General features: G+C 39.9%; 1 protein-coding gene across 2 annotated transcripts; it reads right to left on the minus strand.

Moving 5' to 3' along the window:
• Window positions 1-12,510: 12,510 nt before the first annotated feature.
• On the minus strand, window positions 12,511-110,970 carry LIN28B (lin-28 homolog B). 2 transcript variants are annotated; one of them, XM_051792432.1, is made up of 6 exons: window positions 110,891-110,970; window positions 100,893-100,941; window positions 94,135-94,319; window positions 53,661-53,845; window positions 27,895-27,927; window positions 12,511-17,555 (listed from the first exon to the last, which is right to left on the minus strand). In XM_051792432.1, the coding sequence occupies exons 2-6, from the start codon at window positions 100,924-100,926 to the stop codon at window positions 17,186-17,188; spliced, it is 807 nt and encodes a 268-aa protein (XP_051648392.1). In that variant the 5' UTR covers window positions 100,927-100,941; window positions 110,891-110,970; the 3' UTR covers window positions 12,511-17,185. The 2 variants fall into 2 exon arrangements, with proteins under 2 accessions (XP_051648392.1, XP_051648393.1); XM_051792433.1 differs by lacking the exons at window positions 27,895-27,927; window positions 110,891-110,970 and having other exon boundaries at window positions 100,893-104,582.
• Between the last annotated feature and the right edge of the window lie 32,087 nt (window positions 110,971-143,057).

Raw genomic sequence — 143,057 nt, forward strand, 5'->3', positions numbered from 1 at the left:
GAAATTGGCCAAAGCTTCAAAAGATTAATCTGGGCATTTAGAGAGGATTCAGAAAATCAGCTGTGGCCCAGGGCTCAGGAAGTCATGTATGTAAAAAATGCTTCAGTGATGTAGCTGGTGAACTACTAGACCTCAATTAATGTGAAGAAACACACTAGCTGTGACCACATGATGTTTCTACAGGCTGAAAACCAGCTGTCAGGTTCTAGTCCATGAGGGATATTTGCAGTAAACAGCAAGTGTAGAACAGGTTAATTCAACAATCAAAACTATTTCAGTAATATGAATGTAGTTTAGATAACCCTGGTTTTGAAATGGTCATTTTACAAGCAAGCCAAAATTACAAATTAAAAAAAAAAATAAAAATGTGTTGAACTGGTATGCAAACATTAAATGCCTCTTTGTTTTGTTTTGTTTTGGTTTTTTTTTTTCCCTATACTATTTCCCTTCAAGAAATAAGAGTAACTGAATTATAATCTCCCTCATTTGCTTTAGTAAGCAAAACAAAGATCTAACAAAAGAAATGTTTCAGTAAACAAAAAAAATAAAAGAGCAGCAATACTGATACAGTTATACAGTTAGAAGCCAATGGCTTGGTTCTTCAGAAAATTTTTGGCATCTAGGTAGAGCCTATTGCAAATTTTAGACTTGGAAAGTATCTTCACATGTGGAAGGCAGCAATTTCTAGAGCAACATTGGGCGTGAAAGGCTGCCACAGGTACATTCACAAATCATTTGAATGTGGTTTCAGGAAGCGAAACTGTAGCGACATATTTTAACCTTATTACTGGAATTACAGCAACAGTTACTTTAATTATTCTCTCGGAAATGTGGTAGCAAGTACTTCCCAGTAAAATGTTGGGTTTACATCTCTGATGCCATGTTGGTCACAGCTGCTTCTGCTTAAAGGGGAATGGGTTTTCAGTACTTAGGGGATTAATAAGAGAAGACAAACCATCCTAGTTAATTAGCCCTGGCATGTAAACTTCCTGAGACCATGCTGATGATAATATGAAAGTCATTAGCGAGTGCAGAGATGCAGTACAAAGGCAAAAGTTCTGGAATCACTTGATATTGATTGCAATATGGTCTCTGTACTCTTTTTTTTCAGTAAGGAGAGCACTATGGAGTGGCTCAACAGCACTGCAAAAGTTGATGGGCTCTTGTTGGGCCTTTGAACAGAACAAACTGCTTTTCAGTTGATGATGTTATGGCTACTGGTAAAATAAAGCATTTTCAGTGAACTTAAATATTAGTTGCATTTTAGTTCACAAGAATTTCTACTTAGCACTTAATGCACATAAAATAAGTTACAAATCTAAGATACAGCTGTGCCATGCTATGCCTATGTGTTTGCTAAGTACCTCTAGAAGCCTTGAGAGCTTTCTTTTCCAGGAAGCTCTTTAAGACCCCTAAGTCAGAGGTAAAGTAGAAATTAGGGCTTTGCACAGGGATGAGTGTAAGTAGTATTACAATCTCCAGACACCTACTGTAGCCGAATACTGTTCAGTCACTGCAATTTACCATGCTTGAATTCTTCCTTAGCTTTCTCCTGGGAGATTAATATCTGTTACAGCCACATCCTATTTCCTGTGCAAAGTGCTTTTGGGATAACAACTCCCTGTCATCCTTCGTAGCAAAGAACAGATCAAAGGCAAGGCCTCTTTATCTGCATCCAGTTGTATGCTATTCCATCAATACTGTTGTGTTTGCTGTCACTCAGTGTTCTTTTCCAGTAAACTAAGGCATTTGTTAATAGTATAGATGTTGTCTGCCAAAATACTGTAAAAAAATATGAATCTTCTAAGCTTTTAAATGCCGAAGAAAGCGTGTTCTCCTGCAGTTTTTTAAAAATTACTTCCCTTATCGTGCAAAAATGCTCTGGAGTTTTACTTTGTGCTTTTTTTTAATCTTTCAGTGTACTCGGACTTCTCTCCAAATCTTTATGAAAAACTTTTTCTATAAAAACTTTTTATGGCTAAAAATTTCCAGGGTTTCATCACTTACGTCTGCAAGTTAGGCTTTCAAGGAACACTTTATGAGGACTATGGCTTACTTAGAGAACCAAACAATAATCTATGTTTTCCTCTCCATTTCCGCATTGTTTAATTTTTCAAAAGCTGTCATGGGTCCACAAAGAGATAAGGGAGGAGGGAATCCCTTTCAAAAGACTGCAAATTTGATTTTCCAGTCAAGTTCACAACCTGGTCTCTTAGGCTGCTTCTCCATGCAGGCATACTCAGGAGATCTGGCAAGTGACACTAGTCTTTGGCTCAGTTTCTGGCTTAAGCCTTAGAAAGGGCACGTAGCACACCTGCTCCTGGCTAAATTGGATCTGAAGGTGGTATTATCCTGACCCCTAAGGGCCTTGGGATGAGTGTGGAGGCATGAGGCATGCTGTCACTTTCCGGGGAGGAAGATAGAAATCCTTTGTACTGCTGAGAGGTAGAACTTTAGAGACATCTTTTTAGGCATTAGTAAATGTTAAGATCACAGCATTATTGTTTTGTGGACATTTCCCCATTTTTCTGTCAGTTGGAGTTAATTACAGTTTGTCCACAAGTTTTTTACATCACACACACTCAAACCAGTTCATTTTTACGTTGACTATTGTAATGGATGGAAACCGCTTTTAAATGTTATCTCCACTCATCATAAACCTCTCAAAAAACTGATTGCTTTCTGAATGTTGCCCTAAAAATGGAAGAAACAAGGAGAACTGAATTGGAAACTTTTCTCTGCTACAGGTACCTTGTCAGGGTCAGGGAAGGTAAACCTGGAGGTTGCATTAAGGCCAAATCTGTCCCTAAACTGCTTCCAGAGTGCACTCAGCCAGCACAAGTGTTTCTTCCAGCGCAGCCCGATGGTATGAATACAGATGAGCTCTGATTGACTGTCAGTCAACATAACAGCGACAAGTTATGTGAGAGAGCACCCTGGAATTTGTGCAGTTTTGCTCATCAGAGGAAAACAATCTTAAAAATTGCTCATATTAAAGAATGCAGACAAACAGCAGCCTCTGCTGGGGAGAAACCTCCCATGCTTTTTGCAAATGCTGTTGATATCAGTGGGGAAACAAAAAAGAAAAAAATTACAGTTGGAAATACATTGATATGGCAAAGACTGTGGAAGCCCACGCAAGCTTCAGGCTTGGTGATGAGCCAGATGAGCTTAGGATATGTCTCCTGGTGCCCAAAGTAAGCAATTGAGACAACATTGCTCTAGGCTGGGGTGCCTAAGTATAGTTTTGATCACAGACTTTTGGGGAAAACTACTAAAGTGAACAGAACTGTGCTGTTATGTGGTAGATCTGTAAGGTGCCCCTGCACAACTTCCCCAGACAGATCTTCCCATTAGAGAAGCCTATAGCTACAACAGTGTACCACAGGCAACAGCACAACTAAATCTCCCATCTCTCTTCTCAACTCTTGTCTTCCGCTTGGAGATGCTTTCTCTGCCTCTCTGAGGTAGGTGCCTCCTGAGGAAAGACAAGGCAAAAAATCAATTGTGCAGTCACTTAATCATGTCATGGAAAGAATGATCACTCAGCTATTTGCGTCTTGAAGCAGCTAATCTGAGTTCTGCTCTTGTCCAGCATCGTATTTATCGTGCTCTACAGTGCATTTAGAAGTACTAAAAAGTGCTGACTGCTGAAATTAATGGAAATTCCCAACAGAGTCAATCTGAAAAAGAAGGAGACGATGTATACAAGCAGTATGGGAAATGTTTTAATGGCTCTTGCAGTGAGGAAAAAAAATGATTCTTCTTTTCCAAAGGGAGAAATGTTTCTGGAGAATTTACATTGTCATCTGGCACTTTCCAGCACTAAACTAAACTAAACTTCAGTTTGAAAAATCAAACCCTCTTATGCACATACCTTCTTATGTGTTTTCTCACAATCTCTTTGTTTTTCTTACCAGCTCTGTTGACTGAATTCTATGTATAGTAGCTGTAATGCACTAATATCAAAGCCCAGCTCTGGCTTGTACTGTGAAGAGGAAAAGATAATATCTACTGAGCTGTTATTAAAGAAATTTTCAGCGTCTGCAGAGGAGCTCTTGCAGAGTGTTGCTTTCATGGCCAGGTAAATGGTATATTTCTCATCAAAACCTGTCTTGTTAGGGTTTTGGTACACTGTGCAGCCTAGCATCGAGGCAGCAGATTCATTTTTGGCAGGTAATGCTGTGGCACTCCTAAGGCATTCAAGATTCCATCTAGCTCTTCTCTTCCCCAGTGGCCCCTATCCCTTCAGAATGGGGCAGGGAAAGATGAATCTCCTTCTCCTGGGCTTCTCTGGCCCAACCCAGGAATCCCCTCTCATAAGGTCAGAGAGGTGGGTGTTCAGTGCTCACCTGCTGCTGACCTGCTTAAAAGTGCTGCTAAGGAAACTGGGTTTTGTGTTTGGGTTTTTTTCACTCTTCTTTGGACTTGCAGAACAACTGTTTGTTAGTCCCTTTGAGCCAGCCTTCCCTGCTAAAGGAAGCTGTTAAAAGAAAGACAACAACATCTCCTTTTTTCAGCCTATACCCACAGCTGCATTATTTTGCATTTATTTGTTGTATCTGAGGCTGTCACCTTATGGTGTGGTACCTTCAACTAGAAAAGCTGCTCCAGCTGGGTTCTTGGCACTGATGCCAGAATTCCCTCAGATTGTCTTCTATGATGTTTTGATGTGTGTCTTCTCAAACAAACTTCTTTCAGAAACGTGTTGTAGGTACACATGCAGTAGCTGACCCATCACAATTTTTCTATTTTTTTATCCCAGTGCTGCCAAATAATCTGCAGGTACACTGTGTCCTCTGGAAAGGTACTGAACCCTGCTTGCCACTATTGAAATCCACCCTGCTAAATGCATATGTTCTTACTCTAATCCTATCTTCTAAAGTGCCTGCAGCCATCCCTTTTAGCTTCATGCCATCTGAGGGCACTTTCCATCCTCCCATCAGTACTGAGAGTGGGGAACAGGGCTGGACCCATGACTGAGGCTTTAGACTCCCTTTCAGAGGAGGAAGGTCACTGATGTAAGTACCAGAGGTGAGATTTAGCCTCATTAGGGCATTTTCACTGCTGAATGCAAATCCCATCCTGAGCTTCAACTGAAATGGAGAATATCTCTCTGGATGTGGTTCAGGAGAGGAGCTGTCTGGAAGAGTGATACAAAAATACATGAGTCTTGTAATAACAACACCAGTTATCCTGTTTTATCTATCGCCAATTTCCATCAGGGATAAAGCTGACAACATAGTAGAAAGAAGAGAAAAATAGTACAGTGCCTGTGTTGGAATATAAGTGAAGTGTGGAAGTAAAAAGTAAGAGCTCATCCTACAGGGACATTAGCCTTGACCCTGTGGGGCCTCAGCAAACACAGGCCTGGAGAGCAGTCTGATGTGTGCAAACTTGTGGGCCTGGAGAGCAGTCTGATGTGTCCAAACTTGTGTCCAAACTGGCAATAGTTTGTTACAAATACTTTCTATGGCTAATCTGGTTTTCCTAGTTCTTCATAGCAGGTATCAGAATGCAGAGGTGGTGACTCAATGCAGGAATAATAAATCACGATTCTTTTGGTTGGCTGAGTGTAATTTGGGGTTTGGCTTCTGGTGCAGCTATTGCTATATGGGAACTCGAAGTGTTTTTATAATTGTTAAAGTTAATTATTTCAGGAAATCCTTTCTGTGTAAAAGACTCAAAATAGAAGAACTTGTGTCATAAGAAGAATGGCTGTTAGACATCTGTGCACGTGTCAAGTACTAGCTCTAATATTAAATGTACAGGTAAGATCGTCTCCCAGGCCTTAGAGAAAAAGGAAAAATTGCCCTTTGGCCATTAATAACAACAACAGCAAAATTAGACATTGAATTAAAAATAAAGATACAAACAAGGCAGATGAGTACATCTGAAAATTCACATTATATATAGCTTTGCTATGTATTCTGGAGAAATAAAGCAACGCGCTATAAAGAGACCTGGGGTATATTAACTGTTCTCCTGAGTCCCTGAGCAAACCACGTGATGACCAGAGAATTAAGTGCAGGAACAGTGATTTCCAGACCTGTGGTCTCCTCACCATGTCACTGCTGGTGTGGTTCACCAAGCCTGCTCTTTCAGAAGGGATTGGCACATTCTGGAAGCTGCTGGAGCTGTGCTTAAGACATTTCAATCCTTTTCAGGGAAGCAGGGACTTGTCCTCCACGCTGACCTGTGACCTGGCTGCCGGGGCCTTGCTGAGAGCTAGTGAATAGCAGACAGGGATGAGATGGAGTAATTACGGTGAGTGAATGGGGAAAATAAAGATGGACCTCTTTCTTTCTTTTATCTCAAATAGAGGAGCTAATTTAGGGAACCTTTCCAACAAAAGCTCACAGTGACCCAAATCCTTCCCCCTTTGACTCAGTGGGGACAAAGCCAGGCTCATAAGCAATAGGTTAGATGGACACTTAAGAGACGCCGGGTGATGAGTGCGGGTGGATTCTGGCGGTGCTGGCACGGGCCTTGGAAGCTCTGCTGGGGGCTCCGGGTGACCCCAGGAGCCCTATGGCTCTTGGGACCTGCCAAAATCTCTCTGTAGCCAGAGGAAACCAATTGAAAGAGACTCTTGACCTTCTTTATTCTTCCATCAGCCCTTTCTTCTTGTATCCTGTCACTTCACTTATGCTTTGTGCTGGTAGTGTTCCGGGAAATGGATGATTTTGTTTTGATTTTGAGTGAGTGTAGCATGTCCCTGTGTGACTCATGAAGGTGACAAGGTTTTTCTAGCAACTGCTCATAGGTCTTAGCTGCAAGCTAATAAATGCCTTGTGCTACTAAAGGGCTCAAGATCTGTGCTGATTGGTGTGTTTTCTTTCATTACCTTCCCTATTCCTGTTGTGTCTATGCCTTGCTGTAGTGCTTCAAATCCATGTAACCATGAAAAAAGAGGCAGATAGGCTTTTTTCTCTGAAAAATTTTGCCTGGAAATCAGTTCTAATTCCTGCCGTGGAAAGCCCTGTCAGTGATGTTGAATTGAAAAACTTCTTGTGCTTGTGGAGAAAAATACCTTTTTAAGTCTCAGAGATAGGTCAGCGTATTGTCATTCCAAGCCCCAAAAACTTACCAGTTGCCAGAATGCTCAGAAAATGTGATCTTGCAGCCAAATTGCAAAGATCCCTAGGCCTACCTTTGCTACTTTGTCAACTTGCACAGCAGGAAATTGTGAGCAGACAAAGTAAGAGAGGTTTTACATCACTGCCTGTAAAGATGCTGCTATCTGGTCTAGCAGCTGGATTTTCAGCCCCTCCCTTGCTGTTTTCTGGAATCTGTGTGAGGTTTTAGGAACAAGTTTTTACCTTTCTCTTTGCAATGTATGGCCTTCATCCAGCTGGTGAGCTCTTACGTAGAGTGCAGCACCCAGAGGAGGAGTATTCTGTAGAGGTGGCTGTTTCTCAGTAGTACTGGCTCAAGGTGAAATGTTCTTAGCCTCTCTTGACTTTGGGCAGTGTCGTGGGCTGACCCTAGCTAGATGCCAGGTGCCCACCAAAGCTGCTGTCCCACTCCTCTCCTCAGCTGGACAGGGGAGGGAGAATGTAATGAAAGGCTTGTGTGTGGTTCAAGGTAAGGACAGGGAGAGATCACTCACCAGTCACTGTCACAGGCAAAACAGACTAAGCTTGGGGAAAGTAGTGTAATTTATTGCCAGTCAAATCACAGTAGGTTCGTAAGAAATAAAACTAAATCCTAAAAACACCTTCCCCCCACCCCTTTTTCTGGGCTTAATTTTTTCCCCAAAATCTCTACCTCTTCCCCACCAGTGATGCAGGGGGATGGGGAATGGGGACTGTGGTCAGTTCATCACAGGTTGTTTCTGCTGCTCCTTCCTCCTCGGGGGGAGGAATCCTCACACTCTTCCCCTGCTCCAGCATGGGTCTCTCCCACAGGAGAGAGTCCTTCACAAACTTCTCCAGTGAAATGAGTCGTTCCCACAGGCTGCAGTTTTTCATGAACTGCTCCAGTGTGCATCCCTTCCATGGCATGCAAACTTCAGGAACAGACTGCTCCAGCCTGGGTCCCCCACGAGGTCACAATTCCTGCCAGCAAATCTGCTCCAGAGTTGGCTCCTCTCTCCACAGGATCACAGGTCCTGCCAGAAGCCTTCTCCAGTGTGGGCTTCTCATGGGGTCACAGCCTCCCTTGGGAATCCACCTGCTTTGGCATGGGGTCCTCCATGGGCTGCAGGTAGATCTCTGCTCCACCATGGACCTCCTGTAAGGGCACAGCCTGCCTCACTGTGGTCTTCACCATGGGCTGTAGGTGAATCTCTGGTGCCTGGACCACCTCCTCCCCCTCCTTTTTCACTGACCTTGGCTCTGTCAGTCATGGGGGAAGCTTCTAGCAGTTCCTCACAGAAGCCACCTGTGTAAACTGCTCCCTTACCACCCCCAACCTAAACCTTGCCACGCAAACCCAGTACTGGCAGGGGAGAAAGGCTGTAGCTTTTAGTATTCAGGTCGACTCAGGGCTATCACTTCTTCATGAGCCATTTGGAGAAGCAAACTGCAGTCCCTGGTCTGAAAATGGAGCATTACTGAAACAGATGGAAGGGGATTTGAGCCTATTGCTGCTCCTTGAAGCCTCCTGATAGGCTATCCTCAAACTCCAGGAGCTGCCAGTAATCCTATATTTTCCATATTCTTGGGTCAGAGGGGCTAGAAAACCTTGCCCTCTTTTTTTTTCTTTAATTTTCTTTTTTTCTTTTTTTTTTTTTTTAATCACCTGGTGCTGAAACCATATGTCTGTTCCTGCAGTTCTTTTTACTTTAATTCCCCTTAGCTTTCACTGACAGAGGCACAGATCGTAGGGCTCAGGGACTGCTGGAGTGGCGCTTGTGCCTGTCCCCTTCACCCTCCCACGCTGTGGCTGCCGAGCAGAGAGTCTCTGTGGGGGCAGCCTCTGCTCCTCTCTGTGCAGCTTTGTGCAAGACAGCTGCTTTTCAGAAACTCTCAGGCTTGAAACTCCAAAGAAGTTACGGTTCAGCAGGCTTGACTGTGACTTTTTGTCACAGCTGTCAGTGTAGGTCAAGGAGAGATGAAAGAAATGGGGAGTGAATGGAAAGGAACTTGCTGTGCTTCAAGCCCCCACCCTTGCTGTGCTGCCTTGGGGGAGAAACGGCATTTCAGCTTTCTTTCGTAGGCAGCTCCCAAAATACTTCCAAATTTTACTTATACATTATTCTGATATCTATACTTTTTTCTAGTTGCTGCAAACATTTTGGATGCTCAAAGTGAAGTGGTTTTGGTTTTCTTTTTTAATTACTATTTTGTTTGGTTTGGGTTTGGTGGGGTGTTTTTGGCTAATTGCTTTAAAGAAGCTAGTGCATGATAATCCAGCACATTTCTAAAAGGGAAAGAAGACAAAAGAACTAGTTTTCTAGGATATAGGATACTGAAGACCAAGACTGTGGCAGTGCAACAAGGATGATTTTCAAGCCAGTGCTGATGTGCTATTCCAGCATAAAGAAGAATTGTGAAGGAGGCAAGTAGAGAGTTTCTCAAAATTATGATGAGGAGGTAGCTCCACATTAAAAAACAAAAAAAACAAAATCCCCAGTCCCCCCTCCCCCGCTCAAAAAATATGTCTTGTCTATAATTTTAAAAAGAAAAAAAAAAAAGAGGTTGAATTTTCTTACGGGTGCACACAGGACTTTTTACTATAGTGGACAAAGAGCTGGAAGTTGAGGCCAGTGGAACTGGAAATGAGGCACTACTTGTTAGCAGCAGGTGATTAAACCAAGCTGTCATGGAGCAGAGCATCTCTTATTTTCTCAAAAGCAGTCAGGCCTGATCTGAAGCCCAAGTGGAAAATATACTCTAAAGCACCCAAGCAAACACGGCTCCAGTTAAAGCTGAGTGCTAAAATTCAATGCTATAGTAACTGCACTGAATTTAATAGCCTGTGCCATGCAGCAGATCAAACTAGATAAACAACTGGTACTTCCTCACTTTGAATTCTGGATTATTTAGAAATAAATGAGTTGTAAGCATCTAAACCTGGATGGATACCTAAGGTCAGTACTTGTTATTCTTTCTGCCTAGTCCACCTTCTCCTGGCTGGTACAGCAGGAGTAACACCACCAGTCCATCTTTGTTGTTTTTTGAACTGTCTGGCTGCTCCAGCTCTGAGTATTTAGGCTAAGTGTTGTGCAGCAAGTAAAGCCTGGGGCTAAATATTGAACAGCCAGCTAACAAAAATTGACCAGCTGCATGTTAACTGAGCATCAGCAGCCCGAAAAGGTGCCTGGGGCTTGTGGCAACTCTTCTGCAATCATACAGTGGGCAATGCTTGTAAAAAAATAATAACCGGTGCAGAGTAACCTGCTCTTGAGGGGACTGGTTGTCCTGGAGGTCAACAGCATTGCAGGCAGCAGATGACACTGGGAACAGCAGAGCGCTTTGCTGAAAAGGTGTTTAATTAATGAGGGCATCATCTAGATTATACTAGTAAACAAGAGGAGGACATCCATAGAATGAATATCCTCTCCACCACAGAGTGTCTTCCTATGCAACTATTCAGGAAATGAGAATGCTAATTATGTAAACAACTTGAAAGTACACGAAATTATTTGCATCTGGGATATTTTTATTATCAGGGAAAAGTGGACTGGTGTGGAGCGAAAGAGATAGGCACAGAGTCTTTCATAAATTATGAGTAATTTTGAAATGACTGGTTTGTGTAAACTTGTGTAAAGTATGCTCCTGGTCCAAACAGATTGCAAAAAACAATTCTTCCAAAAATGGCTGCATTTGTTTTGGCACTTAGGATTACAGAAAGGCTGGAAACAGCTTGGAAGCATGCATCCCAAGACCCTGAAAATGAACACACTGCTTTTATTACTATTTCAAAAGGCTGCTGTGATTCTGATGTTACTCTGTTGACTCATTTGGAAGTTTCAACCCAAGGATTTTTTCTTGTTGGCATGAATCAATGTTGTTGTTAATGCCACATGGCAGTGACAACTTCTCTGCAAGGTTAGGAGGCCTTGGCTTGTAGCAGTGGATTTAGGTACTGCTGCTGATCTGCCTTTGCCTAATGCACAGGACAATACTTCCTGGCTATAACATGAAGACAGTATTCTGAACTGTCCTGGGGGAGCTGCTGAAAGGATAAAGACTGCTGACTTCTAGTGGCTCTGGGAGGGAGGCCTGCACATGTGGGAGACAAGGTGGGAAGAACTAGGTGTTGCTGCTCTTCCAGGTGCTTTGGTTTCAGTCAGCATTAGATATTGCTGGAGAGGAAGTTTCTCCATTTCACTTGTACCAAGGGCTTCTTACATTTGAGCACAGCCAGAGCTGCTCACTGCTCCCCGAGGTGGCTTGCTCCTGCCTGTGTCATCTTGTAGGGTGCTCTAGGAGTGGGATGGTGGCATGCATAAGGAGTCCCTTCCCATTCCCTGAAGCACCGGGGTCAGGCCGGCCAGGAGCACATGTAACAACATGGTGTGAACTGTGTTCTTCAGAGAACACACTCATCAGATGTTTTAAGGATAGCCTCGCTGCTCGTGACTGACTCAAGAAGTGGGACACGTGGGGGATCTTAACCAAGGGGATTGAATTACCTCTTCCCACATTCCAGGAAAGTGACGAAACCATTTGGCCACAGGTTGGGGGGGGGTGTGTGCAGACATGACTGGATGTGATTGGACACATCTTCACAGCTCACTCTTTTTTGGGGCCAAGAATTAGAGGGGTGAGGTGAGGGGAAGTAAATGGAAGTGTTTCATGACTAGAAGAGTAGTAGATGGTAACCCTTTCAAGCAGGTGTTTGCAGAAATAGAAAAAAATATTTTCTGCCCTGTATTTAGCAGAGACTGTTAAATTTTGCTATTAATCACCTACATGTGTAGAAACAGAAGCACTGGAGCTGGCATACACAAGCCCTTAAATATTTTAATACAGAATGATGAGCTATTGCTATCCAACTCACTAATAGACTTTATGTAATTTAGAGAAGGAATTTCCAGATAATGAAAAATGACAGCACTTTCCTATCTAAAAAAGAAACACCAATTCATTTTAAATTAGCATGAAATAGGTATGTACAAGCTTACAGATTATGGAAGAAGTAATTAAAATGGGATGAGGCTTAAAACACCAGAAGCTTTTCATCCCAGAGAATAAATAAGCCAAATGCCTGATAGCTTTAATGACCAGTGTATTCTCATAGTACCAAAAGCTATAATTTTGCAGTTTAATTTCGATAGCTGAATGGAGTCTGGGGTGCAATTGCTGCAGCACTGTTAGTATGATCCACATATGCATTAATCATTTATTCCTCCCTCCTCCCAACAATAGCTTATATAGCTAAAATTATATTTTCTGAAGGCAATATCCCAAAACTAAGTGAGCATAGGTGCAAATGAAAATTGCCCAGTGGCTGTGCAGTGTGTTTTTACCATGCAAATAAAGCAAATCTCAAAGGCTCATTGTAAATGCCAACGTTATATGTTTTATTTTTAATCAAGTAAATCTTTTAAACCTCACAATATCCATGACTGACAGGAAAAAAAAGACATTAGGCATGAAATGAGAATATAAAATACATGATATGTAGAAAGGCAATCAGTGCTTTAGTCCCTCAAGACAGTAAACAGGTGAAATGATCTTCAAAACTTCAACTCGCGGTCTTTTTCTTAAAACACAAAATTCAAGTGATTTTTCTTTTATTTCACCTTGTAAACAACATACAAGTCAAAATGGACAATGAGGTAATCTATACTACAGAAGATAATTTAAAAACACTAGATAAGACACAGTATTAAAGACATACAGAAATCAGTGTTCACTTTGGTCTCTAGTATGGTTATTTTTATTATTACCACAAGCAACACATACTAGTTTAAGCCAGTCTGGTGATGTTTGTCAGACAGTTGTTGCTTAACTTAGTAATTCAAGAGGTAGTCAAAACCATTATCCTTTGTAAAGATGGTTGCTCATGCATTTCGTTCAATGACAATGGTAGCAAATACCTTGCTACTCTTCAACATTCTCAGAAAAACACTGCCACAGCTGCTAATATACAGCTCCGGTTTATACAGAAAAAAAAGAAGCATGTGTTCATAGATCAACCTCTACAGTTGTAACAGGGGTAACACAACCACCGGATCTTAAAGAAGAGGCTGTTGATATACTAAGCAAAATAAGACCGATGCATTTAACAAGGCTCTTCTTGTTCCTAAAGCAATACTCAAATCTCATTAAGACTTCTAGAAAATTAAAATCAGTGCATCTGCACATGTACATATCTTCCCAATTACTTTTATATCTAACACCGGGGAATACATATATATTTTTTATGATAAACATTTCTTACAGATAAATTAATTAAATTAAATTTAAGACTCAATGAGATTTCCCATGTTCTTTTATAATTCTTCTTACAAAGAATGTTACAAGATCTATAAGCACTTTTTTTTTTATGGGGCTCTATTAACAAAACTAAGTATGACCAATAAGGAACTCCAGGATAACACTGGTATAGAATAAAATGGCTGAAAAAGGTGGCCTGCAAAGGGAAGCTGTAGGATCCAAATGTGGTGTTTGGCACTCCCTGAAAGCTGGCTAAAAGCAAAATATTGCAAATGGTATTACCATGCCAGATTTACCATTAATTGCAGCAAAAAGTTATTTGGCTCTTTCTCCAAATATAAGTCTTCCTCATGGCCTAACTTTTGTAGCATGTAATTAAATATCATGACCTTTCCTTGGGGAAGAGTAAAAAATACCTCACAGTGTCTCTTACAATTAAATTGAGTACTCTGGGGTGGGGAAATGGGAGGGAGAGAGATTCTTGCTCCGGGTTTAACCTTATCTCCACTATTGTTAGGAGAAAAATACATCTCTCTAAGCAGATATTTGAACTATTTCTACTCTAACGAGTTTTATTGTGAAGCATTCTGGCAAGGACAAGCTGGTGAATAGGGGGAAATCTAGCCTGAGCAAACGCTGCAGAATATTAATTTTGTCCTTAGACATGAAGGAAGAACCCTAAACTTAGTCTGTTCCTCCTCCTTTAAAAGGTTTTTTGCTTATTTGGATCAGCCTATTGAAGGAGTATAACTAGATTTTTTCCTACTGCAGCCCAGTGCTAAGTAGTTCCCTGCTGCAGCTTATGCTGCTATATATGTTTAACTTAATGCATGTACATTTTTGTCTCTTCTGGAGCTATATTTATTTTTGTGAACAGTGCCCATAATCCTCTAGATAGAAAAATAAAAACTGTCAAAGAAATGTTTGGAAATGTCTCATAATTTCAAATGGATGCTTCATCTTAAACAAGTATTTGCCATAATGTCTGCAGTGGTGAACTAACAGTTACATATTTAGTACAGATAAAAAGTATGTACCATAGATCAACAGCCACCTTTAAGGCTAGAGCAGCACAAAGGTGTGTTTATGCAGTAAATATGAGGTAGCCTTTTGCTGTAAACAGAAAAATAATTTTATTGTCACCTATGTAAATAAGTAGGTTTGATGTTTCAGTGTTTTTATTCTTCCCCCTCCACCCTTCCGTCCTACATCCCTCCCCTCCTAGAAAAGCTAAGCACCAGTAACTCCGACTGAAAGTCAGTGGGAGCTGTGGTTGCCCAGCATATCTGAAAACTCAGACCCTGTGAATGTAAAGACACAGATGCTCACATAAACAACCAGTACAGAATACCACTTTATCATTTCACAGGAACTTATAATACAAAATGTTGAGATCTGATTATCAGAAACGTAGGTCTATGTCAACTCAGAGGTAGTTACTAATATCAGTACATAATACTTATATAGAGATAAAAAAGTATAAGACTATTTGGTTTGTTCTGAGCAAGCAGGTCTGTAGACTATTCTGTAAAGAAAAAACAATATTACATGGTATATTCCCTGAGCAAAGTTCTTTGTCCTGAGTATGTTATGTAACAGTGATAACATTTTAATATATAAAAATAAAACCTCAAGCTTTTAATAATAAGATAGGGTTTGGTATGTGCTCTTAGCAGTTCAGTCTGACTTTGGTGTGCACAGTGATTTTAAACAGCACCGATAACAATCTGCATGTTGAAAATATTTCCTTATCACAGCTCTGAACTTCTTACATATAAACAGGGAATGACCAGTTTTCAAATCCACAACTGCCTATTTCTATAAGGAACTTTGGTTTAGAATTTCAAAGTGACCTAAGTTTTGCATCTTTGCTGTTTAACCTGGTTTTTACACCAACTAGAAGGTTAAGCAATGCCACTTTGATTTGTCTACATAATTTAAATAAGTTTACTATCCTTACGTAAGGCAAGGAAGTTCTCTATAGATATATCACATTCAATATCGTCAAAGGTAAGCTTTGCATTAGCATACTGAGAACTTCAGTATAAACCTCAAGATTCTCACAAACACTGGCAAGGAATTCACACAAAATAATTCTCTTGAAATTGTGCCCTTCACTGAGGCGTTTGATTACTACCTCTTTACTGAAGCAGCAGCAGCACCAGTAAAAGTCTCATCTGGCAGGACAAGTGGGAAGGGGAAAGCCACGTAATGAGCCAGCTGCATACCTGTTGTAACTATCAGCTGCAAAAGAGTTACCACGGGTGGGACTTTGGCTCACTGCAGCCTTTCATGCAGGCTGTTTCTTTAGTTTGATTATCCGAGCTTAAACCTACCCGACACTTTCAAGCTTTAACAGCCTGTGTTTATTGCCAATGTTAAGGATTATACAGGTTTCTCTAATTAACTTACATCCACAATGGGATTTGTCAGAGTACGTTATCTTACGTATGACTTGGTAATTCAGAAGTTACAAATGGAAAGCGACTTGAAGTTTTGATAGGCTCCAATTCTATTAACCCCGAGCAAGGCCTGCAGCCCAGGGAGTCTCACTCTAAGGCCACCAATCTTTCTCCTCTTTAACACAGAAGTGTGTGGTCCTAGTGCACTGTGGACAAAGGCTGGTCAACAACAGCCTCCAGTTCACAAGAAGCAGATGATGCCCAGGGCTTCTGAAAAATGTGCAGGTCCCTTCACTCAGCCTGGTCTGCACACATGCTGTATCATCAGCAAGGAAGGCTGACCGAGCAATCCCAAACATCCTGATCTAAGTACCCATCAACCTTTCTTCTTAAGAAACTATTTAGCCCAGGATCTCATTAACTTTGTATTTTGTTTTGTTTAAAACTCAAACAGACAACAACAACAAAAATCCCTAGGGAGTTCTCTCCATGGCATTTCAGCAAAAAACAAGGGAGAAGACCCTTCAAGCTGAGGGGTACTACTTGGGATCAAGAGAAATTGCTGCTGCTGCTGCTACTACTGCCACCAAGGTCCCCTAAATGTTCACAGAATACAAAGGGCTAAACAGGATGGTATCCTGATACCACTCAAAAGGGTCTGTTTGGTAACAACTTATACATTCTCCCCTACACAACAGACATCTAAATTACAGTTACAACCACATTAATTTAACAAAACGTTTTGAGAAACCAGCACAGAAACTACACATTCATTGTCTCTTCTGGAGTTTTAAACCCCTCACCAACAACCGGTGGTGGCAATGAGAGCCATGTTGAGTCATGACACTGCCCTGCACCGGCATGGAGAGGGGTTTTGATGCTTTGTGGAGATAAAAAGAAAATAACTCAAATTGATGGCATGGGGGATGTCTTAGTATCTTTAGTACCATATGGCAGCTTTAAAATATGAAAGTATCCTTTCATTTACAAGAGAAGTAACAGTCTCAGTTCTGGGTGTGGTTTATCAGGTTTGGTTTATTTCTGAGTGAGATTTTTTTGGGTTTTCTTGTTTGTTTTTTGAACATGTTTGGAAACAGGTTCTAGGAATGAGTTCAGGAACGTTTGTGGATACTGTGCCTATTGCTTCACAGTAATGTCCTGTGGGAGTTGGAGAATGGTCTGATGGAAAAATATATATTTATAGGTATGTACACATACACACACACACATGCACACTCATACACACATACAGACGGTAAAACATAATGCACCCTGCTCAAATGTGTTTTGCTTGGAGTGATTTGTCTATAAAAGAAAAAAAATATTCACAGTTACTCAACAGTAGTTAAAATTCCAGGTCAGCTACCGATAATGTAATTATTTCCCCTGTACTTGCATGAGGTAGACATCCCAAGAGGGTAAAGAAAATGGAACATTATGACAAATGTATTAAGTTTTTTTCCTTTTCTGAACAGAAGGCCCCTTTCTGTTTGGTTCTTCAGGCGATGCAGACAACTTACTTGACGAAGCTTCCTGTGGTGACCTGCCTGAGCGCTCCAAGACCTCCAACCTGCCTTCCTGAGAGTATGATGGAGACGAGTAGCCGTGCATTCCTCCCCCTTCTCTCAGGAAGGCAGAAGTGGAAGGCTGCGGTTCAGCTTCGTGTCTTCCCTGAGAACTAGTGGGCTGCTGTGAGACAGTTTTATGGGGGCAGTTAGCCACCATGTGCATGATGCTCTGACAGTAATGGCACTTCTTTGGCTGCGGAGGTAGACTACATTCTTTAGCGTGGTGGTCGAGGCCACCACAGTTGTAGCATCTAAAATGAAAGAGAGAGAGAGAGAGAGAGAGAGTTATGCAACGCAGCGTCAAGCGGGAAGGTTTTCTACGGGAGTAGGCTCCGGCCCCACTAGAGGGCACCAGATCTCCAGCCATCGCCGCCCCACTGTCCCTGCTCGCCGCGGTACTTGCAGCACCGAGGGGCGGCGAGTTCGGTGTTCCAGCGCTGCCGGAGCGAACGCCGCGGGGCGCGGAGCGAACGCCGCGGGGCGCGGAGCGAACGCCGCGGGGCGCGGAGCGAACGCCGCGGGGCGCGGAGCGAACGCCGCGGGGCGCGGAGCGAACGCCGCGGGGCGCGGAGCGAACGCCGCGGGGCGCGGAGCGGCGGCACCAGCGCCAGCCCCGCTCCCGGGCCGCGCCACAGCGAAACGCGCCGCGCGGAGATGCTCAGGCTCCCGATGGACACGGTGCTTTCGGCCAGGGAATCCCAAACTAGAGGAGGGCCGCGGTGCCCTGCCACGAGCCCGGCTCTGGCTCTGTCCGAGGGCCCGGCACCTCGCCTCCTCTGGCTCAGCCAAGGCACGGCCAGGCGAGGCTCTGGCCCAAAACTTTACAGTCGGGGGCAGGGGGTCTGTAATGGCATTTACGGTTTCAATTCAAAACAAAATCAGCAAAGCCCTGGCAAGAGTCATAAAACAGCGTTTGTTTGTTTTCTCTCAAAACTCCCAAGCCACACGGTTGTGACCCGGGGTGCCAATTTTCCAGGGGATGCGCTGCCCAGGAGCCGAGGGGTGCAGAGCCTCCTTCAGCCGCACTTCTCAAACATGGCTGAAACCCACAAAGACTCTTCTATTAACCTTGTAAGGCAGGGGAGTCCTGAAGAAATCTCCAGCTATTCCTTATTGAATCCTTTGTAACACGCACCAGGAACGCCAGTTATTGGATTACATTATTCTAACACAAGATACAAAGAAATAATTACACGCCTTTGGCACGGTGACCTTACGTGCACCACTGAGCTTTCTATTTTGGCTATTTTTGTATGGTTTCTGTTTCTTTGTTTTATAAAACTTGCACTGAATGCATAGACATTTGATTTATAATAATCTAACATGCTACTGGAAAGAACTAAACAAATAGATATTTTTTTTTGCTTTCCCTTAATCAACTAATTTAAAAAAATCCGACTGCACATAGATTTAGGCTGTGGAGTCAATTTAAGGATTAAAAAAAAAGACTGTAACTATAACTAACTATATGTACAAAATAATGCAGCATGTTCTGGCTCCAGCCCACATAAAAATATTTCAAATTTTCAGATTCCCGGGAAGTTACAATGCACTGTTTCACTACTTCACCTAGTATGAAGTGGTCACTACTAGTTTATCCAAAATCAAGAAGTTTAGTCCATGCAAAGCCGTATGTACAGCCAGTCTTACCTACTGAACTTTACCTTGTAAAGAAATGCTATTGATAAAACCTGCATGATTTTAAAAAAGACTGCAAAATGGCTGTTAACATTTGCAAATCCACTCCAAGAAACAATCCCTGGCACCTACCTCTTCTTATCTCTTCATTACTAGTAGCAAGATACTAACTGTATCTGTATTTCAACAGACAAATGAAAATACAGCACGAGTTACTCATGGCATGCTGTATGTATGCTGTCATGTCCTACAAGACTGATCTATAATTTAAACAGGTTAAATGATGAATAGAACTTCATTATCCTTTCAGAAATTATTGTAATTACATTGCTCTATCTTCCCTAAAAATGAGTAAGAAACACGAAACAAGAAACCAAATCCAGTACAAAGAACTCTGCACTTCTACAACGGTGATAACATTATTTTAGGTGAACTGCTTCCATGTCACCATTGCACTGAAGTTTGATGTGATTTTTCAACGGAATTTGTCTGTCTGCGTATACTACAGACTAACCCAGGAAGAGACACACAATATAAAGCTCCCCTTGAATCACAAAGAAAATAGCATGTACAAGCCCCGTTATCACTTAGTATTGATTTCCCTAGCATAGGAAGGGAAATGACATGCTAAATATGTTGTAAAATACAAGCATACTGATCTAAGACCAAAATACCAAGCTTTTCTCTTCTATAGTTAAAAAAGTAATTTGCAAGTTATTAAACAATATCTATCTGACTACTTTTCCCCAAATCATTGCAGATATTTTCAGTTAGGTACCCCACATTTAACAGTAGCATTCGGTCTTCTTAACTGGCATTCTGCTATGTTTTCACTACAAGCATTCTAAACACCTTCTGGATAAAATAATAAGGAAGCAAGTAAAACTTGCAGTTAGAGAAACAAAAGAAGACCATCAACAAAAAAACCCTAAGTGTTTTACTTTCTCCCATTTCAATAAATACATCTAAGAATTCACAAATGTAGTATTGATTGCAATTTAGAATGATGTTTATTATTATCTTTATCATTGGTTTCTAGCAGTGTACTTGTCCCTGGGATAAGTATAGTATAATATGGTGTAACATGGGAGTGTGCAGACATTCTGGAAATTGTGTATTTTACCTTAATTCAGAATATAGAATTTTATAGCTGTGAATGCATTTTCACTTTCTTTTTTCCCCTTAATATCACATGTATTTAGAATGGTTTAAAAAAGAAAAAGTTTGAAAATAGGTTAAAGGGCCTCTGTAGCAGGGTAGGCAGTAGCCATGGACAAATCAATTTAATCAGTCACTGTGTATGCACTGTGTTATCCAATTCAGTGAACCATTTCACCTCACCAATTGACCAAGAACCTGCAGTCAAAGCCCCTGCTTTCACTCAAGAGGTCTCCATCGCCTTGCATATATATATATCAACACATCCTATTTGCAAAATACTGTAATTCCCTGTATTTATTCAAATCACCACTAAAATGCTACTATAAAAGAAAACTCTTATCAGAAGAAGTTGAGATTGAACTATGATTTGGCTTTTTGGGAATGTTTTTTGCTACCAAACAACTAAAGCACCTGGCTGAAGTGTCGCATTAGAATATATATGTGCCAGCCAGGGTGTGCCTGGACTTAAACAAGAGGGTGGTATTTATTCAGTTCTTTTAACTGTTTATTCATTCCTTGTCAATCATTCCTACCAGGAGAACAGATCACACCTCACTCTGAAATGCTTTCCCTTTCAAGGGATTTACACCAAAATGGAAGTGGTCAGACACCTCAGAACTCACAAATGGCATCATCCACACGCATTAAGGTATGGTATTAACCCTTCTGTCCCAAACACTTCAGCTCTTTGCTCCTCTCTGCTGCGTGTACTTATGTTACAACATAATGAAACCCGATATGCACATAGGAGCTTATACATTCACATCTCTATATACATAAATATATAGAACAATATACAAACTGACTCCTGCGAAGAAAACTAGTGAATTTTCATTTGACTGTGTTCTTAGAAACTCTAGACTAGTACAACCATAGCAAGTATTTCTTCACTTCAGAAGCACCACAGAAAAAATGTATGTTAGCTTAAATACAACACAAAAGTTTATATGTAAATTACATCATGAGGTGAATAAAGCACAAGAAGCTCTTAAAAGTGCAATTTTAATAGAAGCAACTCTTACAAAGAAGCAAAAGCAAGAAGGATTTGTTAAAATAGGACTGTCTTTCTCACAGTAGGCTTCCATGATTTACTAGGTAGCTTCAGGCTCAAAAAAATAATGAGATGGCAATTATCCTAACAGGGAATCCTTTCTTCACTACAGCACTGACAGGATGGTGAATCAGAATGATTTTTTTATATAAAAAAGATGAACATTTTAATAAAGGAACACATTGAGGAACCTGTCCAGCATTGTATTTCAATACTCTCAAAAAAACTGTAACATTAATACCTACTAACAAAGAAAGAAGAGAGTATGTAGCAAGATTAAAGAAACACTCCTAAATTCTCTTTCATTATGGATTTGTGATTGCTCAGAACTATACATATTAAAAGAAACATGATCGAGCAAAAAGTTTATAGATTTCAACATTAGCTATATTGTATTAATTGCAATAAGCTGATGATGGAAATTCATTAGAAGTACTCAATTTCACAACCAAATGCAAATGCAAAATAAAATACTCTCTAGTTTTCAGCTTTTTTCCCCGTCCCAGCACTCAACTCCTACCTAGGAAATAAACCCCAGCTCCAGACTTTTTTAAACAATACCTCCACCTTGCAGATATGTTCACCACATTAACTTATCAGCTCAGCTGAGCTAAGGAGTAGGTAGGGCAAACACAACTGCTTGCTTCGTCCTGTTTTATAATGTAATTTAGATGATAATCCAATACATATGACAAGTAGAGAATAATATGTGTGGCTCCACACTATTATCTGTTGAGAGAAAAAGCTCTAAAATTACCTGGATGACTCATTTTAGGGGTGGGGGAGCAGGGAATGAAGGGTTAACATCTAACAGGGATAAGAAAGGGAGTAAAGGGGGTATAGTCAGAGGAAGACTAAAATAATTCATCAGGATATACCCCACACCAATTCCTTGTCTATTTTTCCTTTCTTAATGTTATCAGAAAACAAAAAAAGTGCTTCTTGGCTGACAATACTCCATCTAGCAACATTAATGCCTCGAAAAATGGCACGTGTGCATGTGAGATGCTGTTACAATTCACTGAATGCCAACTGTGAAGTTAAAGCACAAAGGAAATGTTTAAACTTGTACTTATATGTGCTGTCTTTTTTAGCCATTACTTTCACAACATACTTAAAGAAAGGCAGATGGAAAATGCAGCAGATCACTTCAACTCCTCTAAAGGGCTCTAGAGGGAGGTTATAATATCCATGATCTAACAGAAATATGACTCTTAGACATAACTATTTCACTCTTCAAGAGCTTCAGTGACTTGTCTCGAAGATCAGGCCATGAGGCAGTGTAAGGGGACGTTTCTTGCTACTGGATGTGAACACTTAGAAAAGCTAAGGGCGGAATGTGCTTGCTCAGTCACCACCTGGGATGAGTGAGAAAGACCTCCAACCTCAGCAGGACTCAAGGGGTCTTTGAGACTCTGAGGATCTGCTAACTTCAAGATGGCTTTTGAGACAACTTGAAAGACCAGGTCAGATGGGACCTCTGAGCAACCTGGTCTAAGTGGAAGGTGTCCCTGCCCAGGGCAGGGGGGTTGGAACAAGAGGGTCCTTAAGATTTCTTCCAACCCAAACTATTTTATGATTCTATGACAAATACATTTTAATGGATTACTTAAATATTCCAGTAACCATATCTTGGATATCAAATCTGTCGCAGCAGCACCCAAAGACTGACAGGATCACAGGTGATTGCTGCTGAACAGGCACCTCTCGTATATTACTGTATTATAAAAAGAATAAGCACTTTTACTTAATACAGGTATAATATGAAAATCCTCCTTGCTGAGAAGCCTACACTTAAAAGTGAAAAAAAGCCAAACAGTTTGAATATTTTTTAGAAAAGGCCATTACCCTTAGGCCTTAAAACAGTGCACAGACATCATCCTTTTAGAGCAAGAAATGCTGAAACGAAACGTGGCTGCAGTCACTGCAACTTAAAATCAAGCAACAACTGCTCTTGGAAAATAAAAAAGGTTTGGTCAGTTGCTAGGGCAGTTAGCTGCAGGAGCCCCTAGCAGGGGAAGAACAGGGGAGATGTTGTGACCCCTGCACTGGGCATTGCTGACACTTCACTCCTTCATTCACCACTTTTACCGGGGGATTCCCTTGCAGGTATTGTTTTGGGAGATTCATACCCTGCTTACATGCACATAGCCAGGGTTTACAGTATTCTGTTTATCAACCTTTAATTCTTAAGCTGTAGCTGAATGCAGGAGAGAATACAAGTAACTTTGAAAACACTTTAATAAGGTATTGGTATTCAAAACAGTGAATACTGAAATACTACTGAAAAATCATTTAAGATCAAGTGAAACTATCTTGTTAAATAAACTAGAGAATGGAACATTTACCATCTTCATCAGAGCATTTATGGTGTGTCCACCAAGCAGGCTCACATCAAGGCAGAAGACTTCACTAATACCCTCACATTTACCATTCCATGGGTGAAAAAAAAAGATCAGTTTAATTTTAAAATTGCAATTATTTTTATCCAAGAATGTTGTAAAACGGAGTATTACCAATTCAGAAAATGGCACTTCAGTGCCACATTTAGATTTGTGCTGGTCCTGTGAGTAGTTGCTACTCTTTACCCCTCCGTCATGCAAAAACACTGTGCAGAGGCGACATGCTGGGAAAGTTAATTGCAGGCTGGTGTTCTTCAGTAAAATTCAGTTAGAAAATTTCCTGTGCTTTACTAGCTTTTTGAGATATATAACAGAAATATAATTTAAAAAAAGTTGATCTCCTAAAGAAATAAAGATGAACTAAATTAAAAATGCTCATCTATTTATCCTGCAAATCTTACAACTCATGATAATGTACCAGAGGTCGAAGACTCTCAATTTTGTGAGAAAAACAAGGTCCCTCCATTTTTTAAGCTTGCCTTCTTTCATCTTACAGATAGCCCCAGCACGCTGACACAAACTCACGGTCTGCAAGGCTTCCAATGACACGCGGTGGAATATTGATGATGTTTACTCTTGTTACAAATAAATAAATAAAAATGGTCTGTTGTAAACTCATCAGATCGACTAGTTTTCTGTGGATAGTTCTAAATCAATCTATTTCCCCCAGTGTATGGCAGAAGTAATATCAATAGGTTACGGTCTTTTGTTGCTTGCGTTTCCCCTCCCCCTCCCCCCCAACAAAGAAGCTGACAAACAACATGGGGCATTTGCCTGATAAATCAGGCCTGTCAGGATGCAATTTAGCTTCAGTTTGTGAGGAAATAAAATTGTTTAAAATCTGCTAATACAATTTTACTGGAAGGTGGGTGTTTTTCTTGGCTTTTTGTTTTTCTTTTTTAGAACCAAGAACAACAATGAAACAGAGAGGTGGTTCAAAATGCACAAAATGCAGTCTTTTTTCTCCATAAAAATGGAAAGGACTACAATAGACAGCACCGCTTAAAAAAATAACTTCAACAATGTCGTTTCCATTCTTTCTTCCTTTCTACAAAACTTACCTCTACTATCCACTCAGCCTTCTTTATAGGCATGGAGGAAAATTATTTTTCACAAATTAGGAAATGCATCCTCACAGAGGAATGCTTTGGATGTACTTTCATTTATTACAACAAAAGGGTTTTCTTTGTATTAAGAGCTAAAACCTCCCGAATTAACAATTTACAAAGTGAAGTCTTTTTTCGTAAATAACATGAAAGATGGTTTTGCTCTAATAAAGTATAGAAAGAATGCGTATATTTTAATGGTTTTAACCCATCCAGATAAAGATCAGCAACGGGTTAAGGAAGTTATGTTTTAAACTGTCATATATCATGCATTTCCAACATGAAAGGTTATACCATGATTTCAAGTGAGTCTACTACTGTAATCTTTTTGCACAATAAAAACACACACACAAATATTCTCAACTACAAATTTTCCTTGTAAGCCTCAGTTTCTGTGGGAATAATAATAGAAAATGGTTTTTAAATTAAAACAGCTCTTTATGCAATAGTTTTTTTAAAAGTAAGTATTTTCCATATTTCATGTTGGTGGAAAGGCTGCCCAAGGTCTGCTCTGGGTATTGCTCCAATGTGTACCCACATCTGCAGCCTACTGCCAGAGTCAGCTGGGGTGCAGCGCTGGGCAGGTGTGGGAGTGGCCAGAACTAAGCAGACCTTGTCTGCCTGTGTCTGAAAGCACTGCTCGGTGCCCCTGTTTACAGAAGCATAGTTCAGTAACACTAGAAGCCTTCACAGAGGTGGCTTGAGCCTCCTGGCCATGTGGATAAGGATGCACGCTGTATAAAACCGGCTCAACTCTTTCTGGGTCAGTGAGGTGCTGTTCATGAGCTAAGAGGCATGCCTGACCTTATCTGCCTCTCAGCAGAGCTGGTTCCAGGGCTTCTACATCCACTGATCAGTTAATCCACAGATGAGATAAAAGGGCAGTAGGTAACTGGGAATCAGTTGTTAAAAACTGCCATTTCCCTTTTGGTCCTTATTTTATCACTAACATTAGCAGCAAATACAAGGAATGCCAACTCCTCTCAACAGCTGGAAACAGCAAATGGCATCCTGGCAGTAGGCTGGAGCACTGAAGCAAGTAGTGGTAAAGAAAGAAGAGGAGGAGGAAGGCTACTCTGGAAGCTCAAAACATATTCTTCTTCTCCAAATACCAGCTGAGAGTCATATGACTTTAGGTATCACATATAAGTCAGTATCATTCACAAGGTCTCAGAAATATCTGGTGACAGGAGCATGGAGTGACTTAGATCATAGCCTTGAAATGGATTCTCCCATTACATTCACTGAATTAGATGACTTGCATGAATATAGGCTTCACAAGTGTTAAGGATTGCAGGATTTGACCAGAAGCTCACATTTTCATTTAAGTCTTCGGAAATAAAGGGATGGTTACTGTCTGACACACTCTCTATGAGGAGGCCATGCCAGTTATCTCTATAGGGGTTCCTCCCAAAGCTCATGACATTGATAAAGTCATGTCACATGAATTACACAGAGGGCTTCCTTTCCCAACTGTGTAACAAAAGGACATCAAATGTGGTGGTTGGTTTCCCGTGAAATAGCACCTATAAGTTCACACATTCAATACCCGCAAGAACAATTAAATCATTCAGATGCTCTGTAGCCACATTTTACTGGTAAGGAAAATCTGCATCACTCCGATGCACTGACTGAGAAAGAAAGCAGTCACTTCCTAATTCAGTTTTCTGAATTGGCATCTTAAGATGCCTAAAATGGACTAGTTTCATATATTGACATTATTACTAAATGGCTGTGCTAAGCATTTTCTGTAACACATTTTTAAGAGGCTTTCAACATCTTAAAAGAAAAAATTATTTTGAAACTTTTCACATCAACATGCAGAAGCAACAGTAAAGCGTGAAAAGAGGATTCCGGCTGCAACAGGATTAAGCCTTATATGTTAAAGCTTTTAATTCCCACCTGAGGCAGGTATTTCTGTTGTCCCACACTGCCTGATCCCTGCGAATTATAAGAGAATTAATGCCATTTTCTACTATTCTGCCCTGTCTCACCACCAGATTTATCCACATTATTAATTCTTGCTATAATTGTGTACATAAAAATTAAAAGCACATCTGTGCATATAAAAACACTGTTAACTGAAAATTTGGCATTTCCTTTTTCTTAGTTTGGCCTCAGGACGGCAAATCTTATGCACAGGTTTAATACTTATTTCTCTGAATTCTATTAATTCTGTGTAGAATTAAAAATAACAGAACATAACTGAAAAAGTTCCCCATGTGTGGTTAACAAGATCACTTTAACCCTCTTGGCTGGAATTATGTAGATTAAAAGATATTACTCCAGTAAAATTATAACAATGAGGTCAACAGAAGTTTTTTAAAATATTGCATGTTCCCAGAAACAGAGCATCTGAATGTTCTGATCACATGGGTATACATCCAGAGCAATTTTGATGACTTCACTGAGCTTATTTTCTGTTAACTTTAATGGTGTAACAGAGAAAAGAATTTCCCACTGTGTATGAATACAGAAAAGTCACACTGCAGTAGCCAAGGCTGGTTGCACAGGTCAGGCTGATACAAGCTGTGAGGCAACCCAGCAGTGCAGGCTGAAGCTACTCAGTTCCACCTGGAAATCTGTGTTTGCTGGTTGATGTAACATTTGAAAGCAGAATACAGCATAAATCACAAAGTTTAAAAAAGAAAACTGAAGAATTATAGCCAGGGTAGAGGAGTGGTGAACACAGGAGCCAACCTGATAATTCTTGAGGAGCTCAGCTGTAAGTCAGAGCACTGAGTTGCTGGCTGTCCAGTATAAATTCCCAGCTGACACAAAACACAGACAGCAAGTAAAATTTGGGGGTTGAGGTTGTTGGCAGCACCTAAACATCAAATCTATGAACCAAATGCCTTCTGTGAGGTTGTAAATAGTCATACCTGAACACTTTTAGCCATAGCAGACAAGGGACTAGACTTTTAGAAGTCTGTCACTTCCTAAACTATTCCTGTATACTTCCAGAAACAAACCAATTGTTTGTTTATTAAATGAACCTCACTCTTGAAAACCTGAAAGGACAGAAAGCTTTGCTCCTAAAATCAAGATCCCTTTGGCCCTCCTCCTTATGAACTTCCTATTATAAATATCCAAAATACCTAGAAATACACTATTCCACATAACCACAGAGTAGAGGGAGACTGTGTCCCCCACCCAGGAGACACAAATTTCCCTCACAAAAAGTCTCATCCTACCCAGGCTCAGAAGCTGGTGATGCAGAGTGTGGCATTACCTTCTTTCTCTGTCACAGGCAGCCTGTGTAACTCTGTTAGGTGTAATCAAAGGTTTACAGGTATTTAAATACATAACTCCCACTGACTTCAGAGGCAAGCAAGGTCCTCATAACTCTGAGGATCCGAGTCTGTGCCCCTCGAGATTATATCTGGTAAACCAAGGAAACAAAAAACAATTTACAACAGAGTATAACCATATGGTGATCAGGCCACAAACTGCCATTCACTGAAATAGTGCAGGAATCAAGCACATCCTGGACAATGCATAAAATACCTGATTTTGAAACTGATTTCTTTGTTATAGCTCTTTCACTGCTATTCAACTATTGGCACGAAAAGTCACAGACAAGTTGTGAAAAGTAATTTCAATTACATCCACAATCCAAACACTACAGAGAAAATGAGGGCTACCATGAGCTTAATTGGACTTCACATAAATGCCGAAAAGCCCTCCCCGTGTACTTTTCATTTCCTGTTGGCAGGAAGCACAAATTTGAGAATGAGATGAAGAAAACACACACCTTCTATGTGATGCAAAAATCTGAATTAGAATGTACTCAATAAACTATCGTGCTTAGCTTTCATTCCAGTTTCCTGCAGAACTTTGCACAGTGAGCACCACAGCTGCTTGCTGTCTTGGCAGCATCAGAGACAGCTTCTGGGGTGCCCTTCTGTTTTCATACTCCGTACTGTGAAACAAGCCAGCAACAGTATGCTGTGCCAGGCAGAATGCAGTGAACTGTCAGGGATCCTGCTCGAATGTTGCAACCCATCCAGAACCCTAAGCAGTGACCAGGACTCCAGCTCAACTATTTTACATTTCATTCATAGCTTTTCCTTGGGTAATGTAAAAATAAATGGAAGATAATTACAAAGTAAACAGCCCCCTTTCCACGGACAATACTTCAAAAGGCATATGATCTGCCTTCAAAAACTCCTAAGGATGATTCATTTGATGATCCGTGCAGTAACTAAAATGCTAGCTAATTCTCAAAGGAAAATATTTCAGTTAATTAATTTACTTTTTTTTTTTCAATTTGTAGCATTTGTTTAGCTTGATTCATATCACATCTCAAGTTTTGAGGCAAAATCATAAATCATTGCATTGGCACAACTGTGGGTGTGATAAACACTATCAGGAAGTGGGAGGGAGTAGATTAAGCAGTGAAATTCCCACTGTCCTCAAATGCTCTTACCAGAGGAACTACAGTGTGGAGTGGCACACTGTGTCTGGCACTTACCCCTGGTCACAGCATATATGTGGCCTTCACACAGATCCATACCAGATTTCTACCTGGTTTCATGAATTTGTCAATCATAATATTCCATTTGCCTGATCTGCACCAGTAGGTGTGTATATGTGAAGGGTGGATGAAGTCCAGGCATTCCAAGTCCAGGCACAAGATGCAGATGTTGAACTTAGTTTTGTGTGGCTTTGGCTGAATTCCCCTTCAATTAGAGACAATGAGCTGGAAAAGAACTTAACTGACAAAAAGTAGCTGAGTTGTGTGCTTTGAGTTAAATACACGCTAAATATAGCACATGAGATGCATAATATCCCTACTCTAAAGAAATATGTTTTTACACCATTCTTTTACACATTCCCCATAAATCAACCATCCCTGTTTCAGGTTAACTAATGCTTTTTTTGTGAACTTTCCCTCCCTATGCTATGAACACACAGCATAGCTGGGGCATTTCTCAGTTTATGCTCATGCAAGTTGCAGTTGGACATATGCTCATACATGCAGCTGGACAATTTCCCTTCCACCTCCTTCACGGGTTCTGCCTTGCTGAATTATTCTTCATCTTCCTGCCACTGCAATGCTTGGTGTGGAAGCATTACACCTGTCAGGGCTCAGCAAGAATAGCTCTCTGACTTATCTGAGGCTATTGTTAAGGTAGGGCTTGAGTCAAAAGCTGCTGCTCATCAAAGGAGAGCAGACTGGTAGCTAAAAATGAAAAGGAGAAGGGAATGTCAATGGTTTGTCACTAATTATTAATGAGATGACTTCTCAGCTCCATTTATTTTGCCTGTAGTTACCTCAGATGCAGTGGGCAGGAAGTCTTTGAGAAGAGCTCAGGAAATTTGACATTCCTGTCAAATGGCATCTTAGAATAATCATGGTTATGATTACGGGACTGCTGCATACAGTCAGAAACTAAGGTGTCATGTTTAAGGATATTTCTATTTTTGTCAGAGAGATGAAAAGGTAGCACCGAGGGGCCATGAGGATGGGTTAGAGAGCTGGACAACAGAGTAAAAAGAGGCATAAACAAGCACAGAGCCATCCACACCAACTCCCATATTAATGGCACGTAACAGAGACCATCATCAGAGACACTGGCTCACTTGCCAGAAAACCCTGGGAGGCACAAAGCAACTGCAGGGCTGTTCAACACTGGTGAGACTGATGCTAACCTTCTGAGAGCATGCTGAAGAGGAAGTGTGTCCCATCACAGCAGTACTGCACAGCTCACCAAGGAAGAAGTTCAGCATGGCATTATGCTTGCTAAAGGCCTTCCTACACAAGACTACTGACGTTGCTAGGATAACTGCAAGTCAACAATGTCTGCTGGTTTTATGGTATGCAAGTTTAATTCTTTAACTTTAGGAGGAGTATGAAGTTCTGCTCTGCTACTGAACTTACAATTTATGGTCAAAGGCAACCAGGATGGCTAGGTTTCTTGTAGGATTCGTCATCCAGGGCAACACTTGTCCTGCTCCGAGGAATGCCTTGAATACCTCTGCGGTAACAATAGGTATATCCTCTCTCTGTAAATCACCTTAGATTTTTATCACAGATTTAACTGCTCAAATGTGTGGCTTATAGATCATAAAGCAGTGTCACAATTGAATTATCAACCCTGATACTCATTCAGTAACAATTTAATTTTTCTTCAAGAATGGGACACCCTATAGGACTCTTGGGTTCCCTTGAAACATCTCAAAGCCAAGACAAAGAACATGATTTCTGCAAAATGCTGTGATAATCCAATGCCTTGTATGAATCAATGGCACAGAAATTAACAGACCAACATACCTGTTGATATACCACTCTCTCTCTACAGCAGTGTTTTAAAGGTCATTATTTGCCATGGTTAACTATCTAAGTATTTTGGTGGCTCTGAAAGCAGAATGCTTTACAACAGAATACATTTACATGTATCAATATCCTCTTTAGCTTAAAAGCGTATTGGAGTTTTGAGGTTACCATACCAGAAATGCTGGTGGCAACATTTCCCAGGTCTCTAATAACTTCTGCTGTTAGCTGTTTCTAGCTGCTAATATTATTGTGTCTTTAGATTATTTTGAGCAAACAATACTTGACTGCAATTCTAATTTGCCATTAGGATTTTTTCTTCTAAATTATTTAGCCAAAAATATCTAAATGCTACTCCTCTGTATCTTTCAAAGAACATCAATACCAAATGTGCTTACCACAGATCTTAGGCAACCCTTGACGCATGCGTTTAGAGTGGTGCTCCCTTCAGTCTGGCTCCAAAGTTAAAGCATCTGAAGTGTAAATTGTGTGTGACACAGCCAAGGAAACCCACTTTACTTTAACCTTGTTAATGGCGAGCCAGATGGAACTGCTGAGGCCACCCATTGTTCGGGTTTGCATTTTTGTGTAATGCCATGGTGTAGGTCTGTAGGGCCTCATGAATTCCTCTCCTCTGAATATATACTGTGCCGTTGAAGGCATTGAAAGGATCAAGCTCTGCTCTGAGAGCAGCTGGCTTTGTATTTTTTAATGGTTGTTAGCAGCAGCAGCAGGTCCATTCTACTCCCCTATTCTCCCCGTGCCCTTCTTAAAATCCTGATCTGTCGGTTCTTGAGGGAAACCAAACCTAACTCTGACCTATGTAGCAGATCATACATTACCTCAGGTTCACTGCCCCAAATATTCACCAAAAGTCTGATTCTCCCTCTCTTACAGCCTCAGACCCTGCCCCAGCAGTTCTTAGTCACACATATAATCATCACTGACTTTATCAATACTCAGGTTATAATTTCTTTCCTACCAAAGCCAGGTAACATGTGACTGCATAATTTTTCTTCACGATCATTGTCTTCTGAAAATTTGATCAAATTTCCCTGTCTTGACCCCTTTAGTGCCCTTAGGATGAAAATGGAAGCAAGAGGAGTTTAAGTAAAGACAGGTCGCAGGAGAGGACTCGGACAGAGAAATAATGGGATGCTTGCAAGTTGTTACACTCCAAGACCCATTTGTACCGTGCTTGTGATGTAGCAGATGATGCCTCACACTGCCTGTGCCATGATGCAGCATCGTTCCAGTTGTGGTGCAAGATATTGTAATTTTGGGAGAGGAGAGTACTGTTCTCCTGGTCTACTCCAGCTGTGGTACATGCTGTTCTGAACAGGATGAGAAAAGCACAAAGCTATCCCTCCAGCCCTTCCTCTCCAATGGGCCAGCCATCAGGAAACCAAACCGCACCTCAAAAAAAAGGAGGCTGCAGCCAGAAATTACTGAATTGTACCATCAAGCACCAAACAGTGTGTCTCTCTCTTTGCCAGAGAACTTTGACATACTGGCTCCTGAAAACAGTGCAGTAGCATAACTCGTAATGGTATTAGGGGGGTGCTGCAAACAGTTACTTGTTGTTACTGAAACTACGCAGAGGTTTTTGCAACACTGAGGCTGATCAGGCTATTAAAAGAGTTTAGAAGCCATAATCAATACTTTAGAGCAAATTCCCTGACCTGTTCAAAGTGACTTGCTTTTGCACTACACTGGTTGAGTGAGGAAGGGGAGGAAATCCCACTACCAGATCCGACATGCTACTTATTGAAATATATTATATCCCTGCCATTCCCAGCTGGTTTGTGTGCCTTTAAAAGAGAAGTCATCAAGCATCTAAAGCTTAGCAGCACTGAGCCTGCTCTAGCACAAACTGGAGTAAGGTGTCAAGGACCTGACAGTTTCTGTTATCTTCTTTCCCCAGAGTGCTCTAGATCTGTCAGGAAGAGCAGCTTCCACCATCCTACATGATCCCCAAACTCAGAAAAGTGCCAGTCAAACGCCTTCCTGGGGTTCCTATGTCTGACAGAAAAGCTTTGGGGCAACCATGGCTGGCTGCAAAAGGGGAAGACCAATCAACCCAAATGTTCCCCAATGACCAAGGGGGACCACAGCAGATATACCAATAGGAAAGGTAGGACATGATAATCTCTGCTTTCCCCCACAAATGTCAAAAGTTTAAATTCTGTCCATCACCCTTTTATTTTTTACATAAACAGTAGGATGCAACATAGGAAAGTTATTTTTAACTTGAATATTTCTTTAATTTGGTTGTCCTTAAAGACTGCCTAGATGGTATGAGGTGGTTCAGTGGGAGACGCTGCACAAGGCACAGCACTTTTATACTCACTGTGTTGTTAAAAACATTTCTAATTCCAAATAACAAATTATAGGGGAGCATGGGGAGGTTAAAACCAAGTGAAGCTCTTGGGCTCAGTAAACTATTTTTTACCAATTTCAGAGTTCATGTGGTAGACCTTCTTTTAACTGATAAATTTTCCTTGCACATTGTAACAGATCCTTTTTGAAGATAAGACTACTTTTAGTACATTTCCATCATCTAAGAAAATAATCTAATTAATAAAATATCATACAAGGTAAAATAATAAAAATAAAGCACAATTTGCAACTGATAAACTAACATTGCGCTTCTTATAATTTTCCCATGTCTTCCCAGGATACAAGGTTGTCATACATATTTTGAGATTGGACTGGATTGATTGCCATTGCCTGCAGTTCTTATGTCCTTTTTTCATGAGCATTCTTTAGTCCTAAGTCCATATCCCAAAGTAAAAGCTGTTAATAACCCTGGACTGATGTGACGCTCAGTACTTTAGCACCCTAGGATGGAGATTATACGCCCCCCTTGATTTCAGCATGTTAAGCTTCCTTGAAGCTTTGTTTCTTTCAGAGGCAGCTGTCTGCATTTCCATACCTTACCCTGCCTCTTGCCACCAGTTTAAATCACATATGTATCAGTTAGAAAAAATAGCTGCAAAATTATTTGTCCTATGAAGCCTTGTAGGATTAATTAGTTCAGCTAGTAACTTTCCTCCAATGATGACGATAAGAAGAAAACCATAAACCATCTTATATAAAAGGAAGTCATCAATAAATCAGGACTTTAGTTGCCAGTACCACACTGTGTACAAAAGGAACACTGAATAACATTAATATCACTGTAGAGCTTTACCATAAATTAATATCTTAAAAATGAACTGACTATTTGTTTGTTTTTTTATGACACCTGTTTAATTTTCTTGGTAACTGAGGGTGATTGAAAGATCTGCAGTAAAACTAATTTGCTATCTCGACATTGCAAAATAATTTTATAACTTACTTTTATACTTGATCAGCATTTATGAATGCTTTAAAAACTCACTGATTCCTAGAAAAGACTAGAAAAACATGCATATCTGGAAATATCAGGGAATATATGTTTTCCTTTTTTTGGAAGCCTGGAAAACACAACACTGAGCGGTTTGTATACTGAATTTTACAAAGTCACTGACACTTAGGTCTACCTTTCAGCATCACAGTACTACTAACTTTAAGTGCTGATTTTATATAACCATCCCATTTAGTGAGAAAATTTCCTGTGAAGAACTGTCATTAAGAAATGTGAAACAGTAACTTCTTGTGTATGACATAAAAACACTCTATAATTGATGCATGTGGTAAAATCAGATGGAAAGAATATGGTTTCTGCTACTGTATGTGAAGTTTATGTTAGTCTTTAGCTTGTCACAGAGAAAGCAGGCTATAATTTTAGTACATTTAAGTTCCAAAGCAAAACTCTGAGACTGTAACACACTTAATATGATTGATGTGAAATAGCAAAACACTACAACAGGAAATGCTAGTTTTAGTACATATTGCCAGTTGTCTTCACATCATTCACAGCACTTCACACTAATGCAACAGAAGCAGGAAAAAAATTAAACAGATTGCTTAGCAGAAGCTGGCAGGGAAGGAAGAGAGCTGAGATGACACCACAGGCTGACTCCTCCAAGCCTATTGCTTGCATTTTGCAAGTTTTGAGGAGTAGCTGCAGAAAGGCAGGAAGGGAACTGAGAAATGACCACTGCATACATGCTGCTCTGCTATATTAAAACTAGAAGTTAACACTGAATTGAGCCTAATCACTGCATCTTTGAAAGGTTGCTCTCCAACCCCACAGGGATGTCGGGCACAGAGCTGAGGAATGCTGCTTACCTTCCCAGTCAGTCACCAACTTTCTGATACTGTACAGTTTCATAGACAAGTTAATGGTGTTGTGGCACCAAAGCATCTAAAATAGGTATGATTGCTTTTCGCATCCTGTTTTCTTTCCCTGGCCAGGGAAACCACAAGCTGCAGCCCTGTGAAAACCACAGACTCTTGTTCTTCTGGGGAACTGTGTGCAGCGGGATCTGATACTTCAGATCTGCCTAGCAGTCCGACAGCAGAAGCTCAAATAGAAAAGACCTTGCCTGGCACATTCCCCAAACTCTCTGCGAGGTCTTGCTGATGCCTAATTACACCTCTGGCCTTTTGGAGGCCAAACCCAACTCCCTGCTGGGTTTTGTGTTCCTGACACTTTCCTCCTGTGAACCCCGCTGGCTCTTAAATCACCACCTGCCACCAGTGAGGGCAGACTTTGTATCACGCTTACTACAAGGTCCAAAAAGCTGCCGCCACGTTGCAGGGAATGTCTCTGCCACATTGAGCAGAGAGCACAACATGTTTCATGCAGAGCTGCCAGTAGGGTTTCTTACTCCAGATAAACCCACCGAATGCAGAGCTGTTACCAAGAGTCATCCCCCACTCTGTCACCTCTCTATCCATTTGCTTCTCAGTACCTTTTTTTGCTGCAGGAGTAGTTTTTTCTCAGTTAAAACTCCCTGAACTGGTTCTCTGTGGAATTAGATCAGCACCAGTGACCCTGTGGGGAGAGGACCACAATGCTGGTTGGGGGTCCAGGGGGGCCACAGCCCCCCATATTTTGAAGCTGTACCCTGACAGAGACCTGATTTCAGAGTCTGGTAGCAGCATCCACTTCTTTTAAAGTCACAGTTTCCCTGCAGGAAAAAACAGTAAATAGGGACTCAGTCTGTTAACGCTGTCCAGAACCTAGGAGATTCCCATTTCTTCAGCTTGTATAGCACAGTGCAGAAAAATCAACAACAGCTAAAAAACCTCATATGCTTTATACTTCAACCTAGAGCAGCACTGCTTTCTGAAATTTCAATTCTTTTCAACGGTACCTCTCTAACACGCTGAAAGGCATTATTTGTCAGTCATACACACAAAAAATATCTCTTAGATTGTGAAACACAGTTCTGGCTCCAGAATTTTGCTGCAACTGGTGGGGAGAGTTTTGTTAACCAGACATAGTTAAACACCAGCTGTGTGTCCACAGGGAGTTTCAGCATGTAACGAGGAAAGCCCCAAAACCCATCTATGTATTTACAGACACAGGCAGGAGATATAGAACCAGTTGCTGGAAGTTTATACTCTAGATATTCTGTATCTATGATTTACAAGCACATACAAAGGAAAAAGAAATCTCAGGATGTTCAATGCCTACAATAACCTAGATGTACTCATTTACTGCACATTTACGAACACTTATGGATGCAAAAAAATTTTAAGTTAACTCGCAAATATGAAGGAATCTGTCTTGAATCCCCCTTGAGAATGAGTATGGCCTGGGGTTGGGCCAAGGCCATATCTGTAGCTTCTTTGTTTTTGACTTTCTTCCAGAGAGGCTTTTTTCCCTTGAAGAAAGAGACTGCAGCATATGCAGAATTAACTTACTGGCACATTCTGCCAAACAGCTCTCTAGGGCTGTGTCTATTCCAGCATCCTCATGAGAATACTCCTGGCCATGTTGCTTGATCTCAGCAGTCTCAGCCTGTGGGTGTGTTTAGCAGTGTCATGAGTGCTGCCTGTCTGAAAACCAAGCGGAGAAATTTTACAAGTGTCTGTCTTTTCTCAGAGAGCACCGTGCAGCCCATCCACTCCCAGGAGGGGCCACCCTGGACTCCTGCCACAGCACACCCACAGGGAGCCTGGCTGTCAGTGCTAAGCCACTGCCCCACCAGATTCCAGTGCAGCTGGAATGAAGCTGTGGCACATGCCTTCATTTGTGCTGGCTTTCACAGATAATACACATCCCAGGAACAGTGTCTGGGGCCCCTGGGCAGGTACAACGGGGTGAACACCCAACCTGCCCCAGCAAAGAGCTGTACCCCAGCCAAGCAGAGCCCTGCCAAGCCATGCACCCTGGACCACAAGTGCAAAGCACTCAGCTACAATCTATGCTGTTCTCTGTCTCTTGATCAGCTTGCAGCTGATCCATATTTGGTATTCCACTTCCTCTGAATCACGTGATATATGCACTTTAAAGCTTCTCTATTACTCACCTTTTCCTGAGGGGAAAATAGGCTCAAAGGGAAAGTGAGCACTACAGCCTGCCTGATTCAGGGCAAAAGTATGCTGAAGACCTGTCTGCAGGCACTGGTAATCATCAGTCCACAGAAACCATCAGGTCAGAAGCAGCCCTGCCTCCATCTGCCATGAAGAGGTGAATGCTGCTCACCTGCCACTTCTTATTCAGTCAGCCCCAGTCCCACAAACTACCTAGTTCATAACCAGTAATCCCTTTCACCAAATTTCCTTCCCATCTCACGTTCTTCTCACCCCCACCTTCACTTTGGTCCTGATTCTGCTTCTATTCGTCACTTTTAGCTTTTACATACTCGTAGGAATGTACCATTTCAGAGGTCACAGCTGGCTACTTCAAAGAAATAAGGATTTTTAAACTGATGAACTATCGTTTAATAAACCAGTGCCTTTTTAAAAAAAAAAACCCACCATATTTGTTTTAAATAATAGTAATAAAAAAGACACATAAGCCTGTCTCTGTGGAATGTTTGTTTTTTTTAACTAAATGAGAATCCGCTTTAAGAAAACATTTCCAAGTTTAATGAAAATGGATTAATATGCCACGCACAAACTGCAGTGCTCTACAACGTAACATAATATGCAAGCTTAAGCAAATTTACCACCTGCTACCATAGAAGGGGAACATGGTGGTATCCCATTCACAACACAGTATCTCATTATAGCAGTCAGATGTTTCACTACAGTGATTAGTGTGCATATGCATATAGTGTCACAATTAATTTCCAGTATTAATACCACCTTCCTATACGTATGCACTTACAGTCTCAAAAAGAATCTGTAATGCAAGAACTTTTTGCAGGTTTATGAAAACTCTCAACTGACCTTCTTACATGGGCAAATTGTAGAAGATAAAAGGGCACGTCATGACATTGTTATTCTGTTGTTATTTGGCCTAATGAGAACAAGCTAACATAGCTACATTGGTACAGCTTCATTTTGTCTAATACCTCATACTGCAAAAGGGAAATACGTAAAACAATGCACTCTAGGATGTGCCATCAAAGACAACCAGGTGAAAGGAGCACATGCAGTGGCCACACTGACTACACAGACACAGAGAGGGGACTGTTGGCTGGTTAGAGGACGATATCCTACCAAAGTAGAGCATGAAGCATCTTTTAGGAGAAGCCAGTCAACACAGCATCTTAGCTAACCAGCAACTGCAACAAACTAAACTGAGGTACAAAGCCAGGATTCTTCCCATTCCACAGTGTCACTTCATTACATAACTACTTGGCCATATTGATCAACATAACTGGTCTACTCTGGCCTCCAATGGGGAGGTCTGGAGACACACCATCTATAACGCAGCTGCTTCCTTTGAGAATGCACGCAGGATCACTCTCGAGGAGAAAAGACAACGCAGAAAGAATTGTGTCTTGCCGACACCACCTAAGGAGTCTTTCTGCTGTGCCTTTTGCAACTGGACTTGTCTATCTCATTTTGGCCTTTTTAGTCACCGGCGTGCTTGTAGCAAATGTGGGTAGAGCCCTTCCCAAATCTTCGTTCCCGAAGCCTAGCCATGATGACTCGTACCAAGCTCACCTGGCTGAACCTGGGCACAGAGAGAGAGGATCACTGTCACCATAAGAAAGAAGCACTAATAGTTCCTGTTAATTTTACCCTGCAATTATAAATGATGTTTGGTGGGGGATTTTTTGTAATTGAGGAGGTCGCCAACATATACTGAACCGATCTCTTATTAAGTCATCTTCCTTTTGGTGCCCACTTTCTTCAAGGCAGCTGAGGCAACCTTTCATAAATCTTTTGTATACACATTTACGCATATACTATATATGTATATAAAATACATGTATACAACAATTTAATATTTTTTTTTCTCCTGACAATTAAGGTCAATCTTCTATAAAATCATCTTAACATTATACTAGTGTAAAGACTTATTATTATGACAAATTCAAAAGCTTTCAAATTTGACTCATTCATATTTTATGCAAGAATTAAGCAAGAAATATGGGTCATTAAGAAAAATTACATAGAACAGTTTAGACATATCACTATATACTTCTAAAGATTTTATGGATAGCTATCACCTGAAGGATCTCATAGACATTCACATTCACCTGGCAGCTGGAAACAACTACAGCCACTACTTACAGAAAAAACCAACATGCTTTTTTTGCTGGCTTCTCATTCAAATTGGCAGCTAGAAATACGTGAGGAACACATACCCCAACAGTCCCTTAAACAAAAAAGGCTACCAATAATCCAGATTTCTGAAACTCTCTGAACTCAACTGCATTACTACAAAAGGTATTTTCTGATGAGTTCTTATTTTGAAAAGGAGGGGGGCAGTGCAGGCTAAACCCTAGAAAGCAAAGCAGAAGTAATAATCTCTTTATGGCAGTTCACAGTAAGGAAGTGACTCAGCTGAGGCAAATTAGAGCACATTTGGAGACACTGATTCCAAGAGCACTGGGGGCTTGCAGTCAGGAATCTGGTGCAGCTGCACTGCCAGAAATTTTAACCTTCACAAACACACAAGCCTGAAAATATTATCTGCAGTAATTCTAATCAGTTTTGTCTAGCTCTGCAGTGTTTTTTGTTGTGAAAAGAACATGTGAGGGAACTGAGGAAATATTCTCTAGCTATTTCTCACAAAGATCAAGCAAAAATAAAGCAGGGTTTCACCATAAGAATTCAAATGTAATTTTTAAGTAACTCAAAAATTGCATTATAATTCTTTGAGTTTTGAATTACCCCTCCTGCAAATTCAGCAAGCAGTCTACTCTGCCCTGCAAGCTACTGCACATAAAACTTGGAGGCAGTTCTTAGTACATTTAGAACTGATGTAATAATAAATGAAGGATGAAAAACCTCCAGCACCCCGCTCTCCACTAGACCTACCTGTAGATCTCAGGTATCTCTAGACTACTTTTATAGGGTAAGCAAAAGATATTAAGAAAAGCAGGCTTGTGGACAGGATGCTTGAATCATCAAACATCACAAAATAAGAGGGTACACACATCCAACAAAAATCCTGGATTTAAAAATTTGTGTGTACCATTGCTCTCTAATAATTCAAATAGCCAAGAATTACAATTACTATTGTAATTAAAAATGGCAGTGATTTTAAGTATTATATGTTTTAAGAAGGATTGCATTGAAGAGTTTACTATCTAAACACACAGAACAGAGGAAAGGTATAGAAATGGCTTAGGCAAACAAGAAAGTTGTCTTAAGTCATGTCAGGCACACTGTCTTGGTAGTTGCTTAACTTTTTTCTGTATTAATTAACACATTCTCTGTTTCTTCAAAAGGATTCACGTGTTCTCAAAAGTGGGTAACCAAAAACATTCTGTAAAGCAGAACTAGCTCTCTGTCCATCAATTATTTAACCACAGAGAATGCTGACAAGCAAGAATCCCAGAATGGCTGATCAGAAGCTACCCGATTTTAACCCAAAAATTAAAACAGGGAACAGATCTCCAAGATACAATAGCTGTCAGGGTTGGTCCTGCCCCTGTAAATGCTGTTTCCCTATGCCTGTGGTACTCCCAGGGACACAAGAGCTAGTTGTGCTAGCTAGTTGTGCCAGTACCACCGAGGAGGCAGGACATATCCAGTAGCAGTAGTACCACCAGGATCGTGGAGCACAGCCAGCCATGGCCATCCCTGCAGCTGGCAGAGCTTCTCCAGCCAACCCAATGAAATGGCAGGAAGGAAACAAAGCAGTGGCTGCATCCTGGGAACAGTCCATGGGCTGCTGCAGTTCACAACAGCTCCTCCTGCTTTCCCTTCTTTTCCTTCCATGAAAGAGAAATAAATTATGATGATAATTTTGCTCAATTTTCCTTCTGGTGCAAATCAGGGCTAAAAGTTGCAAAAATAAGGTTTTAACCTTCAGAGGAATAGTTTGGAAATTTATAAGCTTGCAAAAGGGTTTAAATCTCATATCCTTCACTATCAAAAGAACAATAATAACATGTGGAGGTTAGACTGAGGGTTGCAGATGGCTGTCTGCTTGAGTTTAGCGGTATTATAGTACTGTAATTTAATTAGTAGCCATACCTATAGAAGTACCATAATCCATACACTGTTAATGAGAATCTGAGCTGAGAAGTATCTGCAACTTTCGCTTTCTCTCCTGCTAGGTGGGTTTGCACCCTGAAACACTAGTTTGGCTTTTGCCAATGATAGTGATTTGCACTTTAAACGATCAAGACAAAGACGTGATTGTTTACACAGATCCTTAAACTTGCATAATTGTTCAGATGTGGGAAGGTGTCTTTTTCTAGATAATAACGTCTTTGAAATCAATATACAGATGAAAGATGAAGTTGTCACTCTTCTAAAAACACACACTAATGAATTTTGAACTATGTCAGACAAGAACAAACAGACAATGCTGTCTTTTCTTCTAAGTCAATTTATAATCTATAAAAGAACATTTATTGGTCAAAAATTTGTATTGGAAAGGAATTTACATTTGAAAAGCTGAAACAAAAAGAGATGCTTACACATGATTTTAAGCATCGGAGTTGGAAAATTTTAATATGGGAATAAGTCTTCCTTCTGTTGTACTGAGGGCACCTGTATTCTCCAATGACAGCAAGGGGTCTTCAGCAGACCACAAGCAAGATTCAGGTTCCACAGCACTTACTATTGCTGCTTGTAAGAAATACAGCTAATTAAGTGCATACAGATTGTATGATCAGATTCTTAGTTATCTTTAAAATGTTGCCAAAAAGCATTTAGTAAACAAAATACATAGTGCATCTATACTGAAGAATCATTATGTTTCTCCAATAAAAAAAATTCTTCAGTGTTAATGTTCTCAAATAATATAAATTGCGTCAACAAACACAGTACAATTAGCTTGTTACTCTTAAACTGAGTTTAAAATAAGCAAATTGTTTGATGACTTTGATGTTTTCCACCCAAAATGTGCTGGCTAATTTTTCCATTCCAGTTCCCATTCCAATCTTTTAACTGCCTTAATCTCCTGCCCTCAGATGTTGACCTCCTAAGAACAGAGGTCATAGGTTAGCACAGGCAGACCTCAAAAGATCTGGACTATCAATTCATGCCTGAAAGATTTCTCTTCCACAAAAGAACCACTAAAAAAGCAAATTCCAAAATCTAGCTCCACTGGCTGCATAAAATGTAAACTTGTTGATAAGTTACATTCATAAATGTTCTAAAAAGATTGGATCTAAACAGTCTGAATTAATTTCTGCAGGATACAAAAATAAACCAATGGCATTGACATGGAATAATGACTGAACTTCAAAGATAAAAAAGGAAAGCTCTGCACAGGGGAGAATTAGGAGTCGGCATCTTTAACCACAGATATGTATGTTTTAAATGTTTCTAATCTCTACATTTGAAAGTACCATTTTTCCACACTAGGCATTTTTAAACACAATTTGTTTTCTTGTGAGGGTGAAAGTATGAGATTAACTAACTCAGAAAATGAAACAGCACCAGTTTATACAAATTTTACTGATTATCAGTGAGACTACTACCTCATTTTCTTGCAATAATCAGCTATACAACAGATTCCTTGCTGCTTGTTTGGTCAATGAGCATACAGCTCATTAAAAAAATGCCAGCTGTTTCTTTTCTATGTATAAAAGAAATATATAAAATTGTAAAGGAGAAAGATAACTTCAGGAAGCTCTAACTTTCAGGGAGTTAGAAATACAGGGATAACAAGAACAAAACATTTGATAAAATTATTTCTGAGCTCCAAATAAAACTTTTATGTTACACAATGCACACAAGGGCAAAAATTCCAGAAGTGAAGTGATACTCCCACATTTAATAACATAAAATCACATTGAACTAGTTAATAAGAAGTAAATTAAAACACTCTGAGAATTCTTTTCTGACTTAGAAAGTAAAGTGCTTATCACATTTTAAGTAATTATTAGAAGGAGATGTAGGCACATATTTCTAGCAGTTATTATTTGAGCAGCTAGCCATGATTCTCCAAAAAATATACTGAAGCACGAAAATTTGAAAAAATTAGTCTGATCAACAGGAAATTAAAAATTTTTCATGTACTTACTAGAATGAAGTGATTTATAAAAACTAACTCGAGAAAAGAATGTAAATAAAATGAAACCTTTAAAAAGGTAAATTAATAGGCTTACATCTGAGCTACACACAACTTCTAATCCTATTGCAACTATTGATGATCTCTTCTCATTGATGGAAGAAGTAACACTGCATAATTCCCTAGTACAACTCATTATGCAGACCCAGACTTACACACAGTCTCTGTTGTTTTACATTATTAGTTTAGCACATCAAAAAGGCAGAGAAACTAATTTTAAACACTAGCAAATCTGAAACTAAATTTGAAGCACAACTATTTCAGCTTTCTATACTGGTGAAAATATATCCATTTATCATTGAAAAAAAATCAAAGCATTCTGGTTAAACTTTGATGCAAAGGCTGTTGCAACATTAATTGAGCAGTCTGTAGCTTACTATTGTTTTCAGAGCTGACTGAAGTAAATTAAATGTTTAGCATTTAAATTGTCCAACAGTTAAAAGAGTAAAATTCCAAGTGACTTCTAGGCTAAAGAAAGCCATTCAACATAAGATCAGTGCAATTTAAATCAATTTTTGTACTTTCACCTATTCATTGTAAAAGCTCTAGTGCCAGGAGACTCAACACCCAATAAGATTATAAATGAATGGAGATCAAAGAAAAGAAATTGTTTAGCTCACTCCCATATTTCATAGTGAACCTTCACAACTCTTCCTTCCTTAACCATTCCACGAGTCTGTTACTGAGCAAACCCAGCTCCCTCTTCTCAAATGCCAAGCTCAGCTCGCTGTTCCTCCAGCTCAGCCACAGTCACCTTTGCTCTTTCTTGCGCACATACATACGTGCAACTTCTTCCTTGAAACCAGTCTCTTCATCCTTGTCCTACAGTATCACATTACAGTTTCAAACAAAAATTAGTCCAAATCCCCTAGCTAGTGAGAGGAGCATGCATGCTAATTTCTACAAATCCCGTTATCTACAAATTCAGCATTGAAAAGAGAAGGAAACTATTTACACTGTAGTAACAGCCTGTGAACTAACATTTGAATTCTATATGATCTTTTCTCATTTGCTGTACAAAATGTAAGTTATTGCATTATTCTTCTTTGGCCTACTCAATTCAACGCTTGAACACACCACTAAATCCAGCTAAATCTTGAACACAAGAAGTATTGACTTGGGGGCTTTCACTAAGATCTCTTAACACATTACAAATATTAATTACTTTGAGATATCTCTATGAAATTGTGTGGTTTCATTGTCTCAATGAAATGCACAGTATTCCGGAGCATAAGAAAAAAAGCCAAAATAATTTTCCAAGGGAGTCTTATTCTAGGTGCCCAATTTGAAATACTAGAGCCCACAGACCACTTACTGTTTTATAGCACCTGATACATTTAGGGCAAAGCTCAAACTCACCACCTCCAGATATGTCATGTTCATCTCCTGGTAAATGAGAAACATGAAATAAGCAACTACTGGAAAAAGTCCCTCCCAGATCTGCTGGAATTACCACAGTCATCACAAGATTGCAGAGCAGGATCCTGCATCCCACCTGTGCCTCAGCTCCCTATGCATTAGCTCTTGACTTGCAGCAATCTTTCAAAATGAAGGAAAATTCAGTTCAATCCCTGATTGTGTCTAAGGGGATTCAGGCTTCTCTGCAGTCCCTGAAGACTGCCTGAACTCCCAACTTTGAGGTAACCATTTGGAGCCTGAAAAAACTCTTGAGCTTCTCATATTGACACCATTTACAATGGTCTGTCCTCCCTTACCCACGTCCTTTCTCATTCATCTCCTTCCTCATATCCCCTGTGTTTGTGTTTTCATATTCCTGCTCCTTCCTAATCTTCTCCCTACCTTTTGTTCTTGCAGCATTTCTATTTGAGCTGCACTGTCTCTTCACTGAACAGCTTGCCATAACCACAAGAAGCAACTGCAAAGTCCCACTCAGTCTTGCTACTTCTGGATGGAGGATGCCACATCGCTGTGCAGGGGTGGCTTAAACTCGTACTTTTCCCCTGAAATAAATCTACCTTTCCTGGTGTAAATATTCCCTTAAACCCATGATTTCTTTCAGGACATAGTCTATGTCTTATTACCTGCTTGAAAAGTGCTCTAGCACATTGTAGGTGCACTTTTGGGAATGGGGGGGGTGCACAGTGGGAACAGCATTGGCGTGCCTGCACCACCACTATGGAGATGACTACCTCCGTGACACATTTCTCTTATATAATGAGCTGGTAAGCTTCTTGGCAAAATAAGATATTGAAGTAAATTCATATTTTAAATGATTCATATTTAAGTAGGTTTGATCTTTAAGTGTCAAGGACAGAAACATGAAGCCACAGTTAATAAAAGAAACAGCCGTAGTGATCTGGAATTATATTACTGCACAGACTTTATTAATTTGAAATTAAAGGGCTCCAGAACTTTTATTCCTTCTGAAGAGTTTCAGATTCATCAACAGCATTAAATCAAAGGCAGCGTTTCAGGAATATCTGATTTAGGAGATATGCTATAATTCATTTTTCTCCAGCCTTTAAGTTTTTGGTATCTTTTTCAACAGGCCAAACTATATGGCAAATTTTTCCATCATCTGGAATCACCATTATAATCTTTCCTCAGTGTTATATACTTATTACACATTTTGAGTATGTTTGTTAGGTGATGCTGGAGTGTAACGCATCAAAAAAAGCAAAAAAAAAAGCAACTGCTTTTCTAAAATAGAAGATTTGGGGTTTAACTATTTACACTAAATATGTTTGTAGTAAAATACAGCATAGACAGCGGGCACCTTTTTGAAAGATAGTTCATCCTGTGAGCAGGTCTGTTCCCAGTTCATTGATAGCTATAGCATGTCACGTGATCAGAAATCAGCACAGCCTGTAGTCAGGATCAGTATCAACTTACACAGAAATTTCCATAATAGGGGAAATCTTTTCAAATAATGCTCTCTTCCCTACTACTTTCAAAGCACGAGGTTAGGATTTACTGAAAATGTATGCATAAACAGTGAGAAAGAAATTTGAATTAAGGAAGAAGATGCCAGTTATATTAAGAAGATTTTTTAGAAACAGAAATGATGTTTTGAAAATTATTTACTGAAATACTTCTAACATATACTCTATTGACTTTGTGCATAATCTCTGTTAAACTGAGTAAAGTTTTCAATTCTTTCATGCCTCTAAATTCCTTCAGATATGGGAATCATTACTACAGGTAAGAATGAAGTGGGATCATTAGGTATATCAGTACAGGCAAAAGTCTAAATATATGCTGATACTTTACTCTAAATGAGAGAAAGCCCATCCCTTGATGAGAGTGGAAGAGTCAGAAAACACAAGGCCTAAAAGAGACATCCAATTAAAGAAAAATATTCTGCATTCCAGAACAGAGTATGTACTTAAGAAACCCATCTGCTGTGCAGGGACAGCTTTACTCTACATGAGCCTGCATAAAAATGACACCTTCCTACTCACTTCATCTGTTCCTTGTATGTTTTCAGAATTGTATCTACTTACTTTAGCATCAGATTTGGATTTCTTATTATAAACACTATGAAAAATTTGGGGCCTATTTCTTCTTAACTGTACATGTATACAAACAGATATCAAAGACAACTTTCTTCAGGCTCTACTCTGTTCTTAATACAAGCTTCCAGTGATATTAGATTGTTACACACAACTGTAACCATTTCTATACTTTGCCTAAATGTGCAAGCATTGATCTTTCAGCTCCACCTCCTGGCTCCCCACTGTTTGAGCTCCAGAATTAGACAGGAAGAGAAATCCATTATCTTTTGAGGAAGGCAGCTCCCAATGCTGTATGTTGGATCTGGGAGTAGAAGCTAGTTGTGGTTTGCTGTTTTCTGCCAAATAGTGTATGGTCCATAGATACCGGGTGCTGTACATACCAGGCAGTGGCAGTTGCTTTCTCTTTCATCCCTTAAGCCACCTTCCTTTCATTTTTTCATGTAGAAAATACATGGTCTTGGAGATCTGATTCTATTCTCATCAGACTAGACAGACCGAGTCCTGGAAGCACACTGTGTGTTTGTTATGCAGGAGGGCTGTGAAGCTCTCCTGAGCTCCATTTAAACACGGATGATGCAGATTTTAACAAGGGCTGTCTAATGAATATATGCAGTAACACTTTTCAGAGGCTTCTAACTTAAGACTTGGATGGGTCTGCACAAAGACGAGCAAAGATTAACCTCCTGCCCTAGACTCTGATCCATCTCCAAGCCAGCTTTCAAACCCCCAATCCACAGTACCAATCCACAGCTATTTTTAAAAGTTACCTACTTTTTAACATTATTAACAAGGCTCTCTGTTTTTCTGGTTTTATCTCACTCTTGGAAAAACACAAAATGTTGCTAAGCCTTCCAAAAAGTTGTCAGCCTGAGAAAAAGAGCAAGGATGAAAAACTTTGTTCCTAATGATTGCAGTCCAGCAAAGATAAAACCTTCTTAAAGTACTGGAGTAGTTCAAAGCTCTCAGCCTCTTTTATTTGTTTGTTTGGTTTTGTTTGTGGGGGTTTTGTTTGCTTGTTTTGTTTATCTAGCAGTGTTCTGCTGTTCCTGTTACAAGCAGTTCATACCAGCTTAGCGGTTTATGTGGCACAGTCAGCAAATATAAATCCTAGAATTATGTAAGAAAGCACATCTCATAGATTGGTGTTTATCCCCATTCTAGCCTATTGTCTAAATGTGCAAATTGTTAACTGTCTAAAATTCTGCACAAATAATATCAAGCTTTGCTTGAGGATCCAAAAGGAAGTTGCATCCAGCAAACTGAGGTACTTAACATTTCATCATTGTCTTTTGCAGATTAGTTGTTGATATTGAAGAAATGGTTAAACCAGCAATTGCCAGAGATGGAAGCCAATACCTCCCTATTTTTATGGTCTCTCCTTAAATATATGCCCTTGTTGGAAAAAAGATAGCAGGCCACAGGGACCTCATTTCACGTGACAATTTTCTCAAACAGAACAAAATGATGGCAGTCTTTGCATTCTAAGCCTAAGAGGGTGTCTCAGACATCACTGGAAAGAGGAACTAGATACCCAACAAAATCACTATGAAGCAGGAAAAGAGCAAACAATCAAGAAAATGCCCTATGCTTGAAAAATGGAAAAGCAAGAACTAAAACTGGAATGAAGAAAGTCTTGCCATCTAATACTAGGTGAGGAGATGTTCATGTTCTAACTGCTGAAACACCATCCTTGAGTAAGCTCCTTTTGCAAGGCTGTATTTCTAAGAAACTAGTGTAAAAGCCATGCACCTTTTGCATTACTTCTGTGTCAGCTTCCTCTTCAGAAAAACAGCAGAACTGTGCACGCAATCTACCTTGAAGAGGAACAGGAAGATTCCACCCTTTGACAGTGACATACTGACACCATTTTGTGCCAAAGGCTACAACTCCCTGAAGTTTTCATCTGTTTCTCTGGTTGGCTGACTCGCTTTGTCTGCTCCCCATTTCACCCTGGTGCTGTTCAGGACCTGCCCAAAGCGGGTCCCTGGGGCTGGTCAAGGGCAATAGTGGACGTGCCTCCCTTTGCCATAGTAATGTGCAGTGACCACAAGCCTGGCCTTGCTTCCTAGCTCCCAGGAGAAGGGACTGACAGGCTTTCCCTTTACCCATCCACATTGGCCCCATCCATCTGATAAGCACGGGTTTTATGCGCTTCTCCTATTTTGGTACTAGTTCAGGTCTGTCCTTCCCAGTCCATACCACTGCCATTATTCACATCTCCTTCACAAAAATCTGCTTGGTTCAAGGCATAGGAGGCTTTCCTATGAAAATTAGGTAATACGCTTGAGTGTGATTCAGTCAGTAGAGATGGAATTGATATAATATCAAGTCCAAAGTAACTTAGTATCATGTAACTTTGCTGTCCTAAACTAGCTCTCCCAGTCCTGCTAACTTTAATTCAAATGTCCCCCACAGCACTTGACCACGATGTCATCTCTGTCTGCATCATACCACTTTAGTGGCTGTTTGTGGAGATCAAAAGCTGTTTAAGAATTAAGATTTTCTTATTATAGTCTGACTTCAGATCATCCACAGAATGTCTGCAGATATTAAAACCATTTTCTGACTAACTCAGACACAAACAAATTTTAAGTGACAGTTCATCAGGGAAGAAATATACTATTTAATTATAGACACCCCCCTTCCCTAAGTGGCTGTATTTCCCCCCCAGTCAGTGGTTTAGAACTATGTTTTTCTTCATTTGAAAATTACGCTTTTGGTCATGCTCAAGAGTTACTGGCAAACAAAAAAATCACTTATTTTCTTATTGTTCCTCCTTCGTAGATATCTGCATTGGAAAAAGGCTTTTGAGCTGTTACATCAATGCTGCAGTGCTCATTACTGTTTAGCCAACTGAGCTAGAAATACACAGTTATTTCACAAGCCATATTCCCACAAAATAATTCAGCATCATCGTTTATCCAGTGGCAATGGCTCACTGAGCTCCCAAATCCGTCCCTCACTGTTTACTTGCAAGGCTGCACTATAAACCAAAACAGTGAAATCAACCCCAAATCTCACAATGTACTGCTTATTTATTACATGTTCAAATCTAAACCACTTTTGATACAGGTCACTCATGCTAGAAAGTTTCCCTGCCATGAGTGTGATGTTAGCAAAGGACTGAAACTGAGGACTGAAATGTCATAAATTAAAACTGTGAGATGGAGCTATACCCTTAATTATTTCTTTCTTGTCCCTCCCTTCTTGTTTTACTTTATTGCTTCCATTTTGGTGTAAAGACTTCAAAATCAAAAAAGAGAAAAAAGTCATCCTTCTTGTCTCTCCCAAAATATTCCACATGGAGCAAGGGCCAACCCAAGCAGATACAGCACTACAGACACTCTGCTGAAGAAGTATCCAACTTCAAGCTCCTACTAGGACTGTTTACAGGTCCTGGATAATACCTCTAGGTCCCAAAGATAACTGTAGCTTCTGGTCCTGTGAGAATCATGCACCTTTGTTAATATTGAGCCAAAAGTCTGTGAGCCAAATTTATTTAAATGTGTACTGCACTAAAGAATAAATAATTACAACCCATAAAATGGTTGTTTACCCAGTTTCATTTTAGCTGACACAGAAACACTAGGAATGCTGGTGGAAAAAAAAAAAGAAAAAAAAAGCATATTTTTTTCTTTCTTTTCCCTCCTCAAAACTTTACTCTGAGATGGTGGGCTAGGTTCTGATTTCATTTATTCTACTCTAAATCACAGGTTAAAGTGTGAATTCAGAGTACTTTATCTTTCCTACATTAGATGGTCATTCCCAGAGAGCAGCATAGCATGCTTTTGTGTCAGCTCACTGCCAAAACTAAGCAAAACACACTATGTTTGGCATTGTTAAAAAGAAGCCTCAACCTGTCACAATGTAACTTGTTGCACATTCAACCCCTCCAGTAGAGGAGACCAGGCTCTCCACTGTGCATCTCTGCCATAAGACACCACTTCTGAACCCAGAACTTGTCAGATGCAAATCCCAGCTCAGTTTCATTTAGAAACCTCCCCTCTAGCCCAGATTACTCTAGATACTATGAAAAAGTATATATATAAGACACATGTGCATTACAATAGCTTTAAGTAAGGTCTGGGAACTTAAAGCCTCAGGCTGCTCACAGCCACAGCTTCATTCCACATGGACCACAGAAACTTTCCCTTCCTCGTACTGAGAAAGAATGACCAAGTGGTTGATACCACTGGTGACAACTAGAAAGACTTCCCATCTATGTTACACAATTAATGTGGCCCACAGTAAGGCCGAAGGGGACATACTATCACAGGTCCCCACAGGAAGAACATTGCAAATTACAGAGACCCTGAGTCTATCATGGAAACCCCACAAAATCTACCAACATTGGTAGCCTCAGTGTCATGACTTTTTTTCTTCCCTATCTGTACATATTGCTGCCTTTCCCTTCCCCCCCATCTTTTCTATCTCTAACTCCTCTCAGTAAGTAGAGTAACAGAGTCCATTCAAAATAGGATCCATTGAGCCTGGGCCCTCACACTATTACATTGATAACGTAAAGGGAGATGAACACAAGAAGTTGGAATTAGCTTTCAAAAATGGAAGCAGTTCTCACAGTACAACAGCCATCATCAAGAAACTTTTCACTACATGTTGGAGATGCAACTTTTTTATTGGTTAGGCATTCAAAACTACTTTTTCTTTGAGCAGACTGCTTCTCACTGAGCAATAATGTTAATGCTACTTCAAATATTTCAAATTTCAGACTTTTTTGGTGTCTTATGACTTAACTGTAAGAATTCTGAGACAGAAGTGGGTAGATGTTTTTGCTCACATTTTCACATTCAAATTAATTCAAATTAGAGTTTTTCCTTTTTTAAAGGCAAGTGAACAGTAGAGAGTACACTGTCTCATAGATCACCCCTTCGCACTGTTTTTCAGGTTCAATTTTTTCTATGCTTCAGATATGAAAAAACATGACTTAAAGTGGAATTCATCTTACTTCACTTTAGAGACTTATAAGGGAAGCATCTACAGCACTGGAATTAGAGTCCCGTTTTAGCCCCTGAAGAGGAACAGCAATAAGGAAAGATTCAACCCCAACATTTTAGATGCTTCCCTAGGATGAGATGAATTGCACTTGGAAAGTACTGATTCCTCTGCATTAACTACACTATGTAGTATAAATATCTACATTTGTACAAATCCCTGTCTCTTTCAATATGTAGTTTTTCCTGTCTACATACAATCTGTCCATTTAAATTTCACAGTTTTTGAGACAAGGACTTTCTTCCTTCATATACATGTGCAACAAGCAGGTCAACAGTATCACGACTGCATGATTGCGGTTTTTATTTGCTGCTGAAGTATGAAACATCAAGAATAATGGCAATGCTAATACCCCTAACAGATAAATAATTACGGCCCATGGAAAAACCAATGGTTTAAATAAGAACAATACTGGAAGCCTAGCTCAAAATAAAAAAAAAATTCACAGCCATTGCATGCAACACAACTCTGAAAGGCCAGATATGGGGAGCAACCAAAAAGAAAGCTTTGTCCTGCTTACAAAGTCTCTCCTTGTTGTGGTTATGGACTCTGATCTGTTACAGCAGCAATAAATTTTATGGTCTTTAGCTTTTACAAAGAGGGTGAAAGAGGGCCAAATCTCATGTTGTCTCCAGTCTTTAACTAAAATGAAAAAAAAAAGAAAAAAAAAAGAGGAGCAAGAAAAAAGTGCCTCTGAACAGAGGTGAGGACAAGTGGAGCTCATCTGTAGCTAATAAAGGTTCCTGATCTAAAATTTCTCAAAGGTGGGCTACACTGCCTTTCCAGGTGACCCTGTCTTTCCTAAGCTACTCTTTCCTTCATAATTTGCAATGGAAGAGAGCCATCACCTCTCAGTCATTCTGTCCATTAAATACTGCAGGCAAAACTTGTCTGTTAGGATGTTTTTACTAGGATCCTTCACAAACTATATATCCTCTTGGTCTCAGTCATTACAGCTACTGGGCTGGGCAATAGCATGAGGAAAAAAGGGAGAATTCACCTAAAGAGCTTTTGGGCACAAAGGCCATCCTTGATGAATTAGGTATAGGTGGCTTTGTAGTGAAGAGGATTGCAGAACTTCTTCAGGCCATCAGAGGCAGGAAGAAAAGTGTAACCGTGCAGTGCAAGTCAGACTGCTGCACATATTTAGAAAGAAGCGCAACAATCCAAATTAAATGGAAATTTGTAAAATTTTACAACAGTTCTTCAGACCACCAGGCATTAAAACCTTTGGAAACACCTTACACTCTGTTAACTAAGTAAAAATATAATAAATTATATACATCTCAACCCTTACTGCACCACCTACACTTTTTTCTGTATAAAACTACTGATGCATAGTTTAAAACCCCACTGCACACAATAGCCTCTTTAGCATGACATCTCACCTAAACATGACATTATTTCACCTGTATTCAGGATGACCTCTCTTTTCAGTCTAATAGCAATATTTTCAAAACAATATTACATTCCTTTGCAGGCTCCCTCTAATTTAATAAAACCTTCTCAAGTAAAACTAATCAGTGGGTGATTTATGTAGTTTTAGATTGATATAGCTTTAATCTAATTACTAAGCTACATGTAAAAGCCAAATTTACATAGAAAAGTTTCCTTTCATGAACAAATAAATGCTGAAAACATAATTTCAAGAAAAACTTGCAAAGCAAAAAAAAGGGGGAATAGCAAAGTAAGGTAATTACCTATCTCCCTTTGGTTTTCTTTTTTGTACTGTCTTCCCTTTGGGTCGTCTTTCACTTCCTAAACAGGGGCTCCCACCAGGGCCTGTTACCCGTATTGATTCAAGGCCTTTGGAAGATTTCTTAAAAGTAAATTCCACTGGTTCTCCTTCTTTTAGGCTTCTAAATCCTTCCATGTAAAGCTTGCTCTGTAAATAGGAAAAATACTCTTGGTTATCGTTGTCTTAAAAACAGTATTTACATTTATAATCAACAGGACAAATTAACCCACCTACCATCCTACAATACATATAAGCTGAGTAACAGCTTCCTCTGTGTGGGCTATAGCAGACAATACTACAAATAATAGTCCTGGATACGTTGAAAACACTATTCAACACCAAACAAGTAACAAGAACCTATTTTCAGTAGCAGCAAAACTTAAATAACATTTTCCTTTTCTGTGATGAGTGCTATAGATGTAAGAAGCAGAGAAAATGCTGTAATCTTAAAACACCTAATAGGTGTTGGGAACTGAAAAGGTCTGGAAGGAAAGCAAATATTCACTTTAGAGCTAATTCGTTTATGATCAAAATTTTAATTATTTTTATTCTTTATATCTGGGACATGGCTCTGCTGCTCTGAAAATGAATCAAAGATAGAGCAAGCATGAGAAGCAGGAGGAAGGCACTCTGAACAAAGTCCACTGAGATGGGCAATTCAGATATCCCTAGTGAGCTGCTAAATTTCTGTTCACTACAGCAAAAATGTTATCCACTTAGCATCATTTATGTACGGATTTGTATTTTCATTCACAGAAAAGGAAATTATCAGCATCAGGGCAAGTGAAATAAATAGTGATAGATCTTTTGCTATCACACTGCAGCAGCAAAATCTTGGACAAACTGAAGTCAACAGGAGCTCATCACTGATTCTAATACAATGAAAATTTTCAACACAACTCCAAATAAATGATGTACAATAGTAAGTAGACTTGCAATAGTAAGTCTACATTCCAGGACAAATCTGATGAATCAAACTCTTAAATAAAATGATCATCAAGTTAAATGAGACAGCCTTGGAGGTTTTTTGGGTGGGGGGTTGGAGATAAAGTGATAGACTCTGGTTGCACTACACTTTTATTTTAGAAGTTACACAGTACATGAATGAGATCAGTTGGACTCATGGATAATTTTACAAAATCCATTAATTTCCACTCAGAGGTTTTCCAGGAGAGTTATAAAACACGTCAAGAAGGGAGTCTTCTCTGCAGGTGCCATCCAACTCAGTCACATGTCAAAAAAGGCCGAGTGACACTTGACTCTAAATTGCGTCTGTTACCTGACAAGTGCAACTAGGGAACATGTACGAATCGAATGGCAATCCCTGACATGGACTTCCTGTAATGATATTATGGGAGGTCTGCAGCACCAACACACTACTTTAGCATAGCACAAAACCTGACACAGTTCATAGTTCACATACAAAGAGGGAGGTGATCTCTTCACAAGGATGCACAGAGAATAGGACAAAAGGCAACAGAGCTCCCTTTGAGCTTCTTCAGAGGAAACTCCATCCAGACACAAGGAGAAGTTGCTCACTATAGAAAGAATTAAACAGAGAAGCCCAAAGTAGTAGTATAGTTCCCTTTGCTGGAAATAGTTAAGACTCAGTTTACCAGGCAATGAATAACCTAATCCAAGGCCCTACTTTCAGCAAAAGGTTGAATCAGATGAGATCAAGAGGTGCCTTCCAACTTAGGCTTTTCTGTGACTGAGATATCCTAAGCAGTGCTGAATCACACCCAATGAGACTGAAATACAGGATTCCAGTTCCTGGTTCTGCAGTAGAGTTACCTTGGGGGACCTGGGTCACTTAACTTCTCCCTGTCTTTCTGAAGAGGGACACCCTTGCAAAGTCTATTTCCCACAGCACTAACAGCTAAGTTACAAATTATAAAATAATTGGGAATATTTATTTTAATGAAACCATGTGTGAAAGCACACATGCCTTAGCTTCCCAAAAAACCCAAGGACCAGATCAGCTGAGTTCTCAGAGTCTACCCAGCACAAGAAGACACTACCAACACTGGTCTGACCAAGCAGCTCAGGTGCTTATAATCTTCCAGCAGAAAATAAGCAAGAACACAGCTCCACTGCTTAGAACTAAGTCTTATTTTGCTTATCCAGTTGTGCAGTTCTAGTACTCATGGCTCTTCCACCACATGTTGTAAGTGTGAAGCATGAGACAAACAGTTGATTTTACAGGCCAGAGGTTGAGCACTATTTAAAAAGGGGGGGCAGGAGGAGGGAACAGCATGAAGGAGTTGCAGGATACATGAAAGAAGAAATAAATAATATCTGTTCTCTTAATCATAAGCTTGGTTTTTTAAAAAAATGAATACATAAGGTACAAAAAAAGAAATATTCAAGTATTCTTACTAATGCAACTAGAAGACAGTAATTCTACATAAACCAATGAAACAAACCACCCAGAAAGGCAGTGTTACTTCAAGCAACCCTCCACTTTGAAATGTCTGTATAGCAATAAAGAGATCTTTGTCACATAATGAAGAAATATCCAAGTTCAGCATATGCCCAAAGAAGACACCACCACTCATTAACTGAAACAGCAGATACTGCCTGTGGCGTGAATCCATCTCTAGGTCCCTCCACACTACAGAAAATCTTTTTAAAAGGAAAGAACAGAACACTGTGTATTCTGTCCCAAACTAAGCATATAGTGGAATGTTCCAAAACTAGACAATCATGGCAACACATATGGGTGCTAATCACAAGGGAACCTCAAAGGCATAAGCCCTTATTTTCCTGTAATACTAAACACAGCATGGATGCTTTTGTCTTTTTGTTTAATTACAATTTAATGAAGATACAGTTAGGTCTCAGGAAGAGTTACATGCGGTTTTCCTTCGTGAGTTTCACTGTTATTAAAAAAATGCCAAATGACTGACATTGGATATGTACGTAACATTCTCTACTACTTCAAAATAAGTAAGTACTTGCTTAAAATGGAACTTATACCAGGGCATTATTAGTATTCTAAAATGATTTCACTTTTAGCAACAGAGCTTCTATTTCCAAATGAAGTACTCTATTTGTAAGAGATATTTTTAAACATATTTAAAAGCCTAAGTAAAGGAACAATTACGCTTTCATGAATCACATGTTAGGTGGGTGTATATTTTTTGCATGTTTGTTTTTTTCCAAGCACTTTTAACAACAAAAAATATTATTAAAAATGTTGAAAATGTTGAAAAAACCCACTTCAAATTACTTGCACAGTACTTTCCTTGAATACACCTCAACAGCTTTTCAATGTTAGACATGGATTTGGTACTGCCTGACTTACTGTGCAAATTTATAGCTCCTGGTGAGATTCTCTGAGGGTACAATAACAATTCAAAGCCATTGTGAAAAATGGCATTTGGAAACCAGCAAAACAAATCTAAAACCTGAATTGCTCTTAACTTGTCTAAAGAGTTGGACAAAAAATGTCTGTAAAGTTGATAATTTAATGTTGAAAGATCTAGCTCAGTATTTTCCTCACATTACTCAAACAAAACCAACACAATTAAAACCAGCCAGAGTTTCAAGTCAGTGAACCATTTCTAGAGCCCTGAATGGGGTGCATGGGCACACCGCCAACGAACAAAGGGAAAAACTTAAAAGCAACACGCTTTTCCTCGCTTCTCCCTCTTTCGGCTGTCAGAGACTTTACTGTTATTTTTACTAGCAGTCAATACAGTGATTTCAGACTAGAGCTTTTTTCTTTCTCTTTTTTAATTTGACAGGGCCATTTCTGGTGGGGTTTTGTGTGTTGTTTTTGTTTTTTTTTCTTTTTAATAGATATCCTATTATTTTTTTGGTATTTTAGCCTATAATGTAAAATATCACATATCTCTGTCACAAGCAATGGCTTGGTCCAAAATGCTGGCAACTTTGTAGTAGTATTAACAACAACAAATAGGAATGGAAAAAATCCATGACTGCAAGTTTACAGAAAGCATTTCCTGCTACAAGACAAAAATCAAAACTTAACAAACATAAATATGATTAGTGAGATGGTCCCCAAGAAAAGTACTACTTCCTGGGCAGTATCAGCGAGTGCTTACAGCTCTCACCAGGGTCTACAAAAGAAAGGGAGTTTGGAATTAAGGATCATTATAGGGGCCCGATTGCATCAGATATTTGTGCATTACTTTTAATAATGTGTGGGGAGTAAGTGCCTACTCACAACTTTGCCATTTCTAGTCAGGGCTGTGAACAACTGCTGTTGCAGACATCAAATCTTTTAGAAGAGAGAGAAGAAAGTTATTTGGTGGCATTCTGCTTACATCAATTATTTTCTGTATCTCTCATTTCTGCCCCTTTTTATCTAGTGATTGATCGATTGCTTAGAACAATGACCAGACGCCACTAGTATGCCAGGTCTCCAAAAGTAAGAAAACTGTTTTCCCTCCAAAATTATCTACAATTAAATCCAGACATGAAGGAAAGCATATCCTGAAGCCCAGCCACAGTAATGACTGTTAAGAAAATCTCTCCAAAACAACCTCATACAGTTCCATCAAGAGCCAGTAACCTTTCAGTAAAGCAAGAGTACACAGTAAGAAGACACAGAAGTAAATCAATTTACACTGGATGCATACTAATGCTCTTACCTGCAATGGGTCAAAACCACTGTGAAACAGTATTAATTACATGATACAACTTCTGCTGCAAGGATTTTTGCTGTCCACCAAAATTCTATTTTAGCAGGTTTGTGAAGACCATGTATTTTTGCAGGCAGAATGCTGAAACAAACAAACAAATCTACTGTTCTGAACAAGAGCCTCTCTGAGAGCAACATGCAGTTCTGCTGCACTAACACAGAAATTGAAGACTGGGCACTTGCAAAACACCTCGCCAGTGCTCCTACTGACCTTAAGTGCTTGTTCCCGCTCCTAGAGGCTTATCTTGCACCAAATCTGGCACTTCTTTCAGTCCTCCCCATAAGCCAATTTAACTCACTAATCTGACAGGAAACAAACTCAGTTTAAAAAGAAGGGGGGAGGATAAGAGGAAGAGGAAATAGAGATAGATTTTTGTTTTTCCAGTGAGCTAAATCTATTCACAGAAAGGTTCAACGAGCTACAGGGCATACATAGTGGAAACGGCAACTTTTGAGATGAGAGTGTGTTCCTTAATATTTTAGGTAAAAAAGAAAACTCTACCAAATTACAAATTTTTTTTTGAGGTTCAGCATAACACAAATTAACTTTAAAATCAAGCTACAAAACACAACTTCTCAAAGATTTGCACTTCAGCTCTTAGACAATGAAAAGCCATGTACACTACATGTATACAACGTTAATGAGAAAGGGTGAGCTACTGCAAGTAACTTTACAGTAGAGAAAGAACTGGTACATAGGCAGTAACCACAATGCAGCTGCTATACTGCAATTTCACATCTTTATTTCTTGGAATTTGTTTCTGTCTTGAATTTCCACCATGACCGAAGTCATGTTCATAACCTTCTTTCCATTCATCATCCTGTCGCTGTTGCCACACTGTTATTCTTCTTACTGAGAAGTGTGCAGAGGTATTTCTTTAGCTTTTGAACAAAAAGGATCTCTAATTCAAAACCACCCTCCCTATATCAGGAGGACTTCTTATTTCGCAATTTATGTATCTAAAGGAACTTTTACTAACTGCTTTAACTCTTAAGAAGTTTAAGTGACTTCTAACTCAGGTTAATACTTTCAGTTCTTGTTTCACCACAACTTCCAAGAAATTACTTTCTTTGATAATCTACTCCTTCTTTTTGCATTAACTTTTCTCTGCCGATATCCCTCCCAGGAAAAGGTTCTCTTCTAGAAGGATAAGGTAACTTCCCATAATTCTCCTTTTCCTTTACCTGGGATTCAAATTGAACCTTTTCTCTATTTAAGTCTCCAGTACTTCAGCTCACCTATGTTCACCTAATTTAACACGTTCACCTCAAATTGTTACTGACTTTTTGTTATCCCATTTAACTTAAACCAAATAAACACAGTTCATGTCTTATCTTCAGTTTTTTAAACAATCATATTTTCTGTAAGGTCAGCAATTCTTTCCAAGTCCAAAACAACACAACTTCTATTCTGAATTACTCTTTTGAAAGCTATTGATTATTGTGTACAGAAATATCACATCATTATATCATCATTGGTGCTTAGATATAGCTCTGGCCTACTGCATAGCCTATCTATAATGTTACTATACCTACTAGTATTCCTCTCTCATAATATTGTTTTTACATTGTCTGTACATAAATTTAAGTTCAAGATCTACAACGGGTACTTCATAATTCCTTCCCAAAGTGATTTTGGCCAGAGTCTATTGTGTCCATGCTACTGTTTGTTTTTTTACACAGTGCCAACTTCATTCATGACACCTTCCTAATTTTCTGCACAATTTTCAATATTTGCATTCAGGTCATGAATGTTATTTGATCATGTTTCTGCTGCCTCTATATCTGGTTACACATTCAGCACCAGCTGTTCTAATTTTGTATACTAATAAAAAGAGCCTGGACAATAAGCATATCTTTTGTTTTTTCTCCCTGACATCGCCCCTCTTTTCTTGCTGAAGTAAGTATATTTTTTTTTAGTGTAGCACCTACATAACTAGTGTTCTGCTACTTTCAACCTTTTCTCCTTTGCATAAATTTTTCTCCTTTGCACTTTTTTTTTACTGCATGTGCAATTCTCACCCAATTTTCCTTTTTCTGTGCTTTAATATTAGGCATGAAAATCAAACCAGTCTCTTCTCTCATTTCTTAGTTTGTATTTTCTCATCAGTCACATTGGGCACAAAGTAAGAGAGAATTGACTCACTTTAGTCAGTTTAAAGGCCTCACCAAAGTCTCACACTAACTCAAGAAGAAAACCGTTTACCTCTTCTTGGTAATATCGGATTTCTGCTATGTTTCTGCTCCCTGAATCAGTTCTATGCCGTCAAAAAAACCATCAGCACACTTCAAAAGAAGCCTTGTGAGTGTGCAGCCATGGCATGTAAGGCTGTCCTGTGCAGCACCTTGCCAATTTACCACTTACAGTGCCTCAGTGATCTCCTGAAACCACACCACTAATCCCAGACAGATTATACCCTCTGAAGTTCACCCACTGGGAAGCATCTTCTTCTCTTAATGTCTCCCAGTGGTCAAATACCTCCAAGCTCCCTCTTCAAAAGTGTTCCCTTGCTACCAGCTGACCACACCGCCTTTTGGAGCCCCACAGATCCCCCAGGATGGGGGCCCTTCCCTTCCTTTGCTAGCCACTTGAGCTATTCTGCCCTCAGGCAAGTGCAGTCACTTCATGCAACTGAAACCACCTCATTCTCTGTTCCAAATACTCATCTGATGTAAGGCAGTTTTGCAGAAACCAGAAGGCTCTTTCTACAAAGATTAGGAAAGGACAAACATGACCTTTTATGCAATCGATAAACAGGGCAGATTATCCCCTTTCTGTTTTCACTAGGAGGACGCACCTTTTTCCCCCATTTTTTCTTCTTTTATGATACAAGGGCCTGATGTCGAGCTGAACACACTCTCCAAGACATCCTGATATTCAATCCATTTTAGTGAAGCTTAAAGTGGAAAACTTCCCAAGGGGGAAGAAAACCAGCATAACTGTTACGTGTACCTCCTCCCCTGACAACATGACATACATTGAAAAATTCATGACAACAGTGAGCTACTTTCATAGTGTCCACTTAGGCCTAGCATTTTTCAAACCTCCTCTCTGTTAAGAACACAAATTTCCAAGGCAGAGGCCAAAACAAGCCATTCCTGCAGCTCATCTTCTATTAAGTGAAGGAAGGAGGTACTATACTAGACCTTTTTTTCTCCCTTTATGGGGGAAAAGAAACCACAAACCCAAAAAAACCAAAAACCAATACCCACGAAGAAAAATGGAGTGGGCCACCAGAAAATTACTCAACCAAGTCCAGTTCTCTCATTTCTTCCACAAGGGATACAAATACAACAAAATCTGCAAGACGGATTTGGCCAAGATGTCTCCTGTCAGGCATCTCTCCTGCAAGTTTAATGGTGAGGACAGAACACAGCATAGCTATAATTCACTCATTTTAAAAAACACGCTGAATATACTGAAACACAGTTCTCCTCTAGCAGATCTAAAAATTAGCTGATTTCAATGTAGATTATCCCATAAACAGAGGGGGAAATGCAAAAGCACAGGAAAGAGTAATGTACAACCCACACTTTGCTGCGTTTCTCAAGTACTGAAAGTGTACTCCGGTAGAAAGCACAGACTCAATGGTAGAGTTATCTCACCTAAACCACAGTTTCCTCCAGATTTACTACACCTTTCTGGTGTCGTTAACCATGTTTTCGGAAAAAACTGCAGCACCTCTGTTTTCCACGCCTGCCCTACAACGTCTATGAGCTTCATTTCTGTGCTCCTCTATACACCCTCATGCATGGGAAAGACAATCCCCTGTGCCAGAAGATGTTTAAGCTATATAAAGGTTTCTTATCCACCTCCCTCATCACCTCCCACTATCCCAAGAGACTGCATATAATTAAAAATAAATTAGGCCCAGGTTGCAATCAGCTAATTCAGATGTAGCAGGATCTCTCTCTGCACATGCAACTTTGCCTTCCTCTACATAAAAGTGGCCCAAGAGTCATGTTTTCTTACTTCAAACCCTTAATATCCATTTCTGGGGAAGCTGTTCTTAAACTTTAAATTGTATACCAGTAGCAGAATAGTACCAGCAAAACACTGACAAAGCAGTTCATCCACCTTTTTGCAACCCTTTACAGGAGAAAATTAAGCAGTTCACATCTCACTGGTAAATAGAAAAATGGCTAACACTGTGGCAGCTACAGGAACCACAGGCTGACACTAAAAAAACCACGGTTCAAACGTAAGAGTCAGCAAATTAGCAATACATAAGGAGTCCTGAACTTGTTATCTTGCCCTATTCTCACAGCAAAATATATCCCGATTATACCTGCCTGCCTCTTTCTTCCTGAATCGCAGTGCAACAGGTAGCCACCAACAATTCTGCAGTCCAAAAGGGGAACAAAAGGTTGGGGTGAGTGTAGCTGGGTTATGTTGGTAGATACAGTCTAATACATAACCAGGACAAAAAGAATCTTACTTGTGAGCTGTAATGAGTTAGGACTGTGGGGTGGGAAGGATGGTTGTTGAACTGTGCTGGAACTCAGCAACTTGACTTTCTCAAGGGGGAGGGGTCAAGGTGGTAGAAGGTCTGGGTCCTGCAAAAAGACCAGGGGTGATAGCCTATGAGGAACAGGCTGGGGCAAAGGCCTGGCTGATGATTTGATGATTGAAGCTAAAACCGATCTGTGAAAAAGAAGTGGCCTACAGTTACAGCAGCTACAGGTTCTCAAAACTGCAGATGAGCCAACTCTCCCTTCTTCCCAGGCTGTGTAGGTACATGAGTGACTCAAGAAGCAGAAACAGAATGAGGGTTTATAGCCAAATCCTGACTTGGGCTGTGCCAGCAGTCTACTCTTGCCCCTACCTCCTTTTTTTCTGCTTCTCCTCTGGTTGGTCCCAGCTACCTATAGGCTGAAGCCTGAGGGACTGTCCTTATATCACCACCACCCTCTTCCAGGCTCTGGGCTGAGAACTGGAGCCTACTAGCCCAGCACAGTGTCACAACTGCAACCTCCCAGGTCTTCACCTCAGAAACCCGAGATCATGCTGCAGAGAATGCTTTCTGAACACTACTATCAGCTGCATTAGTGCAAAGCCCCTCCGTGCTTCAATGATCTCTTCTAAGTCTTCAGAGAAGAACACCGTCTGCTTGAAAGCCACTGCGAGCTGGGGAGCGAGGGAGTAAGCGAACATGGATAGTATTTTAGCCAGCTGAGAGTAACTATGCCCTAAGCAATCTCAAGATAAAAATCCATTGTCTTGTAAACAGACACCTCTCTTGAACTATTCTCCAGCTTTTGCGCAAATATTGTTTTATGGTACAGGTGTTCTTGGTTCCCAATGAGGACTCGCGTTGCACTGTGCAAGGTCCTACACAAATGACACAAAAAGTGTATTTGCCATCAACAGGCAATACACCAATGCTACTAAATCATTTGGAGATCAGAAACTATATTTACCATTTACTTTTAAATTCTATTTATTTAATATGCCAATACATACGTGAAACAAAAATATAAAATACTGGTTAGAATATTTGTTTGCTAAAATCAAAGTCACCATGCACACAAAAATAAAACAAGAATATCTGTCAAAATTGGTGAGGTTCAAATGTTGTTGTTCATAAAGCAAAGAAGCAATAAATAGGTTGAAATTTTTATTGGGACTGGTTAGTTCTCACAACATTACCTATAGTTTTTCCTTTACCATAAAAGCAAAATTAACAGCACCATTTACACTGTATTAACAATTCCTGACTTATGATTCAAGGTGCCTGTGCTTTTTTAATTGTGGTTAATCTTCCTTAGCTGTGCTTGTACAGCAGATTATACACATTTACTCAATTTTGAACTTTGTTTTAGTAACAGATAACCTGTATGCCATCAGTCCTACTAACTTATAGGCAGCTATATTTTCATTTGATACAATTTTATCAAAATTATGGATATCTATTAGGCATTCAGATATTTGAATAAAAGAACGCATTTGTTTTGGATGAATAATGAGCACAAGGTTATTTTATACTTCAAACCTTAATTTTATTTTTTTTTTTTTGAGGGACAGGAGTGGCAGATGATGTAAATACATGACAGTTAAGGTACTAGACAGCAGTAAAGCTAGTAATAAATGTCTAACTGGACGTAACGGAAAATGAATGGGTGACTTCAAATTAAACTATTTTTTAGAAATACAGAGCAGCAGAAGGAGATGCCACTGATGATTCAAAAACTAACTTGAACTTAGCAGCACTTTTAAATTAGTATTTGAGAGAGTATTTAATTTGTAACTTTACGGTGAAGTAGTTCTCTAAAAAGCTGCATTTTAAAAACTGACAGAAATGGTTGGTTCAGAGCCACTTCTATTATCAAAGCATAAGCCATATTCTATTACAAAAGACACAACCTCTGTTTCAGTGAAACACCTCTGAATTCACAGCAATAAAAATGAGAAAACAGCAGTTAAGGCAAAACCCTTCTCAAGTAAATGGGAGGTAGATTACAGTAATTTTTATGGAAGAGGACAAAAGATTTTAATTATAAAAGATAAACTATTTAAAGTTATTTGCATAGGTACTGGAGAGGTACTCAAACACTTGAAAACTTTATTTCTAAAATAGTGCTTTATTACTATGGTTATGATTCTATTTATTTAGGAAGTAATTGTGAAATCAGAACATCATGCATGCAACTGCATTAATCAAATGACAGTAACATTGGCTTCTGCTCAGATTACACAACATAAGACTACTTAAATATTATTTAAGACTCCAATATTGAATCTGTCATTTTTATGTCCTCATCTTAGCATGCTCTGCCAAAGAACATAAATGTTTTTCAAGGCCTCGTGAAAGAGGGTCAGACCAGCTGCAGCAGGAAGACACAAAGGGGTTCCTTAAGGACAAGTCCTTCCTCTTGCATTCTGCCGACACAGCTCCCATCAACACTTCGGGAAGAGCACACCCAGAAGTATCACCCTGCTAATTCTGAATGTGTTTGCTTTTGTGGGTTGATTACACCTCAGATATGCCAGACACATCTTATTATGAAACCCAGGCAGGTGACTAGTTCTGATGCAGTTGTGTAAGGCAAACAATCCATGGGAGAAATCCTTCCAAATACACATTTGTGCTTTATTTGCCTCACCTAGTAACCTCCTTTTAACATAATAATTTGAGCTGTAGACTCTCCCATCCTTCTTTCAATACTAAAAGCCCATTGTTTCACAGGGCACTGGTGGCATATATGGCAATCTCAGGTTTCCCCTGCCTCTTGGGGGCACAGATCCTGGCTGACAAAGGGAGCACAAACAATGATTGAGGATATCCTCTTCCAAATACCCTTTCCAGGCTGAGGACTCACAAGACCAGGGACACTTGCTTTGCAGTAGTTACATTTTCTTTACTTCCAAGAAGTTTATTTCTGTTGTACCCATCTGTAATAACATTAAATCAGTCCTTTACATAATGATATTACTTCTCTTAGTGCTGGTTGAAGATTTTTCTTCCTCATAACATTCCACTTCACATGGGAGAAAAAACTAGAACTATATAAAAATTGCATTTTTTTCATTACAACATATGTATGTTTCCACTCAGTCTTTTTGCTGCATTAATGTAACGGTCTGGTCTCAGGGACAGCCATAACACCAGTGAAAGCTGCCAACCCTCCACTTCCCTCCCCACACCAACGGCTCAGTATCCCCCAAAAACTGAAATCCACGACGGACAAAATACAGCCTGAAATCTCTACCATCTATATTACTCCTTTAAAAGTCCAATAAAAGCGGCCTGCTTTCTAAGCTATTTGCTTTTAATACCAGAAGTAAACAAACCCCAGGCTCCATTTTTATTGGATTGTTTCAAAGAGAAAGCTCCAAAGGCTAAAATCAGAGCTACATCATATGGTAACTATAATGCAAGAAACACAGCTGAGTTGTGGGAAACAATAAATTCTGTGCATTGATTCTTTTTCTAAACTCCTTTCAGTAACATATGACCATATTCACAGCATTTATTTTCTGGCTATTATGCAAGATGCAGCCATTTGTAGCTGAAAGCACAACACATTAAGGGAGGGAGGGAGGAGGGCAGGTAGTAGGGGATCATAAAATCAAGTAAGTACAAATTAAAGTTAGTTGCAGCTGTATGTGTGACTTCACCATCAGTATTGTCTATGTATTCCTCCTTGACTGTACAAACTCAGTATTCCCTTATCACAGTTTGTATACATGTGTATGTGCACGCGAAAACACACATGTAATTTCAAGCCAACTCCATAACCCATCTTGATAAATCAAACAGTGGCCAAATTAAACACTAGGCCATGCAAAGTGTCCATTACAAAGTATAATAAAAGGTTAGCTAGAAAGCCCTTGCTGGCAGAAAATGTTACTTGCCAGTAACCTGAGCTCTGCAAATGTCTCTTGTACATATGGCAGAACAGGTATGTTAGAGCATTTAATCACAAAGGCTTTTTTAAATTCAGGCAGTACCTACAGTGGATGCATGTGTCCAGCAGTTCCTGCACCAGCAGGTTCCAAGAGACATCCCATTGGGAGAGGAAGTGAGCAGGATCAGGAGGAGAGGCACAGAAGGAAGACTTCTGAGCAATCACTCAACTGCTGGCCAAATTAATGATTCTCAGTAGATTCACCCGAGCATTGGTCAGTCTTGGTGCAGTCTTTGACTCTCAGTTATAACTACAAATAGCTGTGGAGATGCAGTGAAGTAAACTTATCAGGAAAAACTATCTATGTGTGAGAATGACTCAGGTTTTGGTAAAAGTATTTTTGGAAGATAGTAGATGAAATTTTTATGTGAAATAACTTGAAAACACTGAGTAGGAACACGGTGAATCCTAAGGGAAGATCTGTTATTATTGTACCCTGCAATCCCAAAAATAAATACAGCACTTGCCAAAAATACAGTTGTAGCAAGCAGACTATCATCAACATGAGTGGTGGTCCTCTCTGAAAGGCCATTCATGTTCCACCTTAATTAGATCCCTGAAAGTACAGTAACATAGAATTAGAGAAGATATAAGGACCAGTGCTGAAAACACAGAGTAGGCACTGTGCTCTAATTCCATCAGGTTTGGATACCTGGAGAACATGCTCACTTTTTAATCAGTCAGATTTTGCTCGCTCAGACAAAAACTATCCCCACCTTCAGGCAGGGACTCAAAACTGCTACAGATCAGAAGGGGGATGATCAGGATCTAACAGTTGTTGAGTCATCCAGGCTCCATACAATGAGAGGGAGGAAATACAGATTTGGTCTGCAAGTCCAGGGACTGGACTCTCCTTCCTGCCGTGGAAGAGGAGGCCTGAGAGCCATGGGGTTGCACAGAGGGTGCACAAGGATGAGCTGGTGAGCAGACCTGCCTGCCTTGGCCAGAAGGGAACACAAACGATGGAGAGTCTCATTTTCTCTTACAAAACACATGTAGAATAAAAGGCATAAGTAGATGAATAGACAAGAATTTCACTGACAGAAGGACAACAAAGATATCAATAGTCAAGTGAGGCTATCACATTCTCCAGAAAAAATTCCAGCAATTTTGGATAATGCAATAAATATGTCTAATTAGACAGGCACAGTCTTAAGAAAATATTCTGTGGTAGAGCTCTTGCATTTCTATTCACTATGCTGACAAAATTAACCTGATAAATCTGCTTTTTTTGTGTTTTAAAGGTTAAAAAAATACACTACTACTGTCTGTATCCACAAAGAAGTAGTGTACTAATTCTAGAAGCTGACCATGAGGAAGTAGGAAGAAGATGATAAAGTTTTTGCACTACCTTTTCAGTATCAGAGAACACAATGGTTACCCAAGAGCAGATATGAAGCTTCATGAAGCACTGCACAAAGACCCGGCAGGCTGTGCAGCAACATACCCAGCAGGCACCGTAACACAAGCACAGCGGGTCAGGACACTGGACACTGTGGTCTTAAAGTGTACTCAGAGTGTGCACTTCCACACCCTGGGGAAAAACTTTGCACAGAAAAGTTACCTCAGACAAACAACCACCTTTTCCAAGATACAAGTAAGTATCGTGGTCTATGGGGCCGTGTAGGCTTGGTAAACGTTCTGCTCATGAGCAAAATGTGCTCCAACATAGAGACATAGGAGAAAAAACCAAACCAACCAAACAAACCAATGCAAAACTTAGGATAGTGAATAATTTTGAGACAAATCCAACATAATTTATCTCACTTTCTTAAACACATAACCCTTCAATTCAATGAATCTTAAGGACAAATTAGTAAACCAGCCTTTTTCTTTATAGCTGCACAATACTTTTGCACCTCCAAGACTGGTCACTTAGATGTGACCACTATGTCATGCAAATAGTTATTTTAAGAATGCAAAGAAATCATAAGATTATGTTCATGATTAGTCACCTGTCAAGTTTCTGCAGTTCATATACCATGTGGGATTTCTTACCGCTGGCTTTGGTCTGTAAACACGTAAATATTCTTCAGAGTAACCAGGTGCATAAACATCTGTTATGTAGACAGGCAAAATATTTTTGAGATAAATTGCAAAAAAAACATTGACAAGAAAATAGAAAGTCAAGACTACAAAAAATTAAAGGTTTGATTGTTGTTGTTTGGTTTTTTTAAAGTTAACACATATTAACTTGATTAACTGCACTCAAGTGTTTCCAGAAAATTAAGCTCCTGAAGCTAATAAACAAGCATGAGAAACTTAAAAGTGAGAGAGGGAGCAGCTCCTGGCAATTAGGACATTTAAACACAGACAGAAGAGACACCATAAAAACAGATGTAGAGCTAGAAGATACATGATTCTCCACAGACTCAAGACCTCAGGTTTCTCTCATGTAAGCAACTAAAACTAGGAATAGCTGAAGATGCAAAAATTAGTCTTGTATCAGTAAAATCTTTGTATTTTAAGTTCATCTGTTGATTTAGAACAGAGTCAAAGAAGTATCAACCATCAAATGGATACCACAGCATAGCTTAATACCTGTTTGTTTTTTTTTTTTAACGAAGAACATAACCCAAAGTGAATGAAAAACTTTCTTAAAGAGCAAAAATGGGGATTAAACTGCTTTCCTGTTGATGCAGCTTTTAAAAACTAACAATCTTTCTGTTCTGTCTTCCAAAGGGTGCAGGAAAAAAAGGGCATGTAAAAACTTTTCTTTCTCATCAAAGAAAACATATTGTGAATGTACTCACAGATAACTTAAGTCACAGGTATCTCTCCTGGTAAATAATACTCTTATCTAATCCATTTTTCATTGCCTAATATGGTATAGAATGAAGGCTTATGACATATAAAATCAAAACAAGTAACAAAGTCATTTGTCTGGTGAAAGGGACACAGAACTGGTTACTTATGATCAGTCAAGGCCAGGGCAGTGACAGAAAGCTCTCTAGCAGTGTTCCCATAAGAACAGCCCAGCAAAGCATCACACAACAACTTGGAAAATGCTAGGATCCGGGATGAAGTAACACGGATATTCTACTTGGAAATTAAAAACTAACACTGAAAAGTTAGAAAGGCCCATCTCAATGGAAAGACTAGGGTTGCTATTCAGAAACTACAAAGGTGGACTCGCCCAAAGAGACTCTACCACAGCCATCTAGAGACACTGGGAGTTACTCAGTCCAGGAAATTACATAGCATAGCCCTTCAGTCACATGCTCTCTGGCTTGTGGATTTTAAGATGCTTTTCTCTCTGTTGTGTTTAGTTCTACAAAAATTATACTTCTGTTTGAAGGTCATTTCTGGTCACTGATTACCACATCACTGCTCTTAAGAGAATAAAATGGCAGCTTATGAGCCCAGTTGCACTTGATGGGATTCACACTGACCAGGAACATCGCAGGATCCTTTTACAAGAGACAGAATGACTCAGGAAGCTGCCAGGAAGTAGCTGGGTCATGGATTCAGCCTGGGAGAGGCTTGCCCAGATTACTGAGGCAACCTGCCTCAGTGCATGTTAACATATGATGCTTCCCTGTTTTGGGAGCCAAAATTTTGATAAGGGGGCACGCTTTTGAATATTGTTAAAAGTTTCTGTAAATACAGAGCCCAGAGCTTGCCTGCTGAAGGTCTGGATTACTTTCACTAAAAATGTCACTAGTTTAGTTTCAACACACAGAGTCCCTTTCCTTGCACTGCTGCCTTTGGTTTTCTGCCACCCTGCCCCAAGTAAGACATAAAGGCAGAAATACCGGCTTTTTTTATACAAAGATTCACACAAGGCTTGATCTCAGTTACAGCTGGTGATATTTAAACAATTGTCTGAGCCCTTGACTTCTTAGAAAAAGCTATTTTTTTTGCTGGTCAAAGCGCCTCCATGCTTCAAATCAGGATAAAAGAAGAGCCAACAGGACTTTACTCACCAACTTCACTCAGAGTTTAAACTATCACTACTAGATGGTCATCAATGGTGTTTTACTGAAATCTGAAAAATCTCACCCACCACGATGCATTATTAATGACCTGTTATATATAAAAACATTTGCTCCATCTGTTTTGTGTTCCTTTTTCCAAGTCAGATAGTAACACCACACCATTTCTGGTACAGCCTACTCCCAAGTCTTGAAAATGTTCTGACTCAGTCATGCTACCTAAACATCAGGACTATTTTTAGCTTCCTTAACATGCTTCAACTTCAGGGCTTAACTCAAATTTCTAATAAAGAAATGATAATATGCTTAGTAATGTGCTTAGATTTATAACACATACTAACTGTATTTTATGCCGTTAAAACTTGTAATTACAACTGCATGGAATATTTTGGTTTTGTCTCTGATACTTTCTGCTCCATTTGAGTTAATATGAGAAGCTATCCTGTCAAATTTTATGGCCAAATATGAAATTTGGTTCTTAAAAATGAACTAAACCAACTAATCCATTGGAAATGAACTGTTCATAAAATAAAAATACCTAGCTCTTTAAACAGCAGCTTGAATCTACAATATCTTACTCAATTCCCATGAGTATGTGTGGACAAAGACAGGGATATGGATATCTCTATGTAGATACATACAGAGTATCCTATTTTCAGAATTGAATATTTCTGAAATGACAACACAACTAAAATGTTAGAATTACTCATATAAACTCATTATCATAATTTTTTATTTAAGTGACGGCCTTCTCAGGAAAAGGGAGTGGTTCCCTGCTGCTCTTCCCAGCTGCAGATTCTTTCCCTCATCCAGCATATCAGGTTTGGCATTTATGTGAGTCATCACTAATTGAGGTAGCAATGTCCACATAAATTTAATTCTTAAAAAAAAAAAAAAATAAAGAAGGTGGGGTTGTGTGTGTTTTGTTTTTAAAACAGGTTTAGCTTGCTGAACTGCCCGATGCTGTAGCCTGTGCCAGCACAGAAAAAACAAAGCAGGTAAGACTACTCCTTCTGATGCAGCTAATCTAAATGTGCTAAATTATGTCAAATCAGACCCTAAGAGTACCAGTTAAATAAACCTTTAGAAGATAACTAAAGTTTAGTAATTAATAGTAATTTCAAAACATTTTTCTTTGTGGAATGTTTCATTAAAGTAGTCATACACCATGGTTAGAACTGAGAGGGACACAGACAAACTCTTCACGGAAAATTCGGAATTTGTCACAAAGCTTTTCTATTAACAACTACAAAGACCAGTACAGACCTCAAAAAAATTTTTTTTTCCAAAGTTTACTTCCCACTTCACTGGGAAGGAAGTCTGTTTCTATTAACATAATATACCCAATCTATACAATTCATATCTCATAAGCTCATTGGCTGATGAGCCAATCAAGACACTAATTTTTTTCAACTCCTTTCTCCTGTCATCTTCACACTTCCACTGCCTCCTAAATCACAGATTAGTAAATGCTAACATACTGAATTAGAGATGGCAATTACTGTTGGAGTAGGTCTGAGCTTCTTAGTAACCGGGAACTAATATAAAGCAGGAATGAAAAATATTTCTGAGAAAAGATCAAGCTTGCAGAGCAGTGAACCACAGAGCTTTAAAAATTATTGCCATGAGATCCCCCCAAAAGCAATTAAGAGGCAAGAAAAGATATTTCTATCTCAGTATCAGAACTCAGACTACAGAAGACTTGATCAAATAAAATGGTGCTGTGCACAACAAAAAGGTTGTGCACAACAAAAGGCTCTGCAAAAGGTGTATTATTGAGAGCTTACACGGTATTTGGAAAATATATGCAGGGAAACAAAAACTACCATCCTAACTTCCACTCAGACTGTGGGTGGTGCTAAAGTTACGCACATTCTTCGTTCACTGTATTGTGAAGAAAAATTCCAGCCTCCTGCAAGAAACAGTAACCCTGACAATCAAATACGTACTCACATATTAGACTGTAACTGTGGGCTCATCTTCACTACTGTTAAATCAATTGTACTTAACTCAATTACAGTGAGGTAATTACATTAACATGAGTCAGTGCATCCACACATGGCATTTGCACGTGTGCTGAGCGAATTGCTGTTACCTCCCACATGGCACAAGTACTTCTCTCAATCACATTAAACAATACACAGCTCAGGACACTTTCACCTGCAGTTCAAGCCAACATATTGCTGTCAAATGCCTCTATCCCACTTGCACAGGGGACATCTAGTGCAAAGTTGCCCTTAACCAGGTACAAACTAACTCCTATGTGAGTTTACCTACCCATTGTAGGGTCTCTCATCTTCTAAAATTTACTATGTCCTAATCCTTTTGGAAATGGAACAAATAACAATCTTTGCAATCTGTTATTATTAAATGTAAAGGTGAGGAGAAAATGAACAGCAATAAACAATTTTTTTTAAAAAATCAACAAAACTGTGTGAGTTACAAAAATTTTACCATTACCACAAACATCATGATTCATTGGCTCTTGACCACATCTGCTGGCAGACACACATGCATCCATATCAAGTCTCTGCTGTCTCCTTCTATGTCTCAGGCTACATATATGCTGCTAATTAAACAGCTTGGGCATAATTCCCTGTCTCTGAAGCAAGGTGGCACAGCATAAGTTAACATTCATCTGGCAAAATTCTTTCCTTCTCCACTTCCGCCCCATTCCCAAAAGACAGAGTAGCTGTTCTCTGACTGCTGACCAGAGTGATGCCACCAGGCATGCACTCTTCTGCCAGATGTGCCAAACGCTGTAGCAGCTGCTGTGGGGAGGGAAAAAAAGCAGGGAACATGCAACCTCTTAGATCATGGAGGATCAAACTCCACTGCCACAGCCTGCTCCTGACCTGTAGTTATTTATCACTAGTTGCAGTCTTAAAGCCCACGAAGTGAGCAATACTGGTTCGTTAACTGCTACTAGTCAGGCAGGTGTTTGCGGAAATTATGCACAGTTTGCCCATGCCTTAATTTAAGCAAGAATCTGTACCCTGGTACCTGTGAGCACAGCTCAGCAGCGCTCCTCTCTCATCTCTGGATCCTCAGAGAAACCTCAGCACTACTCTAATATAATCAACAATCAGTTGCCAAGAAACTGAGTCCATAGTCAGATGTGTAAAAATCAGACCCATAGGTACAGCAAAATAAACTAATGCAAAAGGTATTTTCTCTTTAAAGACTTGTCTGAAGTCACTGAACACTGTATTCAGGAGATTCTGTTATCAGATACTGTACCTAATTCACAAAACTTGTGACTCCCCTTGTTGTATGTGGGAACCGTGACTGATAAACACGGAAATGAAACACCAATACCAGAACACACTCCCTGGTGTTCAGGTGTATGACAAGGTTAAAAAATGGTAGTTTTAAAATCCTACCAAAAGAAAGATGAAAATCAAACTAAGGATGGGTATGACTTTGGAGGCATAAGGACAAGAGGAATGTATGTTTCTTACACTTGTCTAAAGAAGCACTTTCTAAAACACTTACAAAGAGCTTAATCATGTACTCACAAGCCAAGAATAAGCATACTTTATCATAAAAATACAAGTATTTTCTGATTACGTTCTGTATTTGAAGACACTATTATACAAAACACGAAACTTAGAACACTAATGCCAAGAAACAGGTTAAATATGTTAACATAAAGTTTTAAAATATCATTATTACAAAACACTAAGCTAAGGTCAACTCCCGAATTAAAAAAGTACATTTATGCACAGATCAGAGATGTAATTTCTTAGGACTAAATAAAAGGCATTAATTCGCAAGGACAAATTAATATTTAAATTGTGTCACATGGTTTTCAAGGCTTTATATAAGGGAAATTTATTTGAAATGCAGAAAACCAAAAAGGAAATAATCATTCTATTTGGCGTTTGCTTACTTTTTTAGATTGAGAGTGCTTATTCTTATTTCTCTATTCTTTGCTGAATTGTAATAACAAATCACAGTAGAAAAAACAGATCATAACGAAATCTATTTAGGGATTTTTTACAAATAGCTGTGCTATCTTTCAATATTAAATGTCAAACAATCTGTACAGAACCTCAAGCTCTGGTTTAAGACTACCGCATTATTTTATAGAAAAAAACCAGGAGACTTTCACTTTCCTTTTGCTGCCTCTGCCGTCTTTTTCCTGACTTGTGCACTCTTGTTTTAATCCAACAAGACTGTTTTCTGATCTTGCCAGTGTCCTGTGTGGCTACAAGCTCACACAGTGAGGTCAAGAGAGAGCACAAGCAGAAAACTTGTGAAAAAGAAAAACAAAATGGAGGAGGGGCACTCGCAGAAGATGAAGGAAAGCCAGCAGAAATGCCTACAGTGTACAACTACATTTTTTCAGCTCTCATGAAATAGGTTTCCTTACCACCACCCGAGAAGTTAAAAAAAAAAAGATATTAAAGAAAAACTCTTCTCTCCAATTTCCACAGGCAATTCTGAAATTATTTATTTGCTGTGACTTATATCCTATTCCTAAAAAAATCTAGAGTTTATTGTAAAATGCTGACTCAAATGCCAAGCTAATGGGATAGAAAAGAAGTTTCTAGGGTTTCCTCTTGAAATTAGTGACTTATATATTTTTGCTCAGAAAAGGTAAACATTATTTCATTTCGTAAAATAAAGAAAACTCTGTGCTATGCAAATATCTTTAAATGGAAATTAAATTTACATTTTATAATAGTTTTTCAAACATTAACTTTTACAACTGATACTCCCTTTAAAAATGTTTTCTCACATGCAGCTTATTCTTTCTTACATTAAATTTTCCATTTGTTTACAACATACCCTTCCCTGAGCCCTGAAAAAAAAAGACAAATTGCTTACTGTTCATGTCACCGTGGTAACTTACTATAACTATCTGAAATTTGGAAATCAATAATGATCCAAAGAACCACCTACAAATAAAGATAAACGGTATCTTATCCATTTAACTGAGTTTTTGCTAGAATAATGTACCAAAAAATTCAATTTGTTACAATATATCCAATATTGATAGCCTCCTAATTCTTATCTGTATGCCAGAAACATCCATACCTACTTTGGACAGCCTTATATTAAGGCAGCTGTGTACAGTTGTGATCCACTTAGACTGTGTATGTATTATCAGTGCACAAGGCACACAAATTATTGTCTGCAAGAAAAAGTGCCAAATTAATTAACCATTAATCTATGCAAAAAATTGGTTACTGAAAAGTGTAATGAACTTCTCAGTTACATGTTGCACTTGGACAGATTTTTTTTTAGTTTAGCAATTTTTCTTTATAAAATAAATACCTAGATGTATTTACAAGAAAAGTAGCTACAAATTCAAACCAGCTATAATTTTATATATGAACGACAACCTCAGTGTGAGGATCTTGATCAAATGCTATTAAACACAGAGATTTGCTACTGGACAAGCCCCATTCATCAGTGGCAATCTCTCTGTATAAGAGAAATATTTCCCAACATTTCAGGACATACATTTTGCTCAATCAAAAACAGCACTCCTACTCTGCCCATCACAGCTGCCTGAGGCCACTCAGCCCAACAGAAATTCTACGTATTTACACATATATAATAGGAAATATACGTATATAAATAAAGGCTCCTTTGATTTTTTTACATCTGTATTACCTTGTCACTAAACAGCCCTCGGGGAGAGGGGTGAACACTAACATACAGTAAGTAGCACTGCACCATATCTGTACTATAGTGCACCTCAGCTGGTCACAGCACAACTTGTGTCAATAAAGGATCTGAAGATAATCACTCCTGCTATTTATTAAAAACAGTATCCTTCTGACTTCATGTCAAATTAGCAGCAACCAGACCTCAACACTTTAATGCACCTACTAAATTTGCCCAGCTTATGTGTATACAGCACTCGGCATAATTTCATCGTTGCTGCACAGACAGAATTCAGTCCTACTTGCTCCCAGACAAAATGAGAGCCCGTCCTGCAATTTGCCTCACAAGGGAGTCCTGCACAGAGCTCACTTCCAGACTTCACACATCATCAGCCAAATCCAATGAAATCCAAGTGACTTTGTAGGTATGGTAGAGGTAACCAGTGCTTTGCAGCACTGAACTCATACCATGAATGACAAACATGTGCCTGCTCACAAGAAGTATTTCTTTAAAAACATTTTAAATTTCATTCAGGACAATTCAGTGGCTTATTTCTGTGAAAATATTTTTCAAACGTCCTTCAAAGAAAAATAAAAATTACCACTGCAGCACGCTTTGAAGCAGTTTGGGCACTCAGAGAGAAGCTGTTTATGGTTTATTTGGTGTAGCATTGGTTGACCCTGAACCTTAGTTGAAGTAGCCACTGTGATCAGCTAACAGACATTACGCTGAGTCTATTAAGAAAGTTCAAATCATGGAGACTTTTCCAGGGAGCTGAACTTGATCCTCTTGTACTATTAAGGAAAAAGTGTGCCCAGTAAAGGAGACAGCACAGTTATACCTTCTAGTTACACACTGGAAGGGCAGTCACAAACTAAATGTTGCCAATGGGAAACTCACCCCAATGTTTAACTGCTAACATCTCTTTCTTAAGTAAGTGAATGCCAGACCAAGCCCAGCACTGATACAAGCGAGTATATGCCAATGAAGATGGGAGGTTCTGTGAGATGCAGTTTAAAAAGTGTCGCTCTGCCATTTTTTCCCTAGCTAACAAGTAAATCAATGAGAGCAATGAGAAGTTCAGGGAATAAAACCTCCCATTTTATTTTGGCTCAGTTCCTCAAAAATCACACTACACCACAGTCTTGACACCAGGACATTTCCCCAGGCTGCACACTTCTACTGCTTTCCTCAAGCTAGCTCAATTTTTCATGTAAGAAAACCAAAGTCCTATGAGTTTGATGATACAAATGAAACTCAAACACGCAAAATAAATTACTAGTTTTCAACTCAAAGAGCGAAGTATTATAACACCTTCTGCAGCTACAAAGCAGTGGAGCTGACACGGGAGTCTGGGTAGGAATATGAGGCCAGGGTGGAGGAAGGGGTAGGAAGGACTGCCTCTTCTAGCAGAAGGCTACAGTCAGGTGGCGTAAGGCAATAAGGAAACTGCTAAAATAACAAGCAGGGACTTATCCAGGAGAAGAAAACAAAACCAAAAAACAAACAAGCCAACACAAAACCAAAAACAACAAAAAAGATACCAAACCAACTCCAAAAGCCTAGCATGGATCACATCTTCAGCAAACAGTTTTTTCTTCAAGATTAATAGAGATACTTACTTAATTTAAAAATAACCATGCAGAATAATTCTCATTCTCAGAAAAACAGCAGTGAAAAGTTTAATGTATATCAACAAAATGTAACTGTGCATTGGTGTATGGAATGATAATTATTGGGCTCTCCAAGACTTGTGATTTGTGAAAACCATTTCTCCCATTTGGGATTGTAAAAGCAACATTTAACATTAACCTTAAAACAGGCAAAGAATTTTACATAGAAAGGTTACAATAAGTAGCCAACCCCAAAGGAAACATTACCTAAATATTCCAATTACCTGGCACGTGTAGTAAAAAACTGTGCATTTTGTAAAACAACCCTGTTTAACTAAACAGTATGTGAATACATGGCACACATTAATTAATTAAAACTACAGAAAAACAATGTTCTCTGTAGTTAAAACATGAAATACTTCTGCTTGAAAAAAACTTCCAAAAAGCACATGCCACCTATTTGAAGCTAGCAATAAAAGTAAAGCAGCCTTTAATCGCTGCACTATTTTGAAACGACCAAAGTAATCTTAGGGTTCTGTCTGTACAAATTCCTTTCGTAACATATGCATCTAAAAAAACAGTTTGCAAGTAAAAATGCTATCAGAAAAAACCATGAGATCCCAGCAAGCTGTATGCTGATGGGGGAGGAAGGAGCAACTGAAGCAAATGTATCATGGTTAATGGCATTACACCAAACACATCCCACAGGAGATACTGTCCCAGAAGGATGAATCATTACACATCGTTCACAGTCTAGGACTGTATTTTATATTTAGAAATGTAAAAAGCACTGGTTTTAATTACACTATTATAAACCACAGCCAGAAAACTTGAAAAGTTTTACACAACTCACCCAGAGAGATGGAAAAATCAACATATTGCGACGTGCGTTAGGAAAGATCGCTCGATTTTATTTCTTTTACAGCAGAACTGTTGTGAAGAAAATATATATATTCCATCTATATATATATATTATATAGAGATGTATATAAAGTGTATATATATGCACTACTTTTTGTGTTTTTATAAAGAAAAAAATTCTAATAGACCATCAATCCTTTTCTCAAAGAAGCATTTTAAGTACTAAAGCTATAGTTCTAACACAAGTTAAAAAAATCCCATCAACTCCATGTGGAACTTTGCCCAAGGACAGACAAAAGCGGAAGACCCATTTTTAAGAGGCGAATAGTTATAAAAGCAGAATGTTTAAGGTCCTAATTTTGAAACCTTTATTTACATGAACAGGTCTTACTTTAAAGAACAAGTGTTTGGAAGATTGGAATCCTACAACCATTAATCTTTCTGAAAGACTTTTTAGCATGAAGGACTATCCTGTCCTCACAAATAAACAAAAGCAGATAATCCTGCTGAATATTTTTCAAAAGTTGTGTGTTGTCACATTACAGCACTCAAAAGTTAAAAAGAAATTCTAAGCTATGAGGTAAAACACCACTGAAAAGTTCTAAGAAGTTCAAGAAAAATAATTTGTTGTTAATAAAAATGTATTCCCTTTGAAATTTCTAATATTTCTGTAAATATTTCTGCTCCAACATGGTGTGTTATTTAGTAACATGATTATCTTGATCATTAAGAGGGCAAGCCTAGCTATTGAGCCAAGAGGTCTACAAAAATCACTAAATGCCCAGCTTCCCATCATACCCACATTTAATTCTCCATCCACTATTCTTCTTCCTCCAAGCATCAGCAAAGCAAAGAAATGGCTTAGCTTAGGATTCACATGCATTTCTTTTCAAGATTGTTTTAATACTGGGGGCCACCCTGCTGCTATCTTGATAGGTAGTGCCTCCTGCAAGCCAGGGAGAGAAGCGCAAGGCATAGGGGGAACCCCCGCTCGGCCTCTTCACCACCTCCATACAGATGGGTGCTGCCACAGCATAAACAGCAGCAAAACTCCAGGGAAGAGTGTTTGCTTCCCAGTTCTTTAATTCACATTACTGTATATCAGTGTGCCCTGTGGCTGATGGTGAATTGGTCACGGCTGATGTAATATCCACCTCTGATTCAGAGATCAGTGTCTGCCATCTGTGGGTGATGGCAGGCACTGGTCTCTTCTCTTTGTTGACTAATGACAGGATCCAAGGGAATGCCATGAAGCTGTGTCAGGAGAGATTTAGGTTGGATATTAGAAAAAAGTTCTTCACACAGAGGGTGGTTGGGCACTTGAACAGGCTCCCCAGGAGAGTGGTCACCAAGCCTAACAGAGCTCAAAGAAGCATTCGGACAATGCTCTTGGGTGCATGGTGTGTCTCTTGGGGATGTCCTGTGCAAGACTAAGAGTTGGATCTGATGATCCTTGTGAGTCCCTTCCAACTCAGAATACTCTGTGATTCTGGTCCCCCAGGCCGGGGAGTAGGGACGGTCCCTGCTGCCCCACACCAGCACCCCAGAAGAGAGCACAGATGCACATTAGTGCGGGGGACATGGGACGCATGCAGCACTAAACACATCAGTTCCAGCAGTGCTGCCCCTCGGATGGCTGGTTTTGATCTATCATTATTTCGATCCTCAAAGATACTAAGATACCAGCATTTCCAGTTCTGCACTGTGTGCCAAATTAGCTTTTTCTTCGGAAAAAAACCCCAAAACATTTAAACTGTATTGAGAGTAATAAAAAGATCTTTGAGTCTCTCATATCAATCACTTCCTTGGGCCACAGTCAGCTGCCCGGGGAGGACCGGGTTATAAATGGCCTAAGGAAGTGATAGGCAATGAATAGCCCTGACCCTCGCTTCCCTGGTTCGGTCGAGGCCTGCAACCTGAGCCGGGAGGGGGCAAATTCCTCCCACTCCCGCTCCAGCCGGGCAGGGGCGGGGAGCGGAGGGCGCCGCTCAGGAGGCCCCGGACCCTTCTCAGCGCGGACGTGGCACCCGCACTCCTGGCAGTGGAAAACACCCCGCACCGCCCCCCGAACACCCCTCTGCCCACCCAAGCCCTCAGCAGCATCCTGCAGTCCCTCCATCACCAGAGCACTCCTAGACAGCTTCTGTTCCAGAAGCAACCTGCCCTGCTTCAGTATTACCAACTGAACGCACAATAAATGCAACATCTGTGCAAGAAAAAAAGCATAGTTCATTCCTCGCCAGACCAGAGGTTTTCCTCCAACCATGCCAGTGGTAGAAGCAGAGAAGACAACAGCCAACTGGCAAATCTCATTAGTAAGCAGAAAAATTAAGGCCCAGAATCTAGATTACAGTTATATGGGCTGGTTTGCACTGCGCTGATCCAGAAGGGGACTGGCAAATATAAAAACCCCAGTTCCAGTCAGCATCACTCTCTGCCATTCCTTTATGCAGCAGGATCCAAACTGAGCTACACTGTTAAATCTCTTTCCTGAAACACGCATGAATGCTGTAGAAGGCTTGTATGCAAATATTTGAAAGATCTTGTATTTTCTATACTACCACATATTCATAATGAATATTTCATTGTGGGTCTTTTGCATAATATCTAAATTAATTTTTCTAATTTAATTTTCTTAACGCTTGAATGTGGCTTTTTAACAGTAACATTTTGATGGCAACATTGTTACCATAAAGCTTTTTATAAAATTTATCAAATTCTTGGAAACCTGACATTTCAAAATCTGAACATCTGCTTTTGACACAAAAGTATTTTGTTTACTAAATGTTTAAAAATTATTTTACAATTATGTAACCAGTATTTTTCAACAAACCAATTTTTAAAGGACACAAGGATTAATGTCTTTTTTCTGTATTTAGCAAGTCCCTTATTGTTTGATAATTTACTTCCATACAGATTTAATAAAAGGAAACAATTTGGGTTTTTGTCCATCGTCTTTAAAAATTTGGCAACGAGATGTGAGTGTGCCCAGAAGAACAACGTTCTCGTAAGACATAAATTCAGATTAACTTTATTAAACAGTTGGATTCAAACAGTAACAAAAAAACCCATACTAAACTTTTTACATGTTCACTTAAATGGAGAAAGTCATAGATCAGTACACATTTTTATTTTCTTACATACTATCAATAAATAATTATCTGCCAAGTCCTCTTTTTGACCTGAAATGCCAGGAATTTCAAACTTGCCCACAAAATGGCAAAGCTATGCTTAAACTAATGAAGACGCTGCTGAATGTGCTGCAAGAAATTTAGATGAACCTTCATGTATGATAAGTTCATACAAATAATACTGTAATATAATTTGTTTTGGGGGCATTTTAAAGATTGCAAAGCACTCGCAAAGATAGTAAAAACAAATACAGTAAATGATAGTCTATACACACAAACCCCCCTTTCATTTACTTAATTAAGATTTTCTAGTTCAAGTATCTAAGTTCCCAACTGAAACGATCAGAAAAAAAAATCCTTGAGAGGAATTGGGCATACATATTGAAACTTCTTGAAACTATTTCACTGATTTCACCTGGCTCAACGTTTCATGTCTTAGTAACATTTGGTCCTTGAACTGTTGCTAAAACATACTGTACTTTGAAAATGCACATCAGATGGAGGGAGAAAACAGAAACTAAGCTAAGGTTTACCAGTTTTTAAGCATTTAACTATTAGATTATATTCATCATCCTAAAACCAAAAATACTACAACAAAAATCAATCATTTTATGATATTACCTCACTCAAGAGAATATAATATACTATAGGTGCGTTTCATGACACCTGTTGTGGTCAATGCCAGTTTAGATCCCTTGTAATGGACATATGGATAAAAGGACATCAAACTATAACTATAAAAACATAGCATTGTTTTATATACAATTTTAAAAAATATACTGATTCCCATATGAAAAAAAAAATTAATATGTATAAGATCACAGAAAATCTTAAACATTGATTATACTATAACATAATGAATACTAAAAATAATTAATCTTTGGCCAAATGCTTCAACTGTAGCCACTGCAACAGTCTAATCTTGGTCCATTTACAGCTGTCACCAGTTAAACAATGATCATCCAAGGAAGAAGTACTATCTGTGTGAAGATTAACACTAAACCCACATAAGCATGGAATGCGCTATCATTTTCCAATAAACTGCTGGTGATTATTGTCAGTAAAAAAGAAAATATATTACAAAAATAATTAATCTGCCATTAAAAATATGTAATTGCTTAATTAAAAAAATTTATGAAGATTAATGTAAAAATTCTTTGGGGAAACTGAATCTATCACATTATTAAACATGAAGAGATTTTGTTGCTCAAAGTAGACTGCAGATTAAATTTTAAAAGCATTTGCGTTCCTGAAAAATGTTAGGAAGTCACTAAATGCAAAGACCTATAAAGTGAAATATGCATTTTTATTTTTTACAAAAGTCTTTGAGAATTTCTACTAAAGACAGTGTAGGTATAGATTATATTTAAAGGAATCTTTTCAATCAGTATTTTGAATTCACATAATTTTCAAATCTGATTGATCCTATTTTGGAATGTGTAGTAGATTTTTAAATTTTTTTTTAATTATTGATGAAGAGAAGGTATTGCTAAGAAGAGAATCTGATAGCCTACTTTCTTAGTGTAGGTAATGGACCACAGTTCAGGAGAATTAAGCACTACTTCAGTGAAAGATGTGGTATTTACTGTTCCATTAAGTGTTCACGAAAGCATGAATTAACACTAACAAAATCCTATTCCAGTAGGTCTAAGCAAAAATTCTATCTTCAGATGTACTATACTACTTGAAAATCTTTAATATTCATTTCATCTTAACCATGTGCATTTAAAATCTTTTGCTCTCTTATCATCTACAGTTCAATCCTACAGTCCTCTCTTTGTGACTAGTCCTGTAAAGTCAATGGTGACATGAAAAGATCTCTACAGTATCAAAAATTAAGTTTCTTTATGCATCTCCTTCACATCCAGATCAATCACCCTCAAGTAATGTCTGCCTTTAACAATTATCACTATTTCTTGAAGTCAATTAAAAACACTTCTAAAAATTATTTTATCTTTTTTTTCCAGGTTGCAATAGTTTCTAAATCAGAATCACACACAACGAACAGGATGCCCTGTTAGTTAAAATCAGCCTGCATGCCAGAGCCACCCAGACCCCTATACAAGAAACCATGCATTCCTTACAGAGTTAACTTCTACCTACATTTCCCACCCATTAAACAAGTTTCTGCAAAACATGCTACATGAAAACATTAAACAAATGTGATTTTGACTGGTATAAAACAGCTATTACAAATGTAATGTGCTTTCTTTAATTCACACACACCATGCAGACACACAAACGTGAAGCAGGCAAACAAAGCAGATTTGGCACAGCCAAATGAGAATTTTATTCACTGTAGTGGAGAGCTGTTAAGCACTGTGGTGAAATGGATATTTTTTGGCTAACTGCATTCACAAATATTTGAGGACTATATTATGGCTCTAAATCTCTGAACTGTTCACCCTCTCTTGCCTGAGCAGAAAGTTCAGCTACTTCCTCCTCCTCACCAGTCAGTGATCTCCCTTGTATCTGACTAGTATCTCTACATCCCTAATATAAAGGCCTGGGAAGAAGACAGATCCTGAAGGATCCTGCCAGGGAGATTCCCATCCTTCCCCTTGTGAACATAGATATGCAATATGGCAGTTACGAAGTTTAAAAAAAATTTTTTTAAATTATTATTATTTTAATTTTATTTTTTAAAAAAATACCTACTGCATCCCATCACCCCTGCCAGAAATCAAAGGCCCTGCACAGAGCTGAATAGCTGTTCTAGATCTCAGGGTGCTTCGACCACAAAGGTGAACTTCATTCACCTTCAACAGAACCTGCCTGCACGAACAGTGAGGGGTGTTTTCCACACTGGGAGCAATTCACATACTTCTACCACTCCTTCCTATGTGAGGAAATTATTTGGGACTGAGCAATTTTTCAACAAGAAGATGAAAAAACCCAGAACATTATCAGCCTGAGACCTTTGGATCAAAGCATTCTGGCAGATGAGAGGTCAGTTGAATTTAGGTAAGACATTAAATATTAGACATTCACAGTACAAAAAAAGTAGCACGTTATGAAAAATATATCCAAGTTGCATATATAACATAATGCATATGCATGAACTTGACAAGCTGTACCACTTTTAGCCAACTTTTAATTAAGCAGCAGGGACTAAACCCTGTTTACTACTCTACATTTTAGGCACTGTACAGGGAATAGCTCAGATCACAATATAGCATGCATGTTTTTGAGCACGAAACGCACAGACAGCCTTACGAAAACAAAAGGCTGTAAACTACATACTTCCAGTAAAAGCATTAATACAGGAGACTTAAAATCCACTTCTAATACTGCCCGTTTTATTGCACAAGTTTCACAGGTCAGTGGGATCACTTTACAGAAGACTGAGCAGAATTTGGCCCATCGGGTCTGTAATATCCACAAGAAGAGAAGGGATGTAATAGTTTCATTACATTCAGGATGAGGTTTTGTCTGCTGTTGAATCAATTCTCAAATTTCCATTCACCTGATACACTACTGAATTTAATATCTGGGGAAGAGGGTAGCAAACAGGTTTTTGAATAATTCTTAGATCTTATTCCACTTTAGCGTTCAAAATGGCTAATTCTCAAGATGTGTAATCTGCATGTTTTAGGCCAGGTAATTAAACAGGGAGAGATAACAATATATATCCGTTAAATACCGGGAGTAGTTGGGGATCTAATCCAGAGTTTACAGAAGTCAGCTTGGGTCTATTAGGTACATTCTGTACTACTACTTTTCTGTATTTCTAGTATTTCCAATATAATTAGTCTAAGAAGATTCAGAAATTACTATAAGTCATCAGCAGAGGCTTTTTAAAACCCCATATTTCCCCTACAATAGTATTATTATAAATAGCCCATAAAACCAACCATGATTTTGATTATTACCTTGCAAAACACAGTTGTAAAATGAAATAAAACATTTTTTAAAATATAGCACATGTGCACTATTAAGATATTTTAAAGACATCTGTACTTTGAAAAAAATACACATTGATGTTATTCTAGTCTCCCTAAAGTACACAATGGCTATCACTTTTACTCTGAATTTCAGCCCTGGGAATATTTTGGTGCATATATTTATATGACCATAAACAGAGAAAATTATAACACAAATGTTAAAGTAGCCTCAAGTGGCACTAAAATAAAAGCAATCAAGGAAAAAAAAAAATCCCTCAACGCTGCATGCCTATAAATTATCATGACTAATTAAAAGAGGGCCTCTCTGGGAACAGATTATCTTTGACGGGAAAGCCAGTATCAGCTAAATTCATGAAAATTACACACTTATGAATGTAATAACATCATTAGTGTTTTCTAACAGAGTGTAAGATCTATAGCAGTCATGGAATATTATTTTGATTTTGTAGATAAATTCATACACTCTAAATACTGATTAAATATGCATTCACTCAAATTTTACCTGTTAAACAATTTTAAGAGGTGAAAATACTAACCTATCGTGCTAACAGGATGAACTCAAACATTTCAGCCTCCCTCCTTCCAAAAAATGTAATTCTAGCACCAGATCAAAACTTCGGAATAGAAATTATTTGTGTGATTTTCTTGGCTCCTGCACGGATAATAGAACAAGAATATTCTACACACTCTCAGACAAATCACCTCAATGTTGATGTATTTAATTTTCAGAGTTGAAATTCCATACATATGGAATAATTCAGGAGCTATACTTCTCAGAGTATCAACTAATTTCACTAAGCTCTCACCTATCTACTAAAAAGATATATTCAAATTATTATGAACATACCCTGTAAATACACTTATTTCTCTTCTGTGGAAGAAACACATACTCTTTACATGAACCAAAAATTCCCCAATTTTTTTGATTTATAAATAGTGCCTTTTAAAAACTGCAATCAATGTATTTCAGTGCCACCACTGAACTGTAACCACTAAACAACAAAAAGAGAAAGCTATAATACTGAAATGTGACCCAAAGATTCCTGAAACATTCCACTTCCAAGGAGAGCTCAGATGCTTGTACTCTTCCCAATACCCTCAAATGCCCTTTTTCTTGGAAATCACTATCACTTTCATTGTCTCTCCATCCCCAGCTGAAGGTGGGAACACCAGTATTCTTCTGTTTTGCACCAGAGGAGACTGCAGTTTCATTCACATTTCTGTGACAGTAGCTTCCACCTCTTTCCTCCAATACCTTCACCTCACCCTGGCATCTGCTTGCTTACATCCTTGGCCATCCTTCCATGGTGCCAACACTGCCCACCCATATTTGTGGGGATCATGGGGTTTATCTGATATGAAAAATGATAAAAATCAGACACAAACCTAAATATTTTCCCAGCTGAGTTTGCCATGCAGCTCCACAAGCGCTCATGCTAGCCCTACAGGAAGAGTGATATCAAAGCTGTTGAAGCTTACTGAGGCAGCAGCACTGCTGCCAAATGTAAAAGTAAAGTCATGGCCATAGGATTTCCACCAAGAAGGGTGACTGTGAGAGTTTCAACCTCCACCTATTAACTCACACTGCTACTGCAAAGCCTTACTCAGCTGCTTGCAGAGCAGCTGCTGACCTGCTCTCTGTTACAGCTTTGCATGTTATGAAAAAATCAAATTCAGTGCCAGTTTTCCATAATACAGCAGATTGTGAAACTTGCAGCAAGTTCCACAGCTGCTCTGCAAGCAGCTGAGACATCTCTGGAGTAAGGATCTGGAATTCCCTCCTAGCCATCTCCCAAGGAGTTAACTCCCCCTCCATTTTAAGTCAGGAACAGCCAGAATAATCTGAGGAAAAGCCTGGACATCAGTTTCTCCAACTAAATGGGCTCAAGCAACCAGAAGCACTTGCCCACCTTCCATACAGAGGTGTTTACTGATACTCTGCTTATGTACTAGCAATTTAAGGATCACTGCTTTCATCGGTGACATCGAGCAAGCAAAAGCCAGTCCAAACCTGTCCTGAGTAATGTCCCTTAAAAGAGCCAAGTATCACATAATAGCTTTCTAACCATCCTGGTAACTTTCAGCTGATTTAACAAAAGGTGAAAAAAAGGCACCCTTACATACAGGGAATTAAAAATGTAAACATCATGTCCTTATTTATTTGTGTTTGTTTTAAGAAACATCATAAACAGTCTTTACCCTCTGGTTTCTATGTTCCTAGGATCTTTCTTAAATTATACCTTTACAGTCACTTTTATACAACTCTGTAGAAACTGATGGGCCTAATTTTGCTTCTGTTGATAATTAGTGGTGAAAAATGACAGGCCTTTACTGTGATAGGTTACATAAGGAGGATAAATTAAACAATATTTACATGGGAGTATACTTTTTAAAGAGTCTGAAACAAAACTCTGGGTGGCTCTAGATATACTTATACCTCAGTAATGTAGTTGCAAACCAGGACAAGCAACAATAACAACATTTTCCCCAATCTGACAATTCATTTCCTTTTAGCTTCAGTTCATGTATCTGCTTTGATATCTTATGTTTGTGCCTCAGACAAAATATCCTCTTCCTTCCAGTATCCCAACCCCTGTGCACAACTTCCTCAGTCTTGGAGAAAAGGAGGACAGCATGCTCTGGAAAGGGTGTACTTACTGCTCTGCCAAAGAGGTAATATCCCTTAAGACACAGTAGTCCCACTGCAGGCCTTTGGGCTACTTGTGATTTTTGCTTGTCAACATGCAATGTTTAAAATCCTTCAGCAAAATCTGATCTGATTTAACACCACTTAGGTTTAATGGTGTTGCTCTTCACTGAAATGCTACATAGTTCTATCAATAAAAGTGTACTGTAATGTTGGGTTTAGATGTAAACAGATGAAATCTGGAAGGTTCAGAAGATGGTGGCTCCGTAACTTAAATAACCAAATTACAAGTTTCTTTAGACAACCATCTTAAATTATCAAGCTGTCAGTGAAGTATATTTTGCCATCTATGTGTCCATAGGCAAGATTTGAAATCTAGGAATGGCAAAATTAGTAGCCAAAATAAATAAATAAAAAAAAAATCCCAATGCTGTAGTGCTCCACACTGCAAATCCATGGTCCCCATAATTTAAAGTCAGTTTTCTCTGTATGCTGCAACACAGCTCGGTGAGTGCCAAAGCTTTGCTCCGGGTCCCCAGCAGGTACCCATCACAGATGCTACCTACACACGCTGAGGCTGCTGAGCAGACTTTGACACCCACACGTTTGATCTCTGCCGGATCTCTCACACACATGCTCACTGCAGACACACGTTTACTCCCATTCGCTTCCTTCCTCAGCTTCCCTCTCTAAATCCTGCTAGCCACTTTTGTTTTGATTAGGACTGGGCTTGCTTGGTCCCTAGCAGAAGTAAAAGATGGCAAGGTTTTAATAGCATATTCTGCATAAAGACTTCTATATTCCAAAACAGGTACTGCTATGTCACATTTAACAATAAGGAGCAATGCAATACTGATCCCTCCTGCTTGCCTAGAACTTTCAGCTATCCTGAACAATTAAATACCTTTTTACGTGCTCCCAATAATAAAAAAATGGAAAAGGTATGCTAGATGTATGAATGCATCCTTGCAAAAGCATGGGATTACATGTGTTCACAATTCAACATTGAGTGTAACATCCCATGCCCAACTGTGTCCTAGAAAAAGTAGTTCAACTGTGCCTAAAATACTAGGGGTTCAAAGAACAGGCATCTGATTCATCATCAAAAGGGATGGTTGGTCAAGCAAGGGAAAAGACTTTTCAGATGCTGCTTATATGTCCCATTTTCCATTTATTCTTCTGTTTACAGCCATACTAGTCTCACTACTTTTTCCTTTCTTTTGTTGAAGGTGCTTGAAACAATAGGAGCAAAATTTATAATATACAATGATAGTACAGTGCAGAAGAACTCAATGAAAGAAAAAAGACTTTCATTTTTATCGAATCTCGTAGTAACAGTAACTTGTAGCAACAGTAAGAAAGTTCAGATGAAAGTGAAAAATTTCAAGCCAACTATGTTCCTTTTAATGAGAAAACAAAATACACCAGCTCCTAAATGCTGCTCCTCCCTTCCTTCCTCTCCCCATCTCATAAAAGAGGATCCCAAAGAAGGATTGTGCTTAAGGTTCCACGTTCAGAAATCCCTTAATGTGGTAAGAATTTTGAACTACAGAGCCAGGTCCCAACAAACATCATCTAAACTGAACAATCCATCCCATCCTGAAAGACCACATTATTGAGAAAGAGAAATTTACAACCATTGATATTCACATACATGTATTTAATTGTATCTGTTTACACTCAGCACCCTACCCTTCATTATCATCTCTAACATCTGGGCTTCACGCTAAGCAAAGGAAAAGAGACATGTTTCTAACTTAGTCTGTAAAAAGTGTGTGCAAAAAAGAATACACAGCATTTTTTCCTTACTGCCAGCATCCAAAGAAGTTGTACGTATCCAAGTTGTGTATACAATTTTGAAAATGCAAAAAAATTATAACAAACATCATCCTTTTCTGATTTTATAAGAGCTTCAGCTCTTCTTAGTTCTTTGCATTGAAGACCTCTTTTCACGTGCACCACAAAATGTTTCACTCACTTCACCTTTCCAGTCTGTTTTACCCTTTGAGAAATAGATTTTTTTGTAAAATTTAACAAGACCCGCTCACAAATAACTATGTCCAGAATTCACATCAAAGAGAGAAGCAAGCTGTATTATTCATCCCATGGTAAGCTACTAAGAGTACAAATGACAATACTGAGCCAAATTCAGTAAGGTGCACATTCCTTGGATTTAACAGTGTTACAAAGGACAAACATTGCTACTCTTCTATTTGTTTTTTTGTTGTTTTTTTTTTTAAAGAAACAGAGGACTAGAAAACAACAGAAAAAGACAGAGAAAGACAGAAAAATAAAAAGACAGGAACAATGGACTAGGCACATTGCTGCATTGGTCATGGCTTGTGTTTGAAAAATTAAATTTTTTTAGGACTTGTAATTTTTATATGACCCTGAATGACTCAAACACGTGACTTAAAGATACAAACTGTATCAGAATAAAGCTAAAAAGGACAAGAATGTAGACGTTTGTAGGTGTATGCAATTCCACTGTAGACACACAGATGCACATATATAATGGCTGACGTGTTTCTACCTTAAATAACATATCTAGCTCTAAGTACCTCATTACCAGAAGGGTAACAACAATCTGAAGGTAGTTCAGAAAAGATCAATCCAAATGATTAACGCTATAGGAGGGACTTAAAAGGTAGAGTTAAAAACTCAATACTGCAGCTGTTTCACAAACGGTACTTTTGCTGAGTGAAAGGGGAGAGAAATCCGAACAAAAGCACTGTTCTCTAAATATATATATACAACTAGCAAAGCACTGACTTCAGAAAAACATACTATAATCTGCTCACAACCAAGAAGAAACTACAAGAAGAGAGCAAAATTATTTTTTAGAAGCTCAAAAGTCTAGGTATAGTGAGCTTAAACTATTACAGGAATTTTTACTTAAAATACAGTAAGTTTTTGCTCATAGCAAGATCTCATAAACTGGGCATAACCTCACCAAGAAAAGGTAAGATAAGAAAGTAAAAATACTGCAGCAGGGCTCAAGCTAGCTTTGACAGGACTTCGACTAAGTAAACTAGAAGCTTCTTTCCCCTGCTTAGACAGCCTGATTCTATAAAATGATACTAGTAGCTACAAACACTGCAGGATGAGTGAATGCATGCAACACTTGATGCACACAAATAAATGATGAAGTGTTTTCAAAGCAGTTTTGAACAGCAATATTTTGTTTCAACAGATTAATAAACTAACATCTTTGCCTTGAAAAGGACCTTTCACATGACTAAATTTTTCAAAAAAATGAAACTAGTAGAAATAGGGTCCAATTACTGTTCAGGCAACAGACTGTCTTGTACAACCAGCACTGTTAAATAATATTACAGATTTAAAGACATTTTTATGCTCAGGTTGCTACTGTTACCATTAGTCAGCTAACACAAAGCATTCTATATAGCAATATCACTTATCTAAAATGTACTTTGAAACACAATAGATGGCACTTCTTCCCATTACATTAAACAGAAAACTTCTGCTTTTGACTGATAGAAAGAAGATTCATGTCACCATTAAGTTTATATATATATATATATGTATTAGATTTAATCAGAAAGAAAAAGGTGAGAAATGTATTTTCTTTGTTGTTAGGGCAATCCACTGCAGAATACTAATAACTTCATTCAGTAAGACATATCTGTAAGTAAACTCAAAATGACTGAAGCACACAGTTTATGTGCAATGAAACATGATAGTTTTCACTGCATTTTACACTGTGATATGTCTTAGAAAACCAGGGGTTAGGATAAATTGTAGATTATTAAACTGTAATAAACAAACTTGTCTCACATTTCTCTCTTGTCCCCTCCTTTAGGAGACACAACTGAATAGCAACTTCCAAATTTACTACTACTTTATTGTTTTCTACGACTATTTTCCATTATGAAACCACACACCTTGTCTAGTATTACTTAAATGTATCAGGTTATCATGCAGTTCAACACTTCTCTATTTTCACAGCTCTAAGAATATCTTTGTTTCCAAATGTGTTTTTTATTAACAACACTACTATGCTTCAAATGTTTTTCTACTATTTGAGAACCAAAAAAATTACATACATTAACATAAAATTACATTAAGAAAACGAGAGGTTATCTTTAAAGTAAATTTATAAAACTCTAAAGAGCAATTTCACAACTTAAAAAGATACAAACAAGGGAAGAAAGGGGGGAAAGGAAAAAGACTGCTCTTTCTTTGAGAAGTACTTCATGCATTCGGTTCTAAAGAGAAAAAGCATCAGCAAACAGGGGGCACCTCATATGCCAGTACAAAGCAGGAAGTATAGGAATTCAGTAAGTTCACTATTGGTTTCTACACTTTGTACATAATTCCAAATGCAAGCAGCTATGTAGAAGTGCAGGCCCTTAGGTGCAGGGCACATATAAGGCAAGATCAGTTCACCCCACCACCCACCACAAAGAAACATGCCCCACCAATAGTTTCTTTAGAAGATTCAGCCACCCTTTTACTAACCTAATCAAAGGTATATGCTTTAAAAAACCCTGGTGGTAAGTTACCACAAAATAAAGCCGGGCCACTAAATGCAACATTAAAAGGGAATCACTACATAATCATTGAACACCGCCCTGCCCCGTCATTGCAAACGTCATAGAAAATGGACAACCACGTAAAAAGATGCATTTTTGCCTCCCTAACATGGCCCTAGCCAAACCCAAAATGGTCTCTTTACCTGATACCTCTCTTCTGTTCTCTGATCACAGAGAAGACGGGTGAAATTCAAAATAACATTGTTCCAACTGTATTTACAGAAGGACCATGCAAGGTCTACACATGCTCCTTCTTCACGAGCCATGGTACAAAACTCGGGAAAAGTTCCTTTATCATTTTGCACCTATTTTGCATTTGAAACTCCTTTGTGTGAAGACATTCATACCAGTTTCCACGTTCTAAACACAAAACCATCCACGCTGTTGAGCTTAAAAATAAAACCAAGGACCACCCCTTCTTTCCTCTTCAGCCTTACAGAGACGCTGCTTTTGGTCTGAATCCTTAATCGCTACTTTTTTTTTTCCCCCAGAAAGGAATAATTAAAAATCAACCAACCAAACCACATACATGCTTCAGAGTATCACCACAGGGACGCTCTCAGGTCTGAATTACTACAAAATAACGCTATAATTATGTCTTAATTTCACTAACTAATCTCAGATGAGCTTTTAAAAAGTAATTCGAGGTTTACAAGTAAACCGTTTAAAACTACTCATATGTTATTTGAATGAATCCCGACATTTATTTATCCTTTTCCCAGCTTAATTTTAAACAGTTTCAAGGAAAGGCTTATCTGCTTCTGATCAGTCTGGTGACAAATGATAAACCTTAAAAAGTGTGACATTTGAAAATAAATAAAAACCACAGGAGACGTTTCTAACCAAGGAGAAAGATACGAGGAAACATTATCTCTTTACACAAATCTCCAGCCACGGAGACTAAGCACAATCTAACGACCTTATTTACTCAAATTGTAACGCTGCCAACAAAACCACTACCTAAGGCAACTTTTTAATTACAGATGTTCCTAAATACCTAGAAAAAAATAGGTTACTTCACATGAAACCAGAGTCCCACTGAACTCAACCAAATGTGGCAGGCTGAGATGGAAGACAAAAATGGGTCTTACTTGGTGTACAAAGACATCAACTGGAGACTCCAAGGGGCTTCCCTCTCGGTTGCTCATGGAGATGAACCCGAATCCCATTCTCACATTGAACCATTTGCAATGGCCGGTTCCGTGCAAAACCTGGGATTCCTCCTCTTCTTCCTGCTCCGGCAACTTTCCGGGCTCGTCTCCACCTTTACTCGCCCCTGCTGAGGAAGAGGGAAAGGCGGAGGGGGGTGTGTGTAAGGGGTGAGGGGGAAGGGGGGGGAAAGAAGGAAGAATGGGACAAGATGCAAAGCAAAGAGTTAAATTCTGGTAACATCCTTTTGCCGCTGTATAAAGGAGCTACTACAAACGGAACAGGGGAAAAAAAACCCAGGAAAACAAAGCAAAATCAAAAAGCCAACGACGAAAAGTGCATATATTTTCCTAAATCCTAAAATAAAACACCTTCTCCCCAAAATACGTAAAAAAATAAAATCACCGGAGGTTACAGAGAGGAAACACTGCGCACGGAGGCTCTCCCTCTCTCTGTGCCCAAGGCAGCCCACGTTTCTGTACATACGTGTATTTTTCCATTTAACTCCATCTTTCAGCCACATTACAGCGCGGAACGCGATACTTTACTTGAATATTGCTGGTTTAACACCGATCCCATTTCTCAACAGAAATTCTCAGCCCAATTAGTCTCTCCTCGCAAGGCGCAGGACCGGGGGGGCGAGGGGGGAGGCCGGCCGAGGAGGGGTGGAGGAGAGAGAATAAGCAAAATTGGGTAGATTGCACAATTCGTTATTGCACATGCAGCGCCGAAACCACTATTTTCTAACGTGTATCCATCCCTCCTTGGAATAAACTTTCGATTAAATTTGGGACAGGTGTACAGCCGTTTTCTCATCCCACCACTGCAACTGTGCTTAATCAAACAGGAACAATTCAAACAATAGCCCCCTGAAAGCTTTTCAAGTTGTGAATCGGTGTGGGCGGTACGGAACAGTTTTGAGCTGGGTAACAATGGGTTTGGAGAAAGCCCCCTTGCGCGAGCTGCTAAAAAAGGGTAATGCATAGTTGGGTTAAAAGCGGGTGGGGGAGGAGAGGGGGGAGAGGGGGAGAGAGCGAGCGAGCAAAATTCATAGTAAAACAATAGAAAAAGAAAATTAACCTTCGGCCATGTTGCCCCACGGGCCCTCTGCTCCAAACTCGTGAGATGAAAACTTTCCCTGTGGATCGAAGTGGTCTTCTGCATTAATCTAACATCCTGATTTTGAACGATCGCAAATTTAGCTCGCATGGTCTAATGTGCTTTCCCTCTTTGATTTTTCCCCGTCTCTCTCGCTCCGTTTCTGGCCCCCTGCGCACACGTGACTCGGTCAATTACATGCTTTCTTGCTACTAATTTCACATCGGATCCTTAAGGGGTTGGCAGGAGGCAGGAGCAGCCAATCGCCATTTCAACTAGCTTGACACACCAAAATAATTTATGAATGAACAAGAAGTTTTTTTAACACGGCGCTTTTTTTTTTTCTCCTTCCTTTTCGGACAGCTAATCTGCACGCTTCTTTACGGGAAATAGAGATGACGTATTATTCTGGGGTTTCTGCCCCCCCCCCCCCCCCCCGTGCATGCAGAAATCCATAGGAAGATCCGTGTGTTTCTAGATACAGCCCACGGAACAGCAGCTACATGTAGGGGCGGCCGTGCAGAGGAGATTATGGGGGTGTCTGTGCCCACTGCGGGCGGGGTCCGCGTACGCACACGAAGGCGAGATGCTCACGGATGAGGGACACACGTGTGTACAGACACGGACGGGGGACGCCGGGAAGCATCTGTGTCACCCTCTGCGCAAAACGTGGGCAGATGTATAACCGGATCGTTACTAATTTCGCATTCAAATTAAAAGCGCGCCGGAAACGCGATATCACCTTAATATGGCCCAGAATGTGCGGAGGTTTAGCGTTTCAAAACATTTCTGAAGGGGGGATGGGGCGAGGAATTGTACTTCACAGGTTTCTCCGCCATCTCTTTCCGGGGGAGGGGATGTGATTAATGACTTCCTAAATAAGAGACTAGTTTTCAAGCGAGAATTGGACTGAACCTCAATCAGCAGTTGGGAGAGGACTGTCAGAGAAAAGGATTTACTGGAGAAGAGGAGGGCGGAAAAAACAAACAAACAAACAAAACCCTTGGAGAAGAAGACAAAGAGGGGAGGAATAAAGCTGACCGGGGGACTGCTGTTTTAAGTCTTCACTGCCAGCGGGAGAGGGGATCCAGTTCGTTAAAGAAATGTGTGATGGGTGAAGGGCTTGGTCACAGCCCCTTTGCAAAGGCACTCCCCTTCCGCGCTCACAGGTACACAGCTATCGCCCTGCCCTCTAGCCTTTCCGTTGCTGTACTCACCCCCAAATGCTCTTAAAATATTTTTACAGACGTCAGAATAAACAAACAGACTAATTAGGTGAGAATTCGTTTTATTTTCCATCTGTTCATCTCCGTTAGTGTAAAGGTACAGATGACAGTATTCTGTCCTCATCACCACCTCCTCGCATATAACCTCGCTTTACATCCAGTATTATATCTATCTTAAAAACATTGCCCATACCTATTTAAAACCTGGGCTCAATGACTTTCTTATTAGCCCACTCCGTCCCGCCCGGCATTCTGTCTTATCCCAAGGACACACAAACAAAAGCCAAAGCAACAAACCGATCCGTTCAGAACCTGAATGCAAGGGACTTATGCATTTGCAAAGCACTTGCTGTTGTTTGGGAAGTGGCGTCGATCAGTCTGCCCAATTAAGGGGAACGCCTTTGCCCCCGTGGGCCTGTTTACTCCTTTTGTTGCCTTTCAGGAAAGCGTCAATTCCCCCCCTAGCGCCTCATTTCTGTGTGAAACACCGAGTTGCAGGCTCCGGGTGATCGTTTGCAAGAAAGAAGTGAGGGTGGGCAAGAGTGTACAAATACAAGCAGCCTGGCAAGTGGAGCAGAAGCTTTAAATCCCGAAATTCCTTTGCAGTCGTCAACCGTAAATTTCCTATAGGTTATTTCAACAGTGAGGTCGACTTCCTACACTGACCTGCCTTACGCATTGGTGCAACATACCGCTGCTTTTGGCTCATAACCTCCCTTCCCCCCTTACAACAGCGATTATGTTAAAATATTAAATCAGTAATTTTATATGCTTGGATCTTATGACCGGGACGGTATCTAATATATAAATGTACGAGATTTTAAGCCACGTGAAACCCCAGCTATAAAAATGAAATTAAGGTTACCGGAAGAAAACAATGTTTACACCACTTATTTGAAATGCCCAAGAGTACTTATCTTGTGGCACAAGGGCACTTTTATAAAATATGAGATCTCTCTACCCTTCGAAAAGAGAGAAAATATCCTCTTTAATGCCATTTTAAAGGTATTTATTTTGAAAGATTGATTTATTTTAACGACATTTGGTATAAAAAATTCTTAAAGGCTAGAATATTGGTTAAACAGACACAAACGAGTGGATGGAGTTCATTAAATGGACAAAATGTCTTATTAGCAAATTTCAGTGAAAAAAATCAGTATGTGTTCTTCGATAAATAAAGACTACAAAACGACATAAATAAAAGTCTGTAAATATATTGGTTGTAAATTATTTCTTACGTTGCAAAATAAGTGCAGATTTTGTAAAATGGAGGGGGGTGGGATTTGCAATGGGTCTTTACCGAGATTTTCAGGCCTCCAGTATTAGTGGAATTAAGGTTGGGGTCACTGGACTGGTCACTGGTGTCAGATGTTATCGACTCATTCATTTCCTGCAAGGGACATCAGCCTTTCAAGTTTTGTGGAAGGTAGAGAGCTGTTGCCAGCTGAGAACTCTCCGGGAAAGATAGGGGAAAAAAAAAAAAAAGGGAAAACTTAAAAAAAAAACCCCAACCCACGAACACCCTTCCAAAATTCACTCCCAAAGAAGAGGAGGAAAGAGGACAAACAGGGAAAAAACCCTACAGAACAAGCCAGTTCGTGGAAAAATTAGTCTAATGGTAACAGTTTATCTATTAAAAATATTTCTATCCTTACATTTCGCTAAATGGATGCTAATTTTGGTAAAAACAATTATAGGAAGCTGGAATAATTGTCTTTCTAACCCTAACCACCACTCCCCCCCCCCAAGAAAGAAAGATCTTCACCTCAAAAAAACCCCAACAAACAAACGAGAAACACAAAGAACCCAAAAAATCCCAAAACAAAATAGGAAAAAGAAAAAAAACCCACAAAATCCAAACAAATGATGGAGCACCGTGCATTTGAAACGAAACGCGTTTTACACTTGAAAGCAGAACTCGGGATGCTGCCACCACTTCCCATTTCAAAGCGCAGCCAGCGCTCCTCGCCGACGGGCAGGCAGGAGGGGCAGGGACGGCGCCGGGGCGCCCCTGCCCCCTCTCCTCCACTGCCCGGGCTTGGCTGCTCGGCGCCGCCCCGCCGATGTTGGACGGAATGAGATGCCCGTCGTGTTTCTTACACGGTTTCTATCGAAACCGGCTCTTCCTGGCGCGGGGGCCGAGGGGGGCCTTTCCCGCCGCTCCCTACGGCCAGGACTCCGTGCCGGTGCTGAGCTGTTCCCGCCAAAACCCTCTCACCTACAGTGTGGGCGCCAAAGCCGCCTTCCCTTTCCGCCGACGTGCAGCGCCCGGGCGAGGGCGGGGGTTGCCAGGGGCCCGGCGGGCTTCCCTGCCGGCAGCGGTTGTGCCGCTCGGGGGGAGGGCAGGGAGAGGAAGCCGCTTCCTCCGCTCCTCGCCCGCCGGGGCGCCCTGGAGGGTGAAAGTCGGGCGCCCACCGGGCTCGGGTGTCCAGCGGCCGCGCTCCGTCAGCACCCCAGAAGCTGCGGTTTCTCCCCTTAAGCCTCCCATAGCGCCGGGCTTTGTCCCTGGGCTTTTGTTTCACACTTCCAGAAAATGCGGCTCTTTGCCGGCGGGGACGTGGCGGTGTGCCTTCCCGCGCCTTTGGGAGAGCAGGGTCGGACGTGCTATAGACACTGCCAACTTCCCGCTTTGCCCTGGCCGGGTTTATTACCCTCCGTATTAATGCCGCGGATTATTATTAGAAAACGTGTGCGTTTGGGTTTTTTTTTTCTGTTGTTGTTGGTTTTTTTGTGGGGTTTTTTGTTTGTTTGTTTTTTTAAACAAAGCACAGCGCCGACTCAACTGCGCGCTGCCCACGGCTCAGGTCTACCAGTGACGGGATTTGCTCGACGTGCGACTGCGGGATGTGAAGTTACCGGTTTTATAGTGGCGCCCTTCGCACCACTCATCTCTTTTCGGGAAATGCCGTTTCAGAGCGCAGCAGGGGCCTCTCTCCCTTCGCCCCCGCCCGCCGCTAGAGCAGTTTTTTGGCTGTCCCGGTGCTCTTCTCCCGTCACACCTAAGGTGGGCGCGCAGGTCTGCCCGGAGCCCGCCTCAGCTCCTTTACGGGAACCGGGCGGCCCCCGCCGAGGGATCGCGCCGCCGTTTGCAGGCGGCGCTGCTCGAACTGACGGCTGGAGTGAGGTTCAAACACGAGTTTTACGAGCATTTTTTGTTGAAACGAAACGCGGCGGCTGTGAGTGTCTCGCAGGTCCGCCCTGCCGTCCGTGGATCTCTGCTGGCAATGCTGGCGGCTTGCTGGGGAGACTTACAAAATACTGGGAATTGCTGTGATCCCGCGCATGATCCGCGGGCAGGAGGACGCGGTAGGGACTCACGCGGAGCGCTCGGATACAGGATGTGGTCTCACGTACATTACCGTCTCTCAGCTGCGGATTTGCCACTGATAGTGGCCCGACGGATTTAAGGAGGCTCTGGCCAGTCGTCGCGGTAGACCGTCTGGCAGGGCTGACACCCCAAGGAGGACCGGCCCTCGCGGAGGCACCGGCCGCACGGCCCGCTCTCACCGCTTCGCCTCCCGCGAGGTAGGCTCAGGGCCATGAGCGGGCGGGTTTGTGGATCGGGCGCTTTCGCTCCAGCCCCTCTCCTCACCTGTGACAGCCGCACCGGCGCTTGGTGTGCGTACCCCAGCGGGGACCGCATCCTCCCCGACGGGCAACTGCCCAGACGCTCTCGCCTGCGCCAGCCCGGCGGTGACAGGGGCAGCTCTTCCCGCCGCAGCACACAGGCAACACCCGGCCCCTGCCATCGCCCGCCCCGGGCTATCTGTCTCCCGGCGCCGTGCGGGAGCCGAGGACGCGCGTATCCCTCGGGCGCGCAGCGCCCTCCGCGGGGAGCCCCCGCTCGAACATGCGGCGGCCCGGGCGGCCACGGAGGGTGCCAGGGCTGAGGGGTGGACGGGCTGGGGCCTGGAAAGGCAGTGGGGCTGAAAGGGCAGATGGGCGGCACTGCTGAAGCGTCGCGGTGGGAGGGGGCTGCGTGGCGGTAACGTGACAGCGGCACGATAGTAACTCGAGAAGAAGGTATGTTAGCGACTGAGATGTGTGCGCCCACTGGTGCGTCTGCTGCGGTGGTGGTCGTGCAGCGCTCATACAAACCCGTGGGCTCCCACAACTTGCGACAGGTATCTGAGGTGGGGTTGCTGTAAATAAACTTTCCTTACGTAATTGTTTATTTGTCTTGCAGAAGCAGAACACTCAAACTGCATCAAAAAACAACTCTGGAGCCTGTGCACGAAATTAACGAGTCTTCCCCCTCCCACCCAATACTCATGTTCATCAAAGTCAGCGGGACAGAAGTGCTGCAGCTGACAGGGCTAACGCCCCCCAGGGAGGATACACAGTCAGCCATGTAAGATGCTACAGAGAAGACTGACCTGAGCATGAGGAGACCTTCTTGAATGACCTCATCGTCTTCTGAGGAACCTAAAATCAGAGAGCTGGAGTCAGTACCGTGTACATTGTACCAGAGTACCATATTTAATTACTACTTCTCCAGTTTAACAGCTCATTGGGAGGCCAAGAATGCCAGGGCATTGACTCTATGAAGTGACCTATAAACTTACTCTTTGAGACTTACCTAGCTCATCAGAACCACAATGAGATAACCAAGGCGTAAGATAAAAAATCAGTCACTGCTTTTTTTTTTCCCCCTAGCACCAGTAAAGACCCTTTCATTGGTTTCTTATGAAAACTATGCAGTTGATAACAACAGAGGGAAAAGACACAGATTTGCAGAATATTTGAAGGTGTTTGTTTCCTTTATCAATAATTAATTGCAATAGGTAACCTAAGAACTAGCGACTTGTCTTTACTATGCTTAAATTGTACATATTAAGCAATCAAGTCATACCTTGTGTATGATTAAGGGAAAAAGCCCCAATAAAATAATTGTACAGGATTCTTTCATGGTCTAAATTGTAACTCAATGCCAATTTATAAATATCAAAAGAAAATGCTTTCAATTATGTCAGTGATAAAACTGCATAGTAATGGTATTAAATTCTAGGTCTCAATCTGAACAAAACCAGCCCATCATATAAATACAGATGTGTGACTCGACTGAAACTTCATGGAAGGTGTACCTTTGGTCTAGTTGAGAAAGGCCTGGCTAATTTCATAGAATGCTAATAAAAATATAATGCAGAAAAAAGCACTGCAGATGGCAGAAAGCATGAAGAAAAATACCTTGGTTTTGCAGTAAGTTTGTTACTTACGCTGCCCAGTTTGTTTACCAAATGAAAGATGGATAAGAGCATGCACAAACTCACCTGCCACAAGCCTGTCCTCTTGTCACCCTCTACTGTCTTTTTGAATAATCTATCTTAACTAAACCCCACCAAAAACGGTGGGGTTTTGATATATGATATTTTGTTTAGATATAAGCCCAGTTCTCTACTCTTTCTGAGAAATCTGAGTTTTGTCTTCTTTCCAGTTTAAAAGCACATCTGGACAGTTATCTTACTCTCTTATTAAAAAAAAAAATTAGATATCCTACTAGGAGTGAGCAAAGTAAGAACAAGAATGACCAAAGTCAAATGAAACCCAAATTTCTCTCCAATTTCTCTTCCCCTACAGTTAGTTATCCTCAATCCTTTCCAACAACAGAAATCAGAAGATAGGGTAGCAGAATCTTTCTTTTCAGTGCAACAACACTGGCAAGCTGATTCAGTTCCTCTTCTTTTGTAATAACTTAGTTTTCCACTGGAATTGTGTGGACTTTTGCCATGTATTAAACCTAGCTCTGCTTTTACACCTTCAAGCACTGAAGCCCAATCTCTTGTATCTGTTTCTTTGTTCTGCCAACCTGTGGCTATGTGGCTTTTGTGTCTTTCAGATTTACTTGCATTATTTATGCAACATAATGAAATATGCAAGCATAGAGTAAAGGATCCGTTCTTGGCTTTGGCATGTAGCCTGCTTCAGCTTATGAAGGGATTGAAAATAAGTATTTGGGGAGTGGTACAGGAACTAAAAGCACGGAAGTACAGTTCTTAAAAATTGTAGCAGAAAACAGCACAAGTTCAAGTAATTCTTGTTTCCAGTACTGCCATTTCATAACACATTTGTAAGCATCACATGTTTTAGAGGGTCAAAAACATGTAACAGATTATTAAGCAGAAAAAAGATGTAATTTTTTTGTAGTTATTACAAAAATCTTCCTGATACGATGCCCAAAACTTGACTTAAAGGATATTAGTGTAGAAAAGCCTGGGCATTTCAATTCTGTAAACTCATTTAAACAGATACTTTAAACGAGAAACTATTTTGGCATGTATTGTGCTGCATCCTACTGAAAGAGGTAAATTCCATTTAAATGGAATCAGGTTTGGGCTCTGAAATGGCTCATGGTGAACTCTCTCCTGTGCCTCCTTATGCTGTACAAACCACAAAAATATTTTTGCATTTTAGTTCTGAAACTATCTCAGCATTTACATGAACTTTGTAACTGCAAATAAGTAAATAAATGCTGCTTAGAAATTTTGTACTAGATAGCAACGTGTTTTTAGAGAAAAAGTCCCTTCCTTTGAAAGCAACCCTTATTATAACTAGGCATTCATACCATGTGGAAGGATACTATAACAGTAGGCACAAAAATAATGCAACAGAACACCGTATGGAAATATTGCTGGCTAGGAAATGGAATGAAAAGTACAGTATGGGTTAAAGGCACACTGACAAAAACCCAACAAAGGTAATCACCTTCCCTTACAGGTAGCACACAATGTAATTCAGCTTACTGAACAACTTATGTATTTTTTGACAACTTATTGGTCAGTAAAAAATAACAGCAAGTTTATATATATAAAAAAAGAATTCTCTTAGCTATGGATAGTTTTGAATTCATTAGCTTAAGTAAGTTTGCTGCCAAAGGATTTAGAAATACAATTCGCTTGGAAGAAAGTAAAGCAGGCATATATAGTTACTCCATTTAAGTAAGTTATATACTTTTCTCTAAAAGTAAGTTTAAAAAAAAATTCAGATGTTAAGCCTTTTTCTTTCACAGTCAGGGGTAGCCAGGAGAGTGATTTCTTCCACAGAGTAAAGCCAGCAGTATTTTTTTAAGGAATGCTGGATAATGTAAGTATGATCAGAGCACAGGAAAACTAGAAAACAAACCACCAATACTATATTTTATATCAAACAAGTGAAGGAATAGGGGAAAACATTCCAATGTTAAAAGGATCTCTTTTAGTTAAATCATCAGGAGTGAAGACTTAAATGGATAAATGCTGCAAAGCGTATACACAAAATTTTAAAACTCTTTGTACAGAACCCAAGCATAGAGCATAAAACATCAGCTTTTAAAATACATACACACACATACTAGTCAGATAAAATTAATCTTACTCTGATTTACAGTTCTTGACTGCTAGTAGAAGCACTATGCACACAGTATTTTGATTTCAAACACCACAGCTGAGTGTAGCCTTACACTCTGAATTAACTTGTTTTACATGGATTCCTCAGTGTGCAGTTCTAAATAATGGATGTCTTGCTGAGATGGTTTTATTGTATAGACTCTTTTTTCCCCTTTTCAGTAAAAAATTTCCCCTAATTCAGTAAAATATAGTTAGTTTGAAATGCATAAATAAGAAAAATTAAGATTTCCTGAAAATGTATACTCAAGTATCAATGTCCTTATATAATTACAGGGGGGGAAAAGTTGAAAGCTCTCACAATTTTTGTCTTAGTCTAGCCATAATTTACTTTGCTTTTCTTCCACACTTCTGTTTTTATACCATTCCTTTATTTTTCTAGCAAGTGAAGATGAAAGCAAGTGTCTACAAGATGACAAAATATTTAAATAACGCTGACTTAAGAAAATTAATTGAACAACTAGCAAATTAAAATTTAGTCTTTCTTTGGTAAGTTTACCCACTTTTGTCACTGGATTGAAGGAAGATAATTACAGCTTCAAGTAAATAAAGCAGCTAGGCAATAGCCCAGGTATGATTTTTTTCCCTATACAGTCTGTGCATATCTTAGTTTTTAAGAAATTAAGTACACATTTTTGTAGACCAAACATCCAGTTATGCACCTTCTAACTATGTGTAAGAATGTCATTTGACTGAGAACAGGAACGAGGAAAGGTAAAATGTGCTTCCACCACTGTTATGAATCTGATTCTTTTGGGCATTAAAAAGGAGTTATAAACTCCACCACATCTGAATGTGAGCTAATGAAAGCCTGACAACTATAGGGTCAGAGCTTCTCCTCAAAATTAAATGCTATTATTATATTGACAATTGCTTTAGCATTAAAAACTATTTAGGATCTATTTACTTTAAAACTTTAATAATACATAATAAAGGAAAATGCTGAACAAGAATACTTTTGTTTTAAGGATTGAAGTTACTTATGTATAATTCTCATATTTAGTGTATTTGATTTAGTAAAATCTGCAATTTCTTCTAGTCTGCACTTGAATATACATATATTAAACTATCATAACTATTTAATTAAAACAATGAAAAACAAATGTTTCAAACAATATTTTGTGATTCAAAGATGAATTTTTTAAATACACAATTTAAAAATTAGACACGTTATCCTTGACTACTGTTTTTCTACTTCCTTCATATTTAAAATAATTTGTTCTCAGTTTACTGTTAGCAGGTGCTTGTTGAAATTGCCACACATCGAATTGCTATACAGCAAAGGAAACAAAAAACTACCTTGTGATTTTATTATATGTTTTCAGATGGATTTTTCTTTGTATTTTTATATAAATTAGTATCAGTACCTTGTGACGAAGAAAACTTTAAAAGCCACAATTCTCAAATCATAGATAAATCAAAATATTTTTCAGAACTTGATCATTGATTTATTTTGTAATTGCTTATTCCTGTGAGAAACTAGATCTAGAGAACAAGATTTTATTTCCCCCCTTTATAACTATTTGCAAACAAAACAATGCCAAATGAAGTGCTGAAAAGATACATGTCAAAGGCCAAATTAAGAACGAGACATTATGACAAGCTGAATTAAATACTTAAATCTTCAAAGAAAAATGTGTATTTTTTTCCAATTATCCTGGTTACACTAACTCGAATGCATATTGTTCACATTCAATATAGAGATGTTACATAATCCCCTCAAAAGTGATGGCACTACAAGTTTTATTTTTAAAAATATATTATTATATAATTTTTATTTGCTTTTATAACAACTGAACTGGTTTGTTCAGATCTCTTTTCTGAGATGTTTTACATTAATACTTGTTTTGACGGAATTTACACACCTTTCACATATCTTTTCCTTTGCACAGAATTTTTGTTTTATTTGCATGTGCTATTTACCTACAAAACACAGAATCTTCTTTCTTCATTTTGGCTGGGGTTTTTTTGTCACTGAATTATTACTTGGAGCACTACTGGAGTTTTTTTATCATTTGTAGTTTATAACATGCTTATCAAATACTGATATGGATATTGTCTACTAAAATAATCAAATATTATAGACGTTAAACAGCAGATAAGTGTCTATATTTTAAACACCAATATTCACTTTCTTAGAAGTATGGATAGTACAGGGCACATCAGTCCTGAATGTCATGCCTTCTAATAGTCACTGTTTAAAACAATCAAACAAATAAAGTAACACAATGGTCATTTTTTCGTAAACTTTAGTGCAGATAGGTCATTAATTTAAATCAGGAAAAAAAAAAGTAAACAGCAAAATCAGTGATACATAACTAAAATTTCACAATCTCTAAAATAAAAGATGGAAACCTTTAAAATCAATGCACACATCAGTAGCTGAAGTAGGTACAGGAGATACAGAATCTGAAAGCAAAGCAGAAACTTAATGTGTGATACAAAATTATTAGTGAGTTTACAAATTTTAACACTTGAATTTCTGTGAGTTAGCCTTGGGTGTTGCATTACTACATGTGGTCTAAATATGTATCAAATGTTACCTATAGAATATTTGTTACATACCTTTAGCACATTTATGAAAGCTTTGTTTAGTCTAAATGTGATATTATTAACATTGAATTAATCTCTTCAAATTGTTAAAAAACCCTGATTCTTAGACATTGCATATAATAAAATGATAATCACATACATAAACGAACTCAACAGTCAGGTTTTAGGTCTGTATAATTACTGCACACTGACACACATAATGCTGCAAACTGGAAACAGGACTTGGGGGAAGTAAAGTGGTTTGCTAGAAATTGTAAGTATGTGCACAAAGCCAAAATGAATGGACCTGCAGTTTAAACTTTATTGAAATTAACAGTATGGATGATCAGGATAGATTTATTTTTTTGCTAAAATCACTGACAAAGCAGAAAATGGTTACACACTCCTCTTGTTTCTTAAGTACTAACACTAAATTCAGATTGCAGATTTTTCGATGTTAACCTAAGAAATGTACTTCAATGCATAAATTTAAGACAGACCCATTTTCGTATAAGTAACAGTAGCACAAATAATTCCATAATAGAGCTATATTCAAGAAAATAGGGAATTTTGTAAAACTACCTCTCTTTCTCTTTTAAAATTGACTAGTTAAATATTACAGTCCTCACTTTTCTGTATAATTAAGCTTTTGTTCAAGCATGAAAAAACTAGAAACTGATTGCTTGAAAATGAGCTGCGTGACCTTTGTCCCGGTTTGTCACCTCTGACCTTTAATTTGAAGACCCTGCATATCAATTCATTCTATTTTTAGAAGCAGAATGTATATTTTTAAAATTGTTATCCTCCCACACAAAATACATCATGTTGGGTTTGCCTTTTTTTTTTTTAGCCTCTACTCATCACACCAGAGGAGCATATTTGCTTTTTATTGTGCATTCTAAACACCCAGTGTGCAATTACAGAAAATGAACATTTGTCTCCGCAGTGAAAAAAAGCCTTTTTATTTTTATCACATACTAGAGAGGTTGAAGCACATTAATATGAATTTAGAAAAATAATCTACTAGATTGCACACCTTTCTAAATTTAACTGTCTACTCTTAAAGAGAGGAAGAAAGGAGAAAACCTCATGCCTGTGTTTGCATTGCTGCTAAGGGATATACACTTTTTTCCTGAACTTTCCCTGTATTATTTCATTCTCACTGAGGACATGCTGTTTTGATTCGCTTTCAGAATGTCCTTTTATAAACCGAACCTGTGGTTAAAAATAGCAAATGCCAAGTTCCTGTCTAGTTGCTGGTTTCAGCTGCACTTCCATTTCATATAGGTAACGTTACACTTCCCAAGTTGGCTGCAAAAGAAATCTGTGTTGGTGGAAGGGCTCGTGTTCTGAAGGAGAAAGCACTGTAGTATTTGTCATTGATTTTGCTGCCAGCATTCGATACCAGAGCGATACAGTGTATTACATAAAGGCTGCGGGTGAGAGCACTACCCTGCCGTGACCTCCCTGCGCCGAAGCAGGCGGAGGCGCCCAGGCGGACACAGGACGGGACGGGACGGCAGTCCGGACTCCGCCGGGAATAACATGGCCGCGAGGTTCAGCACCGCGGACAGCGCCGCGCCGCCGGAGAAGGGGCCGCGCCCGCCGGCCCGGAGGTCACGGCGCTGCATGGCCGGGACCCCTCGGGCCGCACGACCACCCCGCCGAGATTCGCCCGGCGACGCGGGGTGCTCGGCTCCCCGCCGAGGGGAAAATGGTTCCTTTGGAAACTGCCTCTCGCCCCAGCCCCTGCTCGGAGCGACGCGTGCTGCCTCGCCCGTCCGCCCCAGGATTGCGCGGCACACCGCGGGATTCGGCTGCAAGTCAAACAAAACGCTGCCACGGAGTTACAAAACAGGGAAAGAGGAACAAATGGTTTAATGGCTTGGGCTTCAAAATTCGCTTCTATGCCTGGGGATGCAACGTGAAACGCTGTGTGTGACCTACAACTGCATCCTGTGAATGGCCTAGACTGCAGCTGTTTAGGCCTATGAGGCAGAGCGTTTGGGGTTTCCTTCTTCATTTACTTATCACCATTTCCCCTATCATGAAATTCTCAGCACACAACAGCTAAAACATTTTGAGATTAAAAAAATAAAGTTTTGATGAAACTGAGACAGCAGCACATGCCCTTTACAGAATATATTTTAAAATAATCAGAGTAGAAAATAGTTATTTTTGTCATAAACATACAAGCAGAGTTTCTAGTACAGCTGCATTTTTTTTGTAACTACTGCATGGGACAAACATCATCCATAATCACTATTTCTGCCATTACATACATGATTCATTTGACTACAGCATAGGAAACTTGACTTCCTGGCATATTAATAATTAAGGTCATGATTTAATTCAATATTGATTCTTACTACTCTGTACCAAGGAGAAAAAAGAAATCATAATCCTCTAAACAACCACAGCTTAGTTGCATATCTTATAAGTAATTTTCCAAACAATTTTTTCAGTTATTATCTCCTCTGAAGTATTAGGGGTTTTTTTGGTGTGTTTTAAAAAATAAATAATCTGTAGTTTTGTAAAGCAAAGCATACAAGTATCAACCTAACAGTAAACATGCACTACTGCATTTCAGTACAATGTTCAGACATCACTAAAACTATACACAACTATATTTAAATGAACTATGACCAAATTTAGCTGTAATTATTTTCTTAGTATCTGATGACATATTCTGTACTTGCGATTATTAACAGTGTTTCCATGCAAGACATGAAATTCTAAAACAGGTTATTAGATGGGGGAAAAAACCCCAGCCTTGTGTATGGCCTATTTAAAAAGAACACCAATACCAGTTACATAAGGAAAAAGTGTCAAGTCTGTAACCAAATTGGTGTAGCGTGCACTACTGGTTTGTCCCATCACTGCAAGACAGTCATACATCATTTACTCATCATCACTAACAAGCTAACAATTTCTAAGAAAGAAACAAGTAAATGAATCAAATCTCTTTAGGTAATATGTCTATCAGGTTATAATGGATAATTCCCTCGCGTTAAAGCTAAAGAATATTGAAAATTAACACACAGTTTTCAAATTTATTTAGATACGCCAGATTCATATTTTTGTGCCAGCCTGGGCAAAACATTTGCGTGCATTACTGCTGTTTGCTTATTTTTAGATTAATTTAGTCATTCGCTAGGTGGTTATCTGACCCGGTCTATGGTTTGCTCAGTAATACCACAGCCACATGGAGCTGCCGGCGGTCGTATATGGTCGCTCCCCTTGGAGCGCGGAGCCGGAGGATGCCGCTGCCGTGCCCCCACCAGGGCGGCGAGGGCCCAAACGGACCCTGCCGCCGCTCCCCCCGGCCGCGCAACCGGACACGGAGGTACGAAGCGTGTTGGAGGCACGTCGGCACTTTATTTGTTCTCCCCCGCGCTGCGTCCCGCACCGTGCCCGGCACCTCAGAACCAGCCACGGGGCTCCGTGTCACAGTCTCCCGGAGAGCCCGCCCGCCCTCGGCCCGGCGGGGCCGCGCTCCCACGCAGGTCCCCGGCGCTGTCCTCGCAGCCCCGGCGGGGGCGGGCAGCGCCCGGCCGCGACCCCGCGCTCCCCGCGGCGCGGCGGGAGCCATCCAAGATGGCGGCACCGCCGCCACTCGCGTTAAACACCCCGCATCGCGCACACGGCGCCGCGCGTGACAAGCGGCCCCCGCCCGCCCCGCCACTGTTACCGCCGGGCGGCCGAGCCCCGCGCCCTCCGGGGCGCGCCGTCGCCGCCCCATCCTCCGCTCCCCGGCCGCCTCGGGGCGGACGCGCCGCCCGGCGGCTCCTGTCCCGCCGCCCGTCCGCTCTCCTCGCCCGGCCTTCCCTTCCGCCGGGCCGCGGGCGCCCCGCGCCGCTCCTCGCCCGCCCCGCCCGGCCGCGGCGGCTCGCCGGGCGGTCACCGCCATCCGGCGGTGGCTGTCGGCGGGGCGCGGGCCGCCCCCTGGCGTCGGGCTGCCGTAGCGTCCCCGCGGCCGGTCCCTCGGCCCCGGCCGCCGCCGGCTCTCGGCGGGGCGCTACGCCCCGCGCCCCGCTGGGCGTGGGGGGCGGCTTCGTCCCTTCACCATTCCTCTACCGCGGCTGCCGTCGTCGTTCGCGTCTGAAGCGCGGCGCGGCCCGGCACCCCCTTCCCCCGTCCCGGCATCTCGGGCGCTGCCGGCCGGGGGCGGGCCGGGCGGGCTCGGGGGCAGCGCGGCCGGCGGAGGAGGGGGCGCGGCGGCGAAGGGAGAAAGGTGCGAACCCGGAAGTACACCCGCCCCGCCGCCGCCCGCAGGGAACACCCGCGCCCGCACACACAACAATGCGGCGCCGCTCCGCCTCCGCCCAGCCCAACTTTTCCTCCGGCACCGGAGAAACCTGCCGGCCGCCCCCTCCCAGCGGGCGCCTGCCGGCGCCCCGGCAGGTGCGGCGGCGGTGGGAGGGCGAGACCCGCGAAGGGGGAGGTGAAGGGGGCTCGCTTACCTCCCGCACGCCATGGTGGCCGGGCTGAGCGGGGCTGCGCCGGCGGCTGCCGCGATGGGGAGGCGAGCGCGGGGGCTGGGGGGACACGCACCCACCGACGGGCGCCCCCGGCGGGGGGCTTTGCCTTCCCGAGCCACTGGGAGGACTGAACGGAGGAGGAGAAAGCGAGCTGAGGCGGCAGAGGCAACCGGTGCTCCCGGCGGGAAGGCGGCGGCGGCGGCGGCAGCAGCAGCCAGCGAGGAGGGGCGGCGGCGGGCAGACACGGCCCCGGCGCTGGCTCACGCCGCCGCAGCCGCCGCGCACCTGCCCCGCCGCCCTCCCCGCGGGCGGGCGGGCGGGCGGGCGGGCGGCACCGGCGGCTGCGCGCGGGGGCGCTCCAGGGCAGCGGGAGCCGGCGGGCGGGGCGGGGCGGGGCGGCCGCGCCCCCGGGACCCGCCCGACTGCCCCACCGGGGCCGACACCCGCGGGGGTCGAGGGCCTGTTCCTCTGGGAGCCAGCCCCGGGGACCCCGCTCACCACACCCAGCCAACCACCTTCTCCCTCAGGCAGCTCCGTGGCTGCGGATCGCGGAGGCCATTTGGCACCTGTGATTGCGCCCGGCTTCGCCGCCCCGAGGACTGGACTCCCCACCTGTAGCTGCAGGTGTGTCGCTGCTCACCCCAAATCTGCCGCTGGAGGTGGGGCATCAATCCATGTGTGTGGAGGATCTTGCACATCTTCCATGACCTGCTTGTGTTGGGTCTCACAATGTGCGGTCCACGTCCACAAATCAGGTAGGATTCTAGCTGTGAAACTGTCTCATCCAGAGCTTGATGGTTCCCAGTTGTCTTGCACCACGATTGGTTTCCTTTTGCGGCATATGAGACCTTGTTAATCCCAAAATTTCATTTTTCCAGCTTATTCTGAGTTACCCACAAAATACCCCAGCGGTGGTTTACATACTGTCATGAACACGATTCACCCAAGTGTATATAGGTAATGGTTCTAAAAATAGCAGGGTTAACAAAGGTTGGCTACTTATGGGTCACTGTTCCACATAATTTTTCCCTATCCACTCTACAGAGGCTTCAGTAGTCACCGTTTCCTACATGCGGTAGCAAAAATGGGGGTGGTTTCTAGCGGTGTGGTTCCTCACCCAGGACCATGTGCTGGGGATTAGCCAACTGGTAAGTCAAGCAGTAGGTAACCAGTGAAGTCACATGTTCTTCCATCTGGTGGGGACACATTAGAAGCCTTATTTTCCTGACTTCTGATTCTCATGGCACTTAGTATATTTGGGTCCTTCATGTTGAATTTGGCTGAAATTGTAAAAAGGGTTCAAAAGTTATTTGAGAGTAGAGAGATGGATAACAAACAAAATTGCATTTGCTGAAGAGAACAAGATAAAAATGCATCATGTGGTAAGGATGGCTTTTGAAGTGCTGATTTCCTACACACTGTTGTGCCCAGTTCACATACAGTTTTCTATCATTAGGCATTACTGTGCTTGCCTTGAACTTGCCATTCTTGGGCTTTCCTTTGTAGATTTAATTTTTGTGGGTACAGAAAGACTTTAAAGAATTTATCAGCACTTTTTGAATCTCAGGGCCAAGTCAATGCTAAAATACCTAGTGTACATAGCTTTCTAATTTCTTTTTCACAAAAAAAGCTTTACACAGAATTTTGCTGTGTGATGTTAGCCTGTGATTAAAGCAGCTATGGAGCCTCTCATGCTTTCAAATACTGTGCCTTACTTAGCTCAGAAAGGCTTTGTGTTGGACAGAGACATATTTTCAAGGCTCATGAGAGAAGCCTTCCAATGACTAAATGACACTGTTCCACTTAGACTTCTTTAGGCATAGTCCTAGAAAGCTACTTCATTCATGTTTCACAGATGAGATTTAAGTACCCACATTTATCTAGAGCTCCTAATGCTTGACTCTATTACCTAAAATTTAGTGCACACTCTGTGTTTATACATAAATCTACTCCAATGTATAACTATATTACCTTAACAAAGCTCAAGGTGTATTTTGCTAATAGTTTGAGACTGCATGAGACTTTTCTGGAAAACAAACAAACAAACCCAAACCATGTTCAGAACTTGATTTCTTACTTAATTTTTATTTATTTCTAATAGATGAGGAAGAGTTCCTTCCTGGTCCCTGCTATTTCTGCTGAGGTATTTATTTTTGCAGAAAAAGAAACTTCCCCACCTGCTTTGTTTTTGTGCCCTCAGCACATAATATAACCTAATTTTGTAGCAAGTTTATATGAAACGAGTTATATACCGAACATAAGCAGAATTGAACTCTTTCAATAAATAACTAAACTGCATACAGGCTGTGAAAACACTGCACATTTTTTTCTATTACTTTCGTTTTCTCAGCTTTTTTCCACTGGTCTGTTTATAGGCTTTCCCCTGAGAACTTGGGGAAATATTTGTTTTTGACCTATGCAGATTATAGAGTTTTAAGAAGTTTAATGAGGTATGGGATTTTTTTCTTAAGGTGACCTGTTAAAGTGACCTGCCATCCTTGGTGAAAAATTAAAACCACTGAAGATGTTTTGCAAAAAAAAATTAGTTCTTGAAAAAGCACTTTTAATTTTTCATGCTATATGTTTCTCTCAAAGCAAAACAAAACATTTAGTCTATTTGTGTTGTGCCACTATAAAAATAATTTCTGGAATAGCTCATGATAATATGTCATAAAATAATTGTGTATACTATTTTTCTAGTGAGGTCTACTAAAGATTTTTCACTTTAGTAAAAAAAAAATAAAACAATCAATAAATAGTACTATTTTCCATTCTGTAATGATGACTCCAACTGTGAAAAATATTCATCGAACGTTTGAAAAGAAGGAGCTGAGACATCGATCTTGGGGGGAGAACTTCTCAGGCTCCAGGTAACATCTGCAGCACATTCCCAGGTTTTGAACATCAGTTTAAAGCCAGATGTGTTAGATTGAGAGCAGTTTCTCCTATTCCACCTGCACTTCTACTCAGAGCAGAGAGTACATTTACTCATTTTGTCCTGCAGAGAGTCTTCTGTTCCTTCAGTTTTCCTGTCCTTCCGCATTTATCCTCTTTGTGTTCTGCTTTGATTATGCTATGTTTTCTTTCCTGATGGGATCATTTGCCAGTTGCCAGACCCTTCATTACTCCTGCTTTATGCCACCTTCATCAGGGTCTGAGTAGGCACTTCTTGGAGACTGTGAATAGGTTTCTCTGCAATACTTCTATGAACTGCTGTTTGTTATAGGTGGGTGTGGTTTTGTTGGCTATAACTAAAATTGTTTAAAAGTTTCCCACTATAAGACAGCCTTCCAGTTGCTTGTATCTTTGGCAAGCTAGCACTTTGGTATGAAATTTTTCATGTCTCCTTTTATAGCCCGTTTACATTTTTCCCCAATCATTTCCAAGAAGAAGATTTAAAAATATGTATTCAGTCCATGTTTAGATATTATTTTCAAAATGATCTAATGGTGTGAACATTTAGAGCAGGCATTTCAAATCTGGTGTAATGGCAGGAGAATATATGGTGTAATGGCAGGAGAATGGCTGAGCTATAACCCCTTGCCAAATCACAGTTTGAATGACTTTCCTAACTGCTAAAATCTAAAAAGCCTGGGATCCAATGAAAACCCAAGTCACTTCCAACACTGAACACCAACCAGCTGATGTGCTCGAGGTCTTCTACAGTATGCGTAGTTCACATCCTACTCCTTGTCCAGGCTACATAATCTGAGGGAAAATTTTCCATGGATGCTTTTAGCTGCACCTTTTCCCCAAATGGTTTTTGTTTGAGAACTAAGAACAAGGAATTTCTCTCTCTTATCCTTTTAGTGATGCTACTGCTAACACCCTGGAAGCACGAAGGAAGATACTGTATGAGTCAAATGGAAAAAAGACAAATGCAAGACCAGGATGAGGAAAAGAATTAGATTAAGAGGAAGAGTCTTCTGAGATCAGGACCGTTGAAGGGGTAAAAAGCTAAGTCTAGAAACTGGGGAGCAGAGGCAGAGACTCGCTACCAAAAGCATTTCACCTTGTATCAGCATGTCTATTTGCCAACATAGTGAAATCCACAATATTTAAAGATGAATTAATAAAGACTAGTGTTACTGTTGGCTGGAAGAGCTGTCATACATATCTGCAGGAAGTAGCAGCATCTCTGCTACTAGTTGTGCGGGGCAGGGACCAGGGAGACTGATTAGAAAACCATGAGGGAAGCGTGGGAAGTTAGTGGGTGAACAGAATACACTAAAAGAAGAAAGAGGTAAAAGGGTCTGGGAATGCAGTGGAGAAGGAAAAAAAATATTTAGAGGCTTGTCTGTAAAATGGGGATTACAAGAGTATTGAAATAGATTTGATAAGGAACTGTTGCATATGAATGCCGGACAGAAACTTGGGAAAAACCTGAGAGTGGAAACAGTTTACGCAGCTGGTGTGGAGGTCCTGTGTGCATCCCTCCTTTTGGGTGTGCAGCTGCCTGGGCTCAGGGCCAGCATAGAGATGGTATACCTTGAAGCCTTGAAACAAAATGCTAGAAGAAACCCCAATGAGAGCCTATTGTTCCTTCACCCAGGAGCTGGTTTTAAGATGAGGCTGTCACCATTGTGGCTCAAGCTCCATCGCAGCTGCGCTGCAGCCATGGCCATGCCTGTTGATCTGGACCCTGACAGGTGACAGGCTTGACCTCAGACCTGCCTCATTCCTATGGACTTGTATGGCTATCTGGACTCTTGTCTGGCCTCGGTTGCCACCAAGAGAACTGCTCTGCAACATTGTCAGGCAGGCTCCAGTCTGTTACGACCCGCCCCAGAAAAAGGGAAGGGGGGTAACCCAGGTTCTTATCAATAATTCCTTTGGGGTGGATTAGAGTGAAACAACACTGAATAATCGGTGTCTGAAAACATATATAGGTAGGGTTTATTTCAACAATTTTGTTTCAACAGGTATGTTAGCATTTTGAGTGTTATCATCTATATCATCTATAGCAATATGGCATAGGGATAACCTCTGGGGAGGAAAATGCATAAGGGAGAGAAAGGAAAGACAGGATAAGGGTAAGGGAGAGTAAGGGAAGAAGAGAGTGAAAAGACATATATAGTCACCGCCCACGGGGTCCAGCAATGACACTTGGTAGTTGCAGTTTCCATGTCTGTCAGTTGAAGTGGTGGCCTTGATCAGTTGGGGGTGAAGGAGGGAAGCCCCCACACTCCAAGAAGTTATGAGTTATTATATCCATGGTTAGTGTCACTGGCCATGCCTCCAGGCTCCAAACCTCTCCTGGGCCTGCGCAGAGTTTCTGTGTGTGGCCTGGTTCCCGTCTTTCAAGATTGGCAGAGGAGGGGATGGGCTTTGATGGGCCGTCAGAGTTGTAATGCAAAAGTCCTGCAGAAGCCTGCAAAAGTCCCTTGGCAATCCTAGAATGCATAAATCATTAACCATTTCAGTCTCTGACACAGTCCCACAGGCTCTGCTGTCACCCGTGGCTCCTGGCTCCCCTTCCCCAGTAATTCAGCCTCCTCTCGCTGCCCCCAGCACTGCAGACCCACAGTGGACCTTTTCCTAAGGCTTCATGTTCCACCAGTGGTCTCGGGGGTAGTAACACAGTAAGACTGCAGTAAAATTGCTCCTTTAGCTTTGGAAGGTGTATACCAGGTATATACCCCAACAGTCTCAACCCTGGTGATAACAATATGACTACTGTGAATCCCATTTAACCCCCTTTTCCTTTATTTTTTAAAAACACATCAAGTCTACTATAAAACTCAATCAAAAGAAATTACCGTAGTTGTAAAGCTAAGTGTTCCCTGTATACTGGCAGCAAAACTTATATGAAATGTGCTATAGGAAGATCCTGGTGAGGATCTTGTTTTCTCTTTCCCGTTTTCTTTCCCCTAGAAATGCTCATGCGTCCTGATGGCCCAAATTGTGCTCTTGTTTCTTAGCTGGCAATGGCAATGGCTGTATGCAGAACATTCTCTTTTCTCCTTTTAGCCATTAATCTCCTTCTTTGCCTTTGGGATTGTTCTAATTTTTTAGTAAGTAAGGTAAGTAACAGAGAAGTTTCCTATTTTTCATGTGTCTTCCTCCTATTTTATTTGCTTTTGCCAGTGGGGCCAAAGAAAGGAAGTGACTTTTTTAGGAGTTTGTTTGGAAAAGCTGTGCCAAAATATGCTGTTCCGCTTTATTTTGTCGGCTTGTGAAAATCATGCAGAATTTTATGAAGCTTTAAATGTTAATGTAAGATTCTCAAGAATGTTCTGTTTGCAAATCTAGACAGATATCTAAGTGCATGAACATTCAATGTGGTAATAGAGAAAATTATTTTATCACAAATGGCTTTTTAGACATTTATTTAGTTGCAGCAAAGGTACACTGAGCACTCTGGCAAGCCTCAATGGTTACTTCTCCACACCTTTTCTAAACCAGTATTTACCATCTTTTCAAGATTACACTTAATTTCAAACCAGTAGATATTTTGCCTTCTTCAAGTTCTTGATAATTTCTGTCCTTGTTTAGGGGCTCAGATACACTAATTTGACAGTTGTTGTTATGCTTCTTATTTAAACTGGTGCAGACACTGAGCTGTGTCTGTCCAAAAACTTGCCACATTAGCTAGTGATGGGTTGATTAGGAAGACCAAACCAAAGAGGAAACTGTGAACCCCCTCCCAGTTAATGCAGATCCTGCTTTCTGCTTTTTAGACCAAGGCTACACATGCAACTCCAGTAGAATATTGGCTTGGGCTTTCCTATTAATGAGAATGAATATGCCATGTATATGTCTCATAGGTATTGGTTTTACATCAAGGAAGAAGACAAATTTTTTACTCCTGCCAAAACAGAGTATACAGGACTATTGTTCTTGATTTGTCTGATCCCCCCATCATGTTTTGTTTCGTGGACAGGAAATCCTGTGACCAGGTCCTCACTGCTGGTTTGCTTGTTCAGGGATTTGGACACTCCCTGGCCACATCTGAATTAGCAAAATAAACAGGGCCAGGGCAAATGCCAGAGCATTGGTTGTGCACAGTCCATGAAATGGTTTAGTGCCAACCAGGCAACAATAGGTGTCGGGCTATGGCTGAGGAACTAGCATGGGCAACAGCAAAGCCCCAGTGTGCAGATTGCTATTGGCCTGGTTGCAGGAATAACTGGTTTAAACCTTTGTGTGGTTGTGAGATGTGCCAGGCTAGTTAGTGACAGGGCAACAGAAAATGAGCCCTGTACTGTTTTATTCAGCAGAGTAGACATCACCTTTGGGTCTTGACCACATGATGAGGTTGGTGGGAGGGAAAGGGAAGAAGGGAGGGAGCAAGAGGGTCTCTACTTTGAGGACCCCTTTTTTAAGCACCAGCTCTAAAAGTTAGATGAATAATTGTTTGTTTGCTGCTCTGAATTGCTTCTATATTTTACATTATACCACCATTAAAGAAAAAAGATAGTAGGGAGGGAATAAGGGCTCAAGTCTCCTTTTGTCCAACTGATTACCCAAAGTGGTAGTTTGTGGTCAAGTTTTTAAATGTTTGTTCTATTTCTGATCCCAGGATTCTGACTCCTGTTTGGTCCAGTTCAAATAGAAAGGTTTCAGCATGCTCCTCTACAGATTAATTAACAGAGTGGTGGTTATGGCACTTTTTAAAAAGGAAAAATAATATGGTGCTTTTCATCTAATGCTCATCAAAAGCAACAGCAACAGCAGAGTCTAGTGCAGGATGAGGGATTTATGGTAAAGCTGAATTAGTGCACAAGATCTTTATACTTAAACAATTACTTCAAAAGGACCACAGTCATGTTCAAATACTTTTTTAGGAATTCAGTGACATATATTTGGTTAACCATTAACATTTAATGTTTTTTAAATCAATATGTGTAGCCTTTAAGAGTAACAAACATAAGAAAATGTTAGCTTAACATTAGGAATAAATTTTATGTTGTTATGACCAAGACTGGTCTGTGGGTTTTATTGCATTACAGTGCATGCAGTTTCATCAGCTGAAACTGTCTGGCTCCTTATAGCAGCTTGATTTAAGGAGTTTGAACTACTTTCCTTGGGGAACTGCAGGCTCAAAAAAAAAAAAAAAAAAGAATTGTTAGCTGGTAGAAAAAATTACAGAACATTTTTCAAAGTGTACAGTGGTGAAGAAAGGAAATGATTACTTGGAGTTGGGGGCGTTGAGTGAGAAAGTGCCTGCCTCATGCATCTGTGGGTGGAAAGCCACAGTTGGCTTATACATTTGTTTTGTTTCTTCATCTACCATTACTCCAATCACAAGAACTAATTACAGTCATTTAGGTCAGCACTTCCTTGTTCTACTGAATATTGAAAAACCAAGTAGAGAAGTTAACATGATTTAGAAGGAGCTTCTCTGCATCTCCACTGGACTAGAATAATATGCAACTAGAATAATAATTCCCAAGCATTCATTTTCAGCATCACTTTTATTGTTAATCAAGAATTTTAAGAATGAAACCTTAATTGATAAGCAAGGCTTAAAATACTCACAAATATTGCGTCAAAAGATTTTGTTTCACTCCTGGCTTACCTCTGCCACTTCAGTTTGAGTCAATCAGAATTCACTCATAGGGTAATTGCAGAAGTAAACTACATTGCTAAAAGGTGAACTGATTGAAAGTGACAGCGATTCAAATGGAGACTGCTTTCATACAGGAGAGTCTCCCTTCATATTTCCCATACCATTTAAAATAAATAAATAAAAACAACAGAAACTTGGCATTTTAATAAATTTTGAGTTGTTTTCTAACTAAAAGTCAGTATAGTTTAAGTCTCATTGTACTTGCTATCGGAACAAATGTGGAAAACAATTAGGCAGAGAGAGTCCAAGTTAAAATGTGAACAGGGAAGGAAAGATCTCTATGGAATGGAGATCTTCACAAATCCTACTTATTTAATCTTGCAGATATGCAAAAAAAAAAAGTGACAGATAACAGACAGAGATAAAAAACACAGAATGAAAGGAGAAAAAGAGGTGCTCCTTGGCCAAAGTAAAAGCTGAGCTAAGAAGTGGAGAATCACTTTGCTGTGGGTACAGAAAGGTCTCGTGACTTTTTCCAACGGATTCTGGAGTATAAATAACAAGGGCATGTCTGAGACTCAAAGGGAATAAATTGGTTCGCTACAGAATGGCAGTGGAGGCAAAGATGCAATCAAGGAAGAAATACTGGTAGTGAAAAGGAGGGCAGAGAAACTGGAGCATCAAAAATCTGACAATCACTGAAGGACCAAGTAGTGTGATTGCAGAAATATTTGGCTGGTTAATGAAGCCACTGAAGAGAAGACTCCATGCCAGAGCCAAGTGGCCATGGGGGAAGAAGGGAGGCAGGGCTGACACTCAGCAGCTGGAGAGCTCAGTGATGAATTGTAAATATATAAAAAACATGTAGGTGTTTGGCATTTTTTCTCTCTCAGGAAGAGAACATTGACATAACCTGACTAAGACTGAAGTTATCAGGCTTAGTAATATAGGCTACTAAGATGTAGAACTAAATCCATTGGTAGAAAAACTCCACTGCAGGCAATGGAATTATCAAAGAAATTTTTCTGGACCTCCAATACTGCAATTTATATAGACCAACGCATGATTAAGTAGCCAAGTCTGTAACTTCTAGCTTTAAACACTGTCCTTTCCCCAAAGCAGTTTGTCTGTACTTCAGTAACATATCCTTAATCTAGGAAGATGAAAGCTGCCATTTTTGTGTGTTTCTTCAAGTACCACGCTTCAGTTTTCATGTGATAAAGTATCCCTTCTTAATCCTGGCTCTATTTCAATTTAGCAAAACACATGGACCTGGGTGTCCTTTTCCTCTCTTATTACCAAGAGATGAAAATGGAAGTGACACAAATCAGTGGAGAAAATTTTCCACCCTTACACATAAGATTGATTATTCATACTGGGAAATTTTACCCAATGAGTAAGTATGTAAGAATCAAAATGCTCGTGAATCACTTTGATGAAAGCACATTCTTATATAATTTCCAGGCTATTTGTTAGCGGTGGCTGCTTGTGACCCTAATTAAAGTAATAGTTGCAGGTGACCCAACAGAAACGGAAGAATGATCATTTCCTGTGGCCCAGTTTAATGAATGCATTATCTTCCTTTAAACCTAGATTTCTGCATTGGGAACAATAACATACCGATGCTGTCTAATGAAATCAGCCTCAATTGTCATGACCTTTCGTTTACTTAACCTTTTGCTTCCATCGTTAATTATACGTGTGTTATAGTTAGTGTAGAGGGCATGATCATTAGCAAAAACCTATCAAGCTTGCTTTCTTCAGAAGAAAGAGGAAAAGCTAACAAACAAGCCTGGAAAGAAGCGAAGGGATAAAGCAGTCATGAGAGAGATGAAAACTGAACTCTCTTGAGACTTGAACAGTGATGACATACAAAGCAAGTTGTGGGTAAGACATTCTTGGAAAAAGCAGAAGATATTTGCTGATATACACATGGTTTGTACTTGCTTTCTTTTTTTCCCTTGCATAATCAAGGGTTACACCAATAAAAGACTATAAACTGACAGTCCTCTGAAATTAAGAATCAGTTATACAATAGTTGCAACAAGAGAAGTAGATGGGTTCTTGCATGACACCAACCTCTCTTGGTCCTGACCTAGAGAATCTGTTTTCACAAACAAGAGTACAGTTTGGAAGAGGGTGCAGTCTAGATGACACAATGCCTGTCCCAGAGGTAGATGTTTGGTTTTTTCCCCACATCTGGTCTCTTTTCATAGGGACAGCTTCTCATTCATCAAAATTTGAGCCATTCAGTGAGCTGGAAGGGCCACTGAAAAAAAGTATTCTGCCTCAAGCCAATTCTGTGACAAATGGTGCCTTCCCTCACTGGAAACTGGCCTGGGGAATGGGCATGGCTGAAGTACATTTTTTTTAGCTAGATGCTTTTTACAGAGAAATGAGGTTTTTTTTCCGCTAGATAATCTGTGGTTCACTGTGCAAGTGAATGAGAGTGAGTTGGGTGGGAAGAGGGAAAAAACAACCCCACCTGTCAAGTCCTATTTAGTCCCTTACTTTCTGTGTTGAAGGCTGCTGTGGACATAGCAGACTCTAAGCCATGGCAATGGCATGATGAGACAAAGACTTGGGTGAGAGAGTGTCAAAAATCTGTTACTTCATTCTGTTGTGGTGCAGCTGCCACTCAGTTTCCCTGGGAAGTAAGACAGTGTAGCTGAGTAGCTTAAAGAGGTCTTTAGGATACCTTAAAAACTGTTCTTCAGTTCTCATTCAACAAAACAGTTCCCAAAGAAGTTTACAGAATGGTTGAGTTTACAAGTTTACAGAATGGAGATCACCCAATTCAGCTCCTTCGATCAAAGCAGTGTCACTTACAGCAGGGTGCTGAGGACTATGTCCAGTTGGGTTTTGATATCTGCAAGAACGAAAACTCCACAAACTCACCAGGCATTCAACCATCCTCACAGTAAGATAATTTTTATGTCCAAATGTAATTTGCTATATTTCAATCTGTGCTTTTTGCTTCTTGTCCTGTCACTGAATACCACTGAGAAGGGTCTTCTCCAAGCTAAACAATCTCAGCTCTCAGCCTCTCTTGCTTCAGAACCTGCCACATATAGAAGTTGAGGATATTGCCTTTTCCAGCTTCTGTTCAAACATCAGTTCTTTCTAGAAGAACCTAAAAAACACTGCAAATACCTAGTCCAAAATCTTGCTCTCTCCCAAGTTCTTTGGAACCTGCAGGATTTTATTAAAGATTCAGTTTTACTTTTGAAATAAGAGTTTCCTTCCATCAGTTAGCTCCCCTGGGCAACAAAAGACCCTTGAAGGCAGATATATAGCTTTCAACAGTCTTGTTTGAAGAACAGATCATTCTAGGATTGTATCTCAGGATTGATGGGAGTTGTAAACTTGAGATGAATTCTAAAAGAGGAGAGTGACGTAAAGAAAAAAAAAACACAAATATTTATCCCTTTTCTCCTTAAAAGTCATGGTAGCTTTGATGAGGGGTTTTGCAGGGAGAGAGCTGGGTTGCTCTATACTTTCTATAAGACAAACCCCAGAAAGAGCCTGCACAAACACTATAAAGTGTCTGAGAGAAATGAGAGGCTTTGTAAGACTAATTTCAGAGAAGAAAGTGTTATAAAAGCATTTTCTTTGCTCAAGTGCAAAACTGTGATAAGTGATTTATAGATCAGATATATCCCACTGCCATTCAGTGGGACCTGGATGTGTTGGAGCAATGAGCTGAGAGGCATACTCTAAGTTCAGCAAAGAGAAGCAACGAGTTCTGCACCTGGGAAGGAACAATTCCATGCACCAGCACATGCTGGGGGCTGCCTACCTGGAAAGCACCTTGGCAGTGAATGAGATGAGTGTCCTGGTGGACATCAAACTGAGCATCAGTCAATATGGCCTTGTGACAAAGAGGGGCAACAGTATCTTGATCTGCACTGGGTAGAGGTTCTGGAGTAACAGATTCAGTTTTGAGGTTTCCAGTACAACAGGGACATGCTGGAGTGAGTTCAGCAATGGGCTACATAGATGATTAAGGGATTAGAGCATCTGCCATGTAGGAAGAGGCTGAGAGAGCTGGAACTGTTTAGCCTGAAGAAGAGAAGGGTCAGGGGGAATCTGACCAATGAGTATAATAAATACCTGATGGGGAGGAGACAAGAGAGAGCCACGCTCTTCTCAGCGGTGCTCAGCGAAAGCATGGGAAGCAATGGGCACAAGTGGAAATATTGGAAATTCCATTTACACACACTTTGAAGATGATCAAATGCTCACAGAGGTTGCCCAGAGAGGTTGGGTAGTCTCTGTCCGTAAAGATCATCAAACTTTGACTGGACTCAGCTCTGAACACCCTGCTGTAGGTAACATTATTTTGAGCAGAAGAGGATTGGGTGATCCTCTGTCAGTGACTCTGTGATTCTGTGATCTGTGAAGTGAGGCAAGATGTGTAAAAGATATCACAGTAGTTATAGTAAAAAATGCTCACATAAGTGAAAGACAAGATATTGAAAGAAATTTTTTGTCCCTGAAAGATTCACACATTAATTTAACATTAAAGAAAAAAGAAAGGAAAATGTTAACAAATAGAGGGGAAAAAAGGAAATGTATCAAGGTAGAAATATCCAGCAAGGCAATGTATTAGAAACCAGACTATTCTGTAATAAACATGGGGTGTAATAAACACTGAATAAAGGAGCCCTGCAGAGGATGGACAGCAGGAGAACATATGTTACAAAACCAGAAATATATAATCATCAATGAAAGAGTTTAATAATAATGAAATTATTAGTTAACTCAGATGGTGCCTGTCTTCCACAGGCCTCTAGGCCCTTTCACAGAAACGAAACCAAAGCATAAGCATACAGTTGGGAGGGAAGAAGCTTGATACAGAAACAGAGCATTTTGCCAAGGGAAGCTCTATTACAGACTGGTTTTAGCTCTGGAAATAATGCATAAGCAAAAAGTGAATTGCAACCTAGAAAGTGGAGTTAGGCACAAACATAATCAGAGCCAGCATAAACAGTACAAATCTTTCAAAATTGAAAATTAAACATAAACCCAAATTTTGCTGTGGGGGCAGCTAACTGCAGCTCAGATGGAGCTCTATGTAGCTGCGTGGGCTGACTTGGGTGGAACAGCTTGCAAGATCAGTGCTCAGGTAAGGCCATGACAAAATTAGGAAAATTGAAAAAATTTTAGTTCTTCTTAACTTAGGATAAGAACTCATCTGACCAATTACTTGGGTAACATCATTCTGTCCAAGCAGAGTTTGTTATAGTGAAATATGATATAGAGGTAGTGCAATTAAAGTGCATTGTGCTAGCAGGAGCTGATAAACTTAGATATAATTTGCCTGCTGAATTCAGACAATGGTTTTAAGTGGGTCTCTCAAACACAGTTCTGAGAACAGAGGCAGCCAGTATGGCATCTTGTTCTTTATCTTTCAGTTGAAAAATAAAGGAAAATTGGGAAGTCCTTTGTTTTCTGCACATCCGCACAGTGCAGAGCAGAGAGCTTTCCAAAAAATTATTATCATGGAGTGGGAACTGTTTCCTTCCTCAAATCTGCTCACATAAAACAGTGATGCACTATATATTGTGGTATGCAAATCTGATTTTATCACTGGGAAATATACTCATCTGCTAAGTCCTACTGGCACAGAGAAAACAGTGCATCTCAGGACTAATAGGCTTCACGTCTTTCTCTACCTCTTGTCCATTTGACTTCAAGTAGCCAAGCCAAGGTCTGTATTATTAAACTCTCTAAATTTCAAATAGTGACAAGGTACATAATTGGAAATGGTACTCCCCTCTTTCTAACTTGTGAGCTGTGCCTTAAATTGCTGAGAAAAGAATTAATTGGTTCAGTGTTCACACAGATGAGTAAGCTCCTGTGTTAGACCCATCTTCTGTCACTGTTTCGTTTACTACTTTATGTGCATCCGTATGTTTCTCATCATGGTATCTGAATGCCTAATGAATTTTATTTCTTATGACAGCCATGAAAGAAAGAGTAATATTCTTCTAATTTTACAGATAGGCAACATAGACTAAAAAAATGTATTTTGCTGACGGCTATATGCCTGAGCTAAAAAGCGAACTGCTATCGCTTTAGTTTTAGCTTAGTAGCCTATTCATTAGACTACTTTTCCTATAAAGTAAAATCTTAAAAAGTTAAGTAAATTAAACTTGATTATATAAATATAGAGGTTAATTAGGTCATTATCAAAGCCATAACAACTGAAGTTTTAAAGATTTACTATAGATCACAGAGATCTGACTAAATAAAACATGATCTTTGAATGCTGCTCTGAGAAAACATCTGAGCACATCACGTGTAGAATTTTACATTTAAGGAAGAAGTGTTCAGCTTTGCATTAAGTCAAAGGGAATCACAGATCTGACCTGATAAAATAAGCACAAGTTTCTGTAGCTTTCATCACCTTTCAGTTAAAAAAATATGTCTACACATGTTTACATATTTTGTTGTAACTTCTTCACAACTAATTTACTAAGTCATCACATGGTAGCTATTTGAAGTTCTCTGTAGGGATATAGATGTAGAGATAGATCAGATTATGATCTGATTTGAGGTAAACCCCCCAACAGTATGATATAAATTTAAAAGAATTGTAAAGTTTACAATGCACTAAACAAACATATCAGACACAAGATGTCTGATAATTGAACAGGAGTGAACACCACTGTAATTGCAAGAAATAAATATCCTACATCAAGGAAATTGCTGTAAATATTCAACCAGTTTTTAAGAAAAATGTCAATTTTACAAAAGGAAGGTATTCCAAAGATATAGATTAGGTGGAATATAATAGATACAAAAAGGTTTACTTACGAAAAGTAAGGAAATTCACTGCCCTAAGTTCATCACAAATAAGCATTCATTTGGAGTGTTTTAAGTGTCTTTGAATGACTGAACAATTTTTTGATGGCATAAGAAGTTCTTTTCTATTCGTTGGCTACTGCTCTAATATGATAATTGGATAAGATCAGTGTTCTCCTAATTGTACATGCTATACTATGTAGCAGTGCTACTTGTCACTTAGCATCCTTCCTAAAGTGAGTTACTTTTGGTACTTACAAAAATATTAACATCACTTTAGGGATACAGAAATTAAGAGTAAATTGTACAATGAAATTTGGGGAATCTATTCTGCCTGTTAAAAATTCTCTCCCTGATGGGAATAGGATTCCCTCATTTTTCCCTTTTACAGAACAGGAATAAAAACATCTCCTAATCAAAGACTTTAGAGAAAAGAGTTTTTCACAAAGTTTGTTAACCACAACTCTCACTGCCTTTCTAAAAAAATAACTGCCAATCCGAGGAAGAGTCAGAAAAGCTAGAGAACTGTCTCCCTCAGCATGCCATTTTCTTAGTATAAGTGACAAATACAGGAATTCACACACTTTATCTTGATGACATGCAGTTAATAGTGGAACCCTCAGAGGAAAATTAAATGGAAACCAAATTACAACAAGGAGTTTTCTGTAACTCCTTAATAGATATATAGATAGATATAGATGATATAGCTATAGCTATAGATGATATAGATAGATGATAGATTAGATACAGATATAGATATAGATGATATAGATATAGATTAGATATAGATATAGAACACTCCCCACCCTTCATTATAACCTTTCCCGGGTCTGGGTGTCCAACACTGCTTATAAATTCCTCTGCCATTCAACCATAAACTGACACTTAATAAGGGGAGACAACTCTCTTTCAGCTCTTTAGAGCCATCCTATTGTGCTTCACCAGACCTGGGAACGTGTAAATAAACAGATATACTAACACAGCTGGAAGTCTGAAAAAAAAAAAGGATTCCTTTTTTTCTTTTCTTTTGTTTAAATAACCAGTCAGCAACTATGAAGGGGCAAATAGCAAAAGTAAGGAAAGGAGGAGATAAGGCTTTATCTCTTCATTATCTCTATGGTCAGAAAAAAAAGAGTCTGTTAAAAATAGAAGAGCTTTTCAACTGAACCTGCATCCTGCTGCACTGATTCACCCTTCAGGCTCTGCTTGTGAAAGCTGAACTGTAGCCATGTGAATCTTCTACAACTTTTGTTGATTGAAAGGGACCTAGAGCAGGCAGAGAATAGGTGAATTAGATTATGTGGGGTGGATTCTTTTTCTCTCTTGCTTTTTTTCTTACCTGACATATATTTGTACAAGGTTTCATGCAAATAGAGAGGGGGAAAAAGTATCTTCAGTAAAGAATTTCCAATTCAAAATAAGAATGAAGATTGATAAGAAATGTATCAGGAATCAGTGAGTTAACAGTGATTACAGCATACTGGTAATCTAACTGTTGTCATATTTTCTGCAGCCATTAAGGAATATAAAGGACCTATCTGAAAAAGGATAATGAAATAGCCTGGCAGTTGAGAGCTTCTAATAAATGCAAGAAACAGCACAGGAAGAATCACAAAGTTTGGTGGTTTGGTTTTGTTTTAATTATTTTAACAAATATGCAATGTAGAGCCTGATTGGAGACAGGAACTGACATCTTACTAACAAATGACTTCATCACCACAAATTGAGGTCAGTGAGGAGTGGTATATGGAATGGTGGTCAGGGATGTGACAGCACTGCCCCCTCCCAGAGCTGGCTGTCCTGTCACCTGCTCTCTCCTGCATGAATGCTCCTGCTGAATTCCTGTTGACACAGAAGAAAGTAGACTGGGAGCAAATCAAAATCTTGGAAATGAAGCTGCTCTCTCATTACCCCTTTCTCCTCCATTCCAAGGCACTCCTGACATCCTCCAAATTTTGTGTAAAGCTCATTGTCCCTTCTGTCCAGAGACTCCATTGAACAATGCTGCTATTCTCTCTGCCTTCCAATATGTCTACCCCAGGACTTAGCAAGGCAAGTGAAGAGCCTTTCTTCAGTATACTTTGAAGAAACTAAATAATCTTTTATCCATTTCCTTCTTACATTTTGTGTTCAATGAAGTTGGACACTCTTTCTACCAACTTCATTCGTACTAACCAGATAAGTCTGTTCCTTGAAAAAACATGTAAATGATGTGCAAACTATGTAGAGGCTGCTAATTAATTATTTTTTGTCCAAAAAACTCTACCTAACCATCTAGCAGCACACCAACTTTTCTGTCCTTTTTGAACCTGAAACAAAACCACAACAGAGCACAAAGTAAATGAAAGTTGGGACAAACACATTTACTATGTGTATGAAAGACAACAGAGTAGTTAGATGCAAACTTTCATGGACTACCATTGTTCTGCTGACTTCTGAACCAACTCATGTGTCAAATGTGACCTACATTGCAGATTATGTCCTGACCTTTGAAGTACCACCACAGCTGCACTCCTTTTGGACAATTTAGAGCTCTGACTGAAGAAAGGAAGGGCTGGAGACAAAACTTTCTCAGTCAAGGAAAGACAGAGATAGAGCAAACGTCCAAAGAAGAAGATGAGTAGGAGTACAAAATGCCACCAGCCCTTCTCTCTAAAGGCAACTTTCCATCATTTATGACACTGATCAATGTGAACTTCAATTATTTTTTTCTTCAAAAGGAGCATTAAAGAATTTTTTTGTTCTGCTGTTGCCTGATAACCGTTTTACCTATCCATACAGGAAGTAGGTTTCTCAATTACCAAATTGTTATTTTCAACAGAAGTGGAATTTGTGATCAGTAATCTGTTTCATAACTGTGAAATTACTTTCTTGTCCTTTCTGTAGTGTCAGATTTTTGCATACTCTTGAAGCTGGTCGTCAACTCTCCTTCATAAAAAACAAACTGGAAACCCTTCCTCAAAATTTTTTTGAACTTAAGCAGAGAAGGTTGGACATTTGGTGAAATTTACTGATTTTTTTTTTCATTTGGTGTAGAAGGTCACTTTCAAATTCACACCAGCAAAACTCCCAAGTTTTCTGCTTACATCTTTCCTCACATTACACCAGAATCTATGCTTGTGCAGTTGGTCAGTGAAACTTTCATTAATAGACCTGGCTGAAAAGTAAAAAAAAAAACATCAGTCAGAAAAGAAAAAAAATTACCTATATAATTATCTCTGCACTTAAACCTGTCAGTTAGCTGGACTTATATGGGAAAGTGTTGAAAAACATGTAACTTATACACCAAGTATAGGATGAGTTTTCTTCCTCAGTTGAATTGTGTCTCACCTCAATCTGCCTCCAAGAAACTCATGTATCCACAAGACAGCACTTGGAAAGCTTCTTACTTTGGTCTTTGAGGTACAAAAAGGATGTGAAAAACTATTCACAGGCAGGTCTTCCCTGACCACATGTTTGAGATGATTCAGTTATGCTGTTGAGCTCACCACCAACAAATGTGCACACAAGCACGTATCAATGGCTACTGATTTACATATCTTGGACCATGAAGGGAGGAGAAAACAGCATGTGCTTGAGGGAGATGCAAGGAATTGAAAGTTTAATGCCTTTAGGATGTCAAGGCAATATGCTTGGAGGTCTCCATATGTTTGCAAGACAGCGCTCATTTACTGCCCTCTTGTAGCTCTGTGTTACTTCTCTCAGGCAGTGATGCCAGTTGTGCTGTTTTTCTTGATCTCTGAATTAGCCAGCATTTTCACCTCACTGACGGTAAATTGCATTGCCCTCAGCACCAGTGGGTGCATAACTTGGCACATACATATTTTTCTAATATGATTCTTTAAGGTATTAATATGCAAATGAGCTCAAGGATGGAATAAACTGCAGGACTAACTTCTAGCATTACTAAGGACAGGTTTAGTGCCATATTTGGAACACAAAATTTCATAGGACTGCATTTAAGATGCTCTTTTTTCCCTTTAATAAGATTACTTTTTCCACCAAGGTATCTTCCACTAATATACATTGTGTATCCCAGGGTATTGTATTTTGGGCTGAGGGCTCAGTAATTGCATGGATTTGTTCAAAAGAAAGTTGAGGCCATAAATCCTAGCTGACTGAGAGCTAGTGTAGACCTTTAACTAAGTCTATGATTGTGCTGATAGCAATATTACTTTAAACTTTCATCCTACAGAGGGGAAAATACTTAAGAAGTACAGATCTGCACAAGCTCATTGGCCAAATTCTCAGGAGGTTAAGTTAAAAACCACTCCTTTGCCATGTATAGTTTAACATAGTGTAGTGTTTTTCTTGTCAGGCTTGGAAACATATATGCTCTGCCAGGGTTTGAAGGAAGGAAGGAAAAATATGAAAAAAAATCCGACGATGAACAGACGTAAAGAAACAAAGCAAATTCTCTTCTCACAGCTCAGCTTAAAGATCTACTTAGATATTACATTAACTTTGTGACTCTATGTACCCAGAACTTGCTATATTGATGCCCATTCTTCTGTTATTTACTTATTGTCTCATTTAGCAGAGCTACATTATGTCCAGAACTACATAATGTCAAGATTTTTCAATTTGTTACTGAAGTGAATCATGATCTTAGTTGGCCTGACTTCATTAATTCCTGAGATGTGGTTGTGAGCAGAGACTTTGTTAGAGTATCTCTTCTTCCTGTGAGACACTAATCTCTAGAGTCAAAACTCACCTTGCACAGATGCTGAAGCTATTTTTGTATATCCAAAGTTAATCCAGCTCTGAGCTACAGTAATGATAATATATCCCTTTAACAACAGGCGTGGAAACTTTACTCTGTTCTATCCGTAGCATGTATTCAATTGCACATCTTGGATATCTGGCAGACCAGTATCTGATGAAGTGCTATCATTCTTCCTCAAAGTTATTTCACTTTAAATAAGACAAAGATCCAAATCAAAGATTTTTTTGGATAAGGCCAATTTGAGTTTTCATTAGTGCTTAAGCTCTAGTTAATGAACATTAATTAACAAGGATGATTATATTATAGACTGGACACATCCATTTTTAATTAGTCATGTTTAAGGAGCAAATATTTGAGTCATGGGACAAATATGTAAATAGTATTTGCACTATAATTTGTAATTGCATGAAAAATTTAAATTTAAATGTGAAGCCCAATATTCTAATCTCAAGCAATGATCAGCATTATTCACTAAGGTAAAACATATAGTAATGCTTAGAATATTCTCCTAATCTTGTTCACTGGCATTTTAGAGACAGAGTTGTATCCAGGACTTTGTGTTTAAGAGTCTTTGATGAACTTTTTTTTCTAGGAACTTCTCTAGCTGCTTTTTGAACCCATCTTTACTTTGGGCCACCACAATGTCCTGTGGCAATGAGTTCCAATTTCCTATGTGCTGTCTGAAATGATCCTTCTTTTTGTTCATATTCAGAATGCTGCCTGGATTTTCACTTGATGCTCCATAATCACTTGGTGTGCACCTTTTCTGTGCTATTCCTGACTTTACAGAGATCTATTCTTCCTCCTCACTCCCAGCTCTGTCTCTGAGTATTTAGAAACTTCTCAGATGGGAGCAGTTCCATAACTTCGATTATCTCTGATGTACTTTTTCACTCTTTCTGAGCTGGGTGAGGAGGCAGAACCGCCCAAAGGGTTCAGTACAATGACATTTTCTATTTGCTCTTTCTTCTCCATTGATTTACCCAGGAAAAAGGGTCATTCTCCCATGTGAATACCATGGTGTGCCTCTATACCTTGTGGGAGGCTTGGCATTCCTTCTACCATACCTAGCATGGGACATCTGTTTTGAGCCATCATCAGCTCTTCAGAATCAAATGAACTCACATTTAATCCATTAAAAGATGGGCTTACTAGTCAATTAATTCACAAACTAGTAGTTCTCTGGGGCTGACCCAACAGCCAGTATAGGTCCTTGTTTCTAAATGAGGGTGGCCATATGCATGCCCTGCTGGAAATGGTTCCTGGTCTCAGACAGTTCCTTAGTTATGACTGGGAATTGCCTGGGAGAGGCGTGCCTGTGCAAAACTTTTCCAAGGACTCCTTCAACAATTTAGCAATACAGAAACTTCAGTTCCAATGCCCAGCAACAGTTCTAGGCATGGATTTACTTGTACAGAGAGCAGCTCAAGGGCGGTTAAGATTGGCACTGCAGTGTACTCAGTGGGTGCAAGTCCTCTCAAATTTCTGACGTTGCCTCTATGTGTATTTGCTCTGTATTTGGAGTGGAAGAAAAATGTTCAGAAATTAGATGAGTCCACCTCTTTTCCTCTGCAGTATACCTAGAGCACTTAGGAGATATCATAGCATAAGAGAGCAATGCTTAGGAGTGAGAAAGTGAAACCCAGGTCCTATTTATGTAAAATATATATTTTAAAAAGGAGATGATTGATGTTAATAAGCAATTAAGTATTTATAAGGTAATCCAGGAATCAAGATCAGGTGTTGCAGAGGGGAGCAGAGGATTTTCTCTGATTTAAGATTAGGAATAATCAGGATTAGATACAGACATTAAACCTCTGGAGGACACAAGTTCTGCAGAGTTAGCATAACCAGAAATCAGATTTGCTTAGTAACATGTTAAAGAATTTTTAATATACATACTCATATACACGAGTATGCATAGGGATAGATACCTCTTCAAAGCTCTATGTAAATATTTATGTAAGGGCATAATTTGTAAGTAAATAGATCAATATTAATTCCTTCGTGGCTGGATTCACAAGGAATCTGATGCCCTTGCTATAAATGGAAAACTGACCAAAAATATTATTCAATATCCATTTCAGTTTTTTCAAGGAGATTGCTTTTAAGGACAGGGACAAAAAAATAACATATTTCTCTCATATAAATATGGCTGCATGTAACTTTGTAGATTAATATGTTTAGATGATAATTGTTGTTTCTTGATTAATTATTTAGGTGCAGTATGAAAATCAGAGTTTCTGATTAAAATAGCTATTGTCTGTTTTTATGAATAGTCAAAAACTAGGTCACTGCAAGAACTGGAAACATCTCAGTGGTGTGTCATAGGTCTGTCATATTCTATATTTTTATGTGTAGATAATACAGTATATTGTTAATGTGAGATCTGGCATGTCTTATTCTAGCACACTCCAATTTAAGTTGTGTCAGCTGAGAAACTTGCCAAGGGAAGTAAAAGCCAAGCACAGTCTGTGGGTGCTAGGCTGCCTTAGCAATTTTTATTTGGCAGCTCAGAAGTCTTCTGCCCTCATGCCCTAAACCTCCTTGCATATGAACATGAAAGTTTTAAAACTCTAGGTTTCTGCTTTGTACCTCTGGGTGAGCTTCACAGAGCATGGTCCTGGTGCTCCATGTAGCCCTGCAATTCAGACAGGATGTGGGGCCTGAGAATGAGGCTCTTCTGGCAGTGTTTTGTTCATGGGAAACTCATTCCAGTCCCTGGAAGACAGTAGTAGGCAATAAAGTAAACTCCTCTGTAGTACTTATCTCCCTGTAGCCTTCTGCTGCTGCAGTTGCCTGTGCATCTCTGCCTGTTTGTCCCACAGGGCCACCTACCACCATGGGCGTACCATGCCCTTGCTCTGTGCTGTCAGGTGCCTTCTCTGGCACCCCATGCCTATTACAGGCAGCAGCTCACTGGAGAGTGTCACTTTTCCTCATTTCTGTAACTCAAGTTACAAATAACCAATGTACCAGAAAACTTCGCCAAATGGTCAGTGGCTGTGTGCCACTCTTTGGCTGTGGCTACATTTTCTGGCACTTTACAAAAGCTGTTTTTATCATGGCTTTATTTTCCATGAGTTTAATCTTTTTATACCTATGTTGTCTTCAGAAAAGCTGAGCTATAAATAGGGGGGGTTTGTCCAAAGCATACGAAACAGACCATTCATCTCACTGATTTCTCTTAGATGGACCCAAAGAGCTCAGAGAGGAAAATGAGAAAGTGCGTAAAATAATAGCTCAGAGTGATGTAAATAATTCTGCTTCTTGTCCTGCACATCCCTTCCTTTCTTTCCAGGATTCACACCCTCTCCTTGCTCTGAGGAGGTTATTGAGATGATGACATAAGCAAGTGTGACAAGACTATGCTGTTATTTTTCCCAACCATATATAGGTTTTAGATTATTAACTCTTCATTTACAAAGTTGCTTTCACTCATAGAGCTGAATTTTTGGCAACAGGCACAACCCAACAACAAACTTCTCTGAAAGATAATAGCTATTATAAGAAAGAAAAAAATACTATAAAAATAAAAAATAATAATGTTACCATTTATTATCATTATATACTTGTGTTCTAGTGCTCAGGGTTTGTCAGGTGTTTTGAAAGTAACAGAGCAGACCAAACAAACAACTACCTACAGGTTGTATCTCCAAACTAACCTGCATGTGTTTAGTGGCTCCAGAATCCCACAGACCAGGTGTAGCTGAAAACCCAACTAATTAGCTACAAGGAGAAGGGAGGACAAGGGTGGCCACAAACATGAGGAGCATCCAGCAGTATATGCTGGATGCAGACTCCTGAGCTATTGTTTTGCCCCTCACCAGGTCCCTTGTTGCACAGGAACCTTGACATGTGTCCAAATTCAGGGAGAAAAAAAGTGACTGATGAAGATGTTGAGAGGTCTGAAAATTTCAAAATCCAAGTATGGGTTTCATGCAGTACAGGAAAACACATAAAAAAAAAGAAATCTGGAAAACCACCTTTTTTATGGTTTCTTTTGGAAGCTAAAACCGGGATAACACCCAGAATCCTATTCTTCCAATGTCTTGTGTGTTAAAAAGAAACCTTATCTTAAAGTACACAACATCCCCATTTGCATGGCTAGCTCTTCAGGCACACGGCTAAGCCATATCCTGCCCTCTGGGAAACACGCTGGTGCAAGGAGGAAAACTGGTAACACTGAATTTAGCTCATCAGGTTTGGGTTGTTTGTTTTCTGCCTCTAAGTGCGTGTTTGGAAGGATCCAAGAGATACTGGAAACTGATGCAGAGTAGAAGGCTGAGGGTAGTGGTTATGGGTGGGCAAGTTTTTAAAATAAAAGTGGCAGAATAGGAAGATAAGGAATGTGATGGGTAATCTCAGGAATGCAGGGCAGGAAATGCATTGTGAATTAATGTCTTGCCATGGGGGAAGGTATACATCATCCGTCATCTTCACTGTCAATGGTTAAAACTGATGTTGAAAGAATCATTGCTCTGTAACTTTGTCTTAAAATAGTAAAACTAGAAAATCATTCTGAGAACGGGTGAGCAAGTGAATAACATTTAAGAAGCTGATTAAGCATCAGGCAAGGAAAGAATACTCTTAATGCAATACAGTAACTCTATTAGCTGTCTTCAATGAAACTTGAACTCAGATTTTATTGACTAATGTAACGATACCCACGAAACCAAGTGTTTCAGGAGCTTCTAGTGTAAGAGTTGGGGTGCAACACTACTTGATTTTGTGACGTGAACAAGCTCTTTAAATGGCAAATTCTAATAGACTGTGGTTATAAATGTTGAAAAATATAAATATAATTGATTAGTCTGAAAATTTGATTTTTTTTTTTAATATTGGAGCATTGGACTTTCTGCAGAAAGTATCTATGTCAGATATATTTTTAGATAAGTTCTGGTATTTCATTGTCTTGCTGACATTTTGCATTGCTCCAGTGGTACTCATTATAAAATAACTGAAGAGTATTAAATCAATGTACCTTAACTCCTGAGTCTGTCATTCTATATCCCTCATGACTGTGGTAGTGGCCAATATGTCTTGTTGCTTTCCAGAGTAGAAAGTACACCTGAATGAATTGATTATGTACCAAAAACCCAGATAGATTCCAGGTAAATTACAAGATAGAAGTTGAGAGAAACAAGAAAAAACATATTTTCATCCTTTACCTTTTTTCTTTTAATATTTGCAAAGGATTATTGTAAGTAAAGGATACTGTTATAATAAACGTATCAGGAGAAAGCTTTAACATCCCCAAACATTTTACCTCCTAAATTTTGAAACATCCTGACATAACACATTCATTTTATAAAGCGTAGAACATAGCAGAGCATGAGTCATCTTTCAGCGAGGCATACAAATAACTTACATTTGCAGCCACGCTTGTCCCAGATGGCAGGTGACTTTCAGCCACGGGATGCAGATTCAGGCTACTGGAGGTTCCACACGAGTGCATAATCTCCTTCTTGCCCTGTATGGGTGCATTTTGTGTGTCCCTGTTTTGGGGTTAGCATTAGGCAGTTGCAGAGTGGTCTCTCTGCTCTCTGTCCTCTTCTTACCACTGGAAAGACCAGAGCCAACAGCACCTTTAATCTGCATATTAGGATGCCTGCTCTCTTCAGAGAGCAGAAGCAAATGCCCCAAGGGAGACTGCCAACCATCAGACAGTGCATTATGAAACCTGAAGACACAGAGAGTGAATTAAATTTTAACAAAGTAACTTTAGTAAAAGTGCTTTCACTTAATAGCTGAATGCCAAGAGTCAGTCAACTTCAGTTAAGTTGTTTTGTAAGGCTGGAGGTGTGAGGTGCAGGCGAGGCTGACAGCCTGTGTGAGAACCCCGTAAGGTGGCCTGTCTGCAGCAAGCCAGTGAAGGAACCAAAGACTTAGGGTTTAGTTTCCTGGTAAGTGTTGTGGTGCCTTGGGATATTTCAGCTACCAGATGATTTCTAAGGGTTTTAATTGTGTTTTGGGCAACCTACCTGTGATTGCCAAGGAAGCAAATGCTGCAGCTTGCCATTGCATCTCACAGCAAAAGAACCAAAAGCAAATCTGGGTCAAAGCATCTTTTGGTGTTTTGTCTGTTTCTTTTTCAGAGCATGGCTAGGACCCTGCTGGGAAATTGCCCATTTTGGCAAGGTCTCTGTGCAGGTCCTTGGTATCACTTCAACGTTCTTAAGCACAACTGAAAGACTGTACGGACTGCAGAAATAAAGGGTTCAGCAGAGGCACAGAAGCAGTCAGCAATGTTGCTGCAGAACAGAGCAGAGCAGAGCAGCACAGCATGAGCAACCAGCAGAAAGAAGAACGGGAGGTTGTGACTTGATAGCAGTAGCTAATGGTAAACCTGGTGAGCAAACTGGTAAGAAACACAAAAACAGTGCTGGTGTGAGTAACTAGAGGTAAATAGAGCATCCCTCAAAAAAAAAAAAAAAAAGAGCAATGGAGAGCACAACTCCATTGTTAGGTCTCAAATGGTGAACTATGAGGAAATGGATTGCAAAGTGTTCCAGGAACAATGATCAATATCTGTCACTTGGATGTCTCCAAATCTGGACTGGAAATGGAAATTGGACTTTCTTACTATCTTACATGCATTAGAACATGGTCAAGAATATCAGGAAAATAAAAATAACTTTACAGAAAAAAGCACAAAGTCCATGTAGTCCATATTGCAGCTCTGACAGACGATGCTCAGAGAAATAGTGTGAAAAAAGGGCAAGTGTGGAGTGACAAATCCCTGCCATGTCCTTCCTTCTAGTCTCTAGCAGAAGGGTTAAATCTTCAGCTTTTTTTCTAGCAAAAACAAATATTCATGGGGGCTGTATTTGGATGTGATTGTTCATATTTCCGAATATGTTTATGACTAGGAATATTATTCTTAGATTACTTTCTCTACAAATACTTCAACATGATGAATAGTCTTCCCCTACCTTATCAGAAAGGAGCCAATCAGAATAATCTACTGTAATTCATTAAGACTGACATCTTGTGGTTGCTTTTTGTATGCCGCCTTCTGCCCGAGTTTCTTAGGAAAGACTGAACTTCTCTCTTTTCCTAAACAGCTACTGTACGTCCTCTTTATGTTACTGAGGGCGTATTAGCTACATGATTCTGAAAATTATTCAGTAACCCCAACAGGGAGCTGAGAAAAGAATTAATGATGAAATCAAAATTTAATTATCCTTTCTTTTTTCTCTTTTCCTCCGGAGCTTTATGGTGTTGAATGTACAAAAGCACTTTACCACTGCAATCACAGCCCTCTTAATTGTGTCTCAGTTTACATGCTAACATTTTTCAGCTTAAATATTTTTAAAACTGTTAGCAATCTTATCCTAGAACACTAAACAAACTTTAAAGCATTGGTTAGAGTAACAAGGGAGACTAGTTTGAAAATCTCTCTAATAATGTTTTGTCTTTTGTGAGTTAAAAGTTACAGCATCCAGCAGAATGTGTGTAGTGACACCTGCCTTTGCATGTATTTAATCAAGACAGTTACTGGGCACATAGCTGTGCTCCCCAAAGTTTCATCATGTATTTTAATGTGGTGCAAGTGGAAAAGACACACCTCCTATGTCTGCAAAATAGAGAATACTATTATTGCCAGTCCAAAGAGTATAGCAATTTCCACATCATTTTTTTAGTCTCAGGGATGGTGTTATGAGACTATAAATTCACATTCTTCTGAATTTGGAAGTAGAATTTTCTTTCTTAGACAGCAATTTGCAACGGGCAATGCGTTGATATAAAGCAGGAAAGTAATTTGGACATTTATCTGAAACTTTTCAATCTTCTGTTAGTACTTGATTAGCTTTTCACAGGCGTCAACAACTCCTGCAGCAATGCTTTACACAAGGTCTGGGCTATGAAGGGGAGTCCACCTGTGTAGCATCAGCAGCAAGTAGCAGAGAAACAGTAGAAAAAATATCTCCAATTATTTTATCAAGTAAGTATAGAACAACCTCGTATTTTCTCATGTGTGTGTAATTAATTCATTTATTTATTTCCTTGAGAAAAGAAAGGAAATTGCTTTCCTTTGAAGTTTTCTGAGTGCCGGAATGCTTCCTTGTCTCCCAACAACTAAAAATAGCCCAGTTTTAATACACTTCCGAAATGGACATTAGTTGCTCAGGACCAAATTAATAGATTTTGCTCGTCCTTCAAAGGAGGATCAGTTTTAGAATGAGAGCAAATAGTGTCAGCCTGAATGCAATTTTTACAGAGTTAACAAGGACCTGAAACAGGGAGAGAGAATGAAAATCTCAGAGTATCACAAATTTGCAGCAAATGCAGCAAAATAACTGGTTCCACTGTTCATTCAACAGGTTCAGGTTGTTGTTCAGGATGTAACATAGTATTTCAGCATTTTTGACCCTCCAGGTTTCCTCGCTGTGATCTCTGCATGAGAGTAGGGTTGGTGACTTATAGGACCTTAAGTCATGATTCCTGTGGCAGAATTGTAAATTTGCATGTTCTAGAAACATGAGAGAATATAAAGAAATTGCCATAATGATCTGGAGAAAAAAGACCCCTAACATCTGTAGAGAACAGTTGCTGCACAGAATAAAGTTGCAAACAGAACTAAACAGAGAAGTGGTAGGGAAAACATGACAGTCAGAAAGAATCTTGCAAGAATGGCATCACCAACATTAGACAGACAAGGACAGAATGATTATTGACTTCTTACTGGCCAAGCATGTGTTTAAATAGTTGGCTCTTCCCTGACTCCACCTAAACTAATACTGAGATGAGCACAATGATTAGCAGAAAAAAAGGCTTGTTTTTAGGTCTTACACAGCCTTTGGTATTTTTTCCCTTAAAAATGCTTTGTGCAGAAGATAGATTTTACTAAGAGTGATGATGTTTTTTAAATATGAGACATATTTAAAGCTGTAAGCTTTTCAAGCTCCAGTAAAGACAATGCAAACTTAGGGGCTATGACATCATGAAAATAGTTCAAAGTATCTTCACTCTAATCCTTGAGCCCTGTGGATTTGTTTTGAGACACAGTAAAGCTTCCTTTTGAAAAATTAATATGAGAGAAATGTAGCACAAATATAGCAGAAGTATAACGGAACTGGCAAGAGCTGCTTCAGACCAGGAGTATGGATGAATTAGACAAAGTTTAAAAATACATCTTTAAGCCTGGACACATTATTTTTGAGACATTTCAGCAACTCAGCTTTAAGGAAATGTAGGTAGGTGTCAAGCAGCACTAACTGCTCCACAGAGAATAGAAATGGATGCTGCACAAAACTGTAATTGATGGTCCTTTAGTTTAGAAATGTTGAGAGTCTGTGTATGTCATGTGGTGGTGAGGCACTGGCAAAAGTTGCCCAGCCCCATCCCTGGAGGTGTTCAAGAGCAGGCTGGATGGAGCTCTGAGTAACCTGGTCTAGTGGAAGTGTCCCTGCCCTTGGTGGGGGTGGAGGGGTGGAGCTAGATCATCTTTATGATTCCTTCCAACCCAAACCATTCTATGATTCTATGAAGAATAGTCCCCTCAAGAACTGAGGGAAAGCAGTTGTTTTCTGTGAATATCTTATGTTCTTTGATGGTAACATGGGGAGGAAGAAGGCAGCTGAAGTAGGTCTCTGTGAATTAAGTTGATCTCTACTATAATTCTGCAAAGGTACTCTTTTATGTAACATCGTCTTCATCACAGGCAAGTCCCTGCACAGAATATGTAGGCAGTTTCCAACCTTAGTCTGCTGGCATGTCCAGAAGAAGCTGATTCAGCCCACAAGGAGCACATGGCTATTGGAAATAATGGCTCTAAGCCATATTCTGAAGATATGCTGACTCTCAGCACTGCAATGCAGTGGAGAAGAAAATCTCTCTTGGCAGAGCTGCTTCCAGGAAGAACTCAAATTGCACTTTGAATTCACTGCTAGGGAAGGGAATCAAGGCAAATGGAATTGCAGGGGGAAGCACGTTGGATCATGCCTGCCTGTCTGGAGTATCCCATAAAAATATAATAATTTTTTCATATTTTTAGTTCATTTCTTGATAAAAAGTGGACTACCATACTATCTTGGCTTGCGTCAGAAACAGTGGGGCAAGCAGGACTAGGGAAATGAACATCCCTCTGTACTCAGCACTGGTGAGGCTGCACTTCAAATCCTTTGTTTAGTTTTGGGCCCCTCACTACAAAAAGGACATTGAGGCACTGAAGTGTGTCCAGAGAAGGGCACTGAAGCTGGTGAAGGGTCTGGAGCACAAGTCTTACAAGGAATGGCTGAGGGAGCTGGGGTTGTTTAGCCTGGAGAAAAGGAGGCTTGGGGTGAGCTTACTCCTTTCTACAACTACCTGAAAGGAGACTGTAGTGAGGTGGGGGTTGGTCTCATCTCCCAAGGGACATAGTTTAGTGGTGGACTAAGCAGTGCTGGGTTAATGGTTGGACTTGATTAAAAGATAGTGTTTTACCTATTTGTAAATATTTAATGATATTTTTCCTTTCTGCAGTGATTCGATCTTTTCTTAAAGGAGTCCTCATAGTTTCCCTGTAACTGAATAGGGTGTGTTAAACTGAATCTGAACTTAAGCAGAACCTCAATTTTATTTATTTATTTATTTATTTATTTATTTATTTATGTATGTATGTATGTATGTATGTATGTATGTATGTATGTAAAAGAAGACAACAGACTTTAGATGAAATGCACTTTCCCACACGTTGAATTTGTTCCTACATTTTGGTGTCCAGTGATGACCAAAGGTCCTATTTAGGACTGGATGCTTGGGCTCAGCACTGGTCAGAGAATACTTTTTGTGAGTACCTACCAATCTAATGATAGACAAAATACAAGAACAAACAAGATCCAAAGTTTACTGAAGTCCTTATGCCACAAATTTCTCTGGGGATTTAAAAGTGGAAAAATCAGTATCAATTTCTCTCTTTCTTCTATGCTCTAGGCTAACTAGCATAAAGTTCTTACAATTTTTTATGCCTGTGTGAAGAATGTACAGAGGAAAAAAACAGAGTGAAAGAGCTGAATGTTTTTAGTTCTACTTAGTACTGCATTCCATTTCTGACAACAATCTGTATTTCTCCCAATCCTGAAAACAAAATATTTTTTATCTCTAAAGAAGACTTTTCTTGTAGCATAACAAATGCCATGAGCTCCACGGTTTTAACTGTTTTGACAGTATTATCTTTTCTGAAGAGAAACACAGCCTATCTGCCGTGAGAATGCTCACACCATCGAACTTCCTGTATGAGCCAAAGACAGGACTGATAATTGACTTCACTTCATTCACTGCGAAAGACAAGTTTGACCAATTGCTTGTAGTCAGTTGAATGTGACATTTTTAGACATGTAAGTGCATCAGACAGACATATTAGGGTTTCCTTATCTTATGAAGGGAACTCTGCTGACTGCATTCAGTGAAGAAATACCTTAAAAGCTGTAAATGGTAAATTGGGAATCTTAATCTTTTCTTGAGATGTCTGTTTTTTCCTTGACACCAAGGAAATTAATAAAATTTGAAAGCATTGATGATACTAGTCATCGTGGAGCTAATTATACTACTTGCAGCTAATTTTACTCACTTAAAAGCTTTTCATTTGAGACCTAGTCTTACTACAGGTGTCTTATAGACACCTGAGAAGGTGTTTCATCCTAGTGCAATACCTATTTCTAAACTAGATGGAATTAATTACCATCTAGAGGTGCTTATGATCCGTGTCAGTCAATATAGGCGTGGAGTGTAGCAATACAACTGGAAAAGCACATCGTTCAAGTAGGAATTTCCCAGGACATACTAAAAGCTCATAGGGTCAAGATGAGATTTTTTTCAGATGATGAAGCCTATTATAGTCTACTGAAAAGAAAAACCCCTAGCCATTTATGCAGCCCTCAAACCAGCTGGGTAGATCCTGAGTTTAAGCCAGCCTCTGAAAGTGATACTGAACTTTGTGACCATCGACAGTGACCACCGAGATCACGTCACCCCTACCTGAATTGCTTTTTGGCCTCCACTGGATTTTCTTTCCTCGAATTTTTATATAGTCATCAATTAAGGGAGTTGTTGACTGTCAGGAGATCTTTTGCTTGAAGACTTCATGCTGCAGCGGAAAGAATAGGGCTACAAAGCTG

Source organism: Manacus candei, unplaced genomic scaffold, assembly GCF_025592945.1.
Source record: "Manacus candei isolate 608988 ecotype Guabito, Panama unplaced genomic scaffold, ASM2559294v1 h1tg000034l, whole genome shotgun sequence".
NCBI classification, from domain to species: Eukaryota; Metazoa; Chordata; class Aves; order Passeriformes; family Pipridae; genus Manacus; species Manacus candei.

Coding starts and splice junctions, on each gene's coding strand:
- LIN28B (XM_051792432.1), bottom strand. CDS start 100,926: ATGAGGTCATTCAAGAAGGTCTCCTCATGCTCAG. Junction 94,320..100,892: donor GAAGGTCTCCTCATGCTCAG/GTCAGTCTTCTC, acceptor CTTCCTCAGCAG/GGGCGAGTAAAGGTGGAGAC. Junction 53,846..94,134: donor TTGATGTCTTTGTACACCAA/GTAAGACCCATT, acceptor TCCTATTTACAG/AGCAAGCTTTACATGGAAGG.